Source organism: Podarcis filfolensis (assembly GCF_964270895.1).
Source record: "Podarcis filfolensis genome assembly, chromosome: 8".
Classification (NCBI taxonomy): domain Eukaryota; kingdom Metazoa; phylum Chordata; class Lepidosauria; order Squamata; family Lacertidae; genus Podarcis; species Podarcis filfolensis.
In genome coordinates this window covers 14,190,842-14,335,020 of record NC_139611.1, presented here as the reverse complement: position 1 = coordinate 14,335,020, position 144,179 = coordinate 14,190,842, and the positions used below count along the sequence as shown (strand labels likewise).

The 144,179-nt window shown below is 46.6% G+C and overlaps 1 protein-coding gene across 3 annotated transcripts; it reads left to right on the top strand.

Moving 5' to 3' along the window:
• Nucleotides 1-31,754: 31,754 nt before the first annotated feature.
• Nucleotides 31,755-130,239, top strand: DISP3 (dispatched RND transporter family member 3). 3 transcript variants are annotated; one of them, XM_083628456.1, is made up of 21 exons: nucleotides 31,755-32,018; nucleotides 75,431-76,373; nucleotides 78,569-78,788; nucleotides 83,005-83,141; nucleotides 84,877-85,011; nucleotides 85,897-86,057; nucleotides 90,465-90,604; nucleotides 92,748-92,893; nucleotides 98,469-98,630; nucleotides 101,378-101,539; nucleotides 103,774-103,899; nucleotides 105,536-105,675; nucleotides 107,070-107,251; nucleotides 110,447-110,577; nucleotides 115,403-115,578; nucleotides 117,729-117,855; nucleotides 121,517-121,662; nucleotides 123,387-123,546; nucleotides 124,216-124,329; nucleotides 124,518-124,684; nucleotides 125,844-130,239. In XM_083628456.1, the coding sequence occupies exons 2-21, from the start codon at nucleotides 75,440-75,442 to the stop codon at nucleotides 126,204-126,206; spliced, it is 4,029 nt and encodes a 1,342-aa protein (XP_083484582.1). In that variant the 5' UTR covers nucleotides 31,755-32,018; nucleotides 75,431-75,439; the 3' UTR covers nucleotides 126,207-130,239. The 3 variants fall into 3 exon arrangements, with proteins under 3 accessions (XP_083484582.1, XP_083484583.1, XP_083484581.1); XM_083628457.1 differs by lacking the exon at nucleotides 31,755-32,018 and adding an exon at nucleotides 32,027-32,956; XM_083628455.1 differs by lacking the exon at nucleotides 31,755-32,018 and adding an exon at nucleotides 51,366-51,597.
• The last annotated feature ends 13,940 nt before the right edge of the window (nucleotides 130,240-144,179 follow it).

Genomic DNA, 144,179 nt, shown 5'->3' with positions numbered 1-144,179 from the left:
ATTTCAGCAGTGCCCTGCGCAACATCAAAATTCAGAGCTCCCTGTCTCTCACCTTTCATAGTTTTGGAGCCTCTTGCGAAGCTCCCGAGGCTCTGTGCCCAGTGCGTGCTCCCCTAAATCTACCTCTGCATCTAATCCAGCAACCTGTTGGTCAACCAGAAGCCCTAATGGCAAACCCTTAAGCAGAACCCAAGCACAAGGGCACTCAAACCTCCCACCCCAACCCCACCTGTGGTTCCCACCAACTGCGATTCAGAAGCATTACTGAACATGGAGACAGAACATAGACACCATAGCTAGCAGCCGCTGGTAGCCATCAATTTGCCTGTAGGCAATATCTAGCTTTCCCACCTTAGCAGGCTGACATCCAGAACAAATACCTGAAGGAGTATCTTCACCCTCATCGCTCTATGTGGGGCTATCTTTGAAAGTGACCCAGAAACTACAACTAATCCAGAATGTGGCAGCTAGACTGGTCACTGGGAGTGGCCACCGAGACCATATAACACCAGTCTTGAAAGATCTACATTGGCTCCCAGTATGTTTCTGAGCCGTATAGTCCGTATAGTAAAAGCTATGGTTTTCCCAGTAGTGATGTATGGAAGTGAGAGCTGGACCATAAAGAAGGCTGATCGCCGAAGAATTGATGCTTTTGAATTATGGTGCTGGAGGAGACTCTTGAGAGTCCCATGGACTGCAAGAAGATCAAACATATCCATTCTGAAGGAAATCAGCCCTGAGTGCTCACTGGAAGGACAGATCGTGAAGCTGCAGCTCCAATACTTTGGCCACCTCATGAGAAGAGAAGACTCCCTGGAAAAGACCCTGATGTTGGGAAAGATTGAGGGCACAAGAAGAAGGGGACGACAGAGGAAGAGATGGTTGGATAGTGTTCTCAAAGCTACCAGCATGAGTTTGACTAAACTGTGGGAGGAAGTGGAAGACAGGAGTGCCTGGTGTGCTCTGGTCCATGGGGTCATGAAGAGTCGGACACGACTAAACGACTAAACAACAACAACATGCTTCCGAGCACAATTCAAAGTGTTGGTGCTGACCTTTAAAGCCCTAAATGGCCTCGGCCCATTATACCTGAAGGAGCGTCTTCACCCCCATCATTCAGCCCAGATACGGAGGTCCAGCTCTGAGGGTCTTCTGGTGGTTCCCTCACTGCGAGAAGTGATGTTACAGGGAACCAGGCAGAGGACCTTCTCAGTAGTGGTGCCCACCCTGTGGAACGCCCTCCCATCAGATGTCAAGGAAATAAAACAACTCATCTGACTTTTAAAAGACATCTGAAGGCAGCCCTGTTTAGGGTAGTTTTAAATGTTTGATGTTTTATTGTGTTTTTAATATTCTGTTGGGAGCCGCCCAAAGTGACTGGGGAAACCTAGCCAGATGGGCGGAGTATAAATTATAAATAATTATTCTTTTTCTTAAATGTTTCTTTTGTCCAACAAATGGGGTGGCCCTCCCCGCCCCCTTTGGAAGAGCTAAGGTGCTGGATAGCGCCCTCCCTCCCTTCCTTGGGGCCTGTTGCTGGAGGGAGGGAGGGAACAGAATCGGCCTCTTCTAACAAGTCGGGTGGTAGATGACATCCAATTATCCAAACTGAATATAATGTAATTTCACCCATGGGCAAGCCTGAAAGGGATGCGCTTCCCCCGGAGGGTGATGTATGATGCCTCGGCCCCGCTATCTCTGTTTGCCAAGCCTGCGGCTCCATCCCCGGCTCCCTAGCAAATCTCCAAAGCTCAGAAGGCAGGGAGCGAGCGAGTTTCACAGCTGAGAGGCTCCGATAAACCCCCTCGACAGAGCGGCTTGTTGTTAAAATCCCACCGCAAACACAGAGGAAATTAATGGCTCTCTCCGTTGCTTGTTCGCTCTCCCTTGCTACCCTTTTTTTCTATTTGCTTTCTGCTTTCCTGGGCTCCCCCCCCCCCGCTCTCTCTTCCTGTACCCCGCTTTGTTCCCCCCTCCTCTTTCCTTTCTTGTTTATGATAAACACGATTCAGGGCTCAGCACGGCGCCTCACCCGGGGCTATTTGCTTGTACATCAGAGATGGAGGAACGGCCTGGACAAGACTGGGGTTGGTCAGGAGATATTAGCAAATGGAGTGTAATTAGGCTTCGCCGGCTGGAAGCCAGGAGCGCCTCGCAGGGAGGAGAGACATGAAGGCAAGCTGTAGTCTGGAGGATGCATTGCAAGTTCTCCTCCTCTTTATGACTCTCTCCGGGTTTTCTTCTCCTTTTAAAATCATTTTTATTTATTTGCAGGAAAGGAGGTAATACAAAATGCAGTGCTGTCATGATCTGATGACCGTCTGCAGAGTCCATATGCAATGACAGATCCCTGTCTAACAAAAGCAGACAGCTCGGGCTGTGGAAGATTGTCTGGAAACCTGGAGAGCTCCTATCCATTAGTGTAGACCAGGGCTTCCCAAGCTTGGATCTCCAGCTGTATTTGGACTACAGTTTCCATCATCCCTGACCACTGGTCCTGCTAACTAGGGATGATGGGAGTTGTAGTCCAAAAAAACCAACAACAGTTGGAGAGTCAAGTTTGGGAAACCCTGGTGTGGACAGTACTGAGCTACATGGATCCATGGTCTGATGTGGTATAAGGCATGTCCCTATTTAAAACATCCTTTCAGAAACATAAGGATTAGATCTTCAGGTTGCAGCCAATGCTAATCCTATTCAAAATAGACACAGTGAAGTCAATAGTCAGTAGTGATGTATGGAAGTGAGAGCTGAAACAGGCCAAAGACCCTCCCTTGGCCTCTGAACCAATATGGCTGATAAAGTGAATCAGGGCATTTGAATACTCTAACTACAGTGGTACCTCGGGTTACAGACGCTTCAGATTACAGACTCTGCTAACCCAGAAATAGTACCTCGGGTTAAGAACTTTGCTTCAGGATGAGAACAGAAATTGCATGGTAGCAGTGGGCGACCCCATTAGCTAAAGTGGTACCTCAGGTTAAGAGCTGGACCATAAAGAAGGCTGATCGCCAAGGAATTGATGCTTTTGAATTATGTTGCTGGAGGAGACTCTTGAGAGTCCCATGGACTGCAAGAAGATCAAACCTATCCATTCTGAAGGAAATCAGCCCTGAGTGCTCATTGGAAGGACAGATCTTGAAGCTGAGGCTCCAATACTTTGGCCACCTCATGAGAAGAGAAGACTCCCTGGAAAAGACCCTGATGTTGGGAAAGATGGAGGGCACAAGGAGAAGGGGACGACAGAGGACGAGATGGTTGGACAGTGTTCTCGAAGCTACCAGCATGCTCTGGTCCATGGGGTCACGAAGAGTCGGACACGACTAAATGACTAAACAACAACAACAAATTAATTTCAATGGCTTTACTCCAAGCAGGATTTAGTTGGATACAACCCTTACTTTCTTTTTAGTGGAAGGACTATTTAGTTCACAGGTAGAGACAGCTGCTTTGCATGCAGAAGATCCCAGATTCAATCCCTAGTATCTCCATATAGGACTAGAAGATACTCCTGTCATGAGCTGCTGTCTGTCAGTGTAGACAATACTGAAATAGATGGACTAATGCTCTGACTCAATATAAGTCAAGCTTCCTATTAGAGAAATTTTGCAAAACACAAAAGAAGTACACCCACTTCCACATATGACAAAACCCTCTCACCCCAATTTTCTTTTCTTTTCTGGGACATCAATTCTGAAGCACTGATTTGTAAGCATCTTCATATATATTCTTTTTCGGTTTGTTTTTAATCAGGGAATCCAGAATTGCAGTTCCCAAGGCAACTGCAAATCACCCCCCCTCTTCTTCTTCTTCTTTTTTTTACATGGTATATTAAATCAGGGATGCGGGGGGATGATCACCGAAGCCAATATACACACACTTATATGGAGGGAACGAGAAAGGAGAAAAGCTGGCGTTTCTGTGCAGGAAGCAGAACATAACCTTGAAATCTCTGGTGGCTTATAGAATGGAAATTCTGGACCATAATTCTTCCTAAGAATGTTGTAATGCCACAGAGAGAGAAAGCTCCTGAGAGAACTAGGATGCAGGGACAAGCCCTCCGGGTCAAAAGTGCAGCTGGAAAGATTTGTTAGGGGCTAGACGAGATGTGCTCTGGACATGGAAGGATGGCATGTTCAGAGACACCAACATTTCTCCAGTCTCTTACTCTCTTTTATACCTCCTACCCTCTCCATTTTGCTCTGCCCTGAAACCTCTGCTGAATCCTGTTTATCCAGGAGGAGAGGAAGAGGAAGAGGAAGAGGAAGAGGAAGAGGAAGAGGAAGAGGAAGAGGAAGAAGAAGAAGAAGAAGAAGAAGAAGAAGAAGAAGAAGAAGAAGAAGAAGAACAACAACAACAACAACAACAACAACAACAACAACAACAACAACAACAACACATAGTTTCTTCCCTTCACCATTGGAGAAGAGCCATAGCTGAGTGGTAGAATATTTGCTTTGCTTGCTGAAGGTCTCTAGCTCAATCTCCAACATCTCCAGGGCAGGCTAGGAATGTTCCCCACCAGAAACTCTGGAAAGCTTCTGTCAGCCCATGTAGAAAGCATTGAACTAGATGGACCCAGTGGTCTCACAAAGATTCTTGTGTCTTAAGAGAAAGGTTGTGGCTCCAAGCTAGAGCACCTCCTTGGCATGCAGAAGGTCCTTGGCATCTCCAGGGAAGGCTTGTATCTCTGGAAAGCTGTTACTGGTCAGTGGCTTGTATCCCATGCTAGTAAAGGTAAAGGGACCCCTGACCATTAGGTCCAGTTGTGGCTGACTCTGGGGTTGTGGCGATCATCTCGCTTTAATGGCTGAGGGAGCCGGCGTACAGCTTCCGGGTCATGTGGCCAGCATGACTAAGCCGCTTCTGGCGAACCAGAGCAGCGCATGGAAACGCCGTTTACCTTCCCGCTGCAGCGGTACCTATTTATCTACTTGCACTTTGACGTGCTTTCGAACTGCTAGGTTGGCAGGAGCAGGGACTGAGCAACGGGCACTCACCCCATCGCAGGGATTCGAACCACCGACCTTCTGATCAGCAAGCCCTAGGCTCTGTGGTTTAACCCACAGCACCACCCACGTCCCGTATCCCATGCTAGTGTTATTCAAAATAAACCTGTTGAAGGGGACAAGCATTCCTAACTGAGGTTCATTACTTTCAGTGGGTCTACTCTCAGTGGAACTCAGCAGTGAACCTCTGCTTTCAAAACAAAGCAAACTCAACATGTTTGAAGACACAATGGCATCAAGCGTCTGTTTGCATGGCGCTCTGCACTCCTGGGCATTGACAAAACGCTGCTCAAAGAGAGGTTTGATGCAACCTGAGGTTTGATGCAACCTGAGGTTTGATGCAACCATCAAGGCGGTTTCTCGGCTGTTGCTCTCTTGCAGGTGTAATTCAATCGTGTGCTGGCAAATATAGGTTTCAACAATTCCAAGTGGATGCAGTACTCTTTCGCAACAAATCATCTTCCTCAAGGGGAACCCCCCCCCCAATAACCAAACATTTATACCCCACCCATTTGGCTGGGTTTCCCCAGCCACTCTGGGTGGCTTCCAACAGAATATTAAAAACACGGTAAAGCACTAAACATTAAAAACTTCCCTAAACAGAGCTGCCTTCAGATGTCTTCAGAGAGTTGTTTATTTCCTTGACATCTGATGGGAGGGCGTTCCACAGGGCAGGTTGCAACTACCGTGAACGCCCTCTGCCTGGTTCCCTGTAATCTCACTCCTCGCAGTGAGGGAACTGCCAGAAGGCCCTCTGAGCTGGACCTTGGTGTCTGGGCTGAACGATGGGGGTGGAGACGCTCCTTCAGGTATACTGGGCCGAGGCCATTTAGGGTTTTAAAGGTCAGCACCAACACTTTGAATTGTGCTCGGATAGAAACACCCCCCCAATTTTGCTGCAATTGTGTGTTGCCACTCCACAGGGATAAAATAATGGGGTTGGGTGGGAAGGAGTGTCCCTAGCCACTAGTATTCAGCACCTTGGACAGAGAAAGATAATCTTGCATCAAACCTTTGCTTCTGCTCCTTTGGGTCACCCAGCCTGGGGGACCTCTCAAAATGCAGCCTTCTGCCCCTGGTTTTTCCTTCCAACAACTTTTGTTCTGCTTCTCATCTGCATCTTTGTTGCTAAGCTGAAATCACTCGGGGCCCTTTTTAAACAGCTTAGGGGGAGCGAGAATCGCAGCGTTAAAAATGGATGTGTTCCAAAAGCCTCAACCGGGGGTGGATGTTCCCTATGGGGAGAGCAAGCGCACACACGCACACACAGAGAGAGACAGTTTCCTAAATGCAGTATTGATGACTCATTGGCCCATCTGAGAAGGCATGTGTCAGATAAATATTATGGCATGGTGACATCATTTGGCTAGCTGGAGCTTCACTGGTGTGCAAAATAATGCCTATTAAAGACTTTGAGCAGGGTGCTCAAAAAGTCTCCCATTATCTTGCTGAGTTTGAAAGGTAGGATGGAAAGTAAAATCATGGAAGAGCTGGTGCTCATTGGAACTGGTAGAACAGAAGGGAAGGGAGCCCAACAGTAAGAAAAGGGGGTAAAGGACCCCTCGACAGTTAAGTCCAGTCAAAGGTGACTATGGGGTTGTGGCACTCATCTTGCTTCAGGCCAAGGGAGCCGGCATTTGCCCACAGACAGCTTTCTGGGTCATGTGGCCAGCAGGACTAAACCGCTTCTGGAGCAAGTCCCGTGATGGAAGCCAGAGCACATGGAAACACCATTTACTTTCCCGCCCCCGTGGTACCTATTTATCTACTTGCACTGGTGTGCTTTTGAACTGCTAGGTTGGCAGGAGCTGGTACAGAGCAACGGGAGCTCACCTTGTCGTGGGGATTCGAACTGCCAACCTTCTGATTGGCAAACCCAAGAGGCTCAGTGGTTTAGAGCACAGCACCACCCGAGTCCCCAACAGTAGGCATTGCAGAACCAATGGTGGCCAGAGCCAACTCATTCCAGTTTTGTGTACCCATCCTTCCCCTCCTTGCTGAGTTCTGCAAGGGGCAGCACTGAGGCTAAGGAGGCAGCTGACAGGCAGTGCCATCCCCTGTTGTAACAAAGAAGGCAGGAGCTGGTTGAGGGCAGGTTGGGATTGGTGGGGCAGTGACTCATTTGATTCCACTGTGGCTGAGATGAGCTATGAACCAGAGACCTTCAGATTTACAACTCAGGGTTATATCCTAGGTTATATTTTCCTGCAGTGGCTCAGGTTTGTTGGAATGTTCTCCCCAGGGAGGTTCAGTTCATGCCTTCATTATACACCTTTAGGGTAGGATGCGGGTGGCACTGTGGTCTAAACCACTGAGCCCCTTGGGCTTGCTGATCAGAAGGTTGGCAGTTCGAATCCCCGTAATGGAGTGAGCTCCCATTGCTCTGTCCCACCTCCTGCCAACCTAGCAGCTTGAAAGCACATTGGTGCAAGTAGATAAATAGGTACCACTGCGACAGGAAGGTAAATGGCATTTCCATCCGCTCTGGTTTCCATTCAGGTGTTCCATTGCACCAGAAGCGGGTTAGTCCTACTGACCACATGATCCAGAAAGCTGTCTGTGGACAATACCAGCACCCTTGGCCTGAAAGCGAGATGAGCGCCGCAACCCTATAGTCACCTTTGACTGGACTTAACCATCCAGGAGTCCTTTACCTTTACCTTTTTTAGGCACCAGGCAAAAACGGTCCTTTTAAACCAGGTCTTTGGCTGGTTGACACCCAATGCCCATTTAAAATGGATTGGGGGAATGTTATTGGGTTGATCTTATTTTTATTTGGGGTATGTATTTTGTATTCTAATATTGTGATTTTATGTTGTGAACCTCCCTGAGACCTGCGGGGATAAGGCGATATACAAATGTTAATAATAATAACAACAACAACATCATCTAGCTAAGTTTTATTCAGAGCATACCTATTTGCACAAGTGGACTGAAGCTTGCTGTGCCCATTAACCATTAGCTAGTGTGATATAGTGGAGAGTGTGTTGCACTAGGGCCTGGGAGACCTGAGTTCAAATCCTCAACACTTCACCCGGGAAGAAGTGGGGGGGGCTATAGGGTGGGGAATGTTGGTGAAATCTCCTGGCTTAAACACCAAGCTGATCATCCAAAATGTTGAGGCTCCTGTTTCAAACTTCTTTGAGGGAGAAAAAACAAACAAATAAAGGCACAATTCTCATCTCTTTGGGGTTTATAAGGAAAGACGGAAAGAAATTATATGGAAAACGACACTCTGCAAGCCTCACCCGGCAAAGATTGAAAATGATCCAAAGGGATAATAGGAAGTACTTATGGGGTCAACACCCCCCCTGATTGGCATATTTTGTTCATAATGGAATATGAATCACTTCTTACATTTTCGCAATGATCCCCACACTTAACTCTAATTAAAGTTTCTCTCTCCTTTCACTTCCTCCCTCTTTTAATTGCAAGAATCTTGGCACAGGATAATGGGTGGTGATGGAGGAGCGCGCGCGCGGGGCGGGGGGGGGGAGGCAGCGGGAGATTCATTCTCGCTGGATCTCAGAGGAAGCGAAATTAAACCTTTTGGTAAACAACCGCTTGTGCCCACGGATCTCTCCAAGGCAGTCTGTGGAGGGGAAGCTAATGGAGAAGGCAGCTTGTCCTTTGAACTCAGCTGACGGAATTAGAATTGGTATGATTATAACACGCATCTCTCTTTCTGGCTATGCCCGCTTTCCCAGAATCGTTTGCAAGCGATGGGCAGCTGGGAATTTCTGGCTGCTTATGTTGTTTTGGAGGAGGAGAAGGCTATTTGGTTGTTTGAAGATTGAAGAGCTTTAACCAATATATAATAATAATAATAATAATAATAATAATAATAATAATAATAATATCTTTATTGTCATTGCCCCCTCTCAGGGACAACGAAATTACTTGACTGCTCCATAAAAACACTAATTAAAACAATACAGTATAGTACAGCAAGGAAGATTAGATGACTTTCAAAGTCCAGGCTTCCCATTCAGGGCCGAGATCGCTCTGGAGAAGAAGCTGTTCTTAAGACGGCTCGTTCTTGTCTTCATCGTCCTGTATCTCCGTCCCGACGGCAGGAGCTCGAAGAGACACTGACCAGGATGCGATGGATCTTTTACTATGTCCAGTGCCTTCCTATGGCACCTTGTGGCATAAATCTGCTCTAAGGTGGAAAGTGGGCAGCCAACAATGCTCTCTGCTGCCTTAACAACTCTGCACAACCCCATCCTGTCCTGGGTAGTACAGCTTTATATATAGCTTTCCTTTTTCAAGAAAGAGGAGGAGGAGGAGAAGAAGAAATAGTAATTTATCTATTTTTAAGGGACATGTTGATTAAGCCCATTCCAGCTGGGCTGCATAAGAAACAGGGAATTGTGATTACCCCAGCCATTCAAGGCCAATCTACACACAATATGCTAAATGTGTAGAACCATACAATTGTGAGGGAGGATGCGGATCATCTAGTCCAGCCCCCTGCAATTCAGGAACCTTTCACCCAACAGGGGACTCAAACTCACAACTCTGAGATGATGAGTCTCATGCTCAACCGAGAATCACATTGAATGCACGTGAGTTCTTAAAGACTACAAAACCCATGATGCAGGTATGAAGGCTTATCTGATGGGAATGCTCTGAAAGACAGAAACCAATAACATTGAGCGCGTGTGGGTTTTGTTTTTTGTTTAGTTTTTGTTAAATAGCAGCTGTGTGGGGCCCAATCATGATTACTCCCCCCCCCATGCTGCCCGGTCAAAAATCCCTCCCCCTTCAAAACTGCCATTTGTTGCAGGAGGGAAGGTGCAGTCAGCGCCAGTAGTATTTTTCTGGGAAACTTTGTCTGCTCCTGACAACATCACTGGAAGCAAGGAAAGCCTCCACCCCCCTCCACCCAGTGTCCCCAGGATTTGCCATGGAACACTAGGTTTGTAAACTTCAATTTCTGATAGGTTTCCATTGCACAATGCACAATGAATGCCTTGATTGATACTTTCCATTTCTGGCATTTGGAGAGAAAAAAAGACCCTTTCCCCTGCATCATGGGTTTTGTAGCCTTTAATAATGCATCGATGCACAGCAGACCTTTTGCTAGCAAGGCTAAAGATGGTTGGAATTCATGCACAGAAAATCCGAAACGCCACCACAAATACGAGCATAATATGTTCTTGCATATGCGGGAGTGCAGTGGGTGATAGTTTGGGGTATTGCCTCACCAACCTCAACCTGCCCTCAACCCTCATCCAGTCTCCTTACTTCAACTCACTCAGAGATGTGTCTGTCATTGGCATCACCTGTTAGCCACTACTTGATTCCAGTAGATTTTCATGAAACGGCAGCTTCCCCAGAACAATGACGGGATCTTCAGAGCAGAACTGAAATGAGCCAGGATACTGGGTCCAATTCCGCCCCCGCCCCGCCCGCCCCCGCCTCAAATTCGGGTGGGAGATGAATTCTAGAACAACTCCCACTATCCAGAACCATATGAAATGTTTGCTTCTGCGTCGGCTTGGAAAGAGAAAAGGGAGCCTTCCATCTCCGTGGGTCGGAAAGCGGAGAGGAGAGGAGGAGAGAGGGGGCCGGTTTCGTGCTCTCAGCGTGTGGATTAAGCGGCATGAATATTCATGAGGCTCTAATTGGCTCCCGCATGCAGCCAAAGGTGCCCGAGGGCCTCGGCATCCAGGCTTAATTGTTGTAGACAATTAATAACTTGGATTGTCTTAATTCCATATTGCGCGCCGCAGCTCATTAGAAGAGCAAGGAGAAGGGACCTCTCTGAGCGAACAGGTTCCGTCTGCTACCGAGACCCGTCGCCGCATCAGGCTTTCCTTCCGTAAGGCTGGGCCGATGCAAAGGTCACGGCTAAGTACCGATCTGGAGCTTCTGCCGCCTCCAGAAGTTAGAAGCGCTCCGGAAAAAGTTTTGGTTTCTAAACGCGGTGACGTCTAGGCCCAGCCGTGCCTGGGGATCTTCACCTTGTGATCTCAATTAATTTGTGAGTGTGGTTAAAAAATAATAATAATGCTGGTTTTATTTGTTGATTATTGATAACGGTTTGATACTGCTTAATGTGCTCTGCTTAGGGCAGGGGTGGGAAATATTTGACCCTCCAGGTGTTGCTAAATTATATCAGGTCTCACCCACTGTTGTTGTTGTTGAAACACAGAACTGGAAAGTTGGAAGTGACCCCAAGGGTCTGTCACTGAATTTCTACTCAATATTGATCCAGAGCAGATTCCAATGTTTAGTTAGCAGAGTAAAAATGTAAACATGTTGCAGGATTCCCCAAAAATAGACCAGAGGCAATTGTATTTCATCCATCAGAGCTTTAGTGCTACTGAAGGCAAATGAGCATAATGGTCACAAATCAAATAAGTTCAGGAATGGCGCTGTCCATAAGAAATCCAGTTGCAGCAGACTTAACTTAAACTTACAGTAAGTCTAAACCTTAGCACTAAGCATACTGTGCACAGAGCACCACACCAGAGAGATAGAGAAAGTGAAACCCTGGCTCCTTCTGGCCTTACTTTTATAGTCAGCATGACCTTGACTGAAAGGAGATAAGAGAACCAGTTTAAGCCAGCTGTACTCAGTTGCTCTGAAGGAATAACCCAAACATCAGGAACCTTCTTCTTCCTTCTTTCACACAGAGAAGCTCCCAGAACCCTCTTGAATTAAGTGGAATAGGAAAGATCTCTACACATCAGAGCAATACTTTCTGCACTAAGAAAATGCAAACTTGACAGGGTCATCTAGTCCAACTCCCTGCAATGCAGGAATCACAGATAAGGGATCTCTGACAGATTACCATCCAAACTCTGCTTAAAAATCTCTGATGAAGGAGAGCCCACCCCCTCCAAAAGCATCCCTTCAACCATGGAAGATGCTCTTAGCATCTTTCTGATGCTCTAGATTTGGGAGAGGGACTCCCCCTTTAAACCCTTGAATTTAATAAATGGTAGGATTTTGATGGAGGCAGTGAGAGATTTTACTTTCTTGGCCTCCATGATCACTGCAGATGGTGACTGCAGCCGCAAAATTAAAAGACGCCTGCTCCTTGGGAGAAAAGCAATGACAAACCTAGACAGCATCTTAAAAGGCAGAGACATCACCTTGCCAACAAAGGTCTGTTTAGTTAAAGCTATGGTTTTCCCAGTAGTGATGTATGGAAGTGAGAGCTGAACCATAAAGAAGGCTGATCGCCGAAGAATTGATGCTTTTGAATTATGGTGCTGGAGGAGACTCTTGAGAGTCCCATGGACTGCAAGAAGATCAAACCTATCCATTCTGAAGGAGATCAGCCCTGAGTGCTCACTGGAAGGACAGATCGTGAAGCTGAGGCTCCAATACTTTGGCCACCTCATGAGAAGAGAAGACTCCCTGGAAAAGACCCTGATGTTGGGAAAGATGGAGGGCACAAGGAGAAGGGGACGACAGAGGACAAGATAGTTGGACAGTGTTCTCGAAGCTACCAACATGAGTCTGACCAAACTGTGGGAGGCAATGGAAGACAGGCGTGCCTGGCGTGCTCTGGTCCATGGGGTCACAAAGAGTCGGACACGACTAAACGACTAAACAACAACATCAAGGATTTTGATCATTTCAGGTGTGAAGGGAGAAATACAAGCTGCTATCCTATACAAAAAGTAAAAGTAAAAAAGACCTAGGGCCATTAAGAAACAATATAGAGGCATTGGCAATGCAAAAGAACTGCCCTCCCCCCTTTTACCCTGAGGTGTGAACAGAGACCTGAGATTTCAAAGGTTGCCAGGGTAACTGGGTGTGAGGTGACAGGAAAAGAGAGTCTCTTGAGCGAAGATTGCTGGGCAGAAGAAGGAAGGAAGGAAGATTGGGATCCGTCTTGGGAGGCTGGCTGCTGTGGCATACAAGCCCTTCTTGAAATGACTAGGCTTATGGGATCCGGACCCCCTCTATGCAGACTGAAGGTGCAAATAGGTGAATAAACCACATTTCTTAAAGCTACGACAGTCCCCGCTGTGTCTCAATTCTCCAAAGGTCCACAGACCATGGGTGAGTGCCTGGATGCCGAAATGGCTAAAATGACCGGAAGAATCAGAAATCAGAAAGACCGAATTTTTAATAAGGAATGGGGGAAATTCATAACTTATCTTAAAGACCATTGTAAACAGCTAAAACCGTTAGTAGGATTGGAATATCACTCGTAGCTCAAGGGTGAATTTTGGACACAATGGAGAGGTAAAAGATTTTGGATTACAGTGGTACCTTGGGTTAAGAACTTAATTCGTTCTGGAGGTCCGTTCTTCACCTGAAACTGTTCTTAACCTGAGGTACCACTGTTCTTAACCTGAGGTACCACTCCCACCGCCGCCACCCTGCCGCCATGCAATTTCTGTTCTCATCCTGAAGCAAAGTTCTTGACCTAAGGTACTATTTCTGGGTTAGCGGAGTCTGTAACCTGAAGCGTCTGTAACCCGAGGTACCACTGTATCATAAAAGATGCAGGAGGGAATGATTAACAATAGGACCACAGAGGGGAGGAGGCGAGTCCAAGCGATTCCTTGGAATCTTTTTCTTATTTTGTATGCTGGATATGTGACAGTAAAATATTAATCTGGAAAAACCAAATAAATAAATTATATATATTAAAAAAGAGTGCTGTGAGCCCCATGGGCTCTTGCCACCGCTCGGCAGAAAGAGGGGAGGTACACAACTTTTGTAAAACTAAAGTTTACTTTGAGCCTCTTTTCTTATAACACCGTGGGTTAATCCACAGAGCCTAGGGCTTGCCAATAGGAAGGCCGGCGGTTCGAATCCCTGTGACGGGGTGAGCTCCCGTTGCTTGGTCCCTGCTCCTGCCAACATAGCAGTTCGAAAGCACGTCAAAGTGCAAGTAGATAAATAGGTACCACTCCGGCGGGAAGGTAAACGGCGTTGCCATGCGCTGCTCTGGTTTGCTAGAAGCGGCTTAGTCATGCTGGCCACATGACCCGGAAGCTGTACACCGGCTCCCTCGGCCAATAAAGCAAGATGAGCGCCGCAACCCCAGAGTCGGCCACGACTGGACCTAATGGTCAGAGGTCCCTTTACCTTTACTCAACTTTTGTAAAACTAATGTTTACTTTGAGCCTCCTTTCTTATAACTTGAATCCATTCGTTCAGGCAGGTCCTACCCCCTGGAGCAGTGGGGGATGGGGGGGAGGAAGCTTGCTTGATCTTCCTAGTAATAGTCCTTCAGATATTGAGAGATGCCTATCATATACCACACCTTGAGCTCATAAGGAATTATTGTCCTTGGCTCTCCATCTCTGGCCTATGCAGTGTGCCATCCTGTTTCTGGCGTTACATCAGGGTTGGTATCCTGTGGCCCTGCAGGATATTGTGAGACTACAACTCCCATCATCCCCGGCCATTGGCCATGCTTGCTGGGCCCCATGGGAGTTATGGTTCAGCAACAACTGGAGGGCAAATGCTCCCCCCCCCCCCGCTTCTGGCTTAGGGATCTATTTGCGCTTTTATTTATTTATTTTTAGTAAAAAGGTGTATAAATTCTTCTGAATGAATCAATCAGGGGTGGGGCTCAGCCCAAGGGCCACAGAAGAAAGCTTCTGGGGGCCACAGTCCAGTGGTGGGTGGAGCAAAAAGAAGAAGAAGAAGAAGAAGAGTTTAGATTTGATATCCCGTTTTATCACTACCCGAAGGAGTCTCAAAGCGGCTAACATTCTCCTTTCCCTTTCTCCCCCACAACAAACACTCTGTGAGGTGAGTGGGGCTGAGAGACTTCAGAGAAGTGTGACTGGCCCAAGGTCACCCAGCAGCTGCATGTGGAGGAGCGGGGAATCAAACCCAGTTCACCAGATTACGAGTCCACCGCTCTTAACCACTACAACCACACTGGCTTTCAAAAGTAGCAGAGCAGATAATGTTAGCTTTACCGTTGTACCGTCAGCTTGTTTCCAAACACCCACACCCCCTCCTCTCTATTCTCCATTCAGGAACACAAAAGGCATTATCCAGGTTCAAGGACAGATTCTAGCCTGGTGAAAACACTTAAGAGTGGTGTGAAACAGGGCTCCCAGGATCTGCTTCTAGGCAGTTAAACATGTCAGAAGCAATATGATTCTGAGAATCTCAACTGGGAAGATTTACTGTTGCACTGCGGTCCTGTGTGCAGGCTTTCCACAGGTATCTGGTCAGCCACTCTGAGAACAGGATGCTAGACTAGATGGGGCTTTGGCCAGACCCAGCAGCAAAGCTTCACTTATGTTCCTATGCTATAAAAAGGTAAAGGTAAAGGACCCCTTGACGGTTAAGTCCAGTCAAAGGCGACTATGGGGTTGCGACGCTCATCTCGCTTTCAGGCCAAGGGAGCCAGTGTTTGTCCACAGACAGCTTTCCGGGTCATGTGGCCAGCAGGACTCAACCGCCTATGGTGCAACTGTGATGGAAACCAGAGCGCACAGAAATGCCATTTGCCTTCCTGCCACAGTAGTGCCTATTTATCTACCTCCACTGGTGTGCTTTTGAACTGCTAGGTTGGCAGGAGCTGGGACAGAGCAACAGGAGCTCACTCCATCGTGGGGATTCGAACCGCCAACTTTCTGATCGGCAAGCCCAAGAAGCTCAGTGGTTTAGACCACAGCACCACCCACATCCCTAGTCCTATGCTATATTCTCCTACACTCCAGTTTAAGACAAAAGGCAGATTATTTGGCTTGAACATGGTTTGGCTCAGGTGTTAGTCTTCGTGCTGCACATAGTTTTTAATATGTAACGCTGTATTGTTTTTAACACTTGATTGGGAGCTGCCCAGAGTGGCTGGGGAAACTCAGCCAGATGGGCAGGGTATAAATAAATTATTATTATTATTAATATTATTATTATAGTTAAATTACGGAACTTGCTCCCACAGGTGGCAATGATGCCCACTCACTTGGATGGCTTTAAAAGATGATTGGACAAATTAGTGGAGGAGAAGATGGCTAGAGGCAGCACTGTTTCTGAACGCCTTTCTGTGCGCAACCTCAGGAGAGTAGAGGGTACCTGTGCACTTGGGTTCTGCTTGCGGGTTTTCCACGATGGGTATCTGGCTGGCCACTATGAAAACAGGATGCTGGAGTAGATGGACCACTGGCCTGATCCATTATGTTCTAACACCATTACCCTTACCTGCTTTGCTTAACATCTGGTCTATTGAAGAACCCTAGAGAAGTCACTACTTCATACCCTCCAACATTTCTCTGATGAAAATAGGGACATAACAACAACAACAACAACAACAACAACAACAACAACAACAGCAACAACCCGTTTCCGAGCACAATTCAAAGTGTTGGTGCTGACCTTTAAAGCCCTAAACGGCCTCAGTCCAGCATACCTGAAGGAGCATCTCCATCTCCATTGCTTTGCCCGGACACTGAGGTCCAGCGCCGAGGGCCTTCTGGAGGTTCCCTCACTGTAAGAAGTCATGTTACGGGGAACCAGGCAGAGGGCCTTCTTGGTAGTGGCCCTGTGGAACACCTTCCCACCAGATGTCAAAGAGAAAAATAACTACCAAACTTTTAGAAGACATCTGAAGGCAGCCCTGTTTAGGGAAGCTTTTAATGTTTAATAGGTTATTGTATTTTAGTGTTTTGTTGGAAGCTGCCCAGAGTGGCTGGGGAAACCCAGCCAGATGGGCAGGGTATAAATAAATTATTATTATTATTATTATTATTATTATTATTATTATTATTATTAATATTGACCTAGCCACTCTGGGTGGCTTCCATAGGTGCCAACTCCCTGGGGTACCCACACAATTCCTTGTGAATGGGCCGGACACCCACAAATTGTGGTGCCAGGGCCATGCATGGTCCCGGGCACCCATGGTCGTGAGGCCAAGTTGGCACTCCTGGTGGCTTCCAACATATATAAAAACATCATAAAACATTAAACTTTTTTTTTAAAAAAAACAATCGCTATCCAGGTCTGCCTTCTAAAGGTTGCATAGTTACTGACCTTCTTGGCTTGGGGATTGTATGACACCATGCCCCAGGATGGCTTCTGTAAAATCTGGGGCTGACCCTAGGTAAAAGGGGACACTTGGAGGGTCTGCTACTTTGCAGCATTTCAGCGCATCAAAATAAACAGGCCAAAGGTATTATTTGACCGTGGATAAAGAAGAATGTCATCGTAGATACTGAGGTAGGAGACAACCAAAGCATAAAGCAGAGTTTGAGCAGAGCGGGGGTCAACGAGAAAAGCATGGATCTTTTGCCATGTGTTGCATTGTGTACAGGCAACCCATTTTGCACAGGTCATTCCGGGTCATCATGTGTATCAGCAGAGCATGCATAGCCCTGCCCCCACCCACATCACACCCCCACCTCACCCACTTATGGGTCTGAAAACAGCCTGCACAGTTGCACGTGCTTTGAACGCATGCAAAACGGGAGTTGCCTGTATTTATTTTGCCCAAATATCAGATGTGAAGCAAGTTCTGGGAGGAAAGCGCTTTATTTTAAAGCTCTCGACCCCTGGCTCCCCCACCCCAGTAGGGCTTGGCAGGGAAGCTGCAGGCCTGCAGTGGAGACAGGACACAAGTCATGTTTTGACTGGCAGCTCACAGCAGGTGGGGAACAACAGAAACTCATCCTGTGTTCTTGAAGCCCTGACTGTTTTATTAAAATACATTGAACAGCAGTGGGGGGGTGGGGAGGTGAGGACTGGTTTCCTACCTGCAAACAAATTCAGCCTCACTTCCTGGAGAGAGATAATTGAGTACCATTCCACTGGAACGACCTCGGAAATTGACGGTTTCTCAAAATCCAGGGTTTTGTCCTCCGAATAGGCAGTCAGTTTTGGTTGAACTGACACCTGTTTTCTTTTTTCACGGCTCAGAAACATCGTGCAACATTGGTGAGCTGTAGCACTACAGCCCTCCAGATTTTGCTGAACTACAACTCCCATCAGCCCCAGCCAGCATGGCCAATGGTCAGGGATGATGGGCATTGTAGTCCCCTGCAACAATTTAGAAGGCCTCAGGGGACCCATCCCAGGACTGGTAGTTTAATGAGTTTGAAAATGGAATTAAAAATCCTTGGGGGAAACAAGTGTATTGTTGTTGTTTAGTCGTTTAGTCGTGTCCGACTCTTCGTGATCTCATGGACCAGGCACTCCTGTCTTCCACTGCCTCCCACAGTTTGGTCAAACTCATGCTGCTAGCTTCGAGAACAGTGTCCAACGATCTCATCCTCTGTCGTCCCCTTCTCCTTGTGCCCTCCATCTTTCCCAACATCAGGGTCTTTCCCAGGGAGTCTTCTCTTCTCATGAGGCGGCCAAAGTATTGGAGCCTCAGCTTCAGGATCTGTCCTTCCAATCAGCACTCAGGGCTGATTTCCTTCAGAATGGATAGGTTTGATCTTCTTGCAGTCCATGGGACTCTCAAGAGTCTCCTCCAGCACCATAATTCAAAAGCATCAGTTCTTCGGCGATCAGCCTTCTTTATGGTCCAGCTCTCACTTCCATACATCACTACTGGGAAAACCATAGCTTTTACTATACGGACCTTTGTTGGCATGGTGATGTCTCTACAAGTGTATTACAGGCAGATAAAAGTTGTGGAGGGCACAGAGCAGGTGAGGTGAGAGTGTGGTCTGTGGAAAGGGGGTGTGGCCTGTTGAGGGGCGTGGCCTAGGGCATTTCCTGAGGGCCACAAAGCGGCACGAAGCTTCCTCATCTCTGATGCATGCCTTTGCTCTGATCCAGCAGGGCCCTTCTGATGTTTTCCAATTGTCTGCTGTGTTATATTACTGTTTATTTATACTGTGCCTTTCAGCCAAAAAGGCTTCCAAGGCTCTCCGCGAGAACAAACAGATGCAGCAATACAAATACAAAATAATGCCGGCGTACGAATGCAAATGCGACGGAATGAAAATCAAACAAAATCTTAACGTTTCAAAAGCATTAAGATGATTCATTTATCTGCCGAAAAGACAGCAGATTGTTCCCCATAATGAAACATGGAGAGCGAGAGAGAGCAGGACTAAGTACTTATACAGCAGCTCCTCTGTTTAAAGGTCCCAGGTAAGCAGGGTGGGACAAGGTAGGTGGAATAGCTGGTGCCCCTGAGGCTCCAGCAGACTTTCCCCTCTAGCAACCTGCATGTCCACAACAGCTGCGCCAAAATAATCTGGTCCTAAGACTTCTATTTGCTCCTTTCTATGCAAGAGAGCCATGTTTTCCCTGACGCTGCAGGTGGCCAAGCCATCGTCGACCTACCAGCAGGTGGGTGGGTGGGGAGAATAACAGCACTAGATTTTAATTTTTTCTCCCCTCTTGCAAATAATTTGCCCAGTGCGCAGACTGCTATTAACAATGAATGACAGCTGCATTATTTATACATGCAAGTACATGAAAGAAATATCTCTTGCCATTTGACAAACATTCAATTTGTTGCACTGGCCATAAAAAATAGGAAAGAAAAATCCTCCCCAAGTGTTTAAGTATTGCAGAGCAGAGTTGGAAAGACAGGGACAGAGAGAGAGAAATGTTTAGTTGTCATGTCTTCCACTGTGTTTTTGTGTCTAGAATGCAGTTATGCAGTGACTGGTATTTATTTTTTCTCCTCCAGCAAATGTTCCTGCAATGAAGGTTCCCTGCCTAACATTGGCCATTGCTAATTGGTGCCTGTGGAATCACCATTTTGAAGCAAGCCATTCTGCAATTTCACATTTCCTTTCTCTTTTGCTTAATTAAATCATCTAAGCCCGTAGCTAAGCTATGGAACTCCCTCCAGCAGGAGGCAGTGAGGACCACCCACTTAGATGGCTTTAAACAGAACTGCACAATGCAAGGAGGACAGGGCTATCAATGACTGCTAGCCATGATGGCTGAGCTGTGCCTCCATGGCGAGGGGCAGTGATGCTTCTGAAAGCCAGTTCCTAGATGCTGCAAGGGGGCAGAGTGCCCAGGATGCGGCAGCCAGACTGGTGCCTGGGAGTGGCCACTGAAACCATACAACCTGAAATAATAATAATAATAATAATAATAATAATAATAATAATAATAATAATTTATTTATACCCTGCCCATGTGGCTGGGCTTCCCCAGTCACTCTGGGTAGCTTCCAACAAAATATTGCATCAAACATTAAAAGCTTCCATAAACAGGGCTGCCTTCAGATGTCTTCTAAAAGTCAGATAGTTGTTTATTTCTTTGACATCTGGTGGGAGGGCGTTCCACAGGGCGGGTGCCACTACAGAGAAGGCCCTCTGCCTGGTTCCCTGTAACTTGACTTCTTGCAGTGAGGGAACCACCAGAAGGCCCTTGGTGCTGGATCTCAGTGTCTGGGCTGAATGATGGGAGTGGAGACACTCTTTCAGATATACTGGACCAAAACGTACATTGGCTCCCAGTATGTTTCCGAGCACAATTCAAAGTGTTGGTGCTGACCTTAAAGTCCTAAATGGCCTTGGCCCAGTATACCTGAAGGAGCATCTCCACCCCATCGTTCAGCTCTGAGGACCTTCTGGAGGTTCCCTCACTGCAAGAAGTGAGGTCGCAGGGAACCAGGCAGAGGGCCTTCTCGGTGGTGGCACCCGCCCTGTGGAACACCCTCCCATCAGATGTCAAGGAAATAAACAACTATCTGACTTTTAGAAGACATCTGAAGGAAGCCCTGTTTAGGGAAGCTTTTAACGTTTGATGTTTTATCATGTTTTTAATATTCTGTTGGGAGCCACCCAAAGTGGCTGGGGAAACCCAGCTTGATGGGTGCGGCATAAATAATAAATTGATGTTGTTGTTGTGCTCAGGTCCCGAATGCAAGCTCCCCAACAGGGACATCTGGTTGGCCACTGTGAGGGCAGGATGCTGGACTAGATAGGCCATTGGGCTGATTGACATGCTCCTCTTATGTTCTTAAGTGTTCCTAGTAGTTTAAGGAAAGCGACATTGTTTGAAAGGCCATCTGGCAAGGTTTGTGATTCCTGCACTGCAGCGGGTTGGACTTTCAACGACACAGTTCTATGATTAACAATGACTTTTCTCTGATAAGCAGTGTATAAATTTTGTGAAATAAATGAATCATGGGGCACTTGCAAGAAGGACTGGTGCTCAACCGCAGATCTCCTCAGTTGTGATTCCCAGCAACTAGCATTCAGGAGCTGCTTCTTCTTTGGCGATCCCTCATAGCCAAGTGTCTTCCATAAACACGGTTTTAACAGTAAGTCCATAACTGACTGTGGAGGCCAATTCTGGATCCACATGTCCTTCTGCAGTGGGGACATAGATTTCTGGGCAGGAGTTGATCACAGTGAGAGTTTGCCAAGCATGCCTTCCTCTAAGCACGTTTCTCCCTTTCGTCCTGAGTTCAAGCGTCTTCAAAGCCCATGACACCTTTGCTAACGGCAAACTCCAATTGTTCTCCAAATGGAGCGCTCACAGGCCAGTGATTCCCAGTTGTCGGTGTTCATGCTACTTTTTTCTTTTTTTTTAGGAGCTCAATGCCTCCAACAAGGGAGGTATAACATGGCCTTCACAATTATTATCCACAGGTAACCCCTAAAGGAATCTAACTCAACCAGCAGGGGTCATCAAACTTTTTCAGCCACTGTCCCTCAGACCATGTGGTGGGCCAGACTATATTTTGGAAAAAAAATATGAACAAATTCCTATGCCCCACAAATAACCCAGAGATGCATTTTAAATAAAAACACACATTCTACTCATGCAAAAACACGCTGATTCCCAGACCATCCGCAGGCCGGATTTAGAAGGCGGTTGGGCCACATCCGGCCCCCGGGCCTTAGGTTGCTTACCCCTGCTCAACCAGGGTCGTATACATCCTACAAACACCCCCTGCCTGCTTTTATCCATCCCCATATTCAGGTTGCCAGTGAATATTTGGGTTGTCATATTTTTCTTGTTTCTCTTGTTGATTTATTATTATTATTATAGGGTGTGGGTTTTTTTTACAAGTGAAGACTCTGGAATGTTAATCGGTATTCACAGCATCAACATGTAGCAATAAGCACTGTGCAATTTTGCCAAGTGTGCCTTTCTGAGAACAGAGGAGAGAAGCCGAGGGGGAGGATTCCGATAGGAGAAGAGCCAGAAATGGGTGTTTGGGGAATGCAAATGAGCCTTGGGTGACAGAATCCCTTTTCAAGGCAGGGAGGGAGAAAAATATCTTAAGTGGAAGGAGGAAGGCATGCATGGCAAAAGGTGTATAATCTTGTCGCAGAAAGGTGGCTTGCAAAGGAAACAGTTGGGGATAATTGCTTCTGGATATTATATCCCCATTCGAATCTCTTGCAAGAATTGTGAATTAGAGCTGTAATGCTGGAAGGGACCTTGAATGCAGTGGTGACTGGGGCCCATAGGAACTGGTGGGGAGGAAGGCAAGGAGGTCAACAGTAGGGGGAGCCAGAGCCCAATGGCTGCCTATGGCTCAGCTTTGGTGGCAACTTTTATCATGAGGACCAGAGACTCTCCCCTAGGTGTCAGGCGTGGAGAGTCCTCCTCTCCCTTCGGTAACTTCACAGATAAGAATTAACGAGCAGTTGATCTATTTATAGTCCTTTTATCACAGCATCATGTTGTAAGCACAAATACACAGTTCTCCACAAGGAGGGCAGTTGGCTACACTAAATCCTCCTTCCGATTTCTGCTCCCTCCCTCTGACTCCTTTGTTCTCTGATACATTCAGACCTCCAAGTCCGTGGTGGTGGTGGTGGTGCCCCACACTCTCAAGTGGCATCTCAACTAGTTGCCCCCTCCCTTCTGGTTCCCTTGTCATTATCTCGTAGCTGGGTAACTCCTCCCTAAGCTGTTCAGCTTCTGCCTCTCTCTCTGCTTCTGAACATGCTGTGGACAGGGGGCGGGGTGACTCTTCCCCCTCCAGCTCTCCATCGGAGAAAAGCTGGTTTGCCATAGAATGCATTCCCCAGTCCTCGTCTTCAGACCATTCCCTGACACTAGGTCTTCTCATCTCTACACTGCTGTTGCCTTCTTGTGATGGCCTTTGATCAAGTTTGGAGATACTAGAATCAAGTATCCTCAACCTGCTGTATTTTTAACCTGACTGACCCAGGGAGCTTCATGGCCAAAGGTATATTTATTTCTATATTAAGTTATGAAGGTTGCACCTATGCCATTAAAGCAGTGAGCTAAATTTTAGTTTGATAAGTACTTATTGCCTGTATTTCAATCTTTCCAAATGATTTCTATTTGTGTGTGAGTGTGTCGGTGTAAAAATGGTAGGAAACATGCCCCGCCCCCATCCATTTCTGAACATGTTGCAACTCTAGAGTTGATCTTCACAAACATGAAAACCTCTCTATTCTGCCTTGGTCAGACCCCACCTGAAGTCCTGTGTCCAGTTCTGGGCAGCACAATTTAAGGATCTTGACAAGCTGGAACATGTGCAGAGGAGGATGACCAAGATTATCAAGGGTTTGGAAACCAAGCCTTATGAAGAACGGTTGAGGGAGCTGGGTATATTTAGCCTGGATAAGAGGAGACTGAGAGAAGATGTGGTAGCCATCTTCAAATATCTGTCACATGGAAGATGGAGCGAGCTAGTTTTCTTTTGCTTTGAAGCACAGGACATGAACCAATGGCTTCAAGTTACAAGAAAGAAGATTCCAATTAAATATCAGGAAGAACTTTCAGATGGTAAGAGCTGCTTGACAGTGGAATGGACTTCCTCATAAGGTGGTGGACTCTCCTTCATTGTAGTTTTTAAGTAGAGGTTGGATGGCCATTTGTCATGGACGCTTTAGTTGATCTTCCTGCATTGTAAGGGGCTGGACTAGATGACCCTCAGAACCTGTTCTACAGTTCTATGATTCTATGAAAAGAAAAAGACAAATGCATGCAGAGATCCAAGACAAGAAGGAGGCAATCAAAGCCAAGTGGGTCCCTCTTCCCGATAGCTTCCATTAGCTTCTGCCTCCTCAGGCTATCAACGTGGCTTGGAAATATGCAGGGTCCCCTTCCAAGTTTTAATGTTGTGGGGATACAATTGGTTGAATGCAGTGGTCCCCTCCATCCCCTCCATGGGTCTTATTGTCAACATTTTCAACTGCATATTATTTCATTGTTTGTGTTTTATATCTATCCATATTGTCCATAGTATTTGTTACATTAAAATCCTGCTAATGTTTTCATCTGCTTACAAAGGTCTCCTAAATAAATTATAATTTCTCCCCATTCTCTCTTGAAGTTTTTGTCTTCTTGATTCCTGAGCTTTCTGGTCAGTTTTGCCATTTTGGCTTTGTCCATCAACTTAGTTTGCCATTCCTCTCTGGTAGGGACTCTTTCTTCTTTCCAACACGCCAGAACCATTTACAAGCGGAGCCGACACATTCCAGTTTTGTCCCTGGCCTCCTCCTCCCTGCTGAGTTCTACAAGGGCAGTACAGTGGTACCTCGGGTTACAGACGCTTCAGGTTACAGACTCTGCTAACCCTGAAATAGTACCTCAGGTTAAGAACTTTGCTTCAGGCTGAGAACAGAAATCATGTGGCGGCAGCATGGTGGCAGCGGGAGGCCCAACTAGCTAAAGTGGTACCTCCGGTTAAGAACAGTTTCAGGTTAAGAACGGACCTCCAGAACGAATTAAGTTCTTATCAGGGGTACCACTGTACTGAGATTGAGGAGGAGGAAGCTAGCAGCCAGAGTCATTCCCTTGAACGAAAGCATTGCTCAAGTGCCAGTCTACTCAAGATCTCCATAATTCAAAATATGCATTTGGAGTTTGGTATTTGCCTTTTGCTCTTCGTTCTGCTTCGCTGGCTGGTGACAGCGGGCCAAGAACTCCAAAGCCTTTCAGACAATCAGGGAATAATAGACCTCGCGGAGGCTGGCTGTCCCCCAGACAGAATTTACAGGGCCCGAGAGAGTCTCCTTGGTGTTATTTAACACCCTGGTAATGAGCACCTGAAGGGGGAAGATTGCTCAGGCGGTGTCACACAGCCTAGACAAACCACCAGGAGCTCCAAATGGAACCATAAATTTAAAAAACCACCGGGCTAGGTGGCCAACCAGATTTCATTCTGTCAGGAAAGATGAAGGTGAAGGCCATTGTGAGGATGATGATGAAGAAGTTGGCCGGGGATCATGGGAAATGGAGGAAGTTGGTGACAGAGAGCAACAATTATAAAAGCGGGGTGGGTGCAGAATCAATGGTCCTTTAGAAGAAAGATTGGGGGAAAGGGACATGGGGGGGGGAGAGGCAAAGTACATCTTTGCAGCTCAGTGGTTCCCAAACCCCTTAGTTCCTTAAACTCATCCCCAGTGCTCCCTACCCTGTAAAAAGCATTATTCAGAATAGCACAATAAGGAAGATAATAGCACAATATAATTCAAAACAGTAAGTTAATTGCACGTTTATTCAAAATCCAGTAAGTTTCATTAATTGATGAACTTGATCCAGTGGTGCCAGCTTTTCAAAGTCTGATAGTCTTTTGCTGCTCCAGGGGTATCTGCAGCCCCCTTGCCTCTTAGTGCCTCCCCAGGGAATCCCACTTCCCCTCAGGGGGTGGTACTCCCCAGTGTGGGAGCTACTGTTCTAGCTGTTTTATCCTGAGTTCTCAGCTACAGATCAATAAATGTTTTTTTCTTCCTATCCATAATCCTAGGGCATTTCCTTTTTTAGATATTCATTAGGAATTGAGAACCTCGGGCTTTCTTGGCCTCCCAATCCAGCCCTAGGACCTCTCCCTAGACCATGTCCCACCCCCTGGGCACACCTCTTGCCAGCCTTGTTCTAGGCCCATCCTTATCCATTGGCCGGGCTGGAATGTGCCCCTCATCCTGCATGCATGAAGATCTCTGCTTTTTGTGAGTCTGAAACGGAGTCTACTGTGTAAAGGTAAGAGTCACATCCCTTGCTTCACCCACTTTCTTCTCAGGCTCTGCCCACCACTGTCAAAAGGATGCTTGGAAATGTGATGGCCTGGGGCTCGGACTCGGAGGCTGAACCTGAGGAATCCCAACCTGCACAGGAGTCCCTGCCTCCAGGACCAGCTGAACCAGGGCTGGGGCTTGAGCCTGAAGGGTCCTCACCTGTGCCGGATCCTCAGGAGCAGACACCAGCTGAGTATGCTCTGGAGGTGATGGAGGACCCATTGCCTGCAGGTGCTCCACTCCCAGCTCCGTCAGGGGAAGGTGAGGTTGCCTCTGGGTCCAGTAACCCTCCAGCCTCTCCTGAGCGGCAGAGGCTCAGGGCAGAGAGGCGGAGGGAACTAAGTTCCTGCAGGAGGAGTGCTCGCCTCCAGGCCAGGAGAGGCGACTCACCTGTGGACCGGGGCCGCCCTATGCCTTGGGGCAGATAAAAGCCAGTCAGCCCCAGTCCCAGGTGTGGGAGCAACGTCGTTGCTAGCCTGTTCCTGCCTGCACCCTGTCCTGCTCGTCTGCCAGAGTTCCTGACCCCACCCGACTCCCCGTCTTGGATCCAGCTACAGCCTTGATGGACAGCCTCCATACTGCACCATCAACCTCAAACTGGACTCAGACCTCGACTCTCGGTTAGCCCCCGGGACCAGCACAGGAAAGTTCCTAACTAGGGAATGAAATTGTACTTCAATCTCCAGTTATCTCCAGATAGGACTAGGAAATGTATCACACTTGGAGCTGTTCCAGGTCCTGAAACCCAAACTATTGCCCAGAGAATGGGCCCTTCAGATGTTGTTGAACTCCATTTCCCATCAGCCCCACCCAGCATGGCCAATGGTTAAGAGTGATGGAAGTTGTAGTCCTGCAGCGGCTGGAGTCCCCCCCCCCATTCGCTGCCCTTGCTCTTCAGCATATCAGGGTCCACAATCCCTGGGATGCTGGGAACAGGACTTTGCCCCCAAATCTATTTTGACACAGCTGTGGAAGGGATGTCACTTTGCAGTAGAGTAGAGCATCTTCTCTGCATGCAGAATGTACCAGATTCAATCTCCAGGCAGGGATGGGAAAAGACTCCCTGCCTGAAATACTGGAGAGCTGCTGCTGGTCAGTGTGGACAATACTGAGCTAGATGGACCAATGATCAGAATCAATATAAGGCAGAGTTTCCTATGTTCATGCAATGTGATGGTGGGTTTTTGGGTGTGTGTGTGTTTTATTACACAGGATTCCAACAGATCAGTGAACAATTGGGCTCAAATAATATAAATCTACAATTGTGGACTAAAAAGATGCGACAAATCACACATTCTTTGTATTGTCTTGCTTAATCCAGAACGCCAAATCCCAAGGAAATGGTCCAGGGATGAAAACTGAGGTATTAATAACTGGAACGTGGTAGAAGATTGCAGGGCCACAGGTGAGGAGATGTCCTTCCTGGGGCGAGTTTGGGACATCTGTGAGGCTGCCTGAGGCTTTTTGCTGGAGTCATTACCAACAGCTGCATTGCAAGTGGAGTATGGGGGCATTGTGGCGCATGCTAATTTAAGATTGTTTACTGGCCTCTCGGTTTGATTGATTGATCACTGTCCCTCACACCCACGGGGGCTCCACTCGCTTGACTGCACTGCCGCATTTTCCATTTGGCCCCTAAATGCTCTCTATATTCCCCGTGTGGAGTTGGAGATCAGAAGGGCCTGCTGGATCAGGCCCAAAGTGACCCATCACACCCAGCGTCCTGTTCTCACAGTGGCCAGCCAGATGTCCCTTATGGGAACCCTGCATGTAGGACCTAAGCACAAGCGCATTCTCCCTGTCTTGTGGTCTCCAGCTACTAGGATTCAGCATCTTGGCCAGAGAAAGAGAGAGAGATGGTGGTACTCACATCAAAGCCCTGGGTCCGGAGATGCAGGAGACTGAACCAGAGATCTTTTGCATGCAAAGTAGATACCACTGAGCTAAGGCAAGTCTCCCTCGCCACCAACACCTCAGTATCCAAGGATGTGTACCCAAACTCTGCCCTGAAGAGGACATGTAATTCTCTTTTCAACTGAAAGATGAATTCTGGGGAAAGTGAGGGTTGCAGGTGGGAGCTGCCCCTTCTGCAACAGCGGCCCCCAGGTCCTTTCTGCATCACATGCATGAGGGATTCTGTCTGCCCCTCCTTTCCTATTTGCCCCTGTTGTATGTATATTTTATCATTCAATATTTTATCAGCTCAATATTCACATGCACCAAGGCCAGTCAGGTCCTAGGGGTGTTCAAGGGGATAGATACCTATTACAGTGCCGTGCCTCTCATGTCACTAGTCCTGAGTGAGGTTCTGCCCCAACCTTTCCCTGTCTTTGAATCTTGCACTTGACTCCAAATTCACATGTTTTGTTTAGCAACAAAAAAGACTGTATTTTGGTGGTTGGGGGGGTAGACTTCCTTTAGCTCAATTATATCATTATTTTTATTTATTTATCACCTACCCTTCACACCTCCTGCCAACCCAGCAGTTCAAAAGCACGTCAAAGTGCAAGTAGATAAATAGGTACCACTCCAGCGGGAAGGTAAACGGTGTTTCCTTGCACTGCTCTGGTTCGCCAGAAGCGGCTTAGTCATGCTGGCCACATGACTCGGAAGCTGTACACTGGCTCCCTTGGCCAATAAAGCGAAATGAGCGCTGCAACCCCAGAGTCGGCCACGACTGGACCTAATGGTCAGGGGTCCCTTTACCTTTACCTTTTACCTTTCACACTAAGATACCAGGGTGGGTTACACCATTAAAACACAATATTAAAAACAATTTAAAACAACATTAAAAATAAGTGGGTCTCAAAAACAAACACCTCAAGTGTCATAAAGCCAGGATGAAAAGATGTGTCTTCAGCATTCTCCAGAAGCTGTATAATGAAGGTGCAAGATGCATCTCTGTTGGGAGGGGGTTCCACAGATTAGGGGCTACCACAGAGAAGGCCATCCCCTTTCCCGAGCATCTGAGGGCAGAGGAACTGCCAAGAGGGTTCTCTCTGCTTATCTTGGCACCTGGGAGGTTCTGTAGGGCCTCCAATGTTCCTAGTCCTCTGTGAGATTTTGTCTCAACTGCTTCCTGACTCTTGGACATACGTGAGGCTGATGCCCCTCCTAATTTTGCTCAACAACCCCCTTCCTGAGGACTCTCTTTCCCCTTAAGGTAAAGGTAAAGGGACCCCTGACCATTAGGTCCAGTCGTGGCCGACTCTGGGGTTGCGGCGCTCATCTCACTTTATTGGCTGAGGGAGCCGGCGTACAGCTTCCGGGTCATGTGGCCAGCATGACTAAGCCGCTTCTGGCGAACCAGAGCAGCCCACGGAAACGCCGTTTACTTTCCCGCTGGAGTGGTACCTATTTATCTACTTGCACTTTGACGTGCTTTCGAACTGCTATGTTGGCAGGAGCAGGGACTGAGCAACAGGAGCTCACCCCGTCGTGGGGATTCGAACCGCCGACCTTCTGATCGGCAAGTCCTAGGCTCTGTGGTTTAACCCACGTCGCCACCCTCTTCTCCTTACTCCTTGCCAAAGCCTACTCCCCCTTATTCACTCCCCACACCTTCATGTCCCTAGGCCCCGGGGGAATGTTTCCCACAATTGCCTTCCAGCCTTTTTTTGCCCTGCCACTTGTCTCTATATATTTAATCAAACATATGACTCAAGATTCACATGATTTCCAAAGCCGGAGCAAGTGGCGTCTGAGTCAGAGGACAGGCTGCACGCCGGCTGGTTTACCAGGAGGACTAAATGAGGCAAGGATGCTGGGGGGTGGGGGCCGCTCTCGCTCTCTCACCCTCCTCCGCTGCAGCTTAAAACTCATCCTCGTCTCATCTCTCTTCATTAAATTTCTCATTACTCAGCATTTGACACTGCGCAGCCCTGATACATCAGGCGATTATAGACTGCAGGCATTTCCTCACTGACTTCCCCAGGGATGCACCCCCACCTCCCAAACCAGCAGGCGAGAGAAGGGAAGGCTGCCTCCAATGCTTGCCCTACTCAGAGTAAGCACACTGAAATTGATGGCTCTCACTTAGTTTTACTTATTTCAATGGGTCGACGCCAAGTAAAACTTTGTGGGTGGCAACCCAGAGTTTTCTAAGTTCCCAAGGTCCATGGCTGCAGATGCTTCTCTGGTCAGACCTCCAGAGGAACAGTGTAATGTAGTGGTTAGAGTGTCAGACCAGGACAAGTATGCTCGGTCTTTTGTGTGTTTGAGGGGTGTTTACATATGGGGAGGAAAGGGTTAAAGCTCCAGCCAAAAACAGCCCCATCCGCTGCATTTAGGCTTAGCATCCCCTGTCAGACACACACCCCTGTTCCAATAGGAGGCTCTTTTTAAGCCTTATTGCGGCTTCCATTGAGTGTGGCTCTCAACCTAACCTACCTCACAAGGTTGTTGTGGGGATTAAGTGAGGAGCAGGAGAAATATGTACACCGCCATATATGTCCACCGGCAGCAGTCACTCTCCAGGGTTTCGAACCTGGAACATTCCTCTGCTACCTCTATGCCTACAGAACCTCTGGAGCAGCCTTTCTCAACCATGGATCCCCAGATTTTGTTGGACTACAACTCCCATCATCCCTGGCCACTGCTAGCTAGGGATGATGGGTGTTGCAGTCCAACAACATCTGCAGATCTAAGGTTGAGAAAGACTGCTTTAGTGTGTTAATATCAGCAGAGAGGACTCCTATTCTGCCATCCTCAGAAGGGCTGGGTACAGTTGTCTGGGAAAGGGCTCTCTCTGTGGCAGCCACTAAGCTGCTTGTCTAGCATATTCATTGCATAGCTTTCCCTGACTCATACAAAATCTAACTGCGCAATGCATAAACTTGCAGGTTGAGCCCTAAGCATGCCTACTTGGATGCAAGCCTTAGAGATCCAGAGGGATTCTAAAGAAGCATGCAGAGTGGAGGTTGAGAACCTGTGTGGTCCTCCAGAATGGTGTCATGGGACTCCAACTCCCATCGGTCCCAATAGCCAAGGAGGATGGGAGTTGGAGTCCAGCGGCATCTGGAAGGCCACAGGCTCCCCAGCATAGGAAAAAGATCTTCTTCTGAAGATCACAGGAGGTCTAGCATGAGTGGCAGAGCTTCTGCTTTGCACGCAGAAGGTCCCAGGTTCAATCGCCATATCCAGAAAGGACTCGGAAAAGTGACGTGCTAGGAGCTGTCCCAGGTGCTGAAACTCGAACTAGCGAACACAGAACAGGGTCGTGCAGGCATTCGTGACCCTCCAGGTTGAACTCTAATTTCCATAGAAAGCGCGTGTGGTGTGGTGGTTAGAATGCCAGACTAGGACCTGGGAGATCAGAGTTCAAATCCCCACTCGGCCATGGGGCTCACTAGGTGACTTTGGGCCAGTCCCTGTCTCTCAGCCTAAAGTACGTCACAGGGTTGTGGCGGAGATTAAATGTGGGGGGAAGGATTGTTCAACTGCCCTGAGCTCCTTGGAAAAAAAGATGGGATAGAAAAGCAATAAATTAAATAATGAATCAGCCCCAGTAAGGGATGATGGGAATTGTAGTTCGGCAACATCTGTATGCCCACAGCCACTGTCGAAAAGCATTTTCCCCCTACTATACAAAGACCCGCCCCCCCTTTCCCCCCTTCTTCTCCCCACTGGTTAAAATCCCCCTTTCCCCCTCCACGCCGAGGGCTCCTCCTCTTCCCTCCCGCTCAAAAGGCCATACCATCGCGCCCGTCCTTGCAGGGGGAGGCGAGGGCCGTGCGTAAATGAAATACACCCCCACCTCCATCCCACTTACGCGCGAAGCTCTCCAATTTGGAGAAGTTGGAGGCGAGCCGGGCGCAGGAGGCGCCCAATCCTGGAAGGGGTTCGGCGCCCCTTCTGCCTCCCCTCCTGCAGGCGAGGCGTTGGTAGAGGCCAGGGTTCTCGGAAGCCGAGCAGCCGAGGCGGAGTATAAAAAGCTGCGGCAGGAGCCGGTGGAAGCTTGTGAGCTGGGCGCTGCTTCCCGGCGTGGAGCTTGGAGAGAGGAGCGCGGGTGGGTGGCTGCCTGACTTGCCTACGCGCGCCCTGGCCGTGCTGGGGGAAGGCGCCTTTGTCCCGTGGTGTCTCCCCACCTCTCCTTTGCACGAGGGAGTGGTCCCTTGAGCGCCCTCACACCAGCACTAAAGAGGTAGCGGTCTCTGGTCGTGCTCTGCAACGGAGTGCCTTCAGATTTATTATAATTATTTTGTGGGAGGTGGGTTTGCTGCCCGCTTCTGAGCCAGCGATTGTAGTGGACATCGGTTTGCTGGTCGGGACGGAGAGGCAGATTTCCCTGGTTCAATTTATGCCCTATGTATTTTGGGGGGGGGCGGGGGGCGGCAGGCTAGGCTATATACCTGTTCCTAGAGAGTGAGCAAGCTTTCTGTATTTTAGCTGGGGAGAGAGAAGGGGTCTTTGTGTGTGCCCATTAGTGGTATCCATTGATTCCCAAGTGCTAACTGGCGTTCCTAAGTCTTCGCAGCTGGAGGGCGGGTGGTTTATCCTGAGTCTGCATTGGAGGTTATTATTATTTTGAATTCTTACTCGCAATGCAATATAAAGAACCTTCAAGCGACTTAGAAAAATTCAAAAGCATAATATAAAATCAGAGGTCTTGCCTCAAATCTGTGCCCAAGGTTTTTTTGTCATTTACGGGGTTTTTTTTGGGGGGGGTGTCAATGTGTTTTCTACACTGTAGCTATGCTGGGAGTGGAGAATTATAGCCTAATGCTTGTGAGGCATTAAGGTTATCCTGCTTTCTGTGATTCTAAGTGTACCCATACTTTAAAAAGGAGTGTTTTGCTTGCTAAGGGTTTTGTTTGTTTATTAGTGGGGTGTGCCTTCTGGGATCCCCTTGATATTTGCCTAGAGATTAAATTTTTCTGGCACCTTGACCCTGCTCTAGAGGGAGGGAGGAGGCTGGTGCCCTGATCCTGGCTCAAAACAGTGTTGTGGTGTGTGTGCTTTGTGGGAGGTTGTTTGCGGCACCCCCCTACTACCCCAGCTTCTGCTGAGAAGAGAAGTTTTCCCCTTGCCATCTTCTGCTGGCTTCAGCTAAACAAAAGTGATCCTGTGTCCAACCAAGAGGTAGGAATCAAACTTGATATTTAAAAAACAACAACTTTATGGAGTAAAGCGAGAGGTGGAGGAGAAATGAAGATGTGTGAAACAGCACTGGTGGGGAGAGGGTGTCCCAAGGGAGGCAAAGGACCACTAATTCAAATCTTTCAGTAACGTGAAGAACGGCACTCCTCAATTAGAAGCTCACTAAATGGGGGGGGGGTCACTTCCCCAGTTCCCAATAGGGCTCTCCTGCAGAAGAAGACCATAGCTCAGTGGTAGAGCATCTGCTTTGCATGCAGAAGGTTGCAGGTTCAATCCCAGGTGGGGCTGAGATTGTCCCCTCTCTGAAAACCTGGAGAGCCATGGCCAGTCAGGGCAGACAGTCCTGAGCTAAATGGACCAGTGATCTGATCTGTTGTACTTCCTATGTGCCGACGCCGGGTAAAAGCTCTCACCTGTTTGCTTTATTTAAAGACTCTGAACCGAGCAAATATGTTTTATGAAGTGTGGACGTTTCAGTGGCATATGTTTGATGATGCGGAGCCTGGCTAGGAGATAGCTCTTGCCTTCACCTTCTGCTTATAGTCTTCCCAGAAGCATCTGGTTGGTAGCTGTAGAAAGGAGGGAGGATATAAAGAGATAGGTGGCAAGTTAGCTTGATCCAGCCATGGCTCAGTGGCAGAGGAACTGCTCTGTGTGCAGGATGTCCCCAGGTTTGATCCCTGGCATCTCCAGTTAGTTCTGGAGAAAACTGTTTGAAACTGGTCCTGGAGTGAGCAGTGCAGAGCTTGATGGACCATTGGGTCTCATTCATTTATTATTATTATTATTATTATTATTATTATTATTATTATTATTTATACCACTGATATGCCAAGACTACATAAGGCAGCCTCCTTTGCTTCAGATTTAAATCCAGTCGATGAGGACTAGAACCTTGTGTTATTTTGAAGGAAAAGGGTCTGAGCTCAGTGTTAGGAAAACACGTTTTGCATGCGGGGGGGGGGCAGGTTCAGGCTCCGCGCAGGGCTGGGGGAGATTACAAAAAAGGCTGGAGAGCTTCTGCTGGTCAGTATTGACAGCATGGAACTAGAATCATAGGACTGTTGGAAGGGACCCCAAGGGTTGGAAGGGACCCCAAGGGTCATCTAGTCCAACCCCCTGAAATGCAGGGATCTCAGCTAAAGCATCCATGACAGGTGGGCATCCAACCTCTGCTTAAAAACCTCCAAGGAAGGAGAGTCCACCGCCTCCTTAGGGAGTCCTTTCCACTCGAACAGCTCTTACTAGATGGGCTAATTGTCTTGACTTGAGATAAGGCAGAATCCCATGGGTGACAGTGGGATTAGTTGTGGTTTCCCTTTCCACCCCAGCTCCCTCTAGACATCGTCCTGCTTGGGTGTCTGGCTGTGTTTGTGGTTTCCCACAGAGAAAGTGGAGTGGCAGGCGATGTGGAAGTTGTACAAACACAGAAAGCTGCCTGAAACCCTTGGAGAGCTGTTGCCAGTCAGTGTAGACAATACCAAGCTCTTTGGACCAGTGGTGTGATTCTGTATCAGGCAGCTAGCTTCATTTGTCCCCATCTGAGTCATCCCATCAGAACCATGATGACTGGAATCTTATTTTCTTTCTGGTGGGGATCTCAACAGTAGATCACCTGCTTTGCACGCAAAAGCTCACAGGTTCTGTCCTTCACTAGGGCTGGGGAAGCCCCTGTCGGAACCCTGGAGTGCTGCTGCCAATCAGTGTGGACAGTACTGAGCTAGTTGGGACAGTGGTTTGATTTCGGTATAAGCTTCCCATGCCCTGTGTGGCAGCCATTCACCCATTTGAAAGCTAGGGTTGGGTCTCCCCTTATCTTCCCTGCCATCGGAATCAAACTCAGCTAGCTTGCAGGAGTGTGTGTTTGTGCGCAACAAGAATTGACCGTCTGGCCCATAAAGGCATTAAGATGAAGAAATGCAACCCAGTTACGTTTGCCAGTGCCTGGTCAGCTTGCGGTAACTTGAAAGCGGGCTTTTTTCCCTGGTAGTGCCAGTGTTGTGGAATGCCCTCCCCGTTGAAATATGAGCGGCCCCATCAGTGCCGGCGTGTTGCAAGGATACACCTGCTTTGACAAACCTTTCTCTGATCTGGTTTGAGTCTCCTGCTCTGATTGTTGTTTTGTTATTCTGTGTTCATAGGCTCGCCTATTAGATCTTTTAATTACGGGTGTTGCAATGCAGCTGTTTATGTTTAATAAGATCTCTTTCAATTATGGGCAGTTCTATTTTTGCAACTTGATTTTTATTCTTGTTATCTTGCTGCCGGCTTTTATCGGTTCCACGACCCACTTGGTATTCCTTCTTGAAAGGAAAGGTGGTGTGTGTTTTCTTCTCAGTTATCCTAATGAGCTCAGCATTGCAAATCTAACCACAGGTCCTTCACCCACAACATCTACCCATGTATGTTCCTGCGCTCCCTCTTTAGAGCTTCCAAAAGCTGTGATCAGCCCCAATATTCCCTTTCTTCATTATGAAAATTCTCCCGTCTGGTTTTTCCTCCTGAAGCCTGTGCTTAATTACTCGCCTTGCCCACCTCCCTGTTACGAGCCTGCATAAATTATATGGCAAATACCTGTGATTAAAAAGTGATCACCTCTGCTAATGTTAGAAGACTCGGGACGGATAAGAGAAAGTCCTCCTTCACACAGCGGATATTTAAACTGTGGTACTTGCTTCCACGAGAAGCAGGGATAGCTGCCAACTTGGATGGCTTGAAGAGAGGATTAGACAAATTCCTGGAGGATTTATTTAGAAATTTATGTATTTATTTATAGTTCATAACTATAAACTATGGACTATAAATAGTTCATAAGTGGAAATAAAATTCCACGGGGATTGGGAAGGAAATTCTGGGGGAGGAAATTCCCTAGAAAATTCCCTGTATCACTGACTCTGGGGCGGAATTTGCTGGTTGAGAGGTTGCCCTACTTAAAGCGAAATGTGTGTAACTTGTTTTTTCTTGGCTATGTGGAAAGGAGAGCACATCAGGACTCCAGTGCTCTCTTCTCTCACTGCCTCTGTCAACCCTTCTCCGCCTGCCCCCCCCCCCCCCCGGTAAGAATTCTAGTTTTTCAGTCCATCCATTTGTATTCCTCCGCTTCCGAGGCAGAAAGCCAGATTTGATGACAAGCTTCCCGGTATGATAAAAGACGAAGAAAATCAATCTCCCTTTTCTCACTCTCATTCTGTTTCTCCCGGCCTTTTCTAGGCAATAGTGACTTCAGTTGCTAGGCTTCCATCTAGGTTTGTGCTATTATTTATTTAAATACGGCATAATCATCAGCATGTCTCAGCTGCGCCCGTAAATATGAACCCTGCAGAGAATAAAGGAAATAAAAAGTTGTGGTAAAACCAGACACTACTTTAAAACACCTGCTGGAATGAGAAAGCCTTTGTTGTGCGCCGAAAGCTAAGCAGAAGAGCGTGCCTGTTTAATCTCAAGTGGGAGGGAGTTCCACAGGCTTGAGCCCAATACACCAAATGCACGGCTTCTGGTAGTTGCAAGTCATGCGGCTGACTCACAGGGGGGCAGCAACAGAGACCCCAGCTACATTACACCATACATTTAAAGTGGCTATGATGACACTTTAAACAGACATGTCTCCCCAAAAAGCATTCTGGGAACTATTGTTTGTTAGGGGTGCTGAGACTTGTTAGGAGACTCCCTGTTCCCTCCCAGAGCTACAATTCCCAGACCAGTTTAACGAACAATCCCATCTAGAATTTTGTTTATAAGGCCCTGTCTGCACCATGCATTTAAATCACTATCATACCACTTTAAACAGTCATGACTTCTCCCCACCCCTCCAAACCACCCTGGGAACTATAGTTTGTAAAGGGTCCTGAGGGTTCTTAGGAGGCATCTATTCCTCTCCCGAGGGACATGGGTGGCGCTGTGGGTTAAACCACAGAGCCTAGGACTTGCCGATCAGAAGGTCGGCGGTTCGAATCCCCACAACGGGGTGAACTCCCATTGCTCGGTCCCTGCTCCTGCCAACCTAGCAGTTTGAAAGCACGTCAAAGTGCAAGTAGATAAATAGGTACCGCTCCGGCGGGAAGGTAAACGGCGTTTCCATGCACTGCTCTGGTTCGCCAGAAGCGGCTTAGTCATGCTGGCCACATGACCTGGAAGCTGTATGCCGGCTCCCTCAGCCAATAAAGCGAGATGAGCGCCACAACCCCAGAGTTGGCCACTGGACCTAATGGTCAGGGGTCTCTTTACCTTTACCTTATTCCTCTCCCAGAGCTACAGTTCCCAGAGATCCCTGGGAAGATGGAATAATTGTTAAAACGTTCTGGGAATTCTAGCTCAGGGAGTGGGAGGGATTCCTCCTAGGCAGCTCTCAGCACCCTTAACAAATGACAGCACCCAGAATTATTTGGGGATAAGGCATGACTGTTTGAAGTGATATCTTCACACTTAAAATGTGTGGTGTGAATCTGGCCTCATTCAAAGATCTCACTGATGGTTCAAGGATATAAGGGATCAGGTGGTCTTTAAGATATCCAGAATGACCCTTAAAATATGCATGGAGTTTTGGAAAGCAGAGTTTGTGTCTCTCTATTGGCATTTGACCAGGAGGTGGAGGGTGAGCTAGGAAGAAGCTTGACTTCAGATAACTCTGAGCTGCAGAGGGGAAAGAACAAAGCAAGGCTTGGAACAACCTCCTTTGCTTTTGAAGACATGTCCAGAGTACAAATTTAGGAACATAAAAGAAGAACCTTCCTAGATCAAACACGCTCCGTTTCCCCGCTGCCGATCTAGGACCAGCATCTAATTTCCGATGGATGACTCCAGGAGGCTTTGAAGGAAAGCAAGATGAGGATAGCTTTCTCTCCTTTGTCTGTGCAGGATCTGGCCTTCAGGGGGTAGGCTGACTCTGAAGGTGAAGGTTCCACGAAGCTGTTAATTGCGAGCTGTTAAATGAAACCATCCTTGCAGAGTCTGCCCAATCCACAGGGAGCTTCTGTGAGATATTATCCAGGTAGATAGCAATACAAGAGGCAACGAGGGGCACAAATGTGGATGGCTTTAAAAATCATGGAAGAGGGTAAGGCTATCAGTGCCTACCAGCCACAAGGGCTGTGTTGCCCCTCTACCATCGGAGGCAGTGAACTTCTGAATGCCGGTTGCTGAAAACCAGAGGTGGGGTTTACTTGCCTTTTGCCCTCTGCTTTCTAGGTACAGGTCTGCCCTTTAAAGCGCCCTTTCCGAGCACTTTTTTTTGCCCTAGTGCTTTCCCTGTGAAAACCTACTCTTTGCTGCCGAATCGGAGCAAATGACAATCCAGGGATTGCTGTTTGCTCCGATTCAGCAGCAAAGAGTGGATTTTGGCAGGGGAAACGCAAGAACGAAAAATGTTTCAACTGAAGGTTCAGACAGAGAGCTTTGAAGTGCAGACCTCTGCCTAGGAATGTGACACAAATTGAAGTCTGGATGAGCTCCAACTGTGGCACTAAGGTCTTGCTTGTGGGCTTCCCATTGGGGCAGCTGGTTGACCACTGAGAGACCAGGAAGCTGGACTAGATGGGCCTTTGGCTTGATCCAGCAGGACTCTGGATCAAGGTGTGGGACTCTCCATTGGGGGCTTTTAAACATAGATCTGATGGCTGCCTGCCCGCATTTCCAGGTAAGGCTAGGAGACATTCCCTGCTTGAAACCCAGAGGACTTGCTGCCAGCCAGTGTGTTCAGTAATTTTAAAAACTTGTAGCTTGGAATTCTTTGCTAGAAAATATTAATGATAGATTCATTCTGTCAAAACAAGAAGCATGTGATTTCTTTTATTTGGCTGCTTTTATTAGGAAGGATCTGTGGGTAAGGGTTGCTTTTTCAAGAAAGCAAAAAATTTCCCCTTTTTAGAAATGCATAGGCAAGGCTAAATTAAGTACCGAAAATAGAAGTGGCTTTTACTGTGGAAGCTTCCCTGAAGTGTTTCAGCGAATGTAGGATGTATCGACAGCAAATGAGATCAAATAGATTTCACTGCCAGCATCTTAAAAAACAGAGAGAGAATTGTCCCTTTCAGATTAATTATCCATGTGCCTAAAATGCTAGGGAACAATCGGAGCTGTTCTTTGGGGAGAAATGAAGTGGTATCGACATATTTATTTTCCTGGCTTTTGTAGAACTGTGGAATGCCAGTTTGGAGCTGAAGGCAGCTTGAGTCGTTCTCCTCCTCTCTGTTTTGTCTTCACAACAACTCTAGGAGGTAAACAGAGACAGATTGGCCAATGGCCGTCCAGTGAGCTTCGTGGCTCAGTGAGAGATCTGAACGTGGGCTCTCTCAAACTCCTACACCGGTGGTGGAGAACACAAGGCCATGGGTCTAGTTAGGAGTGAGAGACCCTGATTTAGCCTATGAAATTATTTCCCACAAGCCCACCCACACACCTGGTATCATATACTACAGGTTGTAATGCTCACAGTAGGTGGTTATAAGAATTTTAAGGTCTCAAATATAGAATAAATATTCATAGAGGCACAAATACCTAAATATATGAACCATGTGTCTGAAATAGGACAGAGGAGCAATCCTGAAGCCATTTTGACTCTCCCAATGACCTCCCTCTGCAGTAAGGGAGGCAAATGGGGAAAACCTTCCCATTGCCTTTTTGCTTGCAAATCCTGTCTTAAGGGCGTATTTGTGTATGAATAGGGTGAGCCTGTGACCTAGAATCAGGAACTAAAGTATGGGTAGGCAAACTAAGGCCTGGGGGCCGGATCCGGCCCAATCGCCTTCTAAATCGGGCCCGCGGACAGTCTGGGAATCAGTGTGTCTACTCATGTAAAGAGAAGAATGTGTCCTTTTATTTAAAATGCATCTCTGGGTTATTTGTGAGGCATAGAAATTTGTCCCCCCCCCCCAATATAGTCCGGCCCCTCATAAGGTCTGAGGGACAGTGGACCGGCCCCCTGTTGAAAAAGTTTGTTGACCCCTGAACTAAAGTATTAACCATCACAAAAGAATGGCCAGACTACCAGTGGCAGAGCAAGCGGACTGGGTGTCTGGGGCAGCATGGCCCGTGGGGCCTCCAAGGAGTCTGACTGCCTCCTCCCACTCAGCCACCCTGCAGCTGGGGGGGGAGGCAGTGGGTGGACCATTTGGGGCATCGCAGAGCCTGCAGGTGCCCCAGCTACCACGTCACTCCCAGGAGAGACTTGTGGCTCGGGCGTGTTGCAGGCCCCACGGTGAGTGCCACCCGCCATTTTGTCATCCCCTCACTGGTGACACCTGGGGTAACCCGCCCTTACCGCACCTCCCTTTCTCCGCCCCTGCAGACTGCCCAGGAAATCAGTGACCATTGTCAGGTATCCTGGCAGGCAGGATTTCTGCTGGAGACTGCTTCCTTCTGTGATGTATGTATGATTTTTATGGGGGTGTTCGGGCTACAGGGTGGGCAATTTCAAAAGTGTATATAAGGGCTTGCGTACCATTGTTCAGGGTTCTCCTCCCTCCTGCATGTGGTGAGTGAGGACCCTGTTGCAGCAGTTCCTTGAATAAAAATCAGGCTTACTAGCCGCTTTGCTTCTCAATATACTCTGGTTGGCCTCTGTTTCTTCCTACCGATAGGGAACCCACTTAAGGACTCTATACGTGCTCCAGAAAACCCCATAAGGGAAAGGGAGCAGTTTCCCCTATAACAAGACCCATTGAAGTTAATTGGTATCCCATCTAGTCCCGCATACTGCTCTCACAGGGGCCATGCAGATGCCTGTGGGAAACCCACAAGTGGGACATCAGCACAAAAGCCCTCTTCCCTCCTGTGGTTTCCAGCAATAGGTATTCAGAAGCATCACTGCCTCCAACTGTGGAGACAGAGCAATGGTCATCACGGCTAGTTTCCATTGATAGCCCTTTCCTCCATGAATTTGTCTCCTTTAAAGCCGTTGACAGTGGTCGCCACTGCCTCTTGTGGCAGTGAGTTCCATAGTTTAATTTCCATGGATCTACCCCAGGCTTCCTCAACCTCAGCCCTCCAGATGTTTTTGGCCTGCAACTCCCATGATCCTTAGCTAGCAGGACCAATGGCGAGGGATGATGGGAACTGTAGTCTCAAAACATCTGGAGGGCCAAGGTTGAGGAAGCCTGATCTACCCAGTGCTATTTTTATAAAATAAAAATAAAAAGGTTTAGGGGTACAGTGGTTAAGAACTTAATTTGTTCCGGAGGTCCGTTCTTAACCTGAAACTGTTCTTAACCTGAGGTACCACTTTAGCTAATGGGGCTTCCCCCTGCCGCTACGCCACCAGCGTGTGATTTCTGTTCTCATCCTGAAGCAAGGTTTTTAACCTGAGGTACTATTTCTGGGTTAGCGGAGTCTGTAACCTGAAGCGTCTGTAACCCGAGGTACCACTGTACTCTCATTTTGACTCAAGAAAATCACCATTTTATAGTTCAAATCGGGGAAAATAAATACAGTAAATGGACAAAACATTCACAAAATGTTTAGGGGTATGTGTACCCCTGCGTCCCCCCCAGAAAAAAAGCACTGGATCTATCATTAATTGGATACAGCCAGTTCCTTTTTTCTTTTCTTTTTAAAGAAAAAGGTGTCATTGCTCCACAGTTTCAGTAAATGCCACACTTTTGACATTGGGGGAGTAAATAAGGCTTAGAAATAGCCTTCCATTGAAACAGTAAAAGGTGTGTCTGAATGTTTGTGTGTTGGGTGGGGGGAAGCCTAAAGGGGTCTGGTTTTGAGTGGAGGTGTTAACCTTTCTCTCCTCAACCACAAACACCCCCCAAATCTTCACATATTTCAATTAGGCTGATGGAAGCTCCTTTTGTTTGTGATGGAAGGTTTTCTTCCAAGACTTATTCCTGTGCTGGATAATGAGTAGGAGCGGGCGAGCCAGGGAGGCCATGGGCCAGATGGGGAGACCCAGGGGGGGCACTGTTTTTCCACCCCTGCTCTGTTGGACGCTGAATAATGGGTTTTGATAGGCGTTTGTTTGGGGTCCGGCGAGCCAATTAATGTTGAACAGCGGCCCTGGCATCCACTGCCCATGAATAGTTCATCGTATGGTTTTTTCACCTGATGCACCCATTCTCTGGCTTTTACTCGGTAAGAGCCTTGTGAAGAGCCAAGGTCTTCATCCTGCCCTCAGAATATGAGGCACTGCTCACTGCATTATTATTATTCAGACTGATATGGCCAGCCCATCCATAAACATTCCCTGGGTGACTTACAATGAAATATTAAAAACCGACTACCCCACACTGGGACATGGTCACACTGGCAGAGGCTGAAGTCCTACTCAGAGTAGACCCCTTTAACTTAATGAACCTAGGCTTGTCATGTTTGCTAGCATCAGTGGGTTTACTAGCATTATGCACAGCATCTAATATTTCTCTCTCTCTCTCTCTCTCTCTCTCTCTCTCACACACACACACACACACACACACACACACACACAATTTTTATTAAATTTTCTATTTTGCAATCTAAAATACTCATTTTACTCATCCTTAAAATATCAATGACTTCCTTTCTTCTCTTTCCGTGGTTTATTTTACATATCACAAATCCCTGCATATTTTACAAAAACTATACCAATCGGTATTCCATTATTGCATCCATCAAAACTTATTTACACTCTTGAATTTATCTTAACGCTGCCAGCGTTCTCAGCTGTACACAATTATTTCCGATTTATTCAATAAACGCTTTCCAGTCTTCTTTAAATGTATATTCCTCTTGTTCTCTTATTTTATATGTGAAGTCTACAGGTTGTGCATATTCTGTCAGCTTAAGTTGTCATTCTTCTTTGATTGGGACCTCGCTTGTTTTCCATTTTGAGGCTAACAAAACACAGGACGCAGTAATGGCATACATAAATAACCTTTTTTGACACCTGAAAATTTCAGTTCGAATTATCCCCAACAGAAAGTACTCTTTTTTGGGGGGGGGGAATACTTTTAAACATTTTTTTTCAATTCATTATGGATCATTTCCCAATACAGTGGAACCTTGGGTTACATACCGTCCTCCTTACGAATGCTTTGGGTAGTGAGCTGCGCTAACCCGGAAGTAAATGCCCCTAGTTGCGAACTTTGCCCCAGAATGAGAATGGAAATCATGCGCTGGTGGCACGGCAGCAGCAGGAGGCCCCATTAGCAAAAAAGCGCCTCACGTTAAGTTTTGGTTTTGGCTTAAGAACGGACCTCCTGAACGAATTAAGTTCGTAACCGGAGGTACCATCTGAAGGCAGCCCTGTTTAGGGAAGCTTTTAATGTTTGATACATTACTGTATTTTAATATTTTGTTGGAAGCCGCCCAGAGTGGCTGGGGAAGCCCAGCCAGATGGGCTGGGTATAAATAATAAATTGTTATTATTATTATTACCACTGTACTCTTTACCCTTTTACAAGTCCACCACATGTGAAAGAACATTCCCTCCACCTCTTTGCATCTCCAGCACTTATCTGATTCAGTCTTATGCATCTTAACAAAGCCCCTCGGAGTTAAATACCATCTGCGAATCATTTTCAGGTAGTTCACCTTCAAAGAACAGCACACTGTAAACTTCAAGTCGCTTTTCCAGAGTTTTCCCCAGAGGTTAAAATCTATATTGTGTCCTATATCTATTGCACTTCTATCCCACTTTTTCCTCCACGTTGCTGAGTTCCTGTGTAATTCGCTTCCACAGGAGGCAGTGACGGACACCAAAGCTTTTGATGGCTACTAGCCAGAATGGGACGCAGAATGGGACAGAATGGCATGGGATGCGGGTGGCGCTGTGGGTTAAACCACAGAGCCTAGGACTTGCCAATCAGAAGGTTGGCGGTTCAAATCCCCGCGACGGGGTGAGCTCCTGTTGCTCGGTCCCTGCTCCTGCCAACCTAGCAGTTCGAAAGCACGTCAAAGTGCAAGTAGATAAATAGGTACCACTCCGGTGGGAAGGTAAACGGCTTTTCCGTGCGCTGCTCTGGTTTGCCAGAAAGCAGCTTAGTCATGCTGGCCACATGACCTGGAAGCTGTACGCCGGCTCCCTCAGCCAATAAAGCGAGATGAGGGCCGCAGCCCCAGAGTCGGCCACAACTGGACCTAACGGTCAGGGGTCCCTTTACCTTTACCTTTAGCCAGAATGGCTGTGCTCATCCTCCAGCAATGCCTCTGAACAGTAGTTGCTGGAAACCTCAGGAGGGGAAAGAGAGCTCAAATTCTGCTTACAGGTTTCCCAGAAGAGGCATCTGGTCAGCCACTGTAAGAACAGGATGCTAGACTAGTCCATAGGCTGGATCCAGCAGGTTCGTCTCAGGTTCTTATGTCTTCCCCCTTGATCACCTGGTCATCTGTGGGTTGTGGTGTGTGTTTGTGCATTTTAAAAGCAAAACCGCTTTGCTAAGCACACAGTGGCTCCACACCTTTCCCCTGCCATCTGCCCAGGGGCCGCACGCTCTGTGAGCTGGCACAATGGCCTCGAACTTTGCCAGGCCTTGTTAATGGAGAACATTCCTTGCAGCCAAAAAGGTGGGCTGTTCTCTCTGCCTAAGCATTGTTGGAAGAGGACGGCAGGCGTGCCGAGGGTGGGCGAGAAGGAGCAAATGTTCTCTGGCCATCTGGATGCTCCAAAGGCATCAAGGCTGGCATTTGACACACCTGATGTTGAGGGCGAGGAGGAAGGGAGAGGAATACCCGGCTGAGCTTCTGAGGATGTGAGTTCAAGCAGATCTAGGCTGCAAAACCAGAGAGGCTTTCAGGCTAGTTCAGCTGTCTGCAGGTATTGGGGGACATCCGATAAAGCTGAAAGTTGGAAGATTCAGGATAGTTAAAAGGAAGTCCTTCATGCAGTGCAGATGCGGGTGGCGCTGTGGTCTAAACCACTGAGCCTCTTGGGCTTGCTGATCAGAAGGTCAGCAGTTTGAATCCCCATGACAGAGTGAGCTCCTGTTGCTTTGTCCCAGCTCCTGCCAACCTAGCAGTTCGAAAGCACATTGGTGCAAGTAGATAAATAGGTACCTCTGTGGCAGGAAGGTAAATGGCATTTTCGTGCACTCTGGTTTCCATCACGGTGTTCCATTGTGCCACAAGTAGTTTCGCCATGCTGGCCACATGCCCTGGAAAGCTGTCTGTGGCTCCCTTGACCTGAAAGCAAGATGCGCACCGCAACCCCAAGGTCGCCTTTGACTTAACCATCCAGGGGTCCTTTACCTTTACCTTTCACTTGGTTAAACTATGGAACTAACTCTCACGGGAGGCAGTGATGGCAACCAGGTTGGATGCCTTGAAAAGAGGATTAGACAAATTCACAGAGGAGAAAGCTATCAGTGGCTGCTGTCCGAGGTGCTAGGCTCCTGAATACCAGTTGCTAGAAACCACAGAAGGGGAGAGTGCTCTTGTGCTTGGGTTCTGTCTAGGGCAGAGGTCGGCAACGTGCAGCCCGTGAGCTGGATGCGGCCCACAAAGACCGTTTTACCGGTCCATAAGCCACCTCCGAACCGAGTGGCCTGCTCGGCAAGTCCCCCTGTGTGCTGTGCTAAACTGGCGCAGCACAGCACGGGGACTTGCCGAGCAGCGCCAGAAATTGCGTCTACGCATGCGCAGATACCAAAAATTGCTTCTGGGCATGCCCGGATGCTGAAAATCATGCCTGCGCAGCCATGATTTTTGGCATCTGGGCATGTGCAGAAGCAATTTCCGGCACTGTGGACACGCGCAGACACAATTTCCGGTGTCATGCTGCACGGGCCTGGCCCATGGACGATCTCCACAGGAGTGATCTGGCCCATGGCCAGTAAGCGTTGCTGACCCCTGGTCTAGGGATTTCCCACAAGCTTCTGGGGGCCCACTGGGAGAACAGGATGCCAGACTAGATGGGCTAATGGCCTGATCCAGGAGGCTCTTCTTATGTTGTGGCACCTACCTTTTGAATTTCCCTCCTCCTGGTAAATATTAGACAGTCTGTTGTCATTTCAGCACCTACCAAAGACCTTACTCTTTTGGGGTCGGGGACCCCAAACCCTTTTAAGTTGAGCTCTTCCTGGTCGACATCTGTACTGGAATTCTTTTTGAAATATTTTATCGCTTGTTGTTTGCCGCCCCAGGCTCTTTTGGAAGGAAAGGTGGGGTAGAGATTTGACAAAGAAATAAATAGTACTAGGCAAATTCATAGAGGGCAAGGCTGTTAATGGCTGCTGGTGGTGACAGATGTGTGCTACCCGCAGTATCAGAAGCAGTATTTCTATTTCATCTTACTAGATTTATAACCTACTGTCCAATTCCATGGTTCCCAACTCGGATAGCCTTGAAGCATTTTGAATGCTCCACTAGATATCACAAACTCGCTGGCCACTTATGGGAACCGGATGCTGGTAAGGTGCTCTGGTCCAGCATCTTCCTCACAGGGGCCACCTGGAAACCCTCAAGCCCAAGAGCCCACTCCCCTTCTGCAGCTTCCAGCAACTGGGATCCAGAAGCATTATTGTCTTTGTCCATGGAGGCAAACCACAGCCAGGATGACTAGTAGGGCTGGGCGATATATCAGTATATCATGCAAAACCATTTTGAAGTCCATATCGTGATATTGGTTTCATAACTTTTGACCTGGCAATATATCGCGAATCATGCATGATTTTGTGTGTGCTTGTGTGTGTGAGTGCTATGCAAAAAACTCACGATGCAGGAAAAACCACGAAGCCAGCCAATGCCTCTCCATAGCACCATCCTTTTTTTCCTTTTTCTTTTGCCAATTAATTTTTATTTATTTTCAAATTTATAACACATCCAAACCAAATCAAAATTAGCGTAATCCAAATTTTCTTCAAAAACTGGCTTCCCATTCTCAGATATATTCAAATTCATTCCCTTTTGCATGCTGCTTATTTTGCAGATTTATCTCTAATTAACATCCATTTCCTAGCAAATCACTCATACTTCAGCTGTCCCTTTACCAACTCCTGCATATAGATACAACAAAATTACATAACTCCATCCTTATTTCAGGCATTGTGATATATCACTATCCCGTGATGTATCGTTGGTGATATATCACAATGTTAAAAACCAGACATCAGCCATCACTAGTAGTAACCATTGATAGCTTTATCCAGACTGATCCTCTTTCTGATCCATGGAGGCTCCTCTTAAATTAAAGCCCTCAGCCCAGTATACCTGAAGGAGTGTCTCCACACCCATCGTTCAGCCCGGACACTGAGGGTCCAGCTCTGAAGGCTTTCTGGTGGTTCCCTCCCTGTGAGAAGTGAGGTTACAGGGGACCAGGCAGAGGGCCTTCTCAGTAGTAGTGCCCTCCCATCAGATGTCAAGGAAATAAACAACTACCTGACTTTTAGAAGACATCTGAAGGCAGCCCTGTTTAGGGAAGTTTTTAATGTGTGATGTTTTATTGTGTTTATTGTGTTTTTAATATTCTGTTGGGAGCCACAAGGAGTGGCTGGGGAAACCCAGCCAGATGGGTGCGGTATAAATACCGTATTTTCGCTCCATAAGGCACACTTTTTTCCTCCTAAAAAGTAAGGGGAAATGTCTGTGCATCTTATGGAGCGAATGAGTGGTTGATTGCTGCCTCCCTTTCCGGCCCCTGCCCCTTGCCCAGGTCTTCATTCCTGAGTGTTCTGCAGATGGAGGCCATTTGTTTCCCCAGTGATATGTGACTGGCTGATTAGAGTATCTGTCTGGAAACTGTAGAAACGGCTCCCTTTCCTTTCCTAAAGAAGCTGCAGAACTGTGAGTTGAACCCCATAAAAACAGGATTTTTTCCCTTTGCAAAATAAGCTCAACAACTTTGAGCTGATCCTCAAAAACTGGGGCTTTTCCCCTTTGCAAAAGAAGCTGCACAACTGTGAGCTGATCCCCCAAAAAACAGGGCTTTACCCCTTTCCTCCTCTGAAAACTAGGTGCGTCTTATGGTCAGGTGCGTCTTATGGAGCAAAAAATACGGTAAATGATGATGATGAATACTTAAAAATATGAAAGTCTTTTTGGATCAGGCCAGTGGCCCAGCCAGTCTACCATCCTGTTTTCACAGGATGCCCCAATGGTTAGCCTCCAAGCACAACAGCCTTCTCCCTTCCTGTGGTTTCCAGCAACTGCTATTCAGAGCCGTTTACTGCCTCTAACTGTAGAGGCAGAGCACAACCATTATGACCAGTAGCCACTGATGCTGTGTGTGTTTGTATGTGTGTGTGTGTTGGTCTGGTCTTCCTTTCTGGAAAACACATGTCACTCAAGTATAATTGGATAGACTGGGAGGGGGATTAAGAGCTTTCTGTTCAAAGGCAGGCAGCTTCAATTGGAGCCCGTTATTGACTCTGATAGAGATCAGGAGGCTGTTATTCAATTGTCTCGCCTCCTTCCCACCTCTGAAAGAAATTCTCTCTCCTCCTTTTTAGTTAAGCCCTTCTTTTTTCTGAAAAGTCTCTGGCAATTTCCAGTCCTTCCGAGTGCCAAAGATGCCTCCTGCAATCAAAGGAATATCTCTATGTGCTCTTGTGTGTGTGCGTGCGCTGTGCTTTTTAAAAACAAGCCCCATATCTTCCCTGACCAAGTGAGAACTGTAGCTTTAGAAAGGTGAACCTGGAAGGTCTCTCTGCATGGGAAGAAACCCTCCAAGCCCATACTGGGAAATGGAAAGCAGCCTAAAATGCAGTGCTCTTGAAATGCTCTCCTCACTTCCTCCAACTCTCCGTTGCTCTTCAGCTCCTGGCTCGGCACGCCAAGTCGAATCTGACAGCCAATTTTTACAGCTGAATTGAAACGGAAAGACGGGCAGACCCGGGAGAGCATGGAAAAAGACTCAGTAAAAAGTGAGTTTCCCACCCACCCCCCTTTAAAATGAAGCCTGTTTTGTTTTGTCTTTTTTTTAAAAAAAAACATCCACCATAAACCTTTTTAAAATGGCTATCCTGCAATAGGAAGCTGCTCTTTGGTCCATCTGGCTCAGTACTGTCCTGTTTACATTGGCTGGCAGAGGCTCTCGAGTAGCTCCGTCCGTAGAGCATAGAATTATAGAATTGTAGAGTTGGAAGGGACCCCATGGGTCATCTAGTCCAACCCCCTGCAATGCAGGAATCTCATCTAGACCTCTGCTTAAAAACTTCCAAGGAAGGAGAGCCCATAACCTCCCAAAGGAGCCCACTCCACTGCTCTTCCTGTGAGAGAGTTCCTCCTGAGGTTTAGTTGGAATCTCCTTTCCCATAACTTGAAGCCATTGGTTCGAGTCCTACCCTCTGGAGCAGGAGAAAACAAGCTGGTGCCATCCTCCATGTGACAGCCCTTGAGATATATATATATATATATATATATATATATATATATATATATATGTAATTTTATTTGATTTTACAAATATAGAATTATGACAATCCAAATTACATATCCATATTTAGAGATATCTTCGAATCTCTGGACTTCCCTCCTTCCCCTCCGTGAGTCCTATTGTATACCTTCTCAACTGGATATTATTTCATAATCCATATCTTATATCTCACCATATTGTCCATAATATTTGCTACATTACAAGTGTTATTAGAATCCCACAAATGTTTTCATCTGCTTACAGTAGTCTCCTAGATAAATTATAAATTTTCCCCATTGTTTAGTGAAGTTTTGATCCTCTTGGTTCCTGAGCTTTCTGGTTAGTTTTGTCATTTTGACAAAATCCAACAGCTTGGTTTGCCCATTCCTCTCTTGTCAGGACGTTGTCTTCTTTCCATCTCTGGGCTAGTAGCATCCATGTGGCTGCTGTCACATACATAAAACATATGGAAAAAACTTTCTGACAGTAAGAGCTGTTTGACAGTGGAATGGTCTCCCTCAGGAGGTGGTGGACTCCCCTTCCTTGGAGGTTTACAAGCAGAGGTTGGATGTCCATCTGTCAGGGATGCTGTAGCTGAATTTCCTGAATTGTAGGGGGTTGGACCAGATGACCCATGGGCCCCTTCCAACCCATAGTTCTATGATTATATGAATCTAGCCAAGCAAAAGCACTTGAGGCTAATGAGAGTGTGGTCGGGAGAGAGTCCCAAGGGCCAAATGTAGAGGCCTGGGAGCCACATTCATCCCCTGGGGCTGAGGTTAGGATATCCCTGACTTGGGTCATTTATCAAGGTCTCCATCTGACCATACAAGTTCGTTCTCTCTCTCTTTTAATTATTATTAAATTGTTCTAATTTCCATTTCAAAATATTCATTTAAACAACCTTAAATTAATGACTTCCCTTCTTCTCTATTCTTCTGCTATTCTTCTTTGGTTGGTACCTCACTTGTTTTCCATTTTGGGGCTAGCAAAACACAGGCAGTAGTAGTGGCATACATAAATAATCTTTTTTGACACCTGGGAATTTCCCTTTGAATTATTCCCAACAGAAAGGACTCTGGGTGTTGTTTGTTTGTTTGTTTGTTTTTGAAATGTGCTTTAAAACATTTTTTTCAGTTCATTATATATTATTTCCCAATACTCTTTTACAAGTCTCCCACATACAAAAGAACGTTCCCTCTACCTCTTTACATCCCCAGCAATTATCTGATTCGGACTTACACATTTTAGCAAGTCTACTAGAATACCATCTATAAATCATTTCCAGGTAATTCTTCTTCAAGGAATAACATGCTGTGAACTTCAAATTGCTCTTCCAAAGTTCCCCCCAGAGATTCAAATCTGTATTATGTCCTGTGTCTATGGCAGGGGTAGACAACCTAAGGCCCGGGGGCCGGATGTGGCCCAATCGCCTTCTCAATCCGGCCCGTGGACGGTCCGGGAATCAGTGTGTTTTTACATGGGTAGAATGTGCCCTTTTATTTAAAATGCATCTCTGGGTTATTTGTGGGGCATAGGAATTCGTTCTTTATTTTTTTCAAAATATGGGACGCGGGTGGTGCTGTGGGTTAAACCACAGAGCTAGGACTTGTCGATCAGAAGGTCTGCGGTTTGAATCTCCACTACGGGGTGAGCTCCCATTGCTTGGTCCCTGCTCCTGTCAACCTAGCAGTTCGAAAGCATGTCAAAGTGCAAGTAGAAAAATAGGTACCACTCCGGCGGGATGGTAAATAGTGTTTCCGTGTGCTGCTCTGGTTCACCAGAAGCGGTCTAGTCATGCTGGCCACATGACCTGGAAGCTGTACACCGGCTCTCTTGGCCAATAAAGTGAGATGAGCGCTGCAACCCCAGAGTCGGCCACGACTGGACCTAATGGTCAGGGGTCCCTTTACCTTTACCTAGTCCAGCCCACCACATGGTCTGAGGGATGGTGGACCTGCCCCCTGCTGAAAAAGTTTGCTGACCCATCTGGTCTATGGTATTGGTCTCTCTCTCTCTCTCACTCTCTCTCTCTCTCTCTCTCTCTCACACACACACACACCCCTCCAGGGCCAAGATGGGACCTGCATCTGTTACCTGCCTTTCTCCATTTGTGTACCCTGCATAACAGGTAGCTTGAAGGCTGCTTCTCCTCTGTCCTTTCCCTGCCTCTTCTGCCACACGTCTTTCTTTGAAGGGAGCAGCGATCTTTAATGTGTTGTGTTTTCTGCCTCCCTCTCCCCCCCCCACATCCGCCTCCCCAATTGTCAACAACCTGCCCGGGATGTTTAAGGAGACAGACTTTCCTCTGTATCAGACCTGGCAGCATTCAATGACAGCTAAGGAGCAAGATCATCAGCAGGTGAACGCTTTATTCCCAGACGATCCACTTAGAGCAAAGATAAGATGTTCGCTCCTCCGAAATTTGATGCCTTCCATGTACAGAACCGATTCCTCAGTTAAGCCAGCTGCCAGTTAGCCTGGGAGTTCATTAACTCACTTCCTCCCAACTATGTACTGTGGAAGTAGGTCTGTCACAAGCATTTTGGTCTTATTTTAGGGGGCAATGGTGGAGGGTTGTGTGAAGGCGGTGGTGGAAGAAAGACTCTTCTCTCCCAAGGGGCACAAACCCTTGGGGGGAACAATCCTCTGAGGATTCAGTGGAATCCTAGAATTGTAAAGTTGGAAGGGACCTCAAGGATCATCTACTCCAACCCCATGTTATGCAGGAATATGCACTTGCCTCATACGGGGACCGAACCAGCAGTCTTCTTGTTATCGGCACCATGCTCTAACCAACTCAGCCATCAAGGGAAAGCTGCAAAATAGTAACCCCTGTCATCTTCATTTATTTATTTATTTATCTATTTATTTATACTTTTTTGAGTTTACGCCTTTCACTAATTTTGCAATCATTTTAACGTTTCCAAACCTGACTTCCTTCCCCCTCTTTCTGCGATTCCTTAAATTTCTTTTTAATATCTTCGGCATATCCCAATTAACTCGCGCGTTTATTCATCCTCTTTCGAAGCTGCAGGTTATTACGAAAATCCTGCCAATGTTTTTATCTGTTTGCAATTTATCTGTAAATATTCAATAAACTATTTCCATTCTTTTATTTAAAAATTGCTATCTTGATTTCTTATTCTCCCGTTAAGTTTCGCCATTTCTGCATATTCCACAAGTTTTTGTAGCCATCCTTCCTTTGCTGGAACTTCTTTCCATATTTGGGCGAGTAACATTATTGCTGCTGTGGTTGCATACATGAATAAGTTTCTATATAGTTTAGGTAGTTCTGTCCCTATAATTCCCAAAAGAAAAGCTTCTGGGGTTTGTTTGTTTTTAAACAAAGGTTATTTTAAACATCCTTTTCATTTCATTATATATCATTTCCCTGGCATCTTCAGATAAGTCTGGGAATATATCCAATCTGGAATCCTGGATAGTTGCCTCCAGAGAATATAGACAATATGTAAACCAGGCATAGGCAAACTCGGCCCTCCAGATGTTTTGGGACTACAACTCCCATGATCCCTAGCTAACAGGACCAGTGGTCAGGGATGATGGGAGTTGTAGTCCCCAAACATCTGGAGGGCCGAGTTTGCCTATGCCTGACGTAAACAATATGAGATGCTGAGATTCCTGCATTGCAGAGGGTTGGACTGGATGATCCTTGGGGGGGGGGGTCCTTTCAAACTCTGCAATTCTATGATTGTGTGACCAGTGTCTGACTTGGTATAAGGATGGGGGAAGATGGACTTGAAAGTCCCCCAAGGTCCCTTTCAGTGGTGTGATTTCTGGTGCTTACTGGCACCTTGGCCCAGTAGGAAGGCCCTCAGCCACAAAATTGAATTTGCCAGTCAGGCGTGTTTTGCTCAGGGAAGCCATCCTCCTCCTCTCCCCCACTCCTTTTCCTTTTTTTAAAAAAAATATTTTTATTAATGATTTCAACATACAAACTATCAAAATATATCACATTCATTATTTTCCCCCCTTCCCCCCTTCAAACCCTCCCCCTCGAGACTTCCCTCAGCTCCTCTCTCTGATTTCTCAGTAAATATTATTCTCTGCATGTTATAAAATTGTACATATCCTTATGTTCTCTATCTATCATGTTATCAAACCAATAAATTAGTGTATGTTTATTCAAACCCTGCCAAGCAGTCCAGTTCATTTTGTTGTCTTTTTAGATAATTTGTAATAAGCTCCCATTCTTCCTTAAAGTCACAGTTGTCCTTGACCCGCAGTTTGTATGTCAATTTAGCCAATTCTGCGTAACTCATCAATTTTTCTTGCCACTGTTCTTTCGTTGGGATTTCCTCATTCTTCCATCCTTGTGCTATCAAGACTCTTGCCACTGTTGTAGCATGCATAAATAAGTTCTTTATTTTTCTTGGCAGGTCTTGTCCTAGAATCCCTAACAGAAATGCTTCTGGTTTTTTTTTACTCCTTTTCCAGCCTAATGCCTGCTTTTTTCCCCCTCCTTGGCATGGCGCAGGCTTTTGCTCAGCGAGGCGAGCTAATGTTTTAATGCTTTCCCCCTGTTCTTGCTTGGATGATGCCCCTAGCAAGAAGCACGAAGCCAGAATCCTCCGCTTTAGATCATTCTCATCTTCCAACCTCTTTTTCTCTCCTTCCCCTAAAACACACACCTGCCTAACCTCCTTGACTGTTCTGGGTATAAGAGAGAGAGAGAGAAGGGGGAAATCCATCCATTTGCTTTCCTGATTCTTCCTCAGGAGCCATAGCAGCCTCAAAACCTCCTCTTTCTCTTTGGGTTTCCCCCTGATCCCTTCCAGAGCTCAGGTGTTGTTGTTGTTGTTGTTTAGTTGTTTAGTCGTCTTCGACTCTTTGTGACCCCATGGACCAGAGCACGCCAGGCACTCCTGTCTTCCACTACCTCCCGCAGTTTGGTCAAACTCATGCTGGTAGCTTCGAGAACACTATCCAACCATCTCGTCTTCTGTCGTCCCCTTCTCCTTGTGCCCTCCATCTTTCCCAACATCAGGGTCTTTTCCAGGGAGTCTTCTCTTCTCATGAGGTGGCCAAAATATTGGAGCCTCAGCTTCAGAATCTGTCCTTCCAGTGAGCACTCAGGGCTGATCTCCTTCAGAATGGATAGGTTTGATCTTCTTGCAGTCCATGGGACTCTCAAGAGTCTCCTCCAGCAACATAATTCAAAAGCATCAATTCTTCGGCGATCAGCCTTCTTTATGGTCCAGCTCTCACTTCTATACATCACTACTGGGAAAACCATGGCTGAGACCGGGGAAGGGGCATGGCTCAGCTGGAGAACAGCTGCTTTGCATGCAGAAGGTCCCTAGTTTGCTTCCAATACATTAAAAAAAGACTTAATTTTTCATCAGTCTACTTAACGCCAAGGTAAGTTTGATCCCCATATGGGACAGCTGCATATTCCCTGCATTGCAGGGGGTTGGACTAGATGGTAGGGACACAGGTGGCGCTGTGGTCTAAACCACCGAGCCTTGGGCTTGCCAATCAGAAGGTTGGCAGTTCGAATCCCCATGATGGGGTGAGCGCCCGTTGCTCTGTCCCTGCTCCTGCCAACCCAGCAGTTTGAAAGCACACCAGTGCAAGTAGATAAATAGGTACCACAGTGGCGGGAAGGTAAACGGCATTTCCGTGTGCCCCGGTTTCCGCCACGGTGTCCTGTTGCGCCAGAAGCGATTGAGTCATGCTGGCCACATGACCTGGAAAGCTGTCTGTGGACATACGCTGGCTCCCTCGACCTGAAAGAGAGATGAGCACTTAACCGTCCAGGGGTCCTTTACCTTTACCTTACTAGATAGTCATATAGGTCCCTTGCAATGCTACCTCGAAGACAGGAGTGCCTGGCGTGCTCTGGTCCATGGGGTCACAAAGAGTCGGACATGACTAAACGACTAAACAACAACATGTTCTACCTCGGCTGTCTGGGGTGGTCTGGTCCTGCGAGGAATCAGAAGTTGAGAGAGCTGCTGCTGCTGCTGCACTTAGGTGCTGCTTTCAGGCTCTCCATTGAGGGGCTTGTGGCTGGTCACTGTTAAAATAGGATACTGGACTAGATAGGTCTTTGACCAGCTGCAGCCCTCTTCTTACAATCTTATGAGTATCAGAGAGAGAGGGCTATTGCCTTCATACCCTGCATGTGGGCTTCTGAGGGGGAACGACTTTTCTGTTTGGCCACTGGACTAAATGACCCAGCACGGTTGTCCCTGTGACGGAGGAGAAATCCATTTTTTTAAAAAAGGATTTAGTGTATACATGGAATTTGGTGGTTCTGACGCAACTGATGTTTGCCCACATTGGACCATTTCTTTCTTCTGTCTGAGCTACTGTGCGTTTTTGCTTCTGGAAAGCCCTACTAACAAAATTACAAGCAAAAAGGAAAAAAGCCTATAAAAAGAGTCAAGCTCCGTGCAACACCATATTTCTGCAGCATAATTTTATAAATATTAATGCATAGGTGTTTTTACATGGCTGTGTGCACTGCCAATGCAGGCAATGATTCAGATAATGTGTGAGAATTGGTCATATTTTCAGCGGAACTGGTGGAAATTGTTTTTATCTATATAATTGTTATATATACACCCACACCCCTACCTGTGTGTTTTTATTGTATTGTGAAATTGCTTTGAGATGCTCTCTATAGGAAGCAATTCAGAGTTGAAATAAATACATAACTCACTTCTCATTGAGCTCAAGGAATGAGCTGGGCATCAGGGGGAGAGAGAGAGAGAGAGAAATCCATTTGACTTTGGGATCTTCAGGCTTGTATGCTGTGTTGGCCTTGCTCAGGGTAGACCCACTGAAATTCATGGAACATAGTTATGTCAAGGGATGGGGGCAAATTTGATTTCATGCGCATTTAAAGGCAAACCAAATCCAGTCCGCACTTTCCAAAATGATATGAGATCCAGAATAGCCACCCTTCAAAATCCACACATTTCTGAATTTTGCAACGCAGTTCTCCAACGAAGCAATGTCTACAAAACTGAGTATCTTTGGGGGCAAAGTGTCTGTTTAAATGGATATATTAGTGAAATGAACATGCAAATATGTGCTCTTTTAATGCAATTAGTTTGCTAAAATAAAAAGAAAAGGAAAAAAAAGTATCTTAGGCAAAAATTGCATATGAATGTGTATATGGTGGGTTTTCATGAGGATTTTGAAACAAAAATTTCACAAACTGCTAACAGCCTGGATAGCTCAGTTGGTTAGAGTGTGGTGCTGATAATGTCAAGGTTGCAGGTTCAATCCCTGTATGGGACAACTGCATATTCCTGCATTGCAGGAGGTTGGAGCTGATGATCCACAGGTCCCTTCCAGCTGTACAATTCTAGGATTCTATGATGTGGAAATACAGGGAGCTGAATTCTTGATTTGGGGAACGAGAAACTGAAATGGACAGATTCACTCATCCCTAGCTGTGTATGTTAATTTCAATGGGTCTGCTCTAAGTAGGGTTGGAACCTCAAGCTTTGAAATAATTCCCCCTGCCCCAATGAGGCCACCAGTTGCTGGAAACCACAGGAAGTGATCATGCTATTATCCTGCTCTGGTCCTTCTTGCCAGTTTCCTATTATATGTCTGGTCGTCGACTGTGAGAAAAGGTTATTGGACCAGGTGGGCCTTTGGTCTGATCTAGCAGGGTTCTTCATACACACACACACACACACACACACACTCTTTTTTAAAATTAATTTTTCTGTTTTACAATTTAAAATACTCATTTTACATCCTTAAGATTGGGTGAACTAATGGAGGAAAGGGCTGTTGATAGCTACTAGTCAGGTTTGCGATCCTCTATGCTTCTGGGTATCAGTTGCTGGAAACCACAGGAAGGAAGAGTGCTCTTGAACTCAGGTCCTGCTTGCAAATATCCCATAATGGTCATCTGCTTGGCCACTGTAAGAACAGGATGCTGGACTAGATGGGCCATTGGTCGGATCCAGCAGGCTGCTCTTATGTTCTTATGCCAGGCTTCCTTACTTTGGGGTTTTCTTCTTCTCTCTTCTCTTCTCTTCTCTCTTTTAAATATGATCTTTATTCAATTTTCCGTTCTACAATTTCAGATAAACACTTTACATACTTAAGGTATCAGTGACTCCCCTTCTCTTTCCATGGTTCATTTTACATATGAATCCCTGCATATTTTACAAAAACTGTACCAATCAGTATTCCATTATTGCATCCATCAAAATTTATTTATCTTAATGCTGCCAGTGTTTTCAGCCGTACACAATTATTTCCCATATATTCAACTAATGTTTTCCAATCTTCTTTAAACACATGCTCTTCTTGCTCTCTTATTCTGTATGTTAAGTCTGCAAGTTGTACATATTCTGTCAGGTTACCATATTTTTCGCTCTATAGGATGCACCCGACCATAGGACGCACCTTGTTTTAGAGGGGGAGAACAAGAAAAAAAAAATTATTCCCCTCTCTGCTCAGCGTCCCTTCAGCGAAGCGGCAGGAGAAACAGAGCCCCTTCCATTTCTCCTCCCGCTTGGCTGAAGGGGCGCTGCACAGCTCTCCCTCTCTGCTGAAGCCAGGAGAGTCTTGCTCTCTTGGCTTCAGCAAAAGGAACCCGAAGCCTCCGGAGAGCAGTGGGAACTAGCGCTGCGCTCCAAAGGCTTCAGGCGGCTATCCCCAATACTCTTTCACGCTTTTACAGGTCCACCACATATGAAAGAACGTTCCCTCAACCTCTTTGCATCTCCTTTTTTTTTATATATATAATATTTTTATTTTCCATTTAAACACAATACAACGAACATAAACATACAAAAAAAAAAAAAAAACCAACAGAGAACAAAACAAAAAACATGTATCATTTCATATCCTAATTTCATATCCCATCTTCCCCGACTTCCTCATGCTTCCCCTTTCTGTATTCCAAATTCTTATTGATTGTTCAGCAAATCTTCCCTTATTTTAATTTAAATTTAGACTATTCTTCCTTATTCTCCTTGTCTTAACCATTACTAATAGTAACCATTTACTTTCCAGTCCAACATCATTCTAACTTTCATTAACTTTGTAATATTTCTTTAAATAGTCCTTGAATTTTTTCCATTCTTCTTGCGCTGCTTCTCTTCCCTGGTTTCGGATTCTGCTCGTCATTTCTGCCAAGCCCATATAGTCTATCACCTTCATCTGCCATTCTTCCAGTGTGGGTAGTTCTTGCGTCTTCCAGTACTTCGCAATGAGTATTCTAGCTGCTGTTGTAGCATACATAAAGAAAGTTATATCCGTCTTTAACACCCCTTGGCCGACAATACCCAAGAGAAAGGCCTCTGGTTTCTTGGTGAAAGTATATTTAAATACCTTTTTAAGTTCATTATAGATCATTTCCCAGAATGCCTTAATCTTCGGGCAAGTCCACCAAAGATGAAAAAATGTACCTTCAGTTTCTTTACATTTCCAACATTTGTTGTCAGGCACATGGTAAATCTTTGCAAGCTTGACTGGGGTTATGTACCACCTATATATCATTTTCATAATGTTTTCTCTTAAGGCATTACATGCCGTAAATTTTATCCCGGTGGAACCTCTTTGCATCTCCAGTACTTATCTGATTCAGTCTTGTACATCTTAGCAAGAGCAAGGCTCTTTTTAGGTTCTTATGATGTTGTTTGCCTGGAAGTCCATCAAAAGACCTCACAGTGATCCCTTGCAATGCATCAGCTGGGTCTCAAGCAAATGTCTAAGAAATTTCTTGAGCATAATTCTTTCAGAAGTCTCACTAGGCCAGCAGCATTCAGCTGCTGAACTTGAATGCCGCACTTGTGATTTTACAAAACAGAAGGATCCTCTTCAGTAGTAAACACTTCAGCTAGGTAGGGCATGGTGCTGCCACTGCTTCTAGAAAGCTTACATGAACCCTATGAGATGTGTGTCTCCATCCCAAGAAGGCTTGCAGATGCTTCTCCCTGTCTGGCAAGGAGTCATCCATCTTTCGTTACCAGCTGGAATGGAAGAGTTGTTGTTGTTTATTTAATGGCATTTGGAAATCTCTTCTCGTAAAGTATTTCAAAAGCAATTTCACAATAAATGCATCAGCCATGGGGGGAGACGGAACAAGTACATATAAGAAAAACAATCCTAACTTTTCTGCTAAGAAACCCAATTAAAAATACTTTTATATGTAAAACACCCACAAAACTTCATGCCACGCGTATTTAATCTATGGAACAGTGGCAATGATGGCCACTGTTTCGGATGACTTGAAATCCGCCTTGGCGACAACAAAATGAATTGGACTCCTTGGCAGGTTTTGAATAAACATACACAAATTTATTGATTGTTAACATAGTAAAGGTAAAGGGACCCCTGACCATTAGGTCCAGTCGTGACTGACTCTGGGATTGCGGCGCTCATCTCGCTTTATTGGCTGAGGGAACCGGCGTACAGCTTCCGGGTCATGTGGCCAGCATGACTAAGCCGCTTCTGGCGAACCAGAGCAGCGCACGGAAATGCCGTTTACCTTCCCGCCGGAGTGGTACCTATTAATCTACTTGCACTTTGAGGTGCTTTCGAACTACTAGGTTGGCAGGAGCAGGGACCGAGCAACAGGAGCTCACCCCATCACGGGGATTTGAACCGCCGACCTTCTGATCGGCAAGCCCTAGGCTCTGTGGTTTAACCCACAGCACCACCTATGTCCCTGTTAACATAGTAGATAGATAATATAAGGATTTATACAATTCTACAGTATGCAGAGAACAATATGAGTTGAGAAATCAGAGAGAGGAGCTGAGGGAAGTCTTGGGTGGGAGGGTTTGATGGGGAGGTGGGGGGAAATGGGGGAAAATAATGAATATGAGATGTTCTGATATTTTGATATGTTGAAATTCTTAATAAAAAAAAATATAAAAAAGAAGAAAGAAATCCGCCTTGGCAGGTAGCTCCATTGGTAGAGCATGAGACTTTTCATCTCAAGGTCAGGGGTTCTAGCCTCATCTCAGGCAAAAGATTCCTGCACTTTGAGGGGGTTGGACTAGATGATCCTCAGGGTCCCTTCCAACTCTACAATGCTATGATTCTATGAAATGTGGATTAGACAAATTCATAGGCAGAAGCCTATCAAGGGATAGTAGCCTGGCTATGCTCTGCATCCATAGTTGGAAGCAATAATGCTTCTGAATATCATTTGCTGGAAACCACAGGAGGGGAGATGGCTCTCGTGCTTGGGTGCTCTTTGCAGGTTTCCCATTGGGGCATCTGGCAGGCCACTGTCAGAACAGGATGCTGGACTAGATGAGCCATTGGCCTGATCCAGCCGTGAACAACTTGACTGGCTTTAAAAGACAATTAATCCGAAAGACACTTTCTCTAGGGAGTGGTGGAGCTCTATTACACTCACAAATGTTCCAGAAAGATGCCTATATAATGAGAAGTTCTAAATAGATGAAGAGAACATGGACACATTTTGTTAGACACCTGCAGTTCTATTGACTGATTGCATTTGAATTGTAGCATTGTAGATTTGGAAAGGGACCCCAAGAGTTATCTAGTCCAGCCCCCTGCAATGCAGGAATCGCAGCATCTGAATCTGAAGCGAGTGTCTCTGGAGCAGGGTTGGAGAGCTCAGAACTGGCCAGAAGCACGTTGACGTTAGCAAATGCACAATTGTAAAATACAGAATAATAACTGGTTAGAATCAATTAATTAAAATATATTGGATCACATTTAGAACCAGCATAATTAAAGGCCTTTCTGGATAGGAAGGTCTCTGCCTGTCTATGGAAAGATAGCAAAGAGTGATTCAATGTAACCTCTCTCAGGAGGGAATCCCATGATATGGGGGCAGACACAGAAGAGGCTCTCTCTCTCTCTCTCTCTCTCTCTCTCTCTCTCTCTCTCTCTTTCTCCTTCCCTTCCCTTCCCTTCCCTTCCCTTCCTTCCCTCCTTCCTTCCCTTCCCTTCCCTTCCCTTCCCTTCCCTTCCCTTCCCTTCCCTTCCTTCCCTCCTTCCTTCTGTCTCTCTCCTTCCTTCCTTCCTTCCTTCCTTCCTTCCTTCCCCTTCCCCCCCCTCTCTCTCCTTCCTTCCTTCCTTCCTTTCTTCCTTCCTTCCTTCTCTTTCTCTCTCTCTCTCCCTCACCAACTGTGCCTCTCATGCTGAGAGGACCAAGACAAGGTGCTCACTTGAGGATCTTAGCACTCAGACAGATTTGCAGAGGGATATACGATCTTTCAGGCAGCATGGATAATAACGATAGTTATTAGTAATAATGGATGTAGATAGGGTGTATAGGATAAAGGACAACTGAGAAAATGGGGAAAGAGGTGGAGGGGACAGAGAAGGGGGGAAAGAGGTGGCATTTTTCTCTCTGTGTGGTTTTCTTTTCTCCTGGAGGTTAAGTTGTAGAGATGGGGGGGGGGGGAGCAGTGAAAGCTCACTCTTCTGGATTTTCTACAGCTGGTGTGCCACCCCCTCCTCAGACCCAGTTGCCTTCCAGGTCTGCACAAATAATTCCTCTTAGTGTGTGTGCGCATGTGTTAGATGCTTTTCCCTGGCTCTGCAGAGCCTTAAAAACAACTAATGAAGCAATTATTCCAATCAGTCTGGGAAATTGCAACAAGGCTGCAGGGATGATGACTTAGTCAATTTTGCCAGCGAAGAGGAGGAGGAGGAGGAGGGGTGGGTGAGGGGGTGGGTTTATTTAAAGTCTCCAAGGACTCAGGCGCCTGCAAGGCCAGGAGGGGTTGTGAACAGTCACGGTGCTGCTTTTTGGGTAGAGATGGGGGAGGAGTTTATCCAGGCCACTCATAATAATAATAATAATAATAATAATAATAATAATAATAATAAATTTATTTATACCCCGCCCTCCCTGGCCAAAACCAAGCTCAGAGCAGCTAACATCAGATATATAACATATTAACATAAAATCAGGCGATCAATTAAAATATATCCTAAAATCAGATCAGAATCAAAGTGAAATCCAATCAGATGGCAACCCACAGATTAGGGCTGGGGACCTTAAATGCTCACCAGCCTAACTGTCTGTACTGATCTTATATGAGCCTGTGAGAAAAGTTGGAGAGCCACTTTCATACAAGTTCTTATAAGGAGAGAGGGGGAGTCAGACTGGACCCCAACCAAAGGACTGGCGGAACAGCTCCATCTTGCAGGCCCTGCGGAAAGATGTCAGATCCTGCAGGACCCTGGTCTCTTGTGGCAGAGCATTCCACCAGGTCGGGGCCACGGCCAAAAAGGCCTTGGCTCTGGTCAAGGCCAGTCTAATCTCCTTGAGGCCTGGAACCTCCAAGATGTTATTTGCGGACCGTAAGGTCCTCCGTGGGGCATACCAGGAGAGGCAGTCCCGTAGTTATGATGGGGGCTCATGGTGGTTTGGACTGGTGAGGCAGGATTGACGGAGCCAGGGCCCAATGATAAGCAGAGATAACTTATTCTCATTTTTTGTCCCCATACTTCACCCTCCAAGTTCTACAAGGGGCAACAGGAGGAGGAAGCTGGTCACGCTATTGGCAGCTGCCGAGGTGACTCGGAAACTACAACTAATCCAGAATGCGGCAGCTAGACTGGTGACTGGGGGCGGCCGCCGAGACCATATAACACCAGTCTTGAAAGACCTACATTGGCTCCCAGTACGTTTCCGAGCACAATTCAAAGTGTTGGTGCTGACCTTTAAAGCCCTAAACGGCCTCGGTCCAGTATACCTGAAGGAGCGTCTCCACCCCCATCATTCTGCCCGGACGCTGAGGTCCAGTGCCGAGGGCCTTCTGGCGGTTCCCTCATTGCGAGAAGCAAAGCTACAGGGAACCAGGCAGAGGGCCTTCTCGGTAGTGGCGCCCGCCCTGTGGAACGCCCTTCCAGCAGATGTCAAAGCGATAAACAACTACCTGACATTCAGAAGACATCTTAAGGCAACCCTGTTCAGGGAAGTTTTTAACGTGTGATATTTTACTGTATTTTTGGTTTTTATGGAAGCCGCCCAGAGTGGCTGGGGAGGCCCAGCCAGATGGGCGGGGTATAAATAATAAATTATTATTATTATTATTATTATTATTATTATTATTATTATTATCTGCAGCATGACGACAGTCTTACCTTTTTATGTATATAGGCGGATACGTACATAAAGTGGTGTACCTACAGTGAGACCAGTAGGATGGAAGGCAGAGAGGCTAGCAGGAGGTGAAACCAGACAAGCAGAGGGGATTCCTCCTTTCTCCTGGCTGAGTTCTATGAGAGGCAACATTGAGACTGAGGAGGAGGAGGAGGAGGAAGCTGACAGGCAGGGCCACCCCCATCCCCCCAGGGGTGTCTGTAAGCCAAGAGTCTGAGGGTCAGGAAACCAGGAGTCAGGAAGGCGAAGCACAGCTAGGTGGGTAGTTTGTTGCTGTGGCAAAGAGCCAGAGGGAACTGCTGGTTTTATATACCCCTCCCGGCCCTTGCCTCCAGGTGCTACGAGTCTTCTGTCAAGCCTCACCTGTGCGGCCGCACCTTGCCCTTCCAGGCCAAACTCAGGAAGGCCCCAATCCTGCGAGGCCCTACCAGTCACAGGGCCTGACTCCTGCACACACTCCTGACAGTGGTTATGCAAATAATGTTCTTTATGTTGGTTGAAATCTTACATCGTGCCAGCTCGTAATGCTCTATGCCTTTATAGTCATGTGGTATTTATGGATATTGATTATGTATTTGTTCTGGTGTCAAACATTTTTATTTTATTTCCTATGCCTGTGTACGTATGTGTGCATCAGTGGCGTAGCGTGGGGGGTGCAGGGGGGGCCGGCCGCACCGGGCGCAACCCGGGCGGGTTAGGGTTAGGGGGCGCAAATCCACGGGTTAGGGGGCGCAAATTACTTGCCTTGCCCCGGGTGCTGACAACCCACGCTACGCCACTGGTGTGCATAAACATATAGTGAAAGCTTTGCGATCTTAAATAGTAATAAAAATGGCTGCCCCAGCTGTGTGCTAAGACAGTGTTCTTCAAGCTTGAGTCCCAGATGTCACTGGACTACAAAACCCAGCATCCTTGGCCAGCTTAGCCAGTGGTCAGGGATGACATGGTTTGTAGTCCAACAACTTCTGGCGATCCAGAGGCACAGCCTTGGGCTGAAGACTGGGGGCCCAGCAGTGTGCCATTTGTGTCTTTGACATCATGCATGCAATGGCTGTCACCGGGAAGAGGACTTCCCCAGTGCTGTACAGCTTCAGTGACCACAGCTCCTCCTCTCTTGTGCTCAGAAAGAGCATGCCCTGATGCTGTGCTTAGCTTGGCGGTTTGGCCTCCTCCGTCCCGTCAATATTGGGGGTGGGGGTTTGAGCCCCCTGCTAAGGTATATTGAAGGGGCTGACAACACCTCTGCCCCCTAGAGTTGGCGTGCCTGCGGGGACCCAAAGTCGAAGGAGGCTGTGCTCTAAATGTTCATCACTCTCAACATAGCTGGACTCCAACTCCCATTGGTCCCAGCACGGTCAGAGGTGATGGGAGTGGTAGTCTGAATGTCAGCAGATTCAGGGCAGATGAAAGACTTCTTCATGCTGCTGCTGCTTCGACAATCCCTCATAGCCGAGTCAGATTGTCTTCCATGAACACGGTCTTAACAGTGAGTCCGTAAGTGACTGTGGAGGCCACTTCTGGATCCACACGTCCTTCCACAGTGGGGACATGGGTTTCCAGGCGGGCGTTGATCATGGTGAGGGCTTGCCAAGCGTGCCTTTCTCTCAGCATGTTTCTCCCTTTCGTCCTGAGTTCGAGCGTCTTCAAAGCCCATGACACCTTTGCTAAAGGCTATAGGGATGTGCTCTTGTGCTTGGATCCTGCTGGCAGGCTTCTCATAGGCATGTATTTGGCCACTGGGAAAACAGAATGCTGGACTAGATGGGTCTTTGGGCTGATCCAGCAGAGCTCTTCTAATTTATTTGTGTTCTTAAGCATTCCTAAGAATTTTAAGAGGAGCCTCACTAGATCAGAGAGAGAAACACTGTGGAGGATAAAGCGATCAATGGCTCCTAGCTGCAATCACCATATCTGCCTCCATGTTCAGAGGCAGCCAGGTTCATGCATTCCAGATGCTGGAAAGGAGCAGAGAGTGCTCTTGAATCCTGCTTGTGAGTTTCCTAGACAATGGACCCTCAAGGTCCCTTTCCAACACTCCGGTTCTGATTCCAAGATTTGATGAATCCAATCAAGGGCTCCAAGGAGAAAACTGGAGCGTTCTATTGTGTTTTAGTTTTGCTAAGCCTGCCTCTTGGAAGTGCTCAGTCCGCTGCCCTTGAGCAGGATCTGACAGAAGCTTTTCCTTTTTTGAGTCTCATCCAAACTGGAGGCTCCCCCCTCCTCCCCCAACGCCTACATGCACAGGCACCTCTGCCGAGGGGGTAAAAAAAGAGGTGAAACTCCAAATTGCTTCTTGGCTGTGTTTCGAAATTGCTTGTGACTTTCAGGGTCACGCTACAAAGCAGGCTTCTCCGGCACGGAAATTGTCGGGGCTGGGAGCAGATAAAGGATTTTGCTGGGGGGGGGGAGAAGGAAGGCTCTCGGAGGGTGGAAGAAGTTCTTCCATTTTCAAGCTTGGAGGGACGGAGGCTGCAGGACTCAGAATATGTGGTCATAGGCTTGCAGAGCTGGATTTCTGCAAAGGCAGGTGCGCGGGGGAAGAGCACAGGGTGGCACAGTGGTTAGAGTGCTGTCTGTCAGTCTGGTCTACAAATGCAGGAGAATACAGTGGACGCTCGGGTTGCGAACGTGATCCATGCAGGAGGCACGTGTGCAACCCACAGCGCCCGCAACCCCAGCACCACGTCTGTGCACGCGCGAGTTGCGATTCGGCGCTTCTGTGCATGCGCAAAGCACAATTTACCGTTTCTGCGCATGCGTGAGCACCAAAATCCGGAAGTAACCCGTTCCGGTACTTCTGGGTTTTGGCGCATCCGTAACCCAAAAATGCGCAACCTGAAGTGTCTGTAACCCAAGGTATGACTTTAATAAAGTGCTGGGAGTCCTGAGCTGTTTGTTTAGAGAAGGGGTGTGGAGCCTCTGGCCTGTGGGTCTAATCTTGCACCAACCTGCCGTATGCCTGGCAGACATGCTTTGGGGCAGGAGTCTCTCTTACTGTGAAATGATATACAATGAATTGAAAAGGATGTTCAAAATAACTTTTGTAAAAAACAAACCAACCAGAAGCTTTTGTTTTGGGAACTATAGGGACAGAACTACAGTACCTAAATTGAATAGAAATTTATTTATGTATAACTTAGTCATGCTGGCCACATGACCTGGAAGCTGTACGCTGGCTCCCTCGGCCAACAAAGCGAGATGAGCACCGCAACCCCAGAATCGGTCACGACTGGACCTAATGGTCAGGGGTCCCTTTACCTTTACCTTTACAGCAGAAAGGATGGGACAGAGGACGAGATGGTTGGACAGTGTTCTCGAAGCTACGAACATGAGTTTGACCAAACTGTGGGAGGCAGTGGAAGACAGGAGTGCCTGGTCCATGGGGTCATGAAGAGTTGGACACGACTAAACGACTAAACAACAACACAGCAGAGAGAATGCTACTTGCCCCAAAGTGGAAAGAAGCAGAAGTCCCAGCAAAGGAAGAATGGATATAAAAACTTACGGAATATGCAGAAATGGCGGAACTTACCAGAAGAACAAGAAATCAAGATAACAAACTTTTGATAAAAGAATGGAAATGCTTTATTGAATATTTACAGATAAATTGCAAACTGACAAAAACATTGGCAGGATTATTGTAAAAACCTGCAGTTTCATAAGAGTACATATTTCAAGTAGATAATGAAATGAGCAAATTAAATGAATTTGGATATGCAGGCCTTCCCGGGCGTTTTTCCAACAATCTTTGCCCTCCGGGCTTTGTGAATACCTGGCTTCAGCAAACTCCATCAACAGATATCTGTCTAGTCCATTGACTATGGAAGCAGGGAGAGGCCTGGATTCCCCTCTTCCAGAGTGGAATCATTAGCCACTGGAACCAAGGAAATCTCTGGCATTATTTGAAGTTTCTACAGTTTTCTATATTGGATAGTCAGAGGAAACAGTATGATACATACTGTTATAGGAATTCTATTTTTTTTTAAAAGAAATATTTATTAAGATTTCACAAAGACAAACATACAAAAACACATAATAACAAAAGAGAAAACATAAAAAATAAAAATAAAAATAAAACATACAGAAACAACAAGAAAAATTAAAAACAATTGTTTTTCATAACATAAAACTCGTTTGCTTGTTTCTTTGACTTCCTCACACCTCCCCTTCCTGTATTCCCATTTAAATAATCAAATCAGCAAATCCTTACTCTCTTTCATTTATCTTATCTCTATAACTTTACATTTTATAACTCAGTATTTTCATACATTATCAATTCATTTTTGCATATTCTTATTAACTTTGTTGCCAATACCACTTATTTCCAATCCAACACCATTTTAGTTATTTTTTTTTTTTACCTAATTAACCCTTCTTCCATATTCTTAAAGCATTACAGCTGGAAAACTCAATTTCTATCCAACATCATTCTAACATTCATTAATTTTGCAATATTTCTGTAAATAGTCTTTAAATTTCTTCCAATCTTCTTCCACCGCCTCTTCTCCCTGGTCCCGGATTCTGCCAGTCATTTCTGCCAGTCCCATATAGTCCATCATCTTCATCTGCCATTCTTCCAAAGTGGGTAAATCTTGTGTCTTCCAATACTTTGCAATAAGTATTCTTGCTGCTGTTGTAGCGTACATAAAAAAAGTTCTGTCCTTCTTTGGCACCAACTGGCCGACTGTTATAGGAATTCTAAGGTCTCATATACAGAAATCATATGTTCATAAATTTACAAGGCAAACACATGCATAAGTATATAAACCATGTGTCTGAAATAGTACAGGAGAGCAATCCTGAAACCATTTTGACTCCCCCAAATTGACCTCAAGTATTTCTCTGCAAGGAGGAAGGAAATGGGAAAGCCTCTCCATTGTCTTTTGCTTGCAAATCCTGTCTTAAGGGCGTATGTGTGTATGAATAGGGTGCGCCTGTGACCTGGATTCAGGAATTAAAGCATTTACTATCGCAAAAGAATGGGCAGGCTGTCCAGGTAGAGCAATCACTGGCCATTATCAGTTGTAATAATAAAATTTAAGGTCTTTTATATATAAAATAAATGTTCATAAATGTACCAACCAAGCACGTACATAGATCAGCACAGGGAGACCATCCTGAAACCATTTTGACTCCCAAGCTGACCGAATGTTTCTCTGCAAGGAGGGAGGAGGTGAAAAAAACCTTCCTTGTTACAGGAATTTAGAAATCGCCATCTCAAAGGAGTGGCCAGACTACCAGGAAAGGCAATCAGATAAGGCCTGATCAGATAACCTGACAGACAGGAAAAACAACAACATTCAAATTTCTGTTGTAGACCGACTTTTCTGTGATGTAGTTTTGATGTTTGTGGGGGGTGGTCTTGGGTTACACCCCTTCTGTGGTGTATGTATGATGTATGGAGGGGTGGTCTTGAGCTCCAGGGCAGGGAATTTAAAATGTCTATATAAGGGCAGGCACACCTTGGTTCTGGGTCCTCCTCCATCCTCCTGTGTGTGAGGGGAGCACCCTGTTGCAACAGTTCAATAAAGATCAGGCTTATGAGCTGCTTTGCTTCTCAATATTCTCTGGTTGGCCTCTGTTATTTTGTCCTACCAATAGGGAACCCACGTAAGGACTCTATACAGGCTCTTGGATACCCCATAAGGGGGAAAGGGCAGATTTTGTTTACAAAAGAGGTATCCTGACAAACAGGATTTTTGTTGGAGATTTCCCCCTTCTGTGATATACGTATGATGTTTTGGGGGGTGGTCTCTGGCTACAGGGTGGGCAGTTTCAAAAGTCTATATAAGAGCTTGCGCACCATTGTTCTGGATTCCTCTCTTTGTGGGGGGAGTGGGGGGACCCTGTTGCGACACTTTAATAAAAATCAGGCTTACTAGCTGCTTGGCTTCTCAATATTCTCTGGTTGGCCTCTGTTATTTTCTCCTTCCAGTAGGGAACCTGCTTAAGGACTCTGTACAGGCTCTTGGATACCCCATAAGGGAAAGGGAAAGGGACCCCTGACCATTAGCTCCAGTCATGACCGACTCTGGGTTGCGGCGCTCATCTTGCTTTATTGGCCGAGGGAGCCGGCGTACAGCTTCCGGGTCATGTGGCCAGCATGACTAAGCCGCTTCTGGCGAACCAGAGCAGCGCACGGAAATGCCATTTACCTTCCCGCTGGAGTGGTACCTATTTATCTATTTGCACTTTGACCTGCTTTCGAACTGCTAGGTTGGCAGGAGCAAGGACCGAGCAACAGGAGCTCACCCCATCGCGGGGATTCGAACCACTAAGCTTCTGATTGGCAAGTCCTAGGCTCTGTGGTTTAACCCACAGCGCCACCCGCATCCCACATAAGGGAAAAAAGGAGCAGTCCCCCCCCCCTTATAATAATGGTATCTGCTTATCGCTACAATTTTATGGACTGTTTTTCTGAGCCTCTTTGCTATTGTGTATGTATGGTGCCTGTGTCGACGGTCATTGTCCTGGCCTTAGTTAGAGGCTGTGGTGGGAACTTTTTGGGGGGTGTCGTTAACCCCCCCCATTCCTGGTTTTAACAGGCAAGACCCATCCCTTGCCGCCTGTCAAGAGCATTGCTCTCCACCCCATGACAAGCCATGGCGGGGCAGCTGGTGGAGGAAGGAGAAAGCTGTGGTCTTTGTCTGTGTGTGTTTGTTCCAGCATGGAGAATAAATAGCAAGGTTATAAATACCGGAGGGGAGTGTGGGGAGGGGACGAGGAGAGGAAGATCTTCTCTCAGCCTTAATGAGAGGGAGAAAGGAGCCTTGATATATTTCATCCTGCAGCGTAAAAAATAAATTTTAAAAATCTCTTTCGTGCCAGACAGTTTGGACAAGGCTACTAAACTAGATTGCCTCGATGGGATAGTGATCCAAGCTGCGAAGTGGAGGGGAGAAGGGATTCACTTCGGTGCCTGTAGGGATGGTCGAGTGAATGATTGAGGGCTCCCTCTGCCACAGGGCTCGGAAAAGGAGTCAAATAAAAAAAGGGACAGAGAACAGAGGAGTCGAGGCTGCTGTCTCGATCTGGCAGCTTGCCTCTTCGTGGTACTGAGACAAGTTTGTAGAGGAGCATAGCGAGGGTACCTTTTTAAAATTAAATTAAATTAAATTATTTATTTAATTTAGGTATATACAACCCTTTATCCAAGGATCACAGTGGTTTACTGTAAGTGTTGGAAATGTAAAGAAAAAGAAGGTTCTTTTTATCATAACTGGTGGTCTTGTAGTAAGGTTGACGCTTACTGGGAAATGATATATACAGTGGTACCTCGGGTTACATACGCTTCAGGCTACAGACTCCGCTAACCAAGAAATAGTACCTTGGGTTAAGAACTTTGCTTCAAGATGAGAACAGAAATCGTGCGGCGGTGGCTCGCTAGCAGTGGGAGGCCCCATTAGCTAAAGTGGTGCTTCAGGTTAAGAACAGTTTCAGGTTAAGAACGGACCTCTGGAACGAATTAAGTACGTAACCAGAGGTACCACTGTATAATGAATTGAAAAGGATGTTTAAAATAATGTTTGTAAAAAAACAACAACCAGAAGCTTTCCTTTTGGGAATTATAGGAACAGAACTACCCAAACTGTACAGAAATTATTCATGTACAGTCATACCTCAGGTTACGAACGCTGCGGGTTGCAGGTTTTTCGGTTGTGGACCGTGCCAAACCCGGAAGTACTGGAACAGGTTACTTCCGGGTTTTGGCACTCGTGCATGCACAGAAAAACAAAATGACATCATGCACATGTGCAGAAGTGCCGAATCGCGTCACGTGCATGCTCAGATGCAGCGCTTCAGGTTGTGAACGTGCCTCCCGCACAGATCACATTCGCAACCCGAGGTATGGCTGTATGCGACTATAGCGGCAAGAATGTTACTTGCCCCAAAATGGAAAGAATCAGAAGCCCCAGCAAAAGAAGAATGGATACAAAAACTTGTTGAACTGCAGCTTTATAAGAGTATATATTTAAAGTAGTTAAATAAATGAGTAAGTTAAGTTAATTTGGATATGCAGAAAATATTAAAAATTTACAGAACGGCAGAAAGAGGGGGAAGGAAGTCAAATTTTGAAATGTTAAAATGACTAAAATTATTGAAGTGTGTAAAACTGAAAATCATATATAAAATAAAAAATACAGTATAGCATACCACCCAACATTTCTCCAATGAAAATAATAATAATATTATTTATAATAATAGCATTATATTATTTTAATAATAATAATAATAATATACCCTGCCCATCTGACTGGGTCACCCCAGCCACAATGGGCGGTTTCTAACATATATAAAACCTAATAAAACATAAAAAAACCTTCCCTATACAGGGCTGCCTTCAGATGTCTTCTAAAGGTTGTATAGTTCCTTATCTCCTTGGCTTAGGGGTCACATAACTCCATACATGCCAACATTTCTCCAATGAAAATAGGGATATCCTAAGGAAAAGCAGGACATTCCAGGATCAAATCAGAAACCAGGACGGCCTCTATAAATCCGGGACTGTCCCTGGAAAATAGAGACACTTGGAGGTTCTGACATATGAGGATTGCCTTTGACGATCAGTTTGTTTATTTCGGAGATCTGGGGCCCTACGTTGTTGATGGAGCTCCAACTCCAATCAGCACAAGCCAACATTACCAAGAGTCTCCTCCTCCTCCTCCTCCTCCTCCTCCTTCTTCAGCAATCACGTAACTGATTACGGCAGTTGCAGACTTTGATATTCATTTCATTTGTTTCAGGGACGGGAAATCTCTGCCCCTGCAGATATTGTTTGACCCCCCCCCCCCAGCTGCCTTGACCCCCAGCCAGCATGGGCAGTAGTAAAATAAAATGTGCGCTATGGTCCAGCAACTTTCAGAAAGGTTTTTGTTTATTTGTTGATGTTGTTTTAAATTGGTCTACCACCCACATCAAATTGGAACTTCAAGGTGGTTTACACAAATGGAAAAAGAACTGTTTGACAATGATACAGAAATATACCCCCGAAAGCAGCAGATAAAAGCATGATTGCAGATTTAGAATCATATCACATTTGGCCGTGGGAGATGCGCCAACTGCAATTTGAAGACTCAATTAAGAAGACAATTTTGGACACTTTTGCAGAGTTATTTATGTATAATGCACAGCTTTTGACATGACACGCTCTCCTCTTCTTGCGCTATTTCTATAGCTGAGTAATATTTTTTACTGGTGATGAGGTTATTAAGGCTATAATCTAGTATATATTGCCATTGCCCTCAGCAGGGTTTTTATTGGGTTCTACCGAAGGGTCGTGGGTGGCGCTGTGGGTTAAACCAGAGCCTAGGACTTGCCGATCAGAAGGTTGGTGGTTCGAATCCCCGCGACAGGGTGAGCACCTGTTGCTCGGTCCCTGCTCTGCCAACCTAGCAGTTCGAAAGCAAGTCAAAGTGCAAGTAGATAAATAGGTACTGCTCCAGTGGGAAGGTAAGTGGCATTTCTGTGCACTGCTCTGGTTCACCAGAAGCGGCTTAGTCATGCTGGCCACATGACCCGGATTCTGTACGCTGGTTCCCTCAGCCAATAAAGTGGGATGAGCGCCGCAACCCCAGAGTCGGCCACGACTGGACCTAATGGTCAGGGGTCCCTTTACCTTTACTGAGGATACCGTACCTGAGAGACATCAAAGATTTGGAGTTCTAGTCCTGGGATTGATGGGAGTTGTAGTCCACAACACCTGCAGGGCTGCTGTTTCTGCATCCCTGAATTAAAACATGGTTTGTCCGCCAGACTATGAAACAAACCATGGCTTGTTTCTCCAAAGTTTGCTTTGTTTTCCAGCTGTTCTTGCCTCACTCCTTTCTAGTTTGGTGTCTGAGGCAGGATGGTCAGGCACACCACAGTTAAGAATGGGTATTAGGTTCACGAGTCATGATTAAAGTAACCCAAGGCTCATAAACCAGAAACAAACCATGGTTTCAGATTGTTGTTTGTCAGCAGGAAACAACCCTTGCTTAAGCTGCTGGGCAATGTTCACACATAATGCTAAGCTACATTTGAATGCAGCACGGTTTAATAAGCTATGGTCTTGCATTAGAATAATAGAATTGCCGAGCTGCAAAGGACCCTGAGAATCACCTAGTCAAGGAGAACTACTTGAAAATGATTTACAGATGGTATTTAACTCCTAGTAGGCTTGCTGAGATGTATAAGACTGAATCAGATAAGTGCTGGAAATTGGAAGAGCTGAAGGGAACATTCTTTGATATGTGGTGGACCTGAAGATGGGTAAAAGAATATTGGGAAATACAGTGGCACCTCGGGTTACAAACACTTCAGATCACAAATGCTTCAGGTTACAGACTCTGCTAACCTGGAAGTAGTACCTTGGGTTAAGAACTTTACCTCAGGATGAGAACAGAAATCGTGCGGCGGCGGCATGAGGCCCCACTAGCTAAAGTGGTACCTCAGGTTAAGAACAGTTTCAGGTTAAGAACGGACCTCCGCAACGAATTAAGTTCTTAACCAGAGTTACCACAGTAATCCATAATGAATTGAAAAAAATGTTTAAAAGTACAGTGGTACCTCGGTTTACGAATTTAATATGTTCCGGAAGTCCATTCTTAAACCAAAGCAGTTCTTAAACAGAGGTGCGCTTTCCCTAATGAGGCCTCCCGTCGCCGCTGCCCTTTCACTGTTTGGTTTCCGTTTGTAGACCAAGGTAAAGTTCGCAAACCAGGGCACTACTTCTGGTTTTGTGGAGTTCATAAACTGAATAGTTAGTAAGCAGGGCTGTTCTTAAACTGAGGTACCACTGTACTTCCCCCAAAAAACCCTGAACCCTTTCCGTGGGGGATAATTGGAAATTCCCAGGTGTCAAAAAAGTTTTTTTATGTATTCCACTACGGTGGCCCGTGTTTTGTTAGCCCCAAAATGGAAAATGAGCAACTTAAACTGATGGAATATGCGCAGCTTGTGAACCTAACATACAGAATAAGAGAAGGGGAGAACATACGTTTAAAGAAGATTGGAAAACATTTATTGAATATTTTTTGGGGGGAATTGTGTACACTTGAAAACATTGGCAGCATTAAGATAAATTCAACAGTGTCAACAAGTTTTGATGGCTGTAACATTTGGAATACGGAATAGTTTAGTTTATGTAAAACATGCATGGATTTATGATATGTAAAATGAACCATGGAAAGAGAAGAAGGGAAGTCATTGATATTTTAAGATTGCTTAAATGAGTATTTTAAATTGTAAAACAGAAAATTTAAATGTGTGTGTGTGTGTGTTTGTAAAAAGATTATCTATTTCTATGCCCTGCATTGCAGGAATATGCAGCTGTCCCATGCAACCTTGGAGTTAACAGCCCAATTCTCTAACCAACTCAGCTATCCAGTTATGTGTGTTCTAAACGGAGGGAAGGGGTTTTTTTTTTGACCTTTTGGAATTTTATATGGTAATATTCAGTTATGCCACCGGAAGAACAGTTGCACTATGGTCCAAGGTCCTATTTTATTGCAGGGAATCAAATCCATAGATTCTAAAGTGTTCTATAGCCATGTCTGTACTCCTCAACATTGTTTCTGTTGTAAGAGCTACACACGGGAGACAAAATAACTACCCGCGGGACAGTGATAAGGAAGAGCACACATTTTAATCACACATGCTATCAGCAAGGATGTGGGCGCAAGCCTGAGATAAATGGTTATGCAAAACACTAGGATGTGCCCAGACTTGTTCCAAACTGGAAAAACGATTAGTGCCTCTAGTAATGTCACACCTGTGGGGAAGGAAGCAGACGGAAAACTATTAGCGCGAGTGGCGCTGTGGGTTAAACCACAGAGCATAGGGTTTGCTGATCAAATAGGTACCGCTCCAGTGGGAAGGTAAACGCTGTTTCCGTGCACTGCTCTGGTTCGCCAGAAGCGGCTTAGTCCTGCTGGCCACATGACCTAGAAGCTGTACGCCGGCTCCCTCGGCCAATAAAGCGAGATGGGCGCCACAACCCCAGAGTCGGCCACGACTGGACCTAATGGTCAGGGGTCCCTTTACCTTTTAATCCCATCCAGATAGGAATGCCAACCTATTAAGCTCACTCCCTTTTCTCTTTCCTGTTGGCCTCCAGGTGTCAAGGATGGACGCTGAGGATGACCCGTTGTTGCAAGATGCTTGGGTGAATGAGGAAGAGGAGGTAACCACCGCCCCCCGCAAGAGAACGGAAGGGCTGCATCTCTGTGGGAAGTGCCAGTGGAATCCCAGGCCACGGACTCCGGCCACAGCTGTGCCTACCTCCAGTTTTTGGAATGCTGTGGGTTGGGTCTTCACGAATCCCTACTCGGCCAGCCTCATCCTCTTCTTGGGCTGTGCCATCCCAACCACCCTAGCCATTGTCATGTTCCTGCACTATCCAGCTCTGGACATCGACATCTCGTACAATGCCTTCGAGATCCGCAACCATGAGTCCTCGCAGCGCTTTGACGCCCTGGCCTCGGCCCTCAAGTCCCAGTTTGGCTCCTGGGGCCGCAACCGCCGGGACCTGACGGACTTCAACTCAGAGACTTTGCAGAAGCTGATCTTTGAGCAGCTGCAACATCTTCACCGCAATGCCTCGCGGCCGGCTGGCACTGCCAGGCGGAAGCGCAGAAGCCTAAACCAAGAGAGGACTAGCCCCTCACTCCAGAGTCAATCCGGTTTGGCCAACCAAACCTCCCGCCAGCCACGGAGCGCCCTGTCCCACTGGGAATATTCAAATGCGGTCGTGAGCACCAACACACAAACCCATGCACACTGGCGCATCGAGCTCATTTTCCTGGCCCGTGGAGACGCTGAGAACAACATCTTCACCTCCGAGCGCCTGGTCACCATCCACGAGATTGAGCGCAAAATCATGGACCACCCTCACTTCCGGGACTTTTGCTGGAAGCCCCATGAGGTCCTCAAGGATCTCCCGCTGGGTTCCTACTCCTACTGTTCCCCTCCTAGTTCTCTCATGACTTACTTCTTCCCCACGGAGAGGGGTGGGAAGATCTACTACGATGGCCTAGGGCAGGATCTGGCTGACATTCAAGGTGAGAATTGTTGGGTCACGGCACCGGCCCAACCATTGGGCAGACAAAATGCTTTGCTTTGAGATATCCGGCCAGTTGTTGGTGCTCTTGGGATCTCATATGGCCTTGCAAATAAGTTCATAAAAGCTTGCCAGGCCATCGGTTCCTGCTGTGTTTATGCCCTGATTAAAATCTTTCCTGGTGAGGAAACTGTGGTACTCCAAGTGACTGCGTTCTGCCACTAGATGTCGCTAGAATGCACTTGGCACAGCTAGCATATCTCTCTTGCTCCCTGCAGACACAAGGGCTGGATTTTTGCCCTAACCTTTATAGCAGGGGGTGGGGGAACATCTGTTGCCCTCCAGATGTTGTGGGACTATCAGCACCAGCCTCAATGAGGGAGCCTGTTGTGGAGGCGCCTGGTTGTGCCCCCTCAGAAATGTGTGCCTGGCACCATAAGCCCCCTGGAAGCTACCCTAGACCAAACTAGAGCATTGGTTCAGTATTGTCTACACTGGCTGGCAGTGGCTCTGGGGGCAGGTATCTTTTCCAACCCTACCTGGGGTTGCTGGAGACCTTCTGTAATGGTTGGGTCTCTCCCACAGAAGCGAGACGACTCCGGCAGTAGTTCAGTCACTCAGCGTCTGTTTCCAAATTAGCTGTTGCCGAGTCTGAGTTCTGCCCCTTCCTCTTCCCGCATTTAAAGCCCCACTTTCGCTTCCTTTCCTGTTCACGCCTCTCATTAATTATTGCACGCCTACGCATCATGGGATGGGCTATTTCCGGTGGCCCTCCCTCTGAGTCCGAGCTTAAACTGTCAGTCTGCGTCTTCCCCCTTGAACTCCCCCTTCCTTCTCCATGTTCTTGGAGCTCAGGCTTCTACTGCAATGCGCTCTGTGTGGGGCTACCTTTGAAGGTGACCCGGGAACTACAGCTAATCTAGAATGTGGCAGCAAGACTGGTGACTGGGAGTGGCCGCCAAGACCACATAACACCGGTCTTGAAAGACCTACATTGGCTCCCAAAGTTTCCAAGCACAATTCAAAGTGTTGGTGCTGTCCTTTAAACCCATAAACAGCCTCAGTCCGTTATACCTGAAGGAGCATCTCCACCCCCATCGTTCTGCCCGGACACTGAGTTCCAGTGCTGAGGGCCTTCTGGCCTTTCCCTCTCTGCGAGAAGCAAAGCTACAGGGAACCAGGCAGAGGGCCTTCTCGGTAGTGGCGCCCGCCCTGTGGAACGCCCTCCCACCAGATGTCAAAGAGAAAAACAACTACCAGACTTTTAGAAGTCATCTGAAGGGAGCCCTGTTTAGGGAAGCTTTTAATGTTTAATAGACTATTTAATATTCTGTTGGAAGCCGCCAGAGTGGCTGGGGAAACCCAGCCAGATGGGTGGGGTATAAATAATAAATTATGATGATGATGTTGCTGCAGCCCTTTGTCTGGTAGAGGGGGGTCCATTAAGTCTTCCGAGGAGGAAGCAGTGACAGCAGCAGCAGTGAAACGGTCAGGAGGAAAGTTGCTGGCTGGGCGCGCACGCCAAGTTCAAATGTACAGGCGCGGGGGACAGCGGGAGACCCGGATGGGGAACCAGCTCCTAAAGCCCGCCGGAGGGAGGGGAAAGGCTCAGGGGACTCAGCGTCAGAAGAGTCTAGAAAGGGCGAGACCCCAACGGACAGGCGGAACCAGAGGCGGAAAGAACAGAGGAAGAGGTGGAGTAAGGCTAAAGTCTTAAACTGGTGTCTGGGGGGAGGAGATTCAGACGGAGCATCAGCGATCTAGAGTTTGAGACGTAGAGCTGCACGCTGCGGCTGTGGAAGTGAAACTGAACTTCAATAAAGACTTTCGTACTTAACAACGAAGCGGCGTTGGTCCTTTGTGAGCTGGGACCTCGGGCAGCTCTGACATTATTATATTATTATTATTATTATTAACTAGGCTGCTCCTCCCTCATTCCACATTCCTGCCTAATTACCTCCTCCTGTCTCTCCATGCTCTCCCTCTCTGTCAGCAATGGGACGCAGCTGACACTTTCTGTTCTACCCCTGAGCCAGGGTCTCATAAAGAGGCCTCCTCCATCTCTTGCCACTTGGTCCTTTTAACTGGACATGGCAGGGGTTGAACCCAGGACCCTCCAGCATGCAAAGCTGGTGCTCTAACACTGAGCCACAGTCTCCCTCTGAAAACCTCTGGTCTCTCTCTACCTGCCCCAAGGTTCGCTGGAGCTTGCAATGACCCACCCAGAGTTCTACTGGTATGTGGATGAGGGTCTGTCGGTGGAGAACCGGAAGAGTTCCCTCCTACGCAGTGAGATCCTCTTTGGTGCTCCGCTGCCAAGCTACTACTCAGTGGAGGACCGGTGGGAAGAACAACGGAGGAAGTTCCAGAGCTTCGTGGTCACCTACGTGGCTTTGCTGGCCAAACAATCCACCAGGTGAGCAAGGAAGGTATTTCGCTCGCGGGTGCAAAGCACTTACAAGCTTGCCCCAACCCACTCTGCTTTTTTGCTGGAAGGAACCATAATGCCTGAAAGAGCGTCTACACCCCCATCATTCAGCCCGGACACTGAGGTCCAGCTCTGGTGGTTCCCTCCTTGTGAGAAGTGAGGTTACAGGGAACCAGGCAGAGGGCCTTCTCAGTAGTGGCGCCCGCCCTGTGGAACGCCCTCCCACCAGATGTCAAGGAAATAAACAGCTATCTGACTTTTAGAAGACATCTGAAGGCAGCCCTGTTTAGGGAGGTTTTAATGTTTGATGTTTCATCGTGTTTTTAATATTCTGTTGGGAGCCACCCAGAGTGGCTGGGGAAACCCAGCCAGATGGGCAGGGTATAAATAATAAATTATGATGATGATGTTGCTGCAGCCCTTTGTCTGGTAGAGGAGGGTCCATTAAGTCTTCCGAGTTCAAAAAGTGAAGTGTCTAGTCCTCATGAAGGCATACAGACTCCAAATTTAAGGACACAGAGCCTCTCTTGTGGGTGCTCTTGAGATGAGGCTGTTTTGACTTTCTGAGACTAGCAGGCAGTGTTAGCCGCTCCATTAGGGAGGGTGCCAGCCACCGCTGCATTTGACGCCCCTTTCTCCTTTGTCTGGACAGGGTAGGCCACTCGTCTCGCCCACCTCCTGCCCCATCAGGATGGGCTCTGCCTTTTGGCAGCTGCTGGAGGGCAGGCAGCATGTCCCTAGACTGACCCACTGCCCTAGGTGGGCAAGGAGATTTGATTTCCAGCAGCTGGTATTCAGAAGCATTGTTACTGGCAGGGAATGGCAGGACACAGGCGAATGTGCATTGGGGTAAGGGGGTGGGGGCTGGAGTCTGACTTGGGAGAGGTGGGGCAGTGATTTGGGGGGACATGTACCAGCCAGGAGATGAGAACTGGAGACAGGGAGTGGAGGAGGATGGAGAGCAGGAAGGGTTGGAAGAAGAGGAGGAAGAGGCAGGGCTAGGAAATGTACGGTCAGGGACTCCCCCAGCCTCTCCTGCACTACTGTCTCCCAGAACCAGGAGGGGAGTGAAGAGAGAAGAGCAGAGGCAGCTTCCACAGGGGCGCAGTCTCCACCTGGGTGCATGCAGCCTGTGGGGGGGAGGCACATAAACAGGGGAGGGGGAGCAGCCCCCAGTTGCTGCAACTGCTGCAGAGAGCTCAGACCTGGGAATAGCTGTTTTGTGTGTGGTTATTTGGAGCCGTAGAACTCCAAAGTGTCTGCTTTTGACAATGAACAGCTAACTATCTTTTGTGGGCGTTCCTTTGGCTGGGGAGTGCCTTTGACAGTTGCCTCTGACTAGGGAGGAAGAGCAATGTCACCATGGGTAGCAGCCATGGAGAGCCTCCTGCTTCGTGATGGCCAGGGAGGGCAGTGGGAACGGACGCAACACTTGAGGAGCAGATAACTTCAAACCTGCTGGCTCAGTGTGGCCCTCCAGGGTTCTCTGCCTGGCCTGCAGGACTCTCCCCAGCCATACCTCTCACTGGCCCTGTTTTGGCCCTTCCTGGAGGGTTTTTGGGTGGCTGGGATGCACTCTTGAACTCTGCTAATGCTTCTTCCTTGAGCAAATGGAGGATCGAGAGGGATGGAGGAAAGAGGATTGAGGCTGGGCACAATGCTTGAGGCAAGTCTGGCAAGGGAACAGGCGAGGGAACAGGCTCTTTTCTCTCTCTTGCTCTCCTGCGGTTCAGACTTTATCAGCTCTCTCATTTTAATTATCTGGGATTAGCTTTGCTTGAAGACTCTTTTTGCAGGCGAGCTGGGCAATTGGGGTGTGTGTGTATCACAGCGGCCACTCCATCTCCTGAATCCTCTCACTCATTTTCCTCCCCCATGCGGTTTAATATAATGAAAATACCGATTAGGATTCCAGGTGGGATCCATGGCTTTGGGAGTCAGCAAGCTAAGCTCCAGAGGGAAGTGGGGGAAAGAAGCAATAAGGCTCTTTTCTTGCTCTCAGCAATCGCTCTCTTGAGAGTGTAATCCTGCTGCTCTCAGCTGGGAAGGGATGCTCTTTGCAACGGGGCGGAAGGCAGAGTGGGCCGGCAGGGAGCGGAGATAGAGCCATCGACAGGATTCCTTGCTGGGTTCTCCAAGGGCAACACTGAGACTGAGGAGGGAGAGGAAGACGAAGAAGGCAACCACGCTGGGCTGGGTGTAAGTAGGAAGACCAGCAGCTGGGGGCCAGCTGAGATCCAGCTGAGGTTGGTGGGGCAGTTTTTAATAAATAAATAGACTAGGTTGGTGGTGTGATAAACGAAAATCTGCCCTTATTCCCTTATGGGGGACACAAGAGCCCTTATAGAGTCCTTTGTAGGTTCTCCATCGGCTGGAGAGAATAACAGAGGCCAACCAAAGAATATTGAGAAGCAAAGCAGCTAGTAAGCCTGATCTTTACTGAACTGTTGCAACAGGGTGCCCCCTTCACACGCAGGAGAAGGAGGAGGACCCCGAACCAAGGTGTGCCCGCTCTTATATAGACATTTTAAATTGCCCACCCTGGAGTCCAAGACCACCCCCAGACACATCATACCAACATCACAGAAAGGGGTGGTCTACAACAGAAATCTGAGTGTGTTATTTACCAGAAATCTGTTGTTTACCTCCTGTCTGGCAGGTTACCTGTTAATGCTTACTTGACTGGATACCCTGGGGAGGCCTGGCCAGTCTTTTGTAATGATAAATACTTAGTTCCTGAGCCAGATCACAGGCTCACCCTATTCATACACAGACATACCCTTAAGACAGGATTTGTGAATGAAAAGACAATGGGGAGGCTTTTCCATTTTCCTTGACCTTGCAGAGGAATCATTTGGTCAGTCTGGGAGTCAAAATGGTTTCCGGGCTGTTTTCCTGTGCTGCTTCAGATATGTGGTTTATATATTTATGTATGTGTTTGCTTGGTACATTTACGAACATTTATTATATATATGACCTTAATTTTTTTATTTTAGTGGGTTGGCTGAAGGCAGACATGAGATGGGAAAGGCAGTGCTGTATTTGCCACAAGGGGGGGGGGCAACCTTCCACAGGTTTTCTCTTGCTAAATGAGATCTTCCTCTGACCCACCAGTCAAGAGTTGAGCCAGGGTTAGCTGCGGGAGGTAGAGAAATGGGTGACGAGAGCAACACGGCCCCTATTTTTAGCACTTGTAGGCTGACTAGAGATGAAGATGTGGGGTTGGTATTGTTATAAGAAAAAACTGCTCCCTTTCCCTTATGGGGTATTCCAGAGCCCGTATAGAGTCCTTGAGGGTTCCCTATCGGTAGGAGGAAACAACAGAGGCCAGAGTATATTTGAGAAGCAAAGTGGCTAAATAAGCATGATCTTTATTCAAGGAACTGTTGCAACAGGGTCCTCACTCACCACATGCAGGAAGGAGGAGAACCCTGAACAATGGTGTGCAAGCCCCTATGCGCACTTTTGAAATTGCCCACCCTGTAGCCCAACACCCCCCCCCAAAAAAACATACATACATCACAGAAGGAGGCAGTCTCCAGCAGAAATCCTGCCTTTCAGGATTCCTGATAACGGTCACTGATGCATTACCTGGGCAGTCTGGCTCTTCTTTTGTGATGGGTTAATACTTTTGTTCCTGCCAACCTAGCAGTTCGAAAGCACATCAAAGTGCAAGTAGATAAATAGCTAACGCTCCAGCAGGAAGGTAAACGGCGTTTCCGTGTGCTGCTCTGGTTCGCCAGAAGTGGCTTAGTCATACTGGCCACATGACCCAGAAGCTGTACGCCGTCTCCCTCGGCCAATAAAGTGAGATGAGCGCCACAACTCCAGAGTTGGTCACAACTGGACCTAATGATCAGGGGTCTCTTTACCTCTTTAATACTTTTGTTCCTGACTCCAGGTCACAGGCTCACCCTATTCATACACAAATGCGCCCTTGAGACAGGATTTGCAAGCAAAAAGGCAAAGGCTTTCCCCATTTGCCTCCCTTACTGCAGAGGAATATCTGAGGTCATTGGGAGAGTTAAAATGGTTTCAGAATTGCTCTCCCATCCTATTTCAGACACATGGTTCATATATTTAGATACGTGTGCATTTATGAATATTTATTCTGTATTTGGAACCTTAAATTCTTATAAGAGTATTCAAAAGTGAAGATGGTAATCATAACTCTCTCTCCCCCCACCCCCCGGTTTCTTCCTAGCAAAGTCCAAGTGCTGTACGGTGGGACGGATTTGTTTGACTACGAAGTGAGGAAGACATTCAACAATGACATGCTGCTGGCTTTCATCAGCAGCAGCTGCATTGCAGTGTTGGTCTACATCCTGGCTTCCTGCTCAGGTAAGCTATGTCGGGAGTAAGGATAACCTAGAACACAAGGAGAGCCCTGCTGGATTAAGCCAATGACTCACCTCATCCACAGACAGGACCCTGGGGCTCCAGAGCACTTTCTCCCTTCCTGTGGCATAGCCAGCATGCCTAGTAGCCATCAGTAGAAGAAGAAGAGTTTGGATTTGATATCCCGCTTTATCACTACCCGAAGGAGTCTCAAAGCGGCTAACATTCTCCTTTCCCTTCCTCCCCCACAACAAACACTCTGTGAGGTGAGTGGGGCTGAGAGACTTCAAAGAAGTGTGACTAGCAGCTGCATGTGGAGGAGCGGAGATGCGAACCCGGTTCACCAGATTACGAGTCTACTGCTCTTAACCACTACACCAAACTGGCTCTCTCCTGCATGAATTTGCCCAGTCCCAAAACAACACCATGGAACAATGGTCAGCATAGCCAATGGTCAGAGATGATGGGGCTTGTAGCTTTGACTTAACACATCTGCCTCCTCTGCTGAGCTGGTGGTGTGTCCGTTGCTCCAAGTTCTGATGGGTGGTCAAGGTCAAGGTCAAGGTAAAGAGACCCCTGACCATTAGGTTCAGTCATGACTGACTCTGGGGTTGCGGCACTTTATTGGCCGAGGGACCCGGCGTACAGCTTCTGGGTCATGTGGCCAGCATGACTAAGCCGCTTCTGGCGAACCAGAGCAGCGCACGGAAACACCGTTTACCTTCCCGCCAGAGTGGTACCTATTTATCTACTTGCACTTTGACCTGCTTTCGAACTGCTTGGTTGGCAGGAGCAGGGACCGAGCAACGGGAGCTCACCCCGTCGCGGGGATTTGAACCGCCGACCTTCTGATCAGCAAGTCCTAGGCCCTGTAGTTTAACCCACAGTGCCGTGACACATTCTAAAACCCAGAGAGAACCTCAGCAATTGTATGGTCAATCTATCCAGAAGATAAATTGTATATTGAAGTGTTAGTGATCTGACACTGGTTGCCCTTCCTGCCCCTGTTCCTTCCCTCTCTCCTTGTCTCTTAAGTTCTTTGATGGCGTGAGAACAGCCTACAATGTCCTAATCAGTTAGGAGGAAGAGATAGTGATGAGTACCTTCTTTGATGTTGGACATTGTTTTGAGAAAGTGTGGCATTGGGAATAATACTTGCAATAATCTGCAAGTAGCCAGTAATGAATGATCTGCGCATAGCCAGTCAGGCAAGCCACAGGCTATCTAGCTATCTAGCTATCTATAATGGTTTGGGCACAGTTTCTGAGAAGCTTTTGCACGGACTGATCGGCCGCGGGACCATGCAAACAAAAGGCTACGTGGGGGAGTCACTTTGCCACTTCTTGAGGGCTCCCAAGTGCTTGCTTGCTCTTTAGAATAAAATCTTTAATCTCACTCACTTGTGTTTTGCATTGCTTCTGAATCTAATTTCAAAGGAACCACCTTGCATTTGGCAAGACAGCAATCAGGAGACCATCTCCTAACATTAGCTTCTGTGGATGAAGCCGGCAATCTCTGGACTGTTAACCAGCAACTGAGGAGACAGAGAAATGCTTGGCAAGCAGCTGTAACAATATAGTTCCCCATCACCTCAGACACAAGGCTTTCCAGTTGTGTGTCTGTTCACAAAACCAACTGTGACACTTGTGGGCATCCATGCGCGAATACGCTTTTTGGGCGTTCTCTGTGCAAAGTGGTTGTTTGCTTGATCTTTCGCTCTCTCTTCCTCCTCTTCCAGTGTTCCTCTCATTCTTTGGGATTGCTAGCATCGGGCTCAGTTGTCTTGTGGCGCTTTTCCTCTACCACGTCGTCTTTGGGATCCAGTACCTAGGAATCCTGAATGGAGTGGCTGCTTTTGTGATTGTGGGGATTGGTAAGTGGCCTAAACCTACCCAGATATCAAAAATCAGGCTGTGGCTCAGTGGCGGAGAATTTTCATTGCATGGAGAAGGTCCTGGGTTCAATCCTCAGGATCTCCAGGGATCCCCTTGCCTCAAACCCTAGAGAGCTGCTGCCATGGGTAGGCAAACTAAGGCCTGGGGGCCGGATCCGGCCCAATCGCCTTCTAAATCTGGCCCACTGACGGTCCGGGAATCAGCATGTTTTTACATGAGTAGAATGTGTCCTTTTATTTAAAATGCATCTCTGGGTTATTTGTGGGGCCTGCCTGGTGCTTTTACATGAGTAGAATGTGTCCTTTTATTTAAAATGCATCTCTGGGTTATTTGTGGGGCATAGGAATTGGTTCATTTCCCCCCCCAAAAAATATAGTCCGGCCCCCCACAAGGTCTGAGGGACACCTGCTGAAAAAGTTTGCTGACCCCTGGTGTAGACCATACTGAGTTAGATGGACCAATTGGCCTGACTCAGGATAAGGCAGCTTCATATGTCCCAGTGTCTTAAGAGGATGGCTGTAGGTCACTGGCAGAGCACCTGCTTTGCATGCAGAAGGCCCCATGTTCAATCCCCAGCATCTTCAGTTAGGGTTGGGAAAGACCCCTGCCAGAAGAGCTGCTGCCAGTCAGTGTGGACAGTACTGAACTAGATGGACCCAAGGGTCTAACTTGGCATCAGGTCACTCAACTGTCAATACACAGAAAACTTTATCTTGGAACGGACCTGGGCAACAGCTCACTTGGGAGATAGACATTCATAGTGGGGTAGGTTTTAATATTGTGGAGCCTGACATCAACTGAAGACCTTGCTGGTTGATTCTGAGCAGGTTCTGATTGATCCCTTCTTCTCTGTGTGATCTCAGGTGTGGATGACGTGTTTGTTTTCATAAACACCTACCGGCAGGCCACACACTTGAAAGATCTCCACCTCCGCATGGTCCACACCATCCAGACAGCTGGCAAAGCCACCTTCTTTACCTCCTTGACCACGGCTGCGGCGTACGCAGCCAACATTTTCTCCCAGGTAAGCATTTTCAGGAGAGCTTTGCTTATAACAAAACTTCGAAGGACGTGGAGCTTGCCCGTGGCATTGCCACAGTGAGGAAATAATACAACACAAGCTTCACCACCCCTCACATGAAGGATAAAACAATGCTGTCCAGGGTTGTAAAGACTGCGGAGAGAATAACTGGGTGCGCTCTTCCCACGTTGGATCAAATCTGTGCTTCCAGGTGCCATAAGAAAGCTGCAGAGATAGTGCAGGATAGTACGCATCTCGGAAATGATCTCTTTCAGCTTCTGCCTTCTGGAAGAAGGTACAGGGTTATAAAGACTAGGACTAGCTGCCTGAGAAACAGTTTTTATCCAAATGCGATTTTGGTTTTAAATGCAGTTTATTTTTTATTTTTTTTAAAAGATTTTTATTAAAGTTTTACAAAAAAAGAAAAATAGAAATTCACAGAATAAAAAACCATAAATTACAGAAAAAAGAAACACGCAAAAAAGAAAAAAAGGAAAAAAAAATACAGAAAGAAAAGCACAACTAATTAAGAAAAATTACATTTAAACAAAGAAAAAATAAAACCATTCCATTTTTCCAATAGCCTCAATTTCATATGCTTATGTTCTTGACCTCCTCGCACCTTCCCCTTTTTGTATTCCCATTCAAATATTTAATTCAGCAAATTCTTACCCTTTGTCAAATGTTTAAACTTTGTACCATAACATATACTATATCCCTATTTTTCAACCAATTATCAATACCTTTTTTGCATAGTCTTAATAACTTTTATCACTAATTACCACTTATTACCCATCCAAGCACATTTTTAACACTCATTGATTTTATAATATTTCTGAAGATAGTCTTTGAATTTCTTCCAGTCTTCTTCCACCAACTCTTCTCCCAGGTCTCGGATTCTGTCAGTCATTTCTGCCAATTCCATATAGTCTATCAGCTTCATCTGCCATTCTTCCAGGGTGGGTAGCTCTTGTGTCTTCCAATACTTTGCGATGAGAATTCTTGCTGCTGTTGTTGCGTACATAAAGAAATTTCTATCTTTCTTTGGCACCAATTGGCCCACCATGCCCAAGAGAAAGGCCTCTGGCTTCTTAAGGAATGTATATCTGAAGATTTTTTTCATTTCGTTATATATCATCTCCCAGAAAGCCTTAATCTTTGGGCATGTCCACCAAAGGTGAAAGAATGTTCCTTCACTTTCTTTACACTTCCAACATTTATTGTCCGGCAAATGGTAGATTTTTGCAAGCTTGACTGGTGTCATGTACCACCTGTATATCATTTTCATAATATTCTCTCTTAGGGCATTACATGCCGTAAATTTCATACCTGTGGTCCACAACCGTTCCCAGTCAGCAAACATGATGTTATGACCAACATCTTGTGCCCATTTAATCATAGCAGATTTAACTGTTTCATCCTGCGTATTCCATTTTAGCAGCAAGTTATACATTCTTGAAAGTATTTTAGTTTTGGGTTCTAACAACTCAGTTTCCAATTTTGATTTTTCCACCTGGAAACCTATTTTTTTATCCATGTTATAGGCTTCTCTTATTTGAAAATAGTGCAGCCAATCTCGCACCTTATCTTTTAATTTCTCAAAACTCTGCAATTTCAATTCATCTCCTTCTTGTTCCAATATTTCCCAATATTTCGGCCATTTGGCCTCCATATTGGACTTTTTAAGTGCCTTTGCCTCCATTGGTGACAACCACCTTGGGGTTTTGTTCTCCAATAAGTCTTTATATCTTAACCAGGCGTTAAACAATGCTTTCCTGACAATATGGTTTTTAAATGCTTTATGAGCTTTGACCTTGTCGTACCACAGATATGCATGCCACCCAAAAACGTTATTAAAACCTTCTAAATCCAAAATGTCTGTGTTTTCAAGAAGCAGCCATTCTTTCAGCCAGCAAAATGCGGCCGATTCATAATAGAGTTTCAGGTCTGGCAGGGCGAAACCACCTCTTTCTCTTACATCGGTTAGTATTTTAAATTTTATTCTAGGCTTCTTGCCCTGCCAGACAAATCTAGAAATGTCCTTCTGCCACTTCTTGAAACAGTCCATCTTGTCCACAATTTGCAAAGATTGAAACAAAAATAACATCCTTGGCAATACATTCATCTTTATAGCCGCAATTCTTCCCAACAAGGAAAGCTTCAGGTTTGACCATATCTCTAGATCTTTCTTCACTTCTAGCCAACATTTCTCATAGTTATCTTTAAACAAGTTTAGGTTCTTAGCAGTCATATTAACCCCCAAATATTTAACCTTCTTTACTATTGTTAGGCCTGTCTCCTTCTGAAACCTGTCTTTCTCAATCGGTGTTAAATTTTTCTCAAGAACTTTAGTTTTAGATTTATTCAGCTTAAAACCAGCCATCTGCCCAAATTCTTGGATCACTTCCAAAACTCTTTTCGAACTAGATTCTGGCTCCTGTAATGTTAAAACTAAGTCATCTGCAAAAGCTTTCAATTTATATTGCTTAGCTCCGACCTGAATGCCTTTTATCAATGCAGTTTAAGGTAATCTCTGTGGGAGTATATTGTATTTAATTATGGGGTATCAGAGTTTTTAGGGGGTTAACCAGGCTGGAATAGCTAGGATAGCAGGCTTGTTGGTTTTTGAATGTCTGATGTAGATTTTTTCAATTTTGTTGTTCTGTATGGCACAATGACAATAAAGATTATCATATTGTATTGTATTGTATCATAAAGGTTTAAGGAATCGACGTTTAGTCTGAAGTCAACAGCCTGTGTTTTGTTCAGACGGCTGCTTTCCTTTCCCTTCTTTTCTTCATCTCGCTCTCCTGCGAATGCACTGAGGCATTGGTCTGCCTCTTCAGTTCTGGCACATTTAAAATGAGCTTCGTTCTCCACCGCCCCCTTTTCATCTCCAGATCCTCCAGTTCTGCCTTTCCTTTCCCTCTCCTCTGCCCACCTGCTTTCCCTCACCAGATCCCTCTAATCTCTTTCTTCCTTAACTTTTGTCCAGAGGTCCCCAAACTACCGTATTTTTTGCTCTATAAGACTCACTTTTTCCCTCCTAAAAAGTAAGGGGAAATGTGTGCACGTCTTATGGAGCGAATGCAGGCTGCGCAGCTATCCCAGAAGCCAGAACAGCAAAAGGAATTGCTGCTTTCACTGCACAGTGATCCCTCTTGCTGTTCTGGCTTCTGAGATTTTTTTTCTTGTTTTCCTCCTCCAAAAACTAGGTGCGTCTTGTGGTCTGGTGCATCTTATAGAGGAAAAAAATACGGTAAGTCCCGCGGGCCGAATAAGGCCCGAGGGACTTGTTTATCCGGCCCGTGGCAACCGCAGCCTGCTCTTACCGGTGCTGAGCTACGCAGCTGCCCACTTCCAGGTCAGAGGAGCACCGGAAATAGCTTGTGCGCATGCGCAAGTGTTATTTCTGGTGCACATCCAGGTCAGAGGAGGCCCGTGCACATGCGCACAAGCTATTTCCGGTGCTCCTCCGACCCAGAAGTGCGCCGGAAATAGCATGTGCGCACATGTATGAGCACGCGCTCCCCCACCATCCGGCCCACTGCGGAATCGACGCTAGAGACACCAGCCCAAGACGCGATAAGTTTGCTGACCCCTGTGTTTTGGCTCTCCTCCCCAGCCCCCTTTTCCCTTTCCAGATCCTTTGCATTGAGCCTTTCCCCTTTCCCTCTCCACTAGATCCAACCTTTACAGTGTCCTTTTTCCAAACACCAACAACCATCCATTCTATTTCCCCTCCCCTCCCTTTCTTCCCAGCTTCTGTGTGAGATGATATTTCTCTCTCTCTCTCTCTCTCTCTCTCTCTCTCTCTCTCTCTCTCTCTCTCTGTGTGTGTGTGTGTAAGAGAGAGAGAGAGAGAGAGGAGGCAAAGGAAATGAGTGACTCCTTCTTGTGTTAAGAGAGAGAAAGAGAGAGGAGCAACCTTTAAGAAACTATGACTCTTGGGAAGGTCTCGCTCCTGTCAATTAATTAGGTAAAAAAGGTAAAGGGACCCCTGACAGTTAAGTCCAGACGTGAACGACTCTGGCACTCATTTTGCTCTATAGGCCAAGGGAGCCGGTGTTTGTCCACAGAGAGCTTTTCCAGGTCATGTGGCCAGCATGACTAAGCCGCTTCTGGCAAAACCAGAGCGGCACACGGAAACGTCGTTTCCCTTCCCACCGGAGCAGTACCTATTTATCTACTTGCACTTTGACGTGCTTTCGAACTGCTTGGTTGGCAGGAGCAGGGACCGAGCAACGGGAGCTCACCCCGTCGCGGAGGTTCAAACCGCTGACCTTCCGATCAGCAAGTCCTAGGCTCAGTGGTTTAGATCACAGCACCACCCGCGACCCCAATTAGTTAGACTCACCCCTAACTGCAAACAGAATTGAAATCCGCCTCCACCTCTCCTTTTTTCTGCAGATCCCCGCTGTCCACGATTTTGGCCTCTTCATGTCCCTGATCATTTCCTGCTGCTGGGTGGCAGTCCTCTTCATCATGCCTGCAGCCCTCGGGGTCTGGTCCCTCTACTTGTCACCCTTGGAGAATGCCTGCCAAGCGAGGTGAGGTTTGTTGACTGAGCGGTCAGAAGGGAGCTTGCAGAGGACAGCTGGTCGCATGGTCTAATGGCTGAACAATTGTGATATCTGAGAGCCAGTATGGCATAGTGGTTAGGGTGTTGGACTAGGACTTGGGAGACCAGGGTTCAGATCCCCACTCTGGAGGGGAGCTCAGTGGGCTACTGGGAGCCATTCGCCGCCTCTCAGCTTAACCCTGTGGAAGAGGCATGGTGACAAAAGGGACCCCAGGTTGGTTTTCACCGAGACCATATAACACCGGTCCTGAAAGACCTACATTGGCTCCGAGTACAATTCAAAGTGTTGGTGCTGACCTTGAAAGCCCTAAACAGCCTCGGCCCAGCAGACCTAAAGGAGCGTCTCCACCCCCATCATTCAGCCCGGACACTGAGGTCCAGCCCCGAGGGTCTTCTGGCGGTTCCCTCGCTACAAGAAGTGAGATTACAGGGAACCAGGCAGAGGGTCTTTTCGGTAGTGGCGCCCGCCCTGTGGAATGCCCTCCCTTCAGATGTCAAGGAAATAAACAGCTATCTGACTTTTAGAAGACATCTGAAGGCAGCCCTTTTTAGGGAGGTTTTAATGTTTGATGTTTTATTGTGTTTTTAATATTCTGTTGGGAGCTGCCCAGAGTGTCTGGGGAAACCCAACCAGGTGGGCGGGGTATAAATAATAAATAATTATTATTATTATTATTATTATTATTATTATTATTATTATTATTAAATTAATTAATACCCAAAGGAAAGCACACATATTCAGCCTCAAAAACCTGTCTGAAAAAGAGGATGTAATAATATTGGCCTTCCCTGGAAGGTCGTTGTAAGGCAAGGGTTGGGAGCTTGTGGCATTCCTTTTGTTTGTCACGGATTGGTTGGACACAGACGAATGGTGGGAGAAACAGATGGGGAACCACCAAGGAAAAGAGGCTCAGAGGCCGGGGAGTGGTACTGGGAGCATGCTGAGTGGTCAGATGGAGAAGACTGGGGAGAGGACGTGTCGGAGGTTGAAGAGGTGGCAGAGCTTAGTGAGCTGGGAGAGCCTGTAGCAGGAAAAGTTCAGGATCAGAGGTGGAAGTTGAAGCAGGGGAGGTGGGAGGTCAACAGGCAGCAATGAGCTCCCTTCCCTCCTTGTCTCCCAGAACCAGAAGAGGCATGAAAAGGGCGGAGCAGAGGTTGGCTGCCTGCAGGTGTAGTCCTCAATTTCTTGGGGAAAGCCCTGGAGAGGAGGGGACTTAGAGGGCTGTGTGGAGGCAGGGATTTTTAATCTCGGCAACTGATCCATGGGGCAAGACCTACGAGGCTGTGCTCATTAGGCCTGGCACTCCACCAAGTCGGTGCAGACCGTGTTCTTTCTAATAAAGAGTTAACTCCAACTTGCACAGTGTGATTTGCTGCCGGCTCACCCCAGACAACCGTTGCTGGACTGCAACTCCTTTCATCCCTGAATATTGGCACTGCCAGCTGGGGTTGATGAGACCCCCACGGTCAGAGGCAGTGATGCTTCTGACTACCAGTTGTTGGTACCCTCAGGAGGGGAGGGTGCTCTTGTGTTCGAATCCTGCTTGCAGGTTTCCCACAGGTTGGCCACCGTGAGAACAGGATGCTGGACTAGATGGGCGATTGGCCTGATTCAGGACTTCTTATGCTCTTAGTTGGAGTCCAACAACATGAGGAAGGCTGCGGGTTCTCCATCCCTGCCTTCCAACTGGCTGGACTCCAACTCGAATTAGCCCCAGCCAGGGACCCTGTGCCACTTCAGGTGTTGCTAGACTACAACCTTCCCCCATCCCCCTTGGCTCTTGGCCAGGCTGGCTGCAGGCTGGGGGGTGACTTGAAAGAAGCTGGAGTCCAGCAACATCTCAAGAGCATCACAGATTCCCCATTGATGCTGCAAGGATCCAGCAAGAATGTGTGAGTTTTTGCATGTCTCTTTCTCAAACCCTCTGGCGCAACAGCAGGGGAAATTGCTTGCACACCAAGCGCACCTGATGCCCAGCTCTGAGCACAGCCCTTTCCCGATCTGCTCGATTTGCCCTTGGCTCTGTCGACAATGATGAGCCGCAGGTGCTTTGCAAGGGGCAAAGTGCTCTGAGATGCTCACTCAGCACCCATCCCTCCCTCTCCCACAGCTGCAGCCAGAAATGCGTGAAGCCAAATGCCCTGCATGTTTCAGATGGGCTGTTCATCTCCTCGGAGGCTGCGGGTGGTCCAGGGCCAGGCGGCCTTCCTTACCTGGACGACGACATCCCCTTGCTCAGTGTGGAAGACGAGCCAGGTAGGCAGTCCTTGGAAGCCAGGGCTGAGCTCAGTGTCCTTTTAAAAAAATAAATAAATAATCCATACAATACATGATCATACAAAAGAGCTGTAACATAACCATAACAACGAACGGTTTCCTTATGATACAATAATGTTTATTGTCATTGTCCCATAAAGGTAAAGGGACCCCTGACCATTAGGTCCAGTCGTGACCGACTCTGGGGTTGTGGCGCTCATCTCGCTTTATTGGCTGAGGGAGCCGGCATTTGTCCGCAGACAGCTTCTGGTTCATGTGGCCAGCATGACTAAGCCACTTCTGGCAAACCAGAGCAGTGCATGGAAACGCTGTTTACCTTCCCACCGGAGCGGTACCTATTTATCTACTTGCACTTTGAGGTGCTTTTGAACTGTTAGGTTGGCAGGAGCAGGGACCGAGCAACGGGAGCTCACCCTGTCATGGGGATTCGAAACGCCGACCTTCTTTTTTTTTTTTAAAAAAAGTTTTTTATTTATACAAGAAAAAACAACAACAAAAAACCCAAATACCGAATTACACACAAATTACAAAAGTAACCATAGACACATAATTTTCTTAGCAAACAATAAAACATCTATTGGTCTTAACACTAAAGACCCAACCTCCCATCTATTCCATATTTCAAATTCATATTACTTATTGCCAATACACATTTTTTTCATAATTAATCTAATTTCTAATTAATCTAATTAATCAATAAATCTAATTTCTTATATCTACCTTGCAACTATTACTGAAGTTCCTCGAATGCTGCAACAGAATTTAAACTACTATATTTATTTTTCAGATATTCTATGAAAACCTCCCATTTAGAAACAAATTCCTGTTTCGATTTATTCTTTATTTTTTCTGATAAACCATCTAATTCGGCATATTCTGTCAGCTTTTGAATCCAATCTTGTATAGAGGGGATTTCATTACTCTTCCATTTTGCTGCGATCAAAACTCTTGCTGCCGTCGTCGCATATAAAAAGATACCCTTCCTCTTTTGTGGAATATCCAAATCTGTTATTCCCAGGAGGTAGGCCTCTGGTTTTTTATTGAAAGAGATCTTTAGCATTTTTTGCAGTTCTGCATGTATACTCTCCCAGAATACCTGTATTTTCCTACATGTCCACCACATATGGTAGAATGTTCCTCAGTCTCCGCATCTCCAACAATTACTTGACACATTTTGATCGGCAAGCCCTAGGCTCTGTGGTTTTACCCACAGCACTACCCACGTCCCTACTCATTGTCCCATGCAGAACAACAAAATTGAAAATCTACATCAGACATTCAGAAACCAACAAGCCTGCTATATCAGCTATCCCAGCCTGGTTAGCCCCCTAAAAACTCTGGTACCCCATAATTAAATACAATATACTCCCATAGAGACTACCTTACACTGCGTTTAAAACCAAAATCACATTTGAATAGCAACTGTTTCTCAGGCGGCTTCAAGTTAAAAGAGAAAATTCACTTAGAAGAGTTGCAAATGGGGATACCTACCTATGATGAAACTTGGCCTCCCTCCTTTTCATATGTAGGGGGGAGAAAGAAAGTAAAGCTCTCCCGCCAGCCTCAAAAAACTGTCTGCAGAGAACCTATAGGGACTGCCAATGTTTTAAGGCCATGTAAAATGATGCCATAAACAGCTCAGGACCGCAATACCTTAAGGACCGCATCTTTCTATATGAACCTACCCAGACCCTGAGATCATCTTCCTGTTCCTCCTCCTCGAGAGGTCCGGAGGGTGGCAACATGAGAACGGGGCCTTCTCTGCAGTGGCTCCCCATCTGTGGAATTCTCTCCCCAGGGAAGTTCTCCTGGCGCCTTCAGATGCCAGTCAAAAGCATTCGTTTTTAACCAGGCCTTTGGTTGATTTGATTTACATCCTATTCCCTTTTGAAATGTATTTTTTGGGGGGGCTATTGGGTTGTTGTTTTTATTTTTATTAGGTATTTTGTGGTTTTATATCTTTATTTTGTTCTGCGAACCACCCTGAGACCCCTGGGTATAGGACGGTATATAAATTGAATTAATAATAATAATAATCTTATTGCTATGTTCTTTTCTCTGTGGAGACTCTATTGTCTTTTTTTGTTGAAAGAGAGAGAATTCACATGCACAGTAAATACAGTGGGACACCTGGCTTGACAGAAGGACATTTGAAAAGGATTTGGGGCTGAGATTCCTGCATTGCAGGGGGTTGAACTAAATGACCCTCAGTGCCCCTTCCAATTCTACAATTCGGATTCCAAAATGCTGAGCTATACAGTGGTGCCCCGCAAGACGAACGCCTCGCAAGACGAAAAACCCGCTAGACGAAAGGGTTTAAACGAATTTCCCTATGGGCTTCCTTCGCAAGACGAAAGCCCATAGGGAAATCTCCAGGACAGCAGGGAAGCGCAGCGCGTCTTCCCCACTGTCCTCGGACCTCCTCCGAAGGCTGGCGGTGGGGCGGAGAGACCTCCTCCCGCCACCAGCCTTCAGAAGGCTGCTCCGAAGGCTGGCGGTGGGGCGGAGAGACCTCCTCCCGCCGCCAGCCTTCGGAAGGCTCCTCCGAAGGCTGGCGGTGGGGCGGAGAGACCTTCTCCCCGCGCCAGCCTTCGGATGGCTGTCCTGAAGACTTGCGGTGGGAGGAGGGTTTTCCTTCCCACCGCCAACATTCAGAATACTGTTCTGAATGTTGGCGGTGGGGAGGAAAAACCCTCCTCCCACCGCAAGCCCCGGGAACAGAGGAGAAGCGCTGCGCGCCTTCCCCTCTGTTCCCGTACCTGTCCTGAAGGCTTGCGGTGGGGAGAAAAGCCCTTCTCCGCACCGCCAGCCTGGCAAGCGATCTCCATAGGAACGCATTAATTGATTTTCAATGCATTCCTATGGGAAACCATGCTTCGCAAGACGAAAAACTCACAAGAAGAAAAAACTTGCGGAACGAATTAATTTCGTCTTGCGAGGCACCACTGTATAGATCACTGTCCTAATCCAGCAAGCTCTTCTCATGTCATTGTTGCTACAGTAATTATTTTATTTATTACCCATCCTCCCATCATAAGGTCCTTGCAGATTTGTGAAAATGACATGCAGAAATGTGTTATAATTAGCGGAAACGCTTTGGAAAAAGTTATATCAATCAATCATTCAATTCATTTGTCTTCTGTCTTTCCAAAGCAAAACCATGCTCAAGGAGCTTACAGCATATTAAAAAATTGCATAACTACAAACACATACCCTCCGACATTTCTCTGGTGAAAATAGGGACGTCCTAAGGTGAAGAGGGACAATTACGGGTTCAAATCAGAAACTTCTGTAAATCCGGGACCGTCCCTGGAAAATAGGGACACTTGGAGGGGTCTGCAAGCATAACAAAAGTCAAAAGTGTGTAGGAAAAGATGTAAGTATGAGGAGAAACCAGCACTAAAATGCTGAAGAATTTCCATAAGAATTTATTCTCTTTTGCTGGAGAAAAGAGTGGAAAACCGAATTTAAGGCTGGAGAAGGCTGGAGATGTCAGATTCTTCCATCCCAACTGCTCAGTCGGTAGAGCATGAGACTTCATCTTGGGGTTGTGGGTTTGTGACCCTTATGGGGCAAAAAGATTCCTGCATTGCAGGGGGTTGGACTAGATGACCCTTGGGGTCCCTTCCAGCTCTGCAATTCTACGATTATACCTTTAACCCAGAGAATGGGATGCTGGACTAGACAGGCCAGTGGCCCCATCCAGCCGGGCTCTCCTTATGTTTTTATTCCTATGATCTCCCCACCCACCAGCCCTGGAAACCCTCAGAGCCAACTTGGGATACCTGCTTCCTCACCAAGAGCATTTGCTCAGATGGAGAGTTTGTTTTTCTGCACAAATCTTTCCTCCCGCAAAGCGCTCCTTTGCAATCCAGGGTCAGGTGCCTCTCAGGAAACAGCCCCGGGTGCTCGAAATTCCTGCTTCGCCAGGCGCTTCACCTCGTTGATATGCCATCCCTGCCCTGCATGGTAATTTATGGAAATGGCTTCTTTGCAGCAGTTTCTGGAATAATATGAGACAGGAGGGCAATTTCCACCGGGGACCCCCTCAGGTCAACAGGGCAGGGAAGGTGGTTCAGTGTATGCATGCATGAGGCTGTCATTATGATGAAGGAAGAGAGTGTTACTCTTCAACATGCTAAACCGAGGAGGAACCATACTTTGAGGCATGGGCATAGCCAGGATTTATGTTTTTTGGGGAGCCAGAATACCCACCTCTCATCATCCTCTGTCTGGCTCTGTCTAGCAGATTCTGAATGAAATGTCTCCACAACAGTTGTTTTAATTACCTTCTTTTGACCCCAAGTGCTCAGAAAAATCTGTCAGAATTTTTCTATGATTTCCATGCGCATATATATAATTTTCTGTGTTACATTTTAAGATAAACATTTTACATCCTTAAGATATCTATGACTTCCCTTCATCTCTTTCCATGGTTCATTTTACATATCATAAAATCCCTGCATATTTTACAAAAACTACCATTTGGTATTCCATTACTGCATCCATCAAAACTTATTTACACTGTTGAATTTATCTTAATGCTGCCAGCATTTTCAGCTGTACACAATTATTCCCCATATATTCAACAAACACTTTCCAATCTTCTTTAAACGTATGTTCTTCTTGTTCTCTTATTCTATATGTGAAGCCTGCAAGTTGTACATATTCTGTCAATTTAAGTTGCCATTCTTCTTTGGTTGGGACCTTTAGTTGTGACATTGATACTGACAATTTCTACTTTTAGCTAAGTATTTTTTATTTATTTACTTGATTTTGGGGGGAGCAGCTGACCCCCCCAACCCCCTGGCTACACCCATGCTTTCAGGATTTTTTTGGGGGGGTGTAACAAGACTAACAATAGGGAGGTGCTAAATGGAGGGGTTATCATTTCAGAATTTTGGGGGGGATGAAGAGGATTATCATAAAGCTTTGCAAATTTCAACCCTAGGATTGGTAGGAGAGAGAGATTGAAAATAAAGCTGCAGATATGATATGGCCCATTGATGCAAATCTAGGGTGCAACTGCAGTGGGCAATCTGTGTACGGGTCTGGGTGCTTCAAAAAGATAGAATCAGTTTGGTGTAGTGGTCAGAGACCCGGGTTCAAATCTCCCCACTCAGACATGCAGCTCACTGGGTCTGACCATGGGCCAGTGGCAGTGAGCACAACCTACCTCACAGGATTGTTGTGAGAATAAAAAGGGAAAGAGGAGAACTCTGTGCACCCCCATGAGCTTCTTAGAGGAACAGGTGGGATGTGAAGAAAAGGAATGAATGATAAATATTGGTGGCTAGTCGGCACTGACAGCAAACCTCTCCGTCTCAGTGAACTTGCCCAACCTTCTTTTAAAGCCATCTGGGTTGGTGGCCCTCACTGGCTCCTGTGGGAGAGAATTCCGCCGTCTAACTTATTCACTGTGTGAAGGAGGACTTTCCTTCCTCTCATTATCAGAGGTTAACCCAGTGAAGGTGAATGCTGGAAGATTTGGGACAGATGGAAAGGAAGGGAAAGGAGCCTTTGTCCTTAAAAGTGTTCTTTGCTCCTCTGCTAGTGACTCTGGAAATGGGAGATGTTCCCTTGGTCTCAGTGCTGCCTGAGAGTCTTCAACTCCCCACCAAGAATAATAGCCAGGGGCATCTCATCGCTCACCTTCAAGAGCTCCTCCAGGTCTGGGTTTTGTGGTCAGCCGTGAAGAGCAGATGGGTGATTGTCGGTAAGCATTCCTGGGTCTGTTTTGTGGAGATCCAATATTTATTGCTATATGCTTACCTATTAATTTATATTCTGCTCAATGCCCAATTGGGTTCCAAAGCAGTTTGCAAACTGTAGAAACCAGTTACACAACCACTGAAATTTAGAAGAAGGACTTCTATATTTAAAATCCAAAGAAATATGATCAAAATGCACAAAGAAAACTATATTGTTATTAATATAATCAAAATGCACAAAGCAAACTATATTATTATTAATATAATCAAAATGCACAAAGGAAACTATATTATTATTAATATAATCAAAATGCACAAAATAAACTATATTATTATTAATCATAATCAGTGTATTCATATCCTGGCTTTTCCCCAAACCAGGACTTGAGGCAGCTTAAAACTACACAGATAAAATACAAAGAGCTGAAAGCATGTAAAAGATAATTATTAAAAAGTAATTAAACGCTAATAAAATTAAAGCAATATAAAAAGCAAATCTATTGGACTACAGATAAGAGCAATTCCATTGAAAGGTTCAAATGTAAACTTCTGTTATTACAATTTGTAGAACAAGAGACTCAGGTATGCTATTCGGCCCAGCTGCCCTCCCCCCACCTGCCAAAAGTGGCTTATGTGGTTTTCCAAAACAGAAATCACTTAATTACTCAAAGCTTGGATAATATCAGAGGTGAGGGACTCCAGACCTGATGGCCACATGGGACCTGGCAGGTCTCTCTGACTTGGCTTCAGGAATCTCCGCAGGCCACGCCCCCATCCTTAGGCCACGCCTATCCACCCCAGACCACACCCACCTCCCCTAAGCCACACACACCCAGCCACACCCCTCTGGCAGGACTGTGAACTGTGATAATGCCTCTTCCTTGCTTGGAAGGAGAATGGAAAGCTCTCTCTTGTGTGTCCCGTGTGCATAGAAACCTCCTCTGTTTTGCAGGATTGGAACAAATTGAGAGCCCTAGCTGTTTCCCTGCCAGCTCTTCCATCTGGCTATCTCCACCCCACTGGCATGTGGCCCCCCAGAAGCCTGTCCAGGGTGTGAATGTTCCGCCCTCAGGGTGGAAACTCTTTCCCTTCCTTGCATCAAGCGAGTCATGATTATCCTGAGCACCTGGGGTTGGATCCCGTGCAGAGCAGAGCCATCAAAATAAAAGGGGCCAAAGTTAGTCATGTCTAACACGTTAGTTGGGTCTACTCTGAGTCGGGATCCAACCTGCTGTGCCTCATCTCCTTATTCCCTGCTGGGTCCACAGTGCTCAATAAACACACAAGACGTAACCGGCTGTACTTTTGAATAAATAAGATATACTGTTCATTGTATCAAATTATAGATTTCAACGGTAGCCTCATAAAGTTCAACGAAAAAAGCAGAAGACCCAGTGCATCAGTTCATTCTCTAGTCAGTTCATGCATAAGGTCCATACATGTACAGTAGTACCTCAGGTTAAGTACTTAATTCGTTCCGAAGATCCGTACTTAACCTGAACCTGTTCTTAACCTGAAGCACCACTTTAGCTAATGGGGCCTCCTGCTGCTGCCACGCCGCCGGAGCACAATTTCTGTTCTCATCCTGAAGCAAAGTTCTTAACCTGAAGCACAATTTCTGGGTTAGCGGAGTCTGTAAACTGAAGTGTATGTAACCTGAAGCGTATGTAACCTGAGGTACCACTGTATAAGTATCTATTCCACCTGTCTGTTCAAAGAGTCCAATAATCCACATGAAGGGTTGTTACAGTTCCACAGAATCCTTTCATAGAGGATTTCCGGAATATTAGCCTTGTTTTGCCATCCTAGGCTTCATCAGTAGAACAGGCTCTAGGTAATGCAAATAAATACAATATCGTAATCTCTCACATTTTTACAGCGAAATTAATATAAAAAACCATAAACAACTGTACATACCATATGTAATATTACCGGATAGTGGATCTTATAGCATAGTATTGGTCGCAGTAAGAAACGACTGTTACAAAGCAGGATTATACGGACAAGCACAATATTGGTTTGAGTAACAGGTGTTGGCAATCCACAGATACAAAATTTCTTTCTTAAAGTGAGCCATATGGCACAACACAGGTAAAGCAATCCATGCTCAGATGTAATACATGTAAGATAAAGGTAAAGGGACCCCTGACCGTTAGGTCCAGTCGTGGCCGACTCTGGGGTTGCGGCGCTCATTTCGCTTTATTGGCCAAGGGAGCCGGCATACAGCTTCCAGGTCATGTGGCCAGCATGACTAAGCCACTTCTGGTGAACCAGAGCAGTGCACGGAAATGCCGTTTCCCTTCCCGCCAGAGCGGTACCTATTTATCTACTTGCACTTTGATGTGCTTTCGAACTGCTAGGTTGGCAGGAGCAGGGACTGAGCAACGGGAGCTCACCCCATCGCAGAGATTCGAACCGCCAACCTTCTGATCAGCAAGCCCTAGGCTCTGTGGTTTAACCCACAGCGCCACCCATGTCCCACCTAATACATGTAAACTCATAAATATAATCCATTTTCAGATCTAAAGTAATAGCAGTTCACCGATACAAAATTTGTTTTGCAAAGTAATCCACTCGGCCCACAGAGGCAAAACAAACTTAGCCCATGCTCAGGTGTTCTGCATATAAACATTAGTACACATTCACAAAAAGCAACTATAAGGCTGACATTGTTCCTGTGCGGAAGTGGGATGCGAGGTGAGAAGATGCTTCCACAGTCCATCTTTGACCCTCTCCCCCTTTCTTCCTCCAGGGCTCTTCCTCTCTGTTCTCCTTCTGTCCGTCTTCTTCGCCAGCCGCCTCCGCCCAGCAAGCCGGGCTCCCCTTCTCTTCAGGCCCGACACCAACATCCAGGTCCTGCTGGACCTAAAGTACAACCTGAGCGCTGAGGGCATCTCCTGTGTCACCTGCTCAGGTGAGTTGGGCCTCTCAGCTAGAGACCTAGCTGTGTTCAGAGATTGCTGGTCAACAGAGAGCCATCCTTTCTGGAGGTCCCAGGACAGCTGCTTCCATGTTGAAGCAAAATAGTACCACTCTGCTTTTCCATTCAGTGTTTTCATTTTATTTTTTTTATAAGTTTTCCCCCCCTTTTTTATTTCCATGCTTATTACATACAAAAAAAGGGGAACAATACTGAAAAGGGGGTACAACTTAAGAGGGGAGGAAAAAGGAAAGAAAATGAAATTTACACAATCTGTTATTAAGCTAAAAATCATGACAAAAATTTGTGATTACAATTTCATGTTACAATAAAAATAAAAAAATCTCGTTATCTTCTATACCCGACTTCCCATTTATTCCTTAATTCTTTTCACATAAATTTACTCCCAGATCAAAATACTATTTTTTATGTTAATATTTTCACAATTTATAAATGTTTATATTTATATAAGCGATTAATAAAAACTGCTGGGATCACTCAAAAGCTGCTACAGATTTTAACATGGTATGATTTTGTTTAAGATATGTTCTGAAGGCCTCCCATTTTGATACAAATTCAATTCTCGTTTTATTTTTTATTCCATTCAGTGTTTTTAAGGGGACTTGGGAAGGGGGCCTGCATGGGTTGGAGAGCACAGCCTTGCACCCGAAGCTGGATTTTATGGGGCAAGATTGTGTTTTGGAGCTGGTTGTGGTGCAGAACTTGCATCAAATTGTGGGAGAAGTCACTATGACTTAGGCTCCTATCAGCCTCTCCCAAGATCATGACCAAAGGGTGAAAGAAACTCCTCCCCAGTGTGGTGTAATGGTTAGAGCAGTGTTTCCCAAACTGGGGTCTCTGGCTGTTTTTGGACTACAACTTCCACTGGGTTCGAGTGTCAGGCAAAGGAGTGGGAGACCAAGGTTCGAATTCATGCTCACTTGTGAAGCTGGCTAGGTGACCTTGGACCAGTCACCGCCTCTCAGCCTAACAGGGTTGGTTAAATGAGTTGGGGACAGCCACCTTGAGCTCCTTGGAGAAATAAATAAGTACCGTATTTTTTGCTCTATAAGACTCACTTTTTCCCTCCTAAAAAGTAAGGGGAAATGTATGTGCGTCTTATGGAGCGAATGCAGGCTGCACAGCTATCCCAGAAGCCAGAACAGCAAGAGGGATCGCTGCTTTCGCTGCGCAGTGATCCCTCTTGTTGTTCTGGCTTCTGAGATTCAGAATATTTTTTATCTTGTTTCCTCCTCCAAAAACTAGGTGCGTCTTATGGTCTAGTGCGTCTTATAGAGCGAAAAATACGGTGCATAAGAAGGGGAAGGGCCATAGCTACCCTCTGCTTCTCAATGTGTATTGTATTGTTTTATGTACTGTGGCTTGCCATTTTATTGATTATAGTTTAGATATTATTGTAACTGTTGAGTGGATTTCTGTTTAACTTTTATATGTTGATATTATTTTATACTATTCTAATGATTATTGAATGTTACTTTGTTGGTGTAGGTTGCCTATTTTAAAGTTTTACTATCACTTTTTTATATTGCATTCGATTGTTATAAGATGTACAGTGGTACCTCGGGTTAAGTACTTAATTAGTTCCAGAGGTCCGTTCTTAACCTGAAACTGTTCTTAACCTGAAGCACCACTTTAGCTAATGGGGCCTCCTGCTGCTGCCGCACTGCCGGAGCACGATTTCTGTTCTCATCCTGAAGCAAAGTTCTTAACCCGAGGTACTATTTCTGGGTTAGCGGAGTCCGTAACCTGAAGCGTATGTAACCTGAAGCGTATGTAACCCGAGGTTTCTTCAGCTTGTAAACCGCCTTGGGTATTGTAAGATAGAAAGGCGGTATACAAATTAATAATAATAATAATAATAGCTCAGTAGTTAGAACATCTGCTCTGCATGCAGAAGTTTAAAGCCTAGTGTCTCCAGAATTGGGATAAGGCTCCCTGTCTGAAGCCCCAAAGAGTCGCTGCCAGTCAGAGTAGACAATACTGATGGGCCAGTATAGGGCAGCTTCGGATGTTCCTGTGTCTTAAGGGAAGGGCTGTCGCTCAGTGGCAGAGTACAAGGTACGCATGCAAATGGCCCCAGGTTTGATCCCTGTGACTTCCAGGTGGGATTGGGGTAAGAGTCCAAGATGGTATGGGGGCTGGCCAGCCTAGTTGTCCTCCTCTTGATGCTGGAGATCCTTTTGTCCCTGACTAACGTTGTGCGACAGGCTTGTTTCAGGAAAAACCTCGTAATCTGCAGAATAACATCCGCACCTCTCTGGAGAAGAAGAAGCGGGGATCTGGCCTTGTGTGGGGTAGCCGAGGAAGCGCTGCAGGGGATGGAATCGTACAAGGTGAGTTAACCCTGCTCTTTAGCCTCAAACGTGCCCAAAACAGCTCACATATGATTAATAGAAACATGGCAATCTAAAAGTCACCACACAAAAGGAAAGAGAGGGGAGGAGGGAAGAGGAAAATATGCAAACATAGACACCATTTCTTTACCTCAGGTTGTTCTCTTGCTGGGTACATCTTGGATTGAGAAATGTAGTACAGTGGTACCTCAGGTTGAGTACTTCATTCGTTCCGGAGGTCCGTTCTTAACCTGAAACTGGGGCCTCCCGCTGCCACTGCACCGCTGTAGCACGATTTTTGTTCTCATCCTGAAGCAAAGTTCTTAACCCGAGGTATTATTTCTGGGTTAGCAGAGTCTGTAACCTGAAGCGTATGCAACCCGAAGTACCACTGTACAGTGGTACCTCGGGTTAAGAACTTATTTCGTTCTGGAGGTCCGTTCTTAACCTGAAACCCTTCTTAACCTGAGATACCACTTTAGCTAATGGAGCCTCCCTCTGTTGCCGTGCTGCCATGGCGCGATTTCTGTTCTCATCCTGAAGCAAAGTTCTTAACCCGAGGTACTATTTCTGGGTTTGCGGAGTCTGTAACCTGAAGCGTCTGTAACCTGAAGCGTATGTAACCCGAGGTACCACTGTATAAGCCTTCTATTTTTCTGCATGTGTCACTGATTTAGGCTTGGGTGAAGGCAAGCTCAGAACAAATATTCATACAGAGATGGGACAGGCTGCCTCTTTCTCTTGCCGGTGTCGCACCTCTGCATGTGGAATGATTTGAACCATTCAGTCGCACGTCACATCCACACATACATTTAAAGTATGATGCTTCCTCCAAAGACTGATGGGAACCGTAGTCAACCCCTCAGAGCTGCAACTTAACAAAATACAGTTCCTAGGATTCTTGGGGGTGGCGGTGGGGAAGCCATGTGATTTAAATGCATTTTGGATTCATGGCGTGGCTAGGATATTCCACATGGAAAAGGAACGGATCCGACAATCCATCCCCCCCAGTGGCAGAATGTGAACAATAGCAGTGACTCATTCAGAGAAACAGAAGTCAGCCTCCTCTGTGAATATGCTGCCTTTAGAGAACCTTTAACCCCCCGACATAGGGACGCAGGTGGCGCTTTGGGTTAAACCAAAGAGCCTAGGACTTGCCGATCAGAAGGTCGGCAGTTCGAATCCCCGCGACAGGATGAGCTCCCGTTGCTCAGTCCCTGCTCCTGCCAACCTAGCAGTTTGAAAGCACGTCAAAGTGCAAGTAGATAAATAGGTACCACTCCGGCGGGAAGGTAAACGGCGTTTCCGTGCGCTGCTTTGGTTCGCCAGAAGCGGCTTAGTCATGCTGGCCACATGACCCAGAAGCTGTACGCCGGCTCCCTCGGCCAGTAAAGCGAGATGAGCGCTGCAACCCCAGAGTCAGTCACGACTGGACCTAATGGTCAGGGGTCCCTTTACCTTTACCTTTACCCCCCCCAAAACAATGGTTTTCTCTTAGTCCTCTGCTGGCCCCCAGGTCTGGGAAGGTCTGGAAGGCTCGTCTAGCCCAATTGTTTGGGGTGATGTTGAGGGCGAAGTCCGGCTGGTGGGTGGATTTTTCAGGGCTCCCTCAGGCTGACTGTACCATGTTCTGCAGCAGACCCCCAAGGAACAGTCTACATCTTCAAATCCAAAGGCAAAGGGCGGCCAGTGGTCTACAGATTCTCTCTCAATGCCACCGTCCCGGCGCCGTGGCAGACGGTGTCAGCAGGAGACGGGGACATCCCCTCTTTCCTGGTGAGTTTCTAGAGCGCCTATCAATTACCCGTGTGGCTGAGACGCAGTGCTCTCATTAATACAGCTCCATGCAGGGCAGGGAAGGCTGAGATATGGGGAACGTCTCTGGGGTAAACGCATGGGATTTCCTCCCCCCCCCCCCCGAATCCTGTTGCACGATGTGAGACTGGTTTTATTTGTATATTATTTGTAATGTCTGATAGCGCTCAAGGTTCCCTGTTTAGGGCAGGAGAGGGGAACATTTGTCCCTCCCGATGTCACTAAACTGCACTTGGCCTCACCCACTGCTATCTCATGGAATTTGCAGGGAATTTTTCCCTGTTTAGGGAAGTTTCTAATGTTCTTATTCACCGGTATTTATTTATTATTTCATATTCTGTTGGGAGCTGCCCAGAGTGGCTAGGGAAACCCAGTCAGATGGGTGGGATATAAATATTATTATTATTATTATTTAGAATCGTAGAGTTGGGTGGAGTATATTATTATTATTATTATTATTATTATTATTATTAGAATCATAGAGTTGGAAGGAACCCAGAGGGTCATCTAGCCCAACCCCCTGTCATGCAGGAATCTCCTCAAAAGAATCCCCGACAGATGGCCCAACCAGCCTCTGTTTAAAAGGAAAGGGAGTCTTGCCATCCAAAAGTCATTCCTAATGTCTAGTCCTTGTAATTTGCATCCATTGGTTGCTGGTTAGAGGGAACTGGGCTTGTGCAATAGTTTTAGCACACAATCTGGTGTGTGTGGGTATGTGTAGGTGTCTACACAGCAAGCCCAAAAGCCCTTATCTCCTGGTATGCCCCGCGGAGGACCTTAAGGTCCACAAATGACAACACCTTGGCGGTCCCAAGTCGCAAGGTGGTTAGATTGGTCTCAACTAGGGCCAGGGCCTTTTCAGTACTGGCCCCGACATGGTGGAACACTCTGTCTCAAGAGATCAAGGCCCTGCGACACTTGACATCTTTCTGCAGGGCCTGCAAGACAGTCTGACCCTTATGTTTCCCTCCCCTTTTGATTTTGATCTATGAGCTACTTTTAAAATGAGGCTGCATTTTAAATTGCATTTTAACCTGTATTTTAAATTGGTTTATGATGATGAGGATGATGATGATGATGCTATTACTGTAATTTTAATGGTGTTAGCTGCCCTGAGCCCAGCTCTGGCCGGGGAGGGCGGGGTATAAATAAATTTGTTATTATTATTATTATTGTTGTTATTTATTTATTTATTTATTTATTTATTTATTTATTTATTATCATCTAGTTGCCACTTCATGCAGGGGAAAGTGTGCGGTGCTAATATCTCTCTCTTCTTTTTTTTACGTCCCATTTTCCTCGGCTCCGAGACATGTGTTAGTGAAGTCTTCTGTTTTCATTAATCCATTGCTTAGGTGTATAGAGTTCCTTACGGTAACTTCACCAAGAGGCTGACCGCTTGTATGTCCACAGTAGGGCATGTCCAACAGACGGGCCCCAAGAAGTGGATGGTGACTACCTTGTCGTGTGACGCCAAGAGAGGGTGGAAATTCGACTTCAGTTTCTACGTGGCTGCAAAGGAACAGCAGCGCACGAGGTAAACGCCCGGTGACTAAACTCTGACATGGGTTAGAATAGACCAGGAGGGTCATCTAGTCCATGGGTAGGCAAACTAAGACCTGGGGGCCAGATACAGCCCAATCTAAATCCGGCCCACGGACAGTCCGGGAATCCGTGTGTTTTTACATGAGTAGAATGTGTCCTTTTATTTAAAATGCATCTCTGGGTTATTTGTGGGGCATAGGAATTTGTTCATATTTCCCCCCAAAAAATATAGTCTGGCCCCCCGCAAGGTCTGAAGGACAGTGGACCAGCCTTCTGCTGAAAAAAATTGCTGACCCCTATTTTTTATTAATTTTTTCAATTACAATCCAATAATAACCTCATTATAACAATACCAAATAATAATATAACTACTAATACCCAGTGCTTTTTTCTGGGGGGGACGCAGGGGGATGGATACCCCTAAACATTTTGTGAATCTTTGTACTTTTGTCCATTTACTGTGTTTATTTTTCCCTATTTGAACTATAACATGGTGATTTTCTTGAGTCAAAACGAGAGTACCCCTAAACATTATTTTAGAAAAGAAAGCACTGCTAATACCAATCATCCAAATACCGAATTATATGATTTAGGTGCCCCCCCCCGCCCGCGTGCTAGAATTGATGGTTTGATGCTTTTCTTTATTTCTGCGTTCCAAAATCTTATTAATTTCAATTGCTTTCTAATCAAAATAATAATCCCTTATACAACAACTGCAATACAGTCGTACCTCTTTTTATTTCAGTCTCCGGTTGTGTTTTTTCAGGATACGAATGCGGCAAACCTGAAAGTGTATGCTTCCAGATTTCGCCTCATGCACATGCGCAGAAGTGCTCAGCGCATTTCGCGCATGCACAGAAGTGGCACTCTACTTGCAGACTTTTCGGGGTGCGAATGACACCCCGGAATAGATCGAGTCCCTAACTAGAGGTACCACTGTATTAATAACTACCATTCATGCTGACACATTAAGTGATTTATAGAACTACAAGTGAGGCACTCAAACTATATCCTTGTTCTTCCTGTGTGTGACAATTATTCTGTCCGCTGAGTTTCTTCCTGTCCTTATAAAATGTTATATCTATCTTTCCCCGGTTGTTGCTGTTCTCCATCATTCCTTGGGCGGTGCTGATATCCCATTGTTGTTTCAGAAATTTCTCCATCGCACCATCCCATGCTTTGTTGTTTTGCAACTTTAACAACAGCTACAGCAGCCAAAAGCACATTAAAGTGCAAGTAGATAAATAGGTACCGCTCCAGCGGGAAGGTAAACGGTGTTTCCATGCGCTGCTCTGGTTCGCCAGAAGCGGCTTAGTCATGCTGGCCACATGACCCAGAAGCTGTACGCCAGCTCCCTCGGCCAATAAAGCGAGATGAGTGCTGCAACCCCAGAGTCTGTCATGACTGGACCTAATGGTCAGGGGTCCCTTTACCTTTACCTTTACAGCAGCCGCATTCTTGGCTGGGGTCCCCTTTATGCCTCGTATAACCCCTGTTTTAAAGCAGCTGCACTGGCAGTTCATTTCCAGGCCGAGTTCAAGGAGCATAAAGCCTTAAATGTCTCAGGCCTGATATACCTGGAAGATTGCCTTCTTCCCTACCAACCTTCTTGGGTGCTGAGATTGACAGAGGGGGCTCTCTTGGCCGTTCCTGGACGAGAGTCTTTTCTGTGGTGGCCCCGAAACTGCAGAACTCTCTCCCCACAGAGGTGCAGAAGGTGCCTTCAATTCACAGCTTCTGGCAGATGCTGAAGGTGTCCTTCTTTACATCTGTGGTGTATGTTTTTAGACTCTACCTTATTTTTGTGATTGGAAGTTCCTCTTAATTGTTTGTTTCTTTAATTTAAGAAAGCATATGCACACAGATATAAAGAAAGACAGGGCAACTGAATTAAAATTAGACATAATTTGGGTTGTTTTGTTCACAGTCCCTGGGCAAAGGATTATTCTTTTTATTATTGGGTGCTGAAGTAGTGACATCTCACTCTCCGCCCCCCCCCCTGATTTTAATTATTTCATTTTATTACATATAACTGTGCAAATGTTTGAGAGATACAGAAGCTTACTGTGGTGTGCCTGTTTGGCATCATATGGCCCATGACTTAAAAAAATTAACCAACGCAGAGCAGATAAATGGCTTTTGTAGAGGGAGAAAATCAATGCCACAAACGATAAGATCATGTTTCCATATTGCGTTATAATGCTATAACCTGCCCTGGGACCTTAGGGTGAATGGCAGGTAATAAATATATTTTACTAGTAAAAGTAATAATAGAAGTATAGAAGTATAATAGAAGTATAATAGAAATAATAGAAGTAGTAATAGAAATACCAATTGGGTGTGTGTATGCATTTTTTTTAAAGTGGTACCTTGCCCTGGACCCTGAAGGTACAGTCTATATAATCCCATAGAAAATCCCTATACAGTGGTATCTTGGTTCTCAAACTTAATCCGTTTCGGAAGTCTGTTCCAAAACCAAAGCGTTCCAAAACCAAGGTGCGCTTTCCCATAGAAAGTAATGCAAAATGGATTAATATGTTCCAGACTTTTAAAAACAACCCCTAAAACAGCAATTTAACATGAATTTTGCTATCTAACGAGACTATTGATCCGTAAAATGAAAGGAATAAACAACGTACTGCAGTCACACAATCAATCAATCAGTAGGTGAACTGGATTCCACACAGTCACAAAAACGAAACAAAAAAGCCGCAAAAACAGACAGACCTCAGCGTAACACTCAAAACAGAAGTGTGCCACTCAAATCGGAAGCGTAACACTCAAAACGGAGCATGTTCGGCTTCCGGAAAATGTTCGCAAACCGGAACACTTACTTCCAGGTTTGCAGTGTTTGGGTTCCAAGTTGTTTGAGTTCCAAGGCATTTGAGAACCAGGGTACCACTATATAATCCCATAGAATCCTATAGAAAAGTGGCAAAATATGAGTGGCAAAATATTGACAAGTCAGGACATTCACCATCCTTTGTTGCCCTATCGGCAGACGATTTACCTGTTGGCCTCTGCTGTCAAAGCTGCAAAATCTGAGTCAACTCTGTTGGACGGAGGAGGAGATGCAGACATCGAAACGGTTTTGCCACGTCCCTGAAGCCCCAAGGGATGAGCGTGATGTTCTGTAGTGCTCGTATTGATCGTCCAGCTTCATTACTCTCCTCTTTCCTTCTTCTAGGAAGCTCTACTTTGCCCAGTCCCACAAGCCCCCTTACCACGGCCGAGTCTGCATGGCTCCACCCGGCTGCCTCCTTAGCTCCAGCCCCGATGGACCAAACAAAGGATTCTTGTACGTGCCGAGCGAGAAAGGTGAGATGAAGTGGGATTTGTGTGGCTTCGATAAGAACGTCAGAAAAAGCCCCATTGGAGCAGGTCAGTGGGTCATCTAGTCTAGCATCTTCTCAGATGTCTGTGGGAAAGCTGCAAGCAGAATACAAGCACATGAGCCCTCTCCCCCTCTGACCCTGGAGACAGAGCTTATTCTTCTTCCTTCTTTGGTGATCCCATGTAGCTGAGTAATAATAATAATAATAATTTTTTATTTGTACCCCGCCCATCTGGCTGGTTTCCCCAGCCACTCTGGGCGACTTCCAAGAAAGATTAAAAATGCATTAAAATGTCACACATTAAAAACTTCCCTGAACAGGGCTGCCTTCAGATGTCTTCTAAATGTCAGGTAGTTGTTTATCTCTTTGACATGGGAGGGCGTTCCACAGGGCGGATGCCACTACCGAGAAAGCCTTCTGCCTGGTTCCCTGTAACTTTGCTTCTTGCAGTGAGGGAACCGCCAGAAGGCCCTCGGCGCTGGACCTCAGCATCCGGGCAGAATGATGGGGGTGGAGATGCTCCTTCAGGTATACTGGGCTGAGGCCGTTTAGGGCCTTAAAGGTCAGCACCAACACTTTGAACTGTGCTTGGAAGCGTACTGGGATTGTCTTCCCTAAACATGGTCTTAACAGTGAGTCAGTAAGTGACTGTGGAGGCCAATTCTGGATCCACACGTCCTTCCACAGTGGGGACATTGGTTTCTGGGTGGGAGTTGATCACGGTGAGGGTTTGCCAAGCGTGCCTTCCTCTTAGCACGTTTCTCCCTTGCGTCCTGAGTTCGAGTGTCTTCAAAGTCCATGACACTTTGGGTAAAGGCTGTTCTCCAACTGGAGGGCTCACAGGCAAGTGTTTCCCAGTTGTCGGTGTTTATACTACTTTTTTATATATATAGATTTGCCTTGAGACAGTCTTTAAACTTCTTTTGTTGACCACCAGTATTACGCTTTCCATTTTTAAGTTCAGAACAGAGTAGTTGTTTTGGAAGATGATAATCAGGCACCCACACAACATGACCAGTCCAACAAAGTTGATGTTGAAGAATCATCGCTTCGACACTGGGGAACTTTGCTTCTTCCAATTCCAGTAGTTTGTCTGTCTTCCCAAGTGATGTGTAAAATAGTCTCCTCTTCCTATAGATTTAATTAATCCTATTTTAATGCCATCTACACTGGTAGCATGGGGACGCGGGTGGCGCTGTGGGTTAAACCACAGAGCTTAGGACTTGCCAATCAGAAAGTCAGCGGTTCGAATCCCTGTGACGGGGTGAGCTCCCGTTGCTCGGTCCTTGCTCCTGCCAACCTAGCAGTTCAATAGCATGTCAAAGTGCAGGTAGGTAGATAAATAGATACCACTCCAACAGGAAGATAAATGGCATTTCTGTGGGCTGCTCTGGTTCGCCAGAAGCGGCTTAGTCATGCTGGCCACATGACCCGGAAGCTGTACACTGGCTCCCTCGGCCAATAAAGCGAGGTGAGCACCACAACCCCAGAGTCGGTCACGACTGGACCTGATGGTCAAGGGTCCCTTTACCTTTTACACTGGTAGCATCAGTTCCCTCAAAGCATCAGCATGTTTCTTGGTCACAGCTCTGGCTTATCAACCAGCTACAAAACCTCCCCTTCCCTCTTTCCTGACTCCTGCTTCCCATCCTGAGCAGGCAAGGAGTAGCAGGATCATGATCCATCAAGGGCAATTCAGCAAATGCCTTGAATCACATTTGTGCAATTGACACAGCCTCAGTTTGTTGCCAGAGTCGAGCCACATTAGATTACCGTAATAACCTGCAGTTTCATAAGAGTATATATTTAAAGCAGGTGGATAAATGAGTAAATTAAGTTAATTTGGATAGGTGAAAAATATTAAAAATAAATTTAAGGAACCGCAGAAAGAGGGGGAAGGAAGTCGAGTTTTGAAATGTGAAAATGATTGGGAAATTATTGAAATGTATAAAACTGGAAATCATAAATAAAAAATGTGTCGAGCCACATTGGGTTGACTCAGAAATGAAACAGAACTAACTCTGTCTCTTTTTAAAAGACCTCGCCAGAAATAGCCTGGTTATTTTTCTGAAGCCCAATCTCACGGTTGCAAAGGCCACATTTCAAAGTGTTGCTCCTGACCTTTTGAAAGTGCTAAGTGGTTTGGGGCCTGGTTATCCAAAGGAACACCTATGTTCCTGTAAACCTGTGTAGACCTTCAGACTGGTCCCGGGAGTTGTGCCCTTTTCCTCTCATCATGTTTTGCAAAGGCATCAGACTGATAGATACCAGACTGGCCTTTTTGGGGGTGGCCCCCGTGCCAGTGGAATTCCCTCCCGTGGGATCTGCTTCATGTCGCTGCTGCTCTGGATGTTTTTTAAATGGGCCTCGAAGATTCACTTGCTTCCAGGGCAAACCTAACAAGGGATTGGTGGAGTATCAGATTTACTGGCACATCCAAAGTCTTGCTGACTCCTTGCTGAAGAAGTTGGAAGGCATATTTTATTTCCTCTTTTTGCTGCATCAGATCCATGCTCTTGCAAGTGAGGGAGCTGAGGATCAGGCCCCTCAGGGGAGCCTCAAAACGTTGCACCCAGCAAAACCCTGCTTCTGTATATTGAGGGGCTTTCCACTGGCTACCCTCTGTGAGAGAACCCCTGGCAGTAGCATCTCACCTGCCAGGATGGAGACTGAGATTTCCACCACCACCAGTTCTACTTATCTCTGTTGTGCAGCGTTCAAAGGATGGTGGAGAATGCATCCTGGAAAGAGAGACAGATAAAGCGTTTGTTTTCATTCGACTCAGGACAAATAGCCCTTGCAGTGAAGCTGTCATTGGCTTCGAATCCTGGCGGCTGTCCACTGTCGGAGGCAGGAAATGCTTCTGAATACAGTGGTACCTTGGTTTAAGAACAGCTTAGTTTCTTAGCACCTTATAGACCAAGTAAGTTTGTTCTGGTATAAGCTTTTGTGTGCATGCACACTTCTTCAGATGCACACGAAAGCTTGTTGTTGTTGTTTAGTCGTTTAGTTGTGTCTGACTCTTCGTGACCCCATGGACCAGAACACGCCAGGCACTCCTGTCTTCTACTGCCTCCCGCAGTTTCGTCAAACTCATGCTGGTAGCTTCGAGAACACTGTCCAACCATCTCATCCTCTGTCGTCCCCTTCTCCTTGTGCCCTCCATCTTTCCCAACATCAGGGTCTTTTCCAGGGAGTCTTCTCTTCTCATGAGGTGGCCAAAGTATTGGAGCCTCAGCTTCAGGATCTGTCCTTCCAGTGAGCACTCAGGGCTGACTTCCTTCAGAATGGATAGGTTTGATCTTCTTGCAGTCCATGAGACTCTCAAGAGTCTCCTCCAGCACCATAATTCAAAAGCATCAATTCTTCGGCGATCAGCCTTCTTTATGGTCCAGCTCTCACTTCCATACATCACTACTGGGAAAACCATAGCTTTAACTATACGGACCTTTGTTGGCAAGGTGATGTCTCTGCTTTTCACCAGAACAAACTTAGTCGGTCTTAGGGGTAGGCAACCTAAGGCCCAATTGCCACAAGCGGCCCACAGGGGTCGTTTAACCTGCCCCTGAACCAAGCTAACTGCTTGGTGAGTCCCCACGCGCTGTGCTAAACTGGCGCAGTGCAGTGCGGGGACTTGCTTCCACAGTACCGAAAATTCCATCTGTGCAGACACAGAAGCCAGAAATTGTGGCTGTGAGCGTGCAAGCGGAGAGCCCATGAAGGGATCTCTGCTGCAGTGAACCAGCCCATGTGAGGTAAACCTTGCCGACCCCTGGTCTATAAGGTGCTACTGGACAATTTTTATTTTTATTATTTTTTACTGTGTCAGACCAACACAGCTACCTACCTGAGCTTAGTTTATGAACAGCTTGGATTAAGAATGCTGCAAACCCAGAAGCAGGTGTTTTGGTTTGTGAACTTTGCCTTGGAAGCAGAATATGTTTCACTTCCTGTTGAGTGTGTTCCATTTGTAACTTGTGTCCCCCGCTGCTATGGGAAAGCACGTTTTAGTTTAAGAACGCTTTGGTTTAAGAACGGACTTCCGGAACAGATTAAGTTCGTAAACCAAGGTACCACTCTATTAGTTGCTGGAAACTGCGGGGGGGGGGGGTCTTGTGCTTGGATCCTGCAAACAGGTATCTGGTTGGCTACTGTGAGAACAGACTACGGGAGGCTACCTTTGAAGGTGACCCAGAAATTGCAACTAATCCTGAATGCGGCAGCTAGACTGGTGACTGGGAGTGGCTGCCGAGACCACATAACACCGGTCCTGAAAGACCTACATTGGCTCCCAGTATGTTTCCGAGCACAATTCAAAGTGTTGGTGCTGACCTTTAAAGCCCTAAACAGCCTTGGCACAGTATACCGGAAGGAGTGTCTCCACCCCCATCGTTCAGCCTGAACCCTGAGGTCCAGCTCTGAAGGCCTTCTGGCGGTTCCCTCACTGTGAGAAGTTACAGGGAACCAGGCAGAGGGCCTTCCCGGTAGTGGCGCCCGCCCTGTGGAACGCCCTCCCATCAGATGTCAAGGAAATAAACAACTATCTGACTTTTAGAAGACACCTGAAAGCAGCCCTGTTTAGGGAAGTTTTTAATGTTTGATATTTTATCATGTTTTTAATATTCTGTTGGGAGCTGCCCAGAGTGGCTGGGGAAACCCAGCCAGATGGGCAAGGTATAAATAACAAATTATGATGATGATGCTAGACCAGCTACCAGGCTCTTCATAAGTTCTTAAATTTAAACAAAGCAAATGATCCTCAACAAGATCCTAATCACCGCCTTTCTCCTGTACATCTTCTCCTCCAGCCTCCCCTAAAATCAAGTTGTCCGTCACTTCTGGATTCAACCCTTGCGGGAACGCTAGCTGTGGGAAACCGGCGGTGCGCCCCCTAGTGGACACAGGAGCCATGGTCTTTGTGGTGTTCGGGATCCTAGGGGTGAACCGCTCCCAGCGCATGGACAACCACGTCATCGGAGACATGGTACACCTGCCTTCTTGCTCAGGGGGGGAGGGTTTGGAGGGATGCAAGACCCTCTATGCTCTCCCTAGATTAGTTCTCTGGTGCTACAAGGGACCAGGTTAGAACAAATGGGTTGCACATGCAGAGAAGAAGACGAACCATGGCAGCGAGGGATGGTGAGAATCGCAGTCCAATATGCCTGCAGAGCTTCTGAAGCTGCCTGGAGACGCCACAGGGGATGGAAACTGGGAACTGCTGCATACAAAACAGATACTCTTAAAGAAGAAAATACAGTTACAGTGGTACCTCAGGTTAAGAACTTAATTCGTTCCGGAGGTCCGTTCTTAACCTGAAACTATTCTTAACCTGAGGTACCGCTTTAGTTAATGGGGCCTCCCGCTGCTGCCGCGCGGCCAGAGCCCGATTTCTGTTCTCATCCTGAAGCAAAGTTCTTAACCTGAAGCACTATTTCTGGGTTAGCGGAGTCTGTAACCTGAAGCGTATGTAACCTGAAGCATATGTAACCTGAGGTACCACTGTATAAAAGGGGAAACCTGTGAAATTTCTAAAATATTATTAGAAACGGAGGATCAAGAAGATCAGTTAAAAGAAATGTGGGAAAAGGAGACAACAGGGCAAATAGATCAAAGCTGAAGGGAAATATGGGAGAAACATATTTTGAAAATGTTGTCTAGATGAATAAAAGAAAATTATTATAAATTAATTTGGAGGTGGTATTTAACGCCAGTCAAATAAACAAGGAATATTCAGTGTTATGTTGGAGGGGGTGCTGGGAAACAGGGAATTACGTTCACATGTGGTGGAGGTGTAAATATGTACAATATTTTTTTGGGCAAAGGCTGTTTAAGGACCTAACAGAAATCACTGGGTTAAAACTGACCATAAGTCCAGACAGTAGCATTATTATCAATTAACGGTGGAAGATTCGCAGGCTAGGAAGGACATGCTCGCAAATTTATTGACAGCTTCACGAATTATGCTAGCTAGGAAGTGGAAGGGGCAAGCAAAATATAAAACGGAAGGATGGTATAAAAAGGTGTGGGATATAGCTATTGATGATAAATTAACATGTGCCATTAAGGTAAGACGGGGAATATGCAGGAGGAATGATTTTGAGGAGATAGGGAGGGTGTTTGTAGAAGGGGGTCAAACCATCACAAGAGATGTCGAAATTTTGGGAGGTTGGATAGTTCCAATGGAATGGTCTTGGTGGTGGGGTGCACATTTTGATTCTTATTGTAGCCTTATTGGAGTTCACCGATTGGGTGTGCGTTGCTCCGGGACAGGAGGAAGGAAGTCAAATGACACCGAGGTTGATTCAAAGAAAGAGTTTATTCTGCTCTCCGGATAGCAGAAGGCACTTGCGTGATCAAGTCCACAGCAAGTCCAAAGAAATGACAAGTTTCATGCAGTATATATATCCTCCAGGCACCCTCTCCCTCCTTCCCATATAAATCCAACCACGTCAGCCTATGTACGCAGGTTGACATCACATATGTTCTTGCTCTGGTATTCTTAACCATAAAAGGGAATTCCTTCCTGTACTTCTGACCATAAAAGGATCTTCCTCTTCCTACTCTTATCTTGGAGGAAGAGGTCGTCATCTCCGAGAACACGCTTTGGCGTTGTTCCGGACTTAGGTCTGTGCGTCTTTTGTAGTCAGCACATAAGATAAGGCACAGATGTGTTTTCTCTGTTTTGCTGGTGCAGTCAGGGTCATTCCTGCCGTCACAAACTGATAAAGGAGAGGGCTTTGAGCACAGCTGGGTTTTTGTTTATACATTGACTCAGAGCTCAAGTTAATGGATTTTAGCTAAGGAAAAATAGGGATTTTGGTGCAGTTTCAAACTGCCTGCACAGTCAGTTTTGGGTTTGGGAAACCCATTCCTTCATTATTTATTTATGGTTATTACTTTGTCAAGAAACCCTACAAAAAACCCCAGATTCTCTGCCCCTGAGCTCACCAGCCATTTTGCATGGGATGCTGCCATCGTACCATTTCCCGCACTGCCGGTCCCGTACAGGGCTGAGGGTCAGTCTGGATGACACGCACCCCCCGAGGTGCCCTTTCCAGCAGCGTCTCTGTTTTCCCGACTTGATCCCGTTGCCTCATGTGTTTGTCTCTTTCTGTTTGTGTCTCCTTGTGAAAGGGCAGCGTCATCTATGATGACGGCTTCGACCTCTTCAAAGAGATTGGCAACCTGTGCAGGATCTGCAAAGCTATTGCTGGCAACGTGGAGCTGGTCAAGCCAGGAGGAGCCCAGTGCCTGCCCTCGGGTATGTTGACTCCTCTTCCAGTGTTGTGGCCCACCATTTGGAGTAGGGGGGTCTTTGTTATCACAGAGGTATGCAGGACCGACAGGAAAGGGGAGGGAGCCAGTGGAAACTACTGAGGTCCAGGGTCTGGCTACCTTGCCTATGCTTCTGTCCATCTTGGTAGTCTCAAGTGAGGATAGCTCAATCAGTAGAGCAGGAGACTCTTAAACTGGGGGTTGTGGGTTTGAGCCCCACGTTGAGCAAAAAAATTCATGCATTTCATGGACTAAATTTAGACCCTTGTGGTCCCTTCCAATTCTATGATTCTATGATCATTTGCCCAATTGCTTGTGACATCCATTGTAAAATCGGTGAATTTCAAAGAAAATAATAATGCATACTGTCAGGGAACTGCCATCGGCTCAGGGGGGAGAGGTGAAAAGCCGGATGGATTACAGAGAGCCCCCAAAGATCATGGGAAGCAGCTCCTCCTTCAGCGCCAAGAGAGGAGGTGCAGACTGGGCGTCAAGAAACTACTCTGCCGGGGAAGGTTTAAGGACCGCCCACTCACGGATTCTGCCAGTGAATGAGCCAGCCACGGGAGAGTGGCGCTCTGGACAGATAAAGTTTATTTTGGCATCAAAACCAAGGCTTCACAGCCGAGCAGGGAGGCATTTGCCTGCTTGCTCTCGAGCAACCCCTTGGAAACCTAACACATACGTATCATTTTTATTTCCAAATGTTTATTCCTAGATAGACAGATAGATAGATAGATAGATAGATGATGATAGATAGATAGATAGATAGATAGATAGATGATAGATAGATAGATAGATAGATAGATAGATGATAGATAGACAGACAAATATTTATAATGCTCAGTGCATGCACAATTCTTAGTAACGCCTTGCTAACATGCCACGAACCAGGCATCTCAGAGTATTTCCAACTCCCTGTGCGCTTTGACAGCACAATCGCCACTTACTATGCGCCATCAGATTCGTAGGTTTTCATAAGCGGAAACACCCTGCGAATCCAACCAAGTTGATATGCACAATGTGGGTTATGAATGAATGAATGAATCTTTCTTTGCGTCAGCCGTCAGCCATAGCAATAAAACAAAAATACGATACACAAAGAATAGAAATAAAAAGTCCATTATGTAAAATACATTTTAGGGTTTTGAATGAATAGTCAAATAGTGGATCCTATTCTGATGGCCGCAATGTGGGTTATATATACATGGATCAGGCCGAAGGGGGCCCATCTGGTCTGGCATCGTGTCCTCATATTGCCCACCCAGGTGTCATTAACGGAAAGCCCACATGCAAGACCTGAATGCCAAGATTCTCCCATGATAACCACTCAGAAGTGTGGGATGTGAAACACAAGAGCAGTCAAGTACAACATTCCTAGAGTGAACATGTTTACACATGGGGAGGAATGTTTGTCCAGCCAGCAGGTAAACTTCCTGTTTCCTTCTGGGCTGGGACAGACTTCCTCTGCATGTGACTAGAGGTGGGCGTGGCCTCACCTGTGCAGGTAACGACAAAAGCACAGGGCAGGGCAGCCATCTCTCTCTCTTTGACTACATGCATTGAAGAAGCAACATCTGCTTTGCCAAAGATGCTCTCTTGGCTTCCAGAGAGGACAAAGGGACTGTCACCTTATGAGATAGTTTCCAGGTTCTGGGATCTGATTGTGAACAGAATGTGAGTAAACTCTTTTTTATACTTTTATAGAAGACTGTGTCATGTCTTACCTTTATGAGGGAATAAGGGGAAAATACCAGAACGGTTATTATAGAGGCTTTAGTGAGCCTGAGCAAATGCATCCACTGCAAGTTTAAAAAGGGGAATGTTACTCTGCTAGACTGTGGAACTTGTTAACACAAGTTGCAAAAGGATATAGTCAAACAATATATCCTCTCCTGCATCCCTGAACATTCTCACAAGAAGCATTGCTGCCTCCAACAGTCATCGTGACTCATAGCCTTCAAAAGCCCTCTCCTCCATGAATTTTTACATTCCTCTTCTAGAGCTTTCCAAGTCGGTGGCTATCGCCACCTCTGGTGGCAGGGAGTTCCATAGTTTAAATATGCTTTGTGTGTAGAATAACTTTTAAGCCAAGGAATGTACAAGCCAAACAATACTCATTTAGTCACAGTCTTAAGCTGGAGTTCAGGAGAAGGTAAGATAAGAACCTAAGAACAGCCTGCTGGATGCAATGAGGTTAAGGGAGTGTTCTTTCATATATGGCGAACCTGTAAAAGGGTAAAAGAGTCTTGGGAAATAATCCATAATGAATTGAAAAAAATGTTTAAAAGTACTTTCCCCCCAAAACCAGAGTCCTTTCAGTTGGGGATAATTCAGACTGAAATTCCCAGGCGTCAGAAAAGGTTATTTATGTATGCTACTACTGCGGCCCGTGTTTTATTAGCCCCAAAATGGAAAACGAATGAGGTCCCAAGAAGAATGGCAACTTAAGCTGATGGAATATGCGCAGCTTGCAGACTTAACATATAGAATAAGAGGAGAAGAAGAAGAACACACATTTAGAGAAGACTGGAAAATGTTTCTTGAATATATGGGGGGAAATTGTGTACACTTGAAAACGTTGGCAGCATTAGGATAAATTAAACAGTGCAAATAAGTTTTGATGGATTTAATAATGGAATACTGAATGGTTTAGTTTATGTAAAATATGCGGGGATTTCTGCTATGCAAAATGAACCATGGAAAGGGAAGAAGGGAAGTCACTGATATTTTAAGGATGTTTAAATGAGTGTTCTAAATTGTAAAACAAAAAAATTAATTAAAATGATAAAAAAAGAAAGAAAAGCCTTCTGGATCAGGCCAATGACCCATCTAGTTCCGGCATCCTGTTCTCACAGTGGCCAACCAGATGCCTGTGGGAAACCCACAAGCAGGATTCGAACACAAGAGCAACTCTCCACTCCTGCAGTTTCCAGGAACTGGTATTTACTGCCTCCAGTGTTCAAGTTAGAACACAGCCAAACAGGGTTAGTGTAGCCTTATTAGACTTTACCGATTGGTGGGCTCTGCGTTGCTCCCAGACGGAAGGAAGGAAGTCAAGTGACACTGAGGGTTGGTTCAGAGAAAGAGTTCTTTATTTCTGCTCTCCGGAACAGCAGAAAGGCACCTGCGTGGTCAGTCCACAGCAAGTCCAAAGAAATGAGAAATTTCATGCAGTATATGTATCCTCCAGGCACCCTCTCCCCCTTCTCCAGGAATCCAACCACGTCAGCTTGTACACCCAGGTCGACATCACAGATGTTCCTGCTCCGGCACTCTTAATCATAAAAGGGTATTCCTTCCTATACTTCTGACCATAAAGGGATATTCCTTCCTGTACTTCTGACCATAAAAGGATCTTCCTGTTTCTACTCTTATCTTGGAGCAAGAGGTCACCATCTCCAAGAACACCCTCTGGCGCTGTTCCCAGACTAGGTCTGTGCGTCTTTGTGGTCAGGATATAAGATAAGGCACAGACGTGTCTTCCCTGTTCTACTGGTACAGTCAAGGCCATCCTTGCCGTCACAAACTGATAAAGGAGAGGGCTCTGAGCACTTGTCTATACAGCCGGGTTTTTGTTTATACATTATGTATTCTGGGTTGCACAAAAAGGAACCATACATCTATCTATCCCCCTGTCTTTATAGGATATAGTATCTCCACTGTCCTTCAGATGCTGCACCCAGAATGCAAGAATCTTCCCGAGCCAAACCTCCTTCCTGGACAGCTCTCCCACGGGGCAGTGGGGGTGAAGGAAGGCAAAGTCCTGTGGATCTCCATGGCCTTCGAGTCGGTGAGGACGCCCCACCCGAATTCTGTCACCCCCATTGCAGCTGCTTTGGATTTTGAGCCAGCTGAGCTATATACTCAGAGTAGACTCCTTGAAATAAATGGACCTGAATTCACCCTGTCTGTGAACTTCAGTTGGGTCTACTCTGAGCAGGACAAGCACTGCTGACAACCTTCTGTTCTTTTGTGTACTCCTTTGTGTGTGTTATTGTCATTGAAATTCTACTCAATATCGAGCCAGAGCCAGAATTCCAATGTATGGTTAGCCAAGTAAAAACTTAAACACAATGCAGGATTCCCCAAAAATAGACCAGAGGCAATTGTATGTCATCCAGCAGAGCTTTACTGCTACAGAAGGCAAATGAGCATAATGGTCACAAATCCAATACATTCAGGATTGACGCTGTCCATAAGAAATCCAGTTGCAGCAGACTTAAACTTACAATAACTTATAATAAGTCTAAACCTTAACACTAAGTATGCTATGTACGTCAGAAGGAAGAGAGATAGAAAGAGAAAATGAAACCCAGGCTCCTTCTGGCCTTACTTTTATAGTCAGCATGACTTTGAGATAAGAGATAAGAGAATCGGTTTAAGCCAGCTGTAATCAGTCTCTCTAAATAACCCAAACATCAGGAACCTTTCAGAACCGTCTTGAATTAGGTTGAATAGGAAAGATCTCTACACATCAGATCAATACTTTCTGCACTAAGAAAGTTATCCCCAACCGCTTCATCTTTTGAGTTCTACAAATAAAGTTTCTAGTCCTCATTGGGTAAGATTTCAGGGCACAGAGCCACTCTGTGCTTCATGGGTGCCTTGAACAAAAAAAGGGAAGGAAGGAAGAATATATGAATAGCACAAAATATATGAGTAACGAAAAGCCCTGCACCATCATTGCAGATACGGTCACCAACAGTGCATGCATCTTAAGCCAAACGTCTAAGCCCTTCAGATGTCCAAATAGATCCCCACAGAAAACTGATGTCCATTAGGAAGGAGTTCACAGATGCAAAATTGATGCAACTTCAAACCAAAAAGAATATATCGCAGGCTCACAGCATGTACCTCAACGGGGCGTCCTCAGCATCATTGGACAGTGACTTCTATAAAAATGTTGTCCAGTATACCGTATTTTTCGCTCTATAGGACACACTTTTTCCCCTCCAAAAATTAAGGGGAAATGTGTGTGCGTCCTATGGAGCGAATGCAGGCTCCTTGGCTTCAGCAATAGCAACGCGAACCCTCCGAAGCGCAGAGGGAGCGCTCCCTCCACCCTCTGGAGGCTTCGCATTGCTTTCACTGAAGCCTGGAGAGCAAGAGGGGAGAGCACACCGACCCATCTCGCTCTCCAGGCTTCAGGGATAGCCGCCTGAAGCCTCCGGAGCGCAGCTTCAGGTTCCTTTTGCTTAAGCCAGGAGAGCAAGATTCACCCGGCTTCAGCAGAGAGGGAGAGCTGCGCAGTGCCCCTTCAGCCAAGCTGGAGGAGAAATGGAAGGGGCTCCATTTCTCCTGCGGCTTCATTGAAGGGGCTCTGAGCAGAGAGGGGGAGAATTTTTTTTCTTGTTCTCCCCCTCTAAAACAAGGTGCGTCCTATGGTCGGGTGCATCCTATAGAGTGAAAAATATGGCATTTGAAATGTTAATTTCTGCTGGATCGATCTCAGTTCGGAGTCTAAGAAGGCAGACCCTGAGGACTGAAGTGGGAACCTCTTTCTGTCTCTCTCAGACAACCTACAAAGGGAAGTCGTCCTTTCAAACCTACTCTGACTATCTCAAGTGGGAAACTTTCCTCCAGGATCAGCTCCAGCAGTTCCCCGAAGGCTCAGCTCTACGCCGGGGCTTCCAGACCTGTGAGCACTGGAAACAGATCTTCATGGAGATCATAGGTAAGTGGCTTTTTTTGCCTCCGTCTCCCGTTCCAGGAGCCACTCGGAGAACCAGTGATGGCTGTGAATGGGGTCAATGGCAGCAAATTGGAAGCATCCATTCGCTGCAGACACTGTGAATTGAGAGTGATTTGCATGTCCCAGTACGTTTCCGAGCACAATTCAAAGTGTTGGTGCTGGCCTTTAAAGCCCTAAATGGCCTTGGCCCAGTATACCTGAAGGAGCGTCTCCACCCCCATCGTTCTGCCCGGACACTGAGGTCCAGCGCTGAAGGCCTTCTGGCGGTTCCCTCGCTGCGAGAAGCCAAGTTACAGGGAACCAGGCAGAGGGCCTTCTCGGTAGTGGCGCCCACCCTGTGGGACGCCCTCCCACCAGATGTCAAAGAGAAAAATAACTACCAAACTTTTAGAAGACATCTGAAGGCAGCCCTGTTTAGGGAAGCTTTTAATGTTTAACAGACCACTGTATTTTAATACTTGGTTGGAAGTCGCCCAAAGTGGCTGGGGAAAAAATAAATTATTATTATTATTATTATTATTATTATTATTATTATTATTATTAAGCAGATGCTCTGCCACTTGAGCTACAGCCCTCCCTGCACTTCTTTGGACAAACAGTTTGTGTGCATGTTTTAAACATAATATATAAAATCTCTCCCCCACTTTCCAGGTGTGCAGAGTGCCCTGTATGGTCTCATCCTCTCCCTGGTGATTTGTGTTGCTGCTGTTGCAATCTTTACCACACACGTGCTCCTCCTGCTTTCTGTGCTGCTCACCATTTTAGGTAGGTACCTAGTTGTGATTTTGAAACTTTGGATTCCTGAGAACGCGGGGACCTGCCTGATTGGACTATCTGTCCATTTGACCCAGTATTGTCTGCTCGGACTGGCAGCAGCTCTCCAGCTAGACCTTCCTAATGTTCATAGTAAACTTTCATTTCATTACCTCTGTGTGTGTGTGTCCTCCCTGCAGGGGTCGTATGCTTAGTAGTGACCATCATGTATTTGTCCGGCTGGGAAATGGGCGCAGTGGAGGCCATCTCCCTCTCCATCCTCGTCGGCTCCTCTGTGGACTATTGCGTCCATCTTGTGGAAGGGTTCCTTCTGGCAGGAGAGAACCTGCCGCTTCACCTGGTGGAGGTAGGACAGCTGTCCTTTTTTAAAATAAATAAATAAATACTTTTTCTTGATTTGATGACAACAAGTGGTGCGACCTTCTGATCGGCAAGTCCTAGGCTCTGTGGTTTAACCCACAGCACCACCCACGTCCCAGGTGGGTCCTTTACTTTTACCTTTTTACCCCATAAGTACCCACTCAACTTCTTTGATCAGGCTTGCTACAGGTGCCATGTAATACCTATTCCCAGGACTTTTTTCCCCCAGCCAGAGCTCAGCTCAGGTGGGCACCATTGCCATTCTAAGAGAATAAGGGAGAGGTTCATGGTGAGCTCCAGCATCCCTTTTTTCCCTAGAAGAACAGCACTGCCTGTTCTACATTTGTAAAAACTCCATTTTCAAAATGTGGCATGCTTTGGAACTCCCTACCCCTTGATACACAAAAAAAGTTATCGTTTGGACAAACCTATCCAGATGTTTAGCAATGCGCTCTACATGGGGCTACCTTTGAAGGTGACCCGGAAACTACAACTAATACAGAATGCGGCAGCTAGACTGGTGACTGGGAGTGGCTGCTGAGACCATATAACACCGGTCCTGAGAGATCTGCATTGGCTCCCAGTACGTTTCCGAGCACAATTCAAAGTGTTGGTGCTGACCTTTAAAAGCCCTAAACGACCTCGACCCAGTACACCTGAAGGAGCGTCTCCACCCCCATCGTTCTGCCCGGACACTGAGGTCCAGCTCCGAGGGCCTTCTGGCAGTTCCCCCCTGTGAGAAGCAACATTACAGAGAACCAGACAAAGGGCCTTCTCAGTAATGGCACCCACCTTGTGGAACACCCTCCCATCAGATGTCAAGGAAACAAACAACTATCTGACTTTTAGAAGACATCTGAAGGCAGCCCTGTTTAGGAAAAATTTTAATATTTGATGTTTTATCGTGTTTTTAGTATTCTGTTAGGAGCCGCCCAGAGTGGGGAAACCCAGCCAGATGGGTGGGGTATAAATAAGAAATTGTTGTTGTTGCTGTCATCGTCGTAGTTGCAATTTGACGGCAAGTTTAAATCTGGCTTTGGTCTGCTGTTGTTTTAGCTTTAGGGCATGCCCCAGCTCAATGTTGACACTTTTATCTTCTTTTGTTAACACACTTCTCCCCCCCCCCTTGTGTTTCCTCCTTTCAGGACCCCAACTCCAGCCGCCAGTGGAGGACAATCGAGGCGGTCAGCCACGTGGGCGTAGCTATCATTTCCAGCGCCATCACCACCGTCACGGCCACCGTCCCCCTCTTCTTCTGCATCATCGCCCCCTTTGCCAAGTTCGGCAAGATCGTGGCCCTCAACACGGGGGTCTCCATCGTCTACACGCTGACTGTGAGCACTGCCCTGCTGAGCATCATGGGGCCCCCCTCTTTCACCCGCAGCCGGACTTCCTTCCTGAAGGCCCTGGCAGGGGTGCTGGTGGCCATTGGGGTGGGGCTGTGCCTTTGCCTGGTGCTGCTCAGAAGCGGATTCAAAATCCCCCTGCCCAATGGGACAGTCCTATAGTTCCATGTTTCCCCAATGGCCTCTTTGTATATCGTTTCTTCTTCTTCTCCCCCCAAACTGGATTTTCCCGCAGGAGTCCTTCAAGATGTCCAGGGATGCTTTCAATTACAGTCCTCACTTGCCGCTTCCAGGATGTCTCTTGTGCCCCCAAGAGTCTTGCTCTTACTGTGGGTTAAAGGTGCGGGGATGGCAGGCAGAACCCGGGTTCAAATTTCTCCAACCCTGCAGGACTCTGACTTCCATCAGCACCAGCGATGGCTTCCCTGACAGCCAGGGCTGGTGGGGGTTTGCTTCGAATTGTGGCATTTGTGCCCCACCATTTGTCCAAGAAGCTCAGGGCAGCATACACAGTTCTCCTCCTTTTCATTTAATCATTTAATCTTCACAATGACCCTGCGAGGTAGGTAGGTTAGGCCAAGAGGGAGCAACTGGCCCAAGGCCACCCAGCAAGCTTCATAGCCAAGGTGTTGGGGGGGACGACCACAAATTTCATTTTATAATGTATATAAAACAGAGAGAGCAGCTGCAACAACAGATGGGAATCAAAGGCCGAAAAGTGAAACTATGAAACAGACACGTAGGATGAGTACAGTTGTACAAGGGTTTAAATAACAACTCCATATAAAGTGGTACCTCGGGTTACAGACGCTTCAGGTTACAGACTCCGCTAACCCAGAAATAGTACCTCAGGTTAAGAACTTTGCTTCAGGATGAGAACAGAAATCGTGCGGCGGTGGTGCGGCAGCAGCAGGAGGCCCCATTAGCTAAAGTGGTACCTCAAGTTAAGAACGGACCTCCAGAACAAATTAAGTTCTTAACCCGAAGCACCACTGTATTCAGATAATCAGCATTATCTGATTATCAAGTCCAATTCTGAGTTTGCTAGGCTTGGGAAGAGGGTTGCCTTGAAAGGGATGGTTCTGTTGTATGGCTGAGTGGAACTTGAACCCAGGTCTCCCAGGTCTTAGTCTGACACTCTAACCACTTCACCACTCTCAAGTCTGCTGGCATATTGAGGTTGGGGAAGGATGGCTAGGAGTGTAAGGTTCAGCTCCCCTCTGACCCGCCAGAGTTACAAAAGGAAGGTGATATGAAGCGCTGGCTCAACCTTCCCCAAGTTAGCACCCTCCAGATTTTGGGGACTCCCAACTCCTATCAGCCCTGACCATTGGACCAAGCCATCGCTGGAACTGATGGAATTCGGAGTCCAGGAACAGCCGCAGGGTACAAGATTGGAGGAGGCTGCTCTGGGTCTTGCCTGTCATCACCAAACCCTTGATAGCAGAGTCAGTAGACCATGGGACTCTTAATCCCAGGGTTGTGGGTTCGAGGTCCACATTTGGGTGAAAGATTCCTGCATCACAGGGGGTTGGGCTAGATGACCCTCACGCCCCCTTCCAGCACTACGCTTCTATGATTATGTCTAAGGGCAGGACTCTGAGTACACAAATGACATCCAGGAAATGGCGAGCAAGGGCCATGAAATTGCAACGCCCAGCAGCCACCTCTTGTAGTCTGAAGCATCTGAAGGCCACCAAGCCCACCTTATCCTGTGACAGACCCCAGCAGGACAGGTCTTCCCCCATGGATATGGGGGTCAGAGAGGCAGGGGATGGAATGACGCTGATCCCCTTTCCTGTGGGGTTTAGGGGACAGGGGTCTCCTTTTCCAGCTCTGAACCAGTTTTGTACTCCAGTCCGACTTGCTGGATTTCTGTGTCTAGTTTTATAAGAATATTTTTTTGTATGTCCAGAAGAAAATCGATTCCACTTTCCTCTCCTTGCTCTCCCCCTGCTCCCAAATTTGAGCTGCGCTTTACCTGCTCTTACCTTTGCTCTGAACCTGCTTGTGTTTTAATTTTATCGGGAAGGATGTGGGAGAGTCGTGTGCGGTGTCTGGTGGTGGGAGAATTGCCAGTTTGGGGGTGTCCTTGGCCACATCCACACCAAACATGCACTCTATAAACAGCCATGGTTTCCCCCAAAGAATCCTGAGAGATGTAGTGTTTTTTTAAGGGGTGCTCAGAGTTGTTAGGAAGATCCTACGATTCCCCTCCCAGACCTACAGTTCCCAAAGCTCGTTGGGACAAGGGATCCCTTGTTAAACTAAGGTTACCAGATTTTTTTCAATGAATCCGGGGACACTTTTCAACTTCAATGGATTTTGTATGGGGACTGATTTGTAAATCCGGGGACTGTCACTGGGAAACGGGGACATCTGGCAACCTTATGCTAAACCGCTGTAAGAAAAATAGAACTGGGGTCTCTTAACGACTCTCAGCACCCGGTACAAACTACAGTTCCCAGGATTCTCTGTAGGAAGCAGTCCTGACTGACTAAAGTGGAATCATAGTGTGAATGTGGCCATGGTTGAAGGAAGATGTGCATAGTTTCTTATTTTTGCTGCCTCTGGTTCCCCTCAGGCACACAGCAGAGGCTGGCCCATTAGGGCAAAAGGGGCTGTGCCCTGCCCATCTCAATCTGCCCTTATCCAGTCTCAGTTTGTCTGCCACCCAGTCCAGGCGGTGGCTCTGCCAGCTTCAGACCCAGAGCTGCCCTTTGTAGAACTCAGCAGAGGGCAGAGGATGGGTGCAAATATAGAATGAATTGGTTCTGCCTCTCATTGGCTCTGTCTCAGCCAGTCTCTGGCTCTGCCTACTGTTGGTGCCAGTCTCAATGGGCACCAGTTGCCACTGCACACATGAAAACCTAGAAGCTAGGCTCTGCATTTCCAAGCCCATGGAGACAGAAGCTGAGGTTGTCGCCTGGAATCTGGACCACAGTTGGCTTTTATCTGTCTCCGGCTCACATTGGATCTACGTGTGCATTCCCCCCTGCCCCGGGTTTTCTAGTCCTCATGATATATTTGAGCCATAGTCACTACCAACCTTGGAACCTCCTAGGGTGGTGGTATAAATGTAATGTAGGTCAAAAAAATAAAGGACCCCTGGACGCTTAAGTCCAATCAAAGACAACTATGGGGTTGCGGCGCTCAACTCGCTTTCAGGCCGAGGGAGCCGGCGTTTGTCCACAGACAGCTTTCCGGATCATGTGGCCAGCAGGACTAAACTGCTTCTGGCGCAACGGAACACTTTGACAAAAACCAGAGCGCACAGAAATGTCGTTTACCTTCCCGCCACAGCAATACCTATTTATCTACTTGCACTGGTGTGCTTTTGAACTGCTCGGTTGGCAGGAACTGGGACACAGCAATGAGAGCTCACCCAATCACGGGGATTCAAACTGTCGACTTTCTGATCGGCAAGTCCAAGAGGCTCGGTGGGTTAGACCACAGCGCCACCCGCGTCCCAGATGTAATATATAAATATTACAAACCAGAGGCAGGGGTAGGATCTTTGGAGCACAATTGAGCATTGAGTGCAAAGCAGAACAGACACCCATACATTTTGACATTTTTACTTCTGGGCAGATAGAATCCATTGGTTTGGGTGGAGGTTGGTGGTGGGAGACAGCTCAGAAACAAGCGAAGAGTCAGAGAAAGCCATACGCAGGGATGGCTATATTTGTCCAACCTGAATGGGAAGCTTTTTAAACTCTTACTGTGGAAGACAGTCAGGAGCCAGCCAGGGTGGGAAGAAGTATTCTGGTACCCTGCAGATGATCCCACCAGTTTGGTCACCCATACATTTCCCAATTCATAGGCTCATAGAGTTGGTCTCTCCCACGTCCTAGTCTGACACTCTTAACCACATGGACTCCTTTCCCATTAGCTTGTCTTCTGTGATGTCATGGAATGCTCACTTCAAACATATGGAGGCGATCGCTCTTTTTAATTGAATTGCATTTATAGCTCACCTTTTTCTCCAAAGATCTCAAGGCAGTGTATCTGATTCTCCCCCTCTTCAACAACCCTGTGAGGTAGTTTTGGCCGGGGAGGCAGTGACTGGCCCCAAAGTCACACCCAGTGACCGAGTGAGGATTTGAACCATGGTTTCCCAGGTTTGACGCTCTAACCACTGCTCCACACCTGCCACAGCAGCTTGCTTCTTTCTTTCTTTTTAAAGACCCTCTCCCCCAAAAAAGTCATTATTTTCATGCTCAGTTCTCCTAAGATCCAGTGCGGTCCAGTGGTTAGAGTGCCTGACTCAGACCTGGAAGGTAAAGGACCCTTGACCATTAGGTCCAGTCGTGGCCGACTCTGGGGTTGCGGCGCTCATCTTGCTTTATTGGCCGAGGGAGCCGGCGTACAGCTTCCAGGTCATGTGGCCAGCAGGACTAAGCCACTTCTGGCGAACCAGAGCAGTGCACGGAAACGCCATTTACCTTCCCACTGGAGCGGTACCTATTTATCTGCTTCCACTTTGGCATGCTTTTGAACTGCTAGGTTGGCAGGAGCAGGGACCGAGCAACGGGAGCTCACCCCGTTGCGGGGATAAGAACCGCCGACCTTCTGATCGGCAAGTCCTAGGCTCTGTGGTTTAACCCACAGCGCCACCTGTGTCCCAACCAGACCTGGAAGACCTGGGTTCAAATCCCAACATGGCCATGAAGCTGGCTTGGTGACCTTGAGCCAGTCACTGCCGCTCTCAGCTAAACCTACCTCACAGAGACGTTGTGGGAATTAAAGGAGGAGTGGGGAGTACCAGGTACTTGAGGTCATTGGAGAAAGCGGCTGGGATATAGGTGCAGTAAATAACTAACATAATAAAATGCACTGGTTCTGTGTGCAATTGTGTCCCCGCATAGACATTTTTGCAGGCAATTTTTGTTCCCCTAATAGGGTGCTTTTTTGTATGGCAGAGTGTGCAAATTTGTGGGGGAGGTTGCACACGCTTCCTCCTATTAATGTTGGAGGAGGACCCCCAGAGAGCCAGTGTGGTGTAGTGGTTAAGAGCGATAGACTCGTAATCTGGTGAACCGGGTTCGATTCCCTGCTCCTCCACATGCAGCTGCTGGGTGACCTTGGGCTAGTCACACTTCTCTGAAGTCTCTCAGCCCCACTCACCTCACAGTGTGTTTGATGTGGGGGATGAAGGGAAAGGAGAATGTTAGCCGCTTTGAGACTCCTTCGGGTAGTGATAAAGCGGGATATCAAATCCAAACTCCCCCACCCCCGCTGAAGACAGAGGAGTGCGGGTTTCAAAAGGGCAGCTGCGTTTTCAGTTCCCATATTGTCTTGGGAGACATAGAGTCGGATATGTTAAAAATGCCAAACAAAAAGATTTTTCCTCTGCCCTCCCGCCCCTCTGCCCTGCCCTACAGCCCCCGCGGGCCGCCTGTTCCGAGCAGACGGTTTGCATTAAGCCCCAGATGAAACCACAAACCGACTCCATTAACAAGTACATTTGAAGCATCGCTGATTCCCATCAGTCTTACGAATGGCATAACTAAGCAGCGGACTTGGTATGCATAGCAGCTTGTTTTACTAAAAAAAAAAAAAGGTGAGGAATTTCTCATTAAGGGCTGCTTAGAATCACAGAACTGTGGAGTTGAAAGGACCCAAAGGATCGTCCGGTCCAACTCCTTGCAATGCTTCTTAAAACATTTTACTTAACAGGGATGCAGACAGAGGGGGAGTGCACCCATACATGGATTCTAGCTTTGCTTAGCCAGGCTAATAATAATAATAATAATAATAATAATAATAATAATAATAATTTATTATTTGTACCCCGCCCATCTGGCTGGGTTTCCCCAGCCACTCTGGGCGGCTTCCAACAAAGATGAAAGATACACTAAAATGTCACATATTAAAAACTTCCCTGAACAGGGCTGCCTTCAGATGTCTTCTGAATGTCAGGTGGATGTTTATCGCTTTGACATCTGATGGGAGGGCGTTCCACAGGGCGGGCGCCACTACCGAGAAGGCCTTCTGCCTGGTTCCCTGTAACTTGGCCTCTCGCAGTGAGGGAACCGCCAGAAGGCCCTCGGAGCTGGACCTCAGTGTCCGGGCAGAACGATGGGGGTGGAGATGCTCCTTCAGATATACTGGACCGAGGCCGTTTAGGGCTTTAAAGGTCAGCACCTTTAAACTGAGAACTGACCCTGTTCGGATATGGTTGTGCGGACAAACAGAGGTCAAGCTTGCACTTCTGCCTTTGTCCCACAGTTTTTATTTTTTAAAAAAATTGCTTGCTTTGTTTATTCATTGCTTTTTGACACCGAGGTCTCTCTCTCTCTCTCTCTCTCTCTCTCTCTCTCTCTCTCTTTTTAAAAATAATCTTTATTAATTTAATTTACACACATATACAAAGAATTTACAATCTCATTGTAGAAAATTAAAGAAAAAAAGAATTAAGAAAAAAGAAAAGAAGAAAATACAGAAAAAAGAAAGAAGAAAAAGCAGATTTACGTGCATAAAAAAACTTAAATCTTCCTAATTAATACTTAAATAAATACTTAAATAAAAAAGACTTCTGACAAAATGAGACACCAAGGTGTCTCAAAGCGACTTAACAAAGCAGGAACAGAAATGGTGAGCAGCTGTGATTCCGGCATTACAGGGCGTTGAATTGCATGACCCTTCTTGACTCTTCCAACTCCTTGGAGAAAAGAGTGGGATATAAATGCAATTAATTCATTGATTAAATTCCCCATATGAAAACATCAAGAGGTGGTACGAGTACGAATGAAGACAGGAATAACCAGCTTAAGGCCAAATGTAAGAGGGACCTAAAATTCTCATAGATAGATAGATGTGTGGGTCTTACCACCCCACTAATAGGATGAACATGGGGAGGGGGCGTGGGGAGGCCAGGAGCATATCAGATTTCTTTACTCTGGCTTTTGCCACCCGAGATATGTGTTTCCAGGACCCACCCTAGTCCTGTGACAGTCATTTGTCTTAACCCTTTTCAATTCTGAATTCTAAACTGGTGTTTCTAGCCCTTGTGGGCATGGCAAAATCTCAGAGGTCAGTGTGGTTCTTGGTCCAAGAATGAGGCATCTTTTGTGATGTTCTACATGCTTGGATACTTGTGTTCTTTGCTGGAAAACAGCTCTATGTAACAATAGGAACTGTTTGTCTGATTTTTGAAATGCTCTTCTGCCCTAAGAAAGGAAGTATGGGGGTTCTCTGGAAACCTACCTGGTCCAACCCTGAGCTCCTCTTAAGTGCTGGCTCTTTGGCAGTCTTCTTGAAGGTAGTTTCCTTTCCCTGGCTGGAACCCATGGAGGTTACTGGAGCAAAGCATGGCAAACTGCAGATCAGACAGTGGAAGGTCAGCACCACGGAGAGCTCTCTGCGGGAGACAAGGTTCAGGATCTGGCAAGATAATAGAAAATAGGGAGTTAGACAAAGACTGTTGCTTCAGCACTGGTCTGGACCCATGGAGGTACTGAAAGAATGTATGATGAAGCACAGATCAGATGGTGGAAGGTCAGGACCACAGAGGGTTCCTTGCAGAACAAGTGGTCCTACTTTATGTTAGATACTAGGCAGTAAGGAGCTAGGCTAGGGCTGTTGCTTCAGCACTGGTCTGGACCTGGCTGAAGCTTTATTTAGCCCTTGGTTGAAATCCTCTCTCATTTTTCTTGGTTGAAGGAAGGCACAGCTTCCTCATTCTTTTGAACATAATTTGTGTGCCATGAATTTTCCTTATGAGAGAAGCTGCTTCTCCCGGGAAGGTAATAAAGTGCCCGTTATTTACCACGGTGACTGATATAAATCCTCTGATGGTCTCCACCAGCAGAGATGGCACAGACTGATTTACAGTCAAACTGGGAAAACTCGAGGCAGGCAGGGGCCTCTGCTTGTTGCTTTTGTAAATCATCGTTGCTGCAGAGAGCGTTTCAAGCAAGGGAGGCTCATGGAATTTGCCTCCTTGGAGGTCCTGAAGATCCACTGTGGCAGGAATGCTTACTGGATTCCCATGGAGACTGGAATTGGTGGGACTTCTGCATTCCCAGTGGTGTATTTAAATCCACTTTGACGCTTAGATTTAATATATATCCCCAATCCATTTCCCCCATTATTATTATTATTCAAACGAAACCTTCCTACAGGAGCATAGTTGCGATGCTTTGGGGGGCAAAATTAAAACCCCAGATTTCAGCATATTCTAACCAAAGAGGATGCAGCCAGGAGGGTGATTTATCTGTGCTATTCTTCTGCTTTCAAATGGGTCCCAGAAGCAACGATTCCCTCTCTAGAAACAAGAACCTTTCCTGATGTTATATCTGTTCCACCGGAACACAATGAGAAATCAATAAAAATCACCATTAAAATGAAAAGAAATGGTCCCCTGCCGTCAAGTGAGCTAGTTAGACTCTGCCGTTAAAACAAAACAAAAAAAGTTCTATGGTTGCTCACTGACGGATGAGATCCCCAAACGATTCAACAACCAGAGCTTTGAATATCGGGTCCAGTTTTTCATCACCTATCCCAGCCACCCCTGATGAAACCTGAAGTCACAGATCACTTTTACACATTCAAAATTGCCTGGATATATCTTCTCGGTCATCCCCCCAGAAACTTAGGCAGTGCGATCTATTGCTCGGGTGTAAGTCCTGCCATGCTCAGTGAGGTTTGCTCCCTTGTAGGGTGTTTTTAGAAGCTTGCTCAGACAGGGGTGGGGAACCTCCAGTCCTAATTTGGCCCACCAGTCCTTCCTGTTTGGCCCACAAGGCTGAGCTGCAAGGGGGTTTACACTTTTGAACCCTGGCAATCAGCTGTGCAGGCAAACATGGGTCAGGCAATTGACAGGTTGGTATCCTTGCCCATTGGGAAACTTTGCCCAGGGTGGTGGGGTGGGGCAGAAAGGTTCTCCATCCCTGTGGTTTATTATTATTATTATTATTATTATTATTATTAATAATAATAATAATAATACCCCCCCATCTGGCTGAGTTTCCCCAGCCACTCTGGGCAGCTCCCAATCGAGTGTTAAAAACAATACAGCATTAAATATTAAAAACTTCCCTAAACAGGGCTGCCTTCAGATGTCTTTTAAAAATAAGACAGCTGCTTATTTCCTTGACATCTGATGGGAGGGCGTTCTGCAGGGCAGGCGCCACTACCGAGAAGGCCCTCTGCCTGGTTCCCTGTAACTTCACTTCTCACATGGAGGGAACCACCAGAAGGCCCTCGGAGCTGGACCTCAGTGTCCAGGCAGAAAGATGGGGGTGGAGACGCTCCTTCAGGTATGCAGGACTGAGGCCGTTTAGGGCTTTAAAGGTCAACACCAACAGTTTGAATTGTGCTCGGAGAATGTATTGATTGATTTACTTATCTATTTTATTGCATTTATATCCCATCTCTCCCCCCCCCTCCGAGGAGCTCAGGGTGGCACACCAGGCTCCCCCACTACTCATTTACTCCCCACAACATCCCTGGGAGGCAGGTTAGACTGAGAGGCAGTGACTGGCCCAAGGTTGCACTCCATGAGCTTCATAACCAAGTGGGGGAGGGGATTTGAACCCTGGTCACTCAGGTCCTAGTCCCAACACTCTAACCACTAGGCCACGCTGTCTCTCTTTTGGTCTGCAGCTTTAGGTGAGCTGGCCCAGTTGGTACTTCTTGGGTTATAACTGAATATCCAGTTTTCAGCTGCAGTTTTCAATGTTGCAGTAAGTCGAGATTTTTCCGTGTGAATGTTCTGGGCCAGGTTTGACTTGCATTCTAAATATAGAGCTATGCAAAAAAATATAAAAAAGGAAAAGGGGGGGAGGCTTTGGGTGAGACACCAGGAAGGTACTGAAAAGCAGTAGATCTCTGGCTTAAATGAGGACTTTTGTGAGATGCTGGGGGGGTAGGAATGGGGGGCGGATCTCCTCCTTGCATGTGGATTTATTTTATAGTGTTGGTCTCCTATCCCCTCTCCACCCAAGAAGGTTACATAGCACAATTTTCTCATGTAATGTACCTGTTCTTAACTTTTGTGTTCATTCTTTCTCTCTTAACTTCTGATTTCCCCCAACATTCCTATGTTGTTGTTGATTTTTAATTTTTAATTTTTTTTGAGACTGTTGTAAATAAATAAAGGTTTTGACATTTGCCTGTCTTGGAGCCCTTTTGAGCAAATTTGTTTCCACCTGTTTGGCTGGACCTTCAACGGCTGGTCACGCATTGAAGGTCTGGTGAGTTAAGGAAAGTCCTTCTGAATCTGGTCCAAGCGTTATAGCATTACACTTGAGAGTATAGCTGTGGGTCTGCAGATGTTGTTGAACTACAACTCCCATCACCCCTAGCTAGCGAGGCCAGAGCTCAGGGATGATAGGAGTTGTAGTCCAACAACATCTGGGGACCCACAGGTGGATAACCCCTGCACTGGAGCATCTCGCTGGCCACAGTGAGAACAGAACACTGGACTACATGTGTGTTTGTCTGTAACCAGCTAAGCTTTTCCTATATTCCTGTGTTACATCTTACTACCAGGGGTGACGCGGGTGGCGCTGTGGTCTAATCCACTGAGCCTCTTGGGCTTGCCGATCAGAAGGTCAGTGATTTGTATCCCCACAACAGGGTGAGCTCCCGTTGCTCTGTCCCAGCTCCTGCCAACCTAGCAGTTCGAAAGCACGCCAGTGCAAGTAGATAAATAGTTACCACTATGGCGGGAAGGTAAACAGCGTTTCTGTGCGTTCTGGGTTCTGTCACAGTTTTTCGTTGCACCAGAAGTGGTGTAGTCAGCTTCCTCAGCCTGAAAGCGAGAAGAGCGCCGCAACCCCATAGTCACCTTTGACTGGACTTAACTGTCCAGGGGTCCTTTACCCTTTACCCCTGACCATTAGGTCCAGTCGTGGCCGTCTCTGGGGTTGTGGCGCTCATCTCGCTTTATTGGCTGAGGGAGCCAGCGTACAGCTTCCGGGTCATGTGGCCAGCAGGACTAAGCTGCTTCTGGCGAACCAGAGCAGCACACGGAAATGCCATTTACCTTCCCGCCAGAGCTGTACCTATTTATCTACTTGCACTTTGACATGCTTTCGAACTGCTAGGTTGGCAGGATTGGTACCTTTACCTACTGATGAGTAAATTTATACACTCTCAGGCTGACTCTATCACACATATGGCCTCTCTGTGTCTTTCTCTCACTCAAACATGCACACCCACCCGCTCCACTTAACTTTGAAAAACTCATCTCCAAGTCCTTCACCCTGGTTATCCCTTCAATGGGCAATTTATGCAGAGAAATGCAGAGTCCTTAAATCTTAACGTGTCTACAATTTAGCAGGCACTTCTCTTCTCTCTCTCTCTCTCTCTCTCTCTCTCTCTCTCTGTGCCATGATAGCAATGGATGTCGTCGTGCATGAATTTCCGATGTGTGTAATTGCACGCACGCACACACACACACACATACACAGCAAAGCTTATACTGACATTGGGTTACCCCCCACACACACACCCCACGTGCTATTTTTCTAGAAAAAGTGGTGCCAGAATTCACTATGAGTACTTCCCTTGTTCTTTTATAAAGGTAAAGGGACCCCTGACCATTAGGTCCAGTCGTGGCCAACTCTGGGGTTGCGACGCTCATCTCGCTTTATTGGCCGAGGGAGCCAGCGTACAGCTTCCGGGTCATGTGACCAGCATGACTAAGCCACTTCTGGCGAACCAGAGCAGCGTATGGAAACACCGTTTACCTTCCCGCCAAAGCAGTACCTATTGATCTACTTGCACTTTGACATGCTTTCGAACTGCTAGGTGGGCAGGAGCAGGGATCGAGCAACGGGAGCTCACCCCGTCACGGGGATTTGAACCGCCGACCTTCTGATCAGCAAGTCCTAGGCTCTGTGTTTTAACCCACAGCACCACCCGCATCCCGTTTTTTTATAAGGTAAAGGTAAAAAAGGTAAGGGACCCCTGGATGGTTAAGTCCAGTCAAAGGCGACTATGGGGTTGTGGCACTCATCTTGCTTTTAGGCCAAGGGAACCAGCATTTGTCCACAGACATCTTTCCAGGTCATGTGGTCAGCAGGACTAAACCGCTTCTGGCACAAACCAGAGCTTACGGAAACACCTTTTACCTTCCCACTGCAGCGCTACCTATTTATCTACTTGCACTGGCGTGCTTTCGAATTGCTAGGTTGGCAATAACTCTTTTATAAGGGCAGTGGTACCCAAATGAGAAGTGCCGAAACTGAGTTGCAGCAAGATCCGGCAGGAAAAATAGCCCCTTGAAATGAGGGCTACAGATGCAGGAAGCCTCTGAGGGCTTTGGTGCTTGTCAGAGGTGCGGCAGGAAGTTTGCTGCAAGGATGGGGAATGTGGAAGCATAGCAAGACCATCGCTTAATCTACCTCAGTATTGTCAACACTGACTGGTAGCAGCTCCCCAGGCTGTCAGGCAGGGAGTCTTTTCCCAGGTGCTGGGGATTGAACTGGGAACCTTTGGCATGCATGCAGAGCAGATGTTCCACCACAGAGCTACATTGTTCCTCTTAAGACACTGGAAGATAAGAAGTTGCCTTAGACCAAGTCTGACCAGTGTTCCAAATAGCTCAGCTTCCCAGCATTTTAGGGTACACCTTCTGCATGGGATGCAGATGGTCTACCTAGAGCTACAGACATTCAACAACACCCTTGGTTTCCATCATCCTTGTGGCAAAAGGCTGCAGCTCAGTAGCAGGACACTTGCTTTGAATGCAGAAGGTCCTGGATCTGATCTATGGCATCTCCCAGTAAGCCCTGTCTGTAATTCTGGAGAGCTACCACCATAGAAGCAAAAGAGGGTTAGATGAAGCTGAAGGGGCACTTTTCAAGGATTCTTCCAGGAGTCTGTGGGGTGGTTGGGCTGTAGCTCCATGGTGGAACATCTGTCTTGCATGCAGAAGGCCTCAAATGCAATCGCTGGCATCTCCAAGTAGGGCTGCAAGAGCTCCTGTTCAATGCAGTCCTTCTTCAGATCTACGAGGAGTGGGTTCCTGCTTTGTTTCTAGGGAAAGGGCCACAGCAGAACATTTGCCCTGCATGCAGAAGGTCCTAGGTTTCATCCCCAGTGGCAGCTCCTGGTAAGGCTGAGAGGGACCACAGCCTGAAAACCTGGACAGCCACCATGGGTCAGTGCCAACTATCCTGTGCTAGTTGGGCCGATCATCCACCCTGGTCTGACTCAGCAGAAGGCAGCTTCCTGTGTTCCTGTGTTTGCCTTTTATATACTCACAACAACCCCCTTTGAGGTAGGCTAGGCTGAGAGGTAGTGACTGGCCCTAGTTTCCCCAATGAGCATTATCATTGAGCAATGCACATATTCTACTTGCTGAAGAGGCTTTACTGACCTCCCGGAAAAACACAAAATCGATCTTCTCCTTTTAGGTAAAGATCATAAGACGACCCGGATGGTCGCCAGATTCTGTCTACAGATCTGTAGGTGCAGACCATCCCCCGATACAAATTATTCCATCAAGCAAATCCCCGTACTCGGACCCACAGGTGTCTCTGGGCCAATTTTCTATGGTAGTTTTTCCTAAAGATTTTATATGTTTGCACATTTAGCGCATTATGTGTTTTACAAGCTGGTCTCTGACCATAATAATAAATTATTATTATTATAGTGCACACATTCATAAACAGTGCTATTAAATATGGTCTGTTCTGAGGGAGTGGGAAACAAAGTTGAAAGCATCAGTTACCCCCAAACACCACACTGGACCACTTATAAATGCCATCTCCAACTCCTCGAAAAATTCCATCAACTGTGTCTCCAATTTTTTTACACATCACTTGGAAAGACAGGCGAACTAATGTCAGTATATTGGGAGAAGCAAAGATCACCAGTGTTGAAATGACGATTCTTCAACACTGAGGTCCAACTCCAAGGGCCTTCTGGCAGTCCCCTCTCTGCGAGAAATGAGATTACAGGGAACCAGGCAGAGGGCCTTCTTGGTGGTGGTGCCCGCCCTGTGGAACGCCCTCCCATCAGATGTCAAGGAAATAAACAACTATCTGACTTTTAGAAGACATCTGAAGGCAGCCCTATTTAGGGACGTTTTTAATGCTTGATGTTCTATTGTGCTTTTAATTCTGTTGCAAGCCACCCAGAGTAACTGGAGAAACCCAGTCAGATGGGTGGGGTGAAAATAATTAATAAAATAATAATAGTACTAGTAATAGTAATAATAATAATAATAATAATAATAATAATAATAATAATACAACATCAACTTCATTGGACTGGTCATGTTGTTCGAATGCCTGATTACTGTCTTCCAAAGCAACTGCTCTATTCTGAACTTTAAAAAGGAAAGCGTAATGCTGGTGGTCAACAAAAGAGGTTTAGTGATTCTCTCAAGGCAAATCTAAAAAAGTGTAGGATAAACACCGACAACTGGGAAACACTGGCCTGCGAGTGCTCCAACTGGAGAACAACCTTTACCAAAGGTTGCTTGGCAAACCCTCACTGTGATCAACTCCCGCCCAGAAACCTATGTCCCAACTGTGGAAGGACGTGTGGATCCAGAGTTGGGCTCCACAGTCACTTAAGGACTCACTGTTAATACCGTGTTTTTGGAAAAGAATCTTACTCGGCTGCGAGTGATCGCCAGAGAAGAAGAAGGTGTTGGGAGATCTGCAAATAAGCAGGGCTGTGTGTGTGTGTGTGAGAAAGAGAGAGAGAGAGGTCATAATTTATCTACAGCTAGGGAAGGTTCTTTTCTATTTCAAAGCTGCTAAGAGATTTTTTCATCTTCTTCACCCCGCCTGGCTTCTGCAGAAGCGGGTGGCAAAGGGAGGCAGCACTTGTTTCCTGAGTGTGTCTCAAGAAAGCCCTCGCTGTACCTGTGAAATTCCGCAGGTTCCTAAATTTGGAGCGAGCCCTGCTAGCGGAGAACGGAGAAAGCAGCCCAGCAAAAAGGACAGCTTCTGAAGTGCTCAAAAGGCTCTTATGTGGGGGGGGGGGGAGAAGATTGTATTGGGAACTGATTATGCCTCGGTGCACAAGACGGTTGTTTTAAGAGCATCAGAAGAGTCCTGCAGGATCAGGCCAGTGACCCAACTGTTCCAACACCCTGCAGGCCATCCCAGAGACATCTGGTTGTTGTCCATTGTGAGGCTGGACAAATTGAGCTTGGAGGCTGAAGTAGCTAGGTGGGCTCTTTCTAGTTCCCTGTGTCATAAGGGACGGGACCTTATCTTAGTAGTTAGAGCATCTCCTTTGTGCGCAGAAGTCCCCATGTTCAGTCCCTAAGGTAGAGCTGGGATAGAGGCTCCACATCTGAAGAATTGGATGACACCTGCCAATCAGTGTGGGCAATCCAGAGCTAGATGGACACAGCTTTCTGTGTTCCTATGTTCCCCTATTTTGTCTTCACAACAACCCTCTGAGGTAGGCTATGCTGAGAGGTGTTGGCTGGGCCTTAGGTTACCCAGTGAGCGTTATGACTGAGGAGAAAGAGAGAGAGAGAATAATTACATCTTCTGCTGCTGCTTAGGTATATCTAATTGGTCATAATATAGACATGGAAGCATGGGAATGATTGTGGAATAGGGATATAAAATGTACAGCGTGCTATGGTCTAAGAGAAAATTATATGAAAATGATATATCAATGGTACCTAGTACTGAGTAAACTGGCAAAAATGTATAAAACTAAATCAAATAAGTGTTGTCAATGTAGAGAAAAAGAAGGTGTTTTTTATCATATGTGGTGGTCTTGTAGTAAGGTTAAGGCCTACTGGGAAATGATATATAATGAAATGAAAAGGATGTTTAAAATAACCTTTGTAAAAACAAAAACAAAACAACAACAACCCCCAAACAGAAGCTTTTCTTTTGGGAATTATAGGGGTAGAACTACCCAAACTGTATAGAAACTTATTCATGTATGCTGCTACAGCGGCAAGAATGTTACTTGCCCAAAAATGGAAAGAAGAAGTCCCAGCAAAGGAAGAATGGATGCAAAAACTTATGGAGTATGCAGAAATGGAGAAACTTACCGGAAGAATAAGAAATCAAGATAACAAACTTTTTTTAAATAAAAGAATGGAAATGGTTTATTGAATATTATAAATCATTTCCCAATACTCTTTTACTTTTATACATGTCCACCACATATGAAAGAATGTTCCTTCCACCTCTTTGCATCTCCAGCACTTCTCTGAATCAGTCTTAATACATCTTAGCAAGCCTACTCGGAGTTAAATACCATCTGTAAATCATTTTCAAGTAGTTCTCCTTCAAAGAATAACATGCTGTGAACTTCAAGTCACTTTTCCAGAGTTTTCCCTAGAGCTTAAAATCTATATTGTGACCTATAGCTCAGGATTGTCTACACTGATAGGCAGGTGTCATCCAGTTCTTCAAATGGGGAGCCTCTCTCCCAGCCTTCCCTGGGGATGCCCTTAGGGACTGAACATGGGGATTTCTGCACACAAAACAGGTGCTCTAACCACTAAGCTAAGGTCCCCTCTCTTATGAACCTAGGAAGAGCCCACCCAGCTGGTTTTAAACATTTGAATTGAATTGAAATTGAAATACTTTATTGTCACTTGTACAACTTGTATACAGTGAGATTACACGAGCACCCCCCACTCAGCTCTCTTAGTCTTAATTCCCCTCGTTTACTGACGCACACCCACCAAACCCGAAAGTCAGTTGCCCTGCCATTCAGCAGCCTAACAGCCCACGGATAGAAGCTGTTCTGTTGGTGCGACTAATCATGCTTCTATATCTTCTGCCTGAGGGCAGGAGATCAAGAAAGTGTCGGCCAGGGTGTGAATCATCCCTGAGAATTTTCCTCACTCTCTTGAGGCAACCTTCTTCCGCGATGTCATCCAGCGCATTCACGGGACAGCCCATAATATCTTGTGCTGTATTCACCTTCTGTAGGCACTTCCTATCAGATGATGTCAAACCAGCGTACCACACCGTGATGCAGTATGAAAGGACACCTTCTATTGTTCTATTGTGAACCAGTAGAAAGAGATCATCAGATGTTGATTGACATCGTTCTTCCACAATACTCTGAGGAGATGAAGTCTCTGTTGGGCTTTCTTAACCACCTGGGTTGTATTTATTTTTCAAGTAAGGTCTTCACTGAGGTCTTCCAAGTAAGGTCTTCCTAGGAATTTAAAGGAAGAGACTCTCTCCACACAGCCCCCCCCCCCCCGATGTACAGCGGGGCTAGTTCTCCTCTCTTCCTCTGAAAGTCCAACACCATCTCCTTTGTCTTGCTGATATTAAGGTGCAAGTTGTTCCCTAGGCACTATGTAGATATTTTTTGGACCTCCCCTCTATACGCTGATTCGTCTCCACCTGTTATTAAACCCATTATGGTGGTGTCCTCTGCAAACTTAATAATTGCAGTAGACGGGTCAGATGATACACAATCATATGTATACAATGAATACAGGTAGGGACTTAGCACACATTAACAAACAAATCAGAAACAAAAGGGACTTAACAAACAACAATCCCCCCCCCAATGCATTATAAATAATTTCTCCCTTATCTTCTCCACTCTGTTCTTCTCTCTTCTCCTGGCCCTCATCCTGCACCCATCTCTCGCCTCCTGCCAGCTCTCCAGGAGGCATGTGGGAGTGTTGCCACTGGGCCTCTGAGGTGTGTCACCCAGGGTGTGGGAAATGACTATAAAAAGAGCTGAGTCACTCCAGTCAGCGCACGAGCCCAGCTGTCAAAAAGCGAGAAGCCACGTTGCCCTGGGTTTTACTCAGTTGCTTGCAAAGCCCATGCTAAGTTTTGCCATCCCCACATGATGGATGGCTTCTCCCAAACAGTTAATGATGGGAGACGCAGCACCATGGTTGGGTCAGCATCCTGATGAAGATTGCCAATTTGCTCCTCCACAGACCTTGGATTGATCTTGAAAGACCTACATTGGCTGCCAGTACGTTTGTGAGCACAATTCAAAGTGTTGGTGGTGACCTTTAAAGCCCTAAATGGCCGCAGCCCAGTATACCTGAAGGAGTGTCTCTACCCCCATCGTCCAGCCCGGACACTGAGGTCCAGCTCCGAGGGCCTTCACAGTGAGAGAACTCTCACAGTGAGAGAACTATGAGAACCAGGCAGAGGGCCTTCTTGGTAGTGGCGCCCACCCTGTGGAACGCCCTCCCATCAGATGTCA

Excerpts from the sequence above, each read along its gene's own strand:
- DISP3 (XM_083628455.1), top strand. The coding sequence starts at position 51,520 with ATGTTTAAGGAGACAGACTTTCCTCTGTATCAGACCTGGCAGCATTCA. Across the intron at positions 85,012-85,896 it reads TTTTGTGATTGTGGGGATTG|GTGTGGATGACGTGTTTGTT; the intron begins GTAAGTGGCCTA and ends GTGTGATCTCAG. Across the intron at positions 101,540-103,773 it reads CTCCTGTGTCACCTGCTCAG|GCTTGTTTCAGGAAAAACCT; the intron begins GTGAGTTGGGCC and ends GTTGTGCGACAG.